This window comes from Pan troglodytes, chromosome 10 (assembly GCF_028858775.2).
Source record: "Pan troglodytes isolate AG18354 chromosome 10, NHGRI_mPanTro3-v2.0_pri, whole genome shotgun sequence".
NCBI lineage: Eukaryota > Metazoa > Chordata > Mammalia > Primates > Hominidae > Pan > Pan troglodytes.
In genome coordinates, this window is record NC_072408.2 from 36,882,594 (window position 1) to 37,026,772 (window position 144,179).

Here is a 144,179-nt window from a genome sequence, read left to right on the forward strand (position 1 = left end):
CCTGGTTTATTACCCTTAACTCATACTCTTTCTTCCTTCTTTCCTTCCTTCCTTCTTTCCTTCCTTTTTTCTTTCTTTCTTCCTGCTCTTTTTTTTTTTTTTGCCTTATGCTTTTCCATGATTCTCTATTCTTCCTCAAATCTATTTAAAACACTTCCTCAAATCTATTTAAAAACACTCAGGTTTAACTGTTTTTTTTCAGTCTTCACTTCTCTATGAAGGCTCCTGTGTCATGTAAAAAATAATATTAAATAAATGTGTATGCTTTTTTCTTGTTAATCTGTCTTTTGTTATAGGGGCCCCAGCCAATGAACCTATGATGGGTAGAAGGAAAATGTATTTTTTTTCCTCTCCAACAAATTAAAAAATAAATCAATTAGAAGACAAAGTTTCCAAGAGTTCCATTGAAACACTGGCACTTTTTCATTTCTCCTCAGAACTTTCTTTCTTTTTTTTTTTTTAACTGAATAGTTGTCATTATTACTTTTGATGTGATGTGGCTGCAACTGATTATATGCATAAACACCTTGACATTATTATTATTGTTGTTGTTGTTATATCTTGTATTAGTCCATTCTCATGCTGCCAATAAAGACATATCTGAGACTGGGTAATTTATAAAGGAAAGAGGTTTAATTGACTCACAGTTCCGCATGGCTCGAGAAGCCTCAGAAAACTTACAATCATGGTGGAAGGAGAAGCAAACACACCCTTCTTCAAATGGCAGCACCAAGGAGAAGTGGTGAACAAAGGGGGAAAAGCACTTAACCATCAGATCTCATGAGAACTCACTCACTATCACAAAAACAGCATGAGGGTCAGCACCCCTGTGATTAAATTACCTCCCACTGGGTTCCTCCCATGACATGTGGGGATTATGGGAACTAAAATTCAAGATGAGATGTGAGAGGGGACACAACCAAAGCATATCATAACTTGAATATGTAATGACTAATCACCTCGGGAATAACTTCATTACATATAGTCTGACTCCAGAGAAAGCTGAAGAATTTCTCTCCTGTGAATTATGATGGCATCAGTACAATTGAAATCCTGCTTTAGGAAAAAGCCAGAAAGAAACAAACTTAGCCCAGTAGTAATATATGAAAAAAACTGAAATGAATTCTTTTTTTTTTTTTTGGAAGTAATAATCTTTTTTTTTTTTATACTTTAAGTTTTAGGGTACATGTGCACAATGTGCAGGTTAGTTACATAAGTATACATGTGCCATGCTGGTGCGCTGCACCCACTAACTCATCATCTAGCATTAGGTATATCTCCCAATGCTATCCCTCCCCCTCCCCCCACCCCACAACAGTCCCCAGAGTGTGATGTTCCTCTTCCTGTGTCCATGTGTTCTCATTGTTCAATTCCCACATATGAGTGAGAATATGCGGTGTTTGGTTTTTTGTTCTTGCGATAGTTTACGGAGAATGATGATTTCCAATTTCATCCATGTCCCTACAAAGGACATGAACTCATCATTTTTTATGGCTGCATAGTATTCCATGGTGTATATGTGCCACATTTTCTTAATCCAGTCTATCATTATTGGACATTTGGGTTGGTTCCAAGTCTTTGCTATTGTGAATAGTGCCACAATAAACATACGTGTGCATGTATCTTTATAGCAGCATGATTTATAATCCTTTGGGTATATACCCAGTAATGGGATGGCTGGGTCAAATGGTATTTCTAGTTCTAGATCCCTGAGGAATCGCCACACTGACTTCCACAATGGTTGAACTAGTTTACAGTCCCACCAACAGTGTAAAAGTGTTCCTATTTCTCCACATTCTCTCCAGCACCTGTTGTTTCCTGACTTTTTAATGATTGCCATTCTAACTGGTGTGAGATGATATCTCATTGCGGTTTTGATTTGCATTTCTCTGATGGCCAGTGATGGTGAGCATTTTTTCATGTGTTTTTTGGCTGCATAAATGCCTTCTTTTGAGAAGTGTCTGTTCATGTCCTTCGCCCACTTTTTGATGGGGTTGTTTGTTTTTTTTCTTGTATATTTGTTTGAGTTCATTGTAGATTCTGGATATTAGCCCTTTGTCAGATGAGTAGGTTGCAAAAATTTTCTCCCATTTTGTGGGTTGCCTGTTCACTCTGATGGTAGTTTCTTTTGTTGTGCAGAAGCTCTTTAGTTTAATTAGATCCCATTTGCCAATTTTGGCTTTTGTTGCCATTGCTTTTGGTGTTTTAGACATGAAGTCCTTGCCCATGCCTATGTCCTGAATGGTAATGCCTAGGTTTTCTTCTAGGGTTTTTATGGTTTTAAGTCTAACGTTTAAGTCTTTAATCCATCTTGAATTGATTTTTGTATAAGGTGTAAGGAAGGGATCCAGTTTCAACTTTCTACATATGGCTAGCCAGTTTTCCCAGCACCATTTATTAAATAGGGAATCATTTCCCTATTGCTTGTTTTTCTCAGGTTTGTCAAAGATCAGATAGTTGTAGATATGTGGCGTTATTTCTGAGGGCTCTGTTCTGTTCCATTGATCTATATCTCTGTTTTGGTACCAGTACCATGCTGTTTTGGTGACTGTAGCCTTGTAGTATAGTTTGAAGTCAGGTAGCATGATGCCTCCAGCTTTGTTCTTTTGGCTTAGGATTGACTTGGTGATGCGGGCTCTTTTTTGGTTCCATATGAACTTTAAAGTAGTTTTTTCCAATTCTGTGAAGAAAGTCATTGGTAGCTTGATGGGGATGGCATTGAATCTATAAATTACCTTGGTCAGTATGGCCATTTTCACGATATTGATTCTTCCTACCCATGAGCATGGAATGTTCTTCCATTTGTTTGTATCCTCTTTTATTTCCTTGAGCAGTGGTTTGTAGTTCTCCTTGAAGAGGTCCTTCACGTCCCTTGTAAGGTGGATTCCTAGGTATTTTATTCTCAATGATTTCTTTAAATGACTGGTAAATCACTTTCTGTGTGAAAGCTTATCTTTTTCAATCTCCTTCCACGTGAAAGGACTCACAAGTTTAACTTTAACTTAGATATAGCAAAGAAAATGTTCTTGTAAGTCACCTAGCTACCCAATTAAGTCCAGTGACAGAAGATGTAAAATGACTTCATTTTTGGTGAATACATTATGTTTTTGGTACACAACTTGCTCACAAGGACATGCCAATCTATGTGTTATGTCACTTATCTGGAAGCAGTATAGATTCTTGTGGGATTGTAAACATAGCAAATGACAGAGGAGATGAGATACCTCATCACAAATGAATGAATAATAACTTAGAATCTGAGGTGATATTGAAGGACAATCAGAGGCAATCATATTCTCTGCTAATCTGCTGTTTTGGTCACCACATCATATTTTTAAATCAGACTACATAATTTTCCCTCAAGAAAATAAGAATTTATTATTTTAGTAATTTCATGTGACATAGTACGTCCTGTTTCTGTGGAAGAACAAAGTAATTCAGAGATCAAATATTACATAAATGAGGTTTTTGCAGTTATCACATTTTTCTAATTGTTATTACTTATCTCTTCCCCATTTCAATCTCTTTCTCTCTAATGGTGTTACAGAGTGATCTTCTTTTAATTTTGGACTAGCACTTAAAATACATATTTCTATTTCAAGATAACTCTAAAAATTATTCTCCTATAATGGCAGCAAAAATATAATTCTGCAATCGCAAAAACCATTTTCATGTTTTATTTTAAAATTCTAATTTAAAATAAGTACAACTTCTAAGAAGCTCTTTTACCAGCTATTTAGGTTCATTTTAAATACACATGCATTTTTTATTTGAGGAAGCTGCAATGTTATATTCCATGTACTTTTCTGGAAGCATTATGCAAGTCAACTAGCCCTAAAATGTTAAGTACTAAAGCAGTCCAAAATATACACACAAAAAAAAGTTAAATTAATTGGGATAAATAACACTCCTACATGACATCTAATTTATATCATATCCTGCTGCAACTGGAAATACAACTGAAATTTTTTAGAATTTCATAAGTGATTAAGAATGTGGACTTTTTACCCCTGTCAAGTAAACCTAGGAAATGTGTCCATAACTTGATAGTTCTGAATAATCTTACTTAATATAATACCCACTATTAATTTTGCCATTAGGAAAATCAAGCCTGCAAGAAAGAAATCCAATATTCAAGAGTATGTCGCTGCCTGAACTATATATGGCATATACCTTAACTTTTGCTGTACTAATGACCAACTTCTCCCGAAATACCTTTCATCATTCATTTCTAGGATTTTATGATACACCACACCAACTACAATGTTTCTCTACCACAGAATCACACTCTGATTTAACACTCCATGGAACCCTATTCTGAATCATGAATCAAAAAAAGAGAATGTTAATTCTCTGTCTCCTGGAATTTATTTTCTCTTACTTCTCTTCTGTCTCCTATCTTTTCTCTTTTCCCTAAACACTTGGAGAGAACAATTCAGAAGCTCCTCAAAGATAGAGAAAATACAAACACATTTGAATCTGTTGATGAGATAGATTATCTTAATTCTTGGCCAAGTCTGGAAGGCGAGCCAAAGTGATAGGAACAATATATTACTATAGTTTTGGGAAAGCACTTTTAAGACAGTGTTGGCAGAAGAGATGTAAGAACATTAAACACCTCTGTGTACTCTGCCTTGCTGTCTAAAATGTCATCCTTAATATGCCAATGTTTTGTGCACAAATAAGAAGCTGTTACATCATTTTATGTTTTAAATATAAGGAAACCGATATAACATGGTGAATTGAGAAAAGGCACAGTATGTGTCCCAGTATCAAATCTTTTCTACCTTTCCTTAATGTTTATACAGCAGAATAATTTTGTAGTTTAAAAGTTCAGAAAGACTCTTCAGATAGTTTGGGTCATCTATTTCCAGATAGTTTGGATCATATATTTTATTAATTATTGAACTATCATAGAGGGAACGAAACTTGTGTCTTGATGGTGGTGAAGTTCTTGAGCTCTGGAATCAGGCTGCCTGGGCTAAATCCAAGCTCTTCCACATGCAAACTGAGCAACATTGGGCAAGTTACTTAATTACTCCAAGACTCGTTTGCTTCTCTGTAAAATGGAAACAAAGTAACTGATCATAAGATTATTGTGAGCTAAACCACTAAAGTACTAAATGTAGTGCCTGGCCATCATTGTTCAATAAACGTTATTACTTGTATAATTTTACTTTGTTCCTCTCTCAAATATCTGCAATCAAAAGCAAGGGATAATGCCTTAGTGTGTGGGTCAACCGAAATCAAATTGGATAATCAATTGTGAATTGACTTTAAGTCATGAAATACTATGACTTTGAGGCCAAAACACCATCAAATAAAGGAGACAGATGCTGAAAATGGCAGGGCCATAGGTGCCAAGGGAGTATTGCCGAAAGGGGCAGTACCACTTTCAAGGGAGTATTTTTAGCTCTTCTTTCTCTAAGTACCAGACATGTGACCATGAGCAAGCTTGTTTAATCTATGAGGCTCAACTGTTTCATATATGAAAAGAGGGAATAACGCACACATATCAGACCCTTATCCTGAGAATTAAGAGATCATTTGTGGAGGATTAAAAACAATGAATTTTAAATTGGGAAAGAAAAAATGTCTTTCACTTTGAGAGACGCAGAAAAAAAAAACCACACATCAAAAACCTCCATGTTCAGCCTGAACTCCCCTACTTTCCAGAACCTTCCATGTTTCTACAGTGTTATCTGCCCCCAGAGCTATATTGGTTACTCTTGCCTCTTTGTTATCCTCAGACATACCATCCTGACCTGTCTCAAAATTAATTATGAGTCCGTGGCCCATAGAAATGAAAGATTTGTTTCCATAGTCCCAGCACCTAGCTAAGACAAAAACATAGTGAATCATATTCAGCAAAGTAATTTTTAAATAAATGATTGAATGCTTAAATGAAGGAATGTATTCTCTTGATATTAAAAATAGGACATACTATTTCTTGGGATAAGTGACCAAAAAAAAAAAAAAATCCATATCACTATTTACCAAACAAGTTGACTTCTCCATGTATATCTCCAGTTGCATGATTCTTGGTATTGTCATAATTAGAAATGCCATGCTAACATTTCAGAGTCAAGCACACATCTCTTTTGTTGAGTGGATAAGGACTCCAGCTTGCCAGTGGGGCTGAAGCTGCACAGCCATCTGGAAAGAAAACTTGGAATCCTGTGGTAGGGCCAGAAAAGGGGCATTAGCTTCATGAACGTGGCACTCACACAACTGTTGGAACAAAACTGGCGGTGAATCAAACCCTGAGCTTGTCTGCTTGTCTTCCTTGGAAGAGTTTATGCATTACATTGGCTACAACAAGAGACAGGCAAGGACTTTAAGACACAAGCAGAAGAAAAGATAGAATGTCATTTAAATCACATTTCCAGACTCCTTTTCAAGTGAAAACCCAGCAACTCTGAGTGGATTTATGCCAACAATGCTTAAGCGTTTCTGTACATGATCAGATCACTCTCATGTCATCTGGACTACAGTCACATGTGAATAGTAGAAGGCTGTACTGTAGGGGATACTGTAAGCAGAGAACCAGTCTTTTCACTCAAGCAGACAGATTTGTGTGGAGAATTCTGGTTAATTCATAACCAATTATAAACTGAAATATTTAACAATTCTTGATTAAAGATTCAAAATCTTTTAATTCTTTGCCAATAAAATACAGGGTTTCACTGTTTCAGTAACCATGCTTTGGAAATCATGGAAAAAGCCCTACTCCACAGCTAGACAAAATTTTAATATTTTAATCAGCTAAACTGAAAAAAAAGAAAAAGTCTTAGTACTCATGTGTATGAAATGCTTTAGACACACACACACACACACAGACATACATATATATATGTATAAGTATATATGCAAAATATTATTCCTCTGAACTAAAAAGAGACAGGTTTTATATTGAATAGTGCCTAAAAATTTCAAGCCAATTTTGGAAGGAAAAAAAAAAAGGAATTTCAGCTAGTCAAATGTAATGTAAGAAAATGAGTTGTGATTTTCCTTTAATACATGATAAATTATGGCTTTCCAAATTCTAGCTCTTCGACATTTGACAATACTGATTCGTATAAGCCATGAATTATTTAAGGGTACTTTTATTAACCAAGAAGGCTTAGTAACCTCTCTATCTAACTCATTTCTTCCTTCCAATTTAATGTTAACTAATAAAATTCCATTGTATGATATGTAAGAGTCACAGAGTTATGGTTAAATAAAAAACCTATTAAGATTCTGTTAAAATCTAAAAATTGGTCAAAAAAAAACATGCCAATATACTCAACTGGCAGCCTTTACTCAAGCCAAGACTTCTAAAGATGGAAGACTGGGTATTAAACATCTTTCAATTCCCATCACTTAGCACAGGCCTCTACACTTAATGAAATCTCAAAAGATATTGGTCAAAAGCATAAAGGCTGATTACAAATTTTAATAAAATAAAAATGTTCTCAGCTTATATATGCTAAATTTTACTAAATAAAATTTTACTAAAATAAAAATTTCCTCAACCTATAAAGGCAGAAGCCACACTGACAGAATGTTAAGTACATCCCTCTGTTCTTTCAATTTTCAATTTTAAATACTCCACCATAAGGTTGAAATGTATGTTCGCAGTAAGCCTATCTTAAGCGAGCAGAGAAAAAGATTAAAGGGTGGAAAAGCTACATGAGATCATGGGTGCATGGATGAAGTGAAAGTAGACATAAAGAGGAACAAAGTTCCAAGCACTCCAAGGAATAAAAAAAAGTAAATAGCAGAACAGAGTTTTACAATGAAATCAACTTTATACATTTATAAGGAATTTCCTAAGGGATTTTTAAAAATCACAATCAATGAAAAGATCTTTAAAGAAGAAAAAAGAAACGAATCACTTTAATTCAATCCAATAAAAGCTTTTCTTGATTTTCTGAGAGATAGATTCCTTTTTGAGGCCCTCCAAGGCCAGGTCTCTATAGTCAGCATAAAATTGAAGTTGAGCAATTATTTGTTGAATTTTAATTTAAACAGTGGTAGATCAGAATAATTTAGGTCAATTATGATCAAGGATTCATGTCAGTTTGATAGCCTCCAGGATGTGAGTTAATGATCCCCTCCCTCAATGTGGTAGTGAAAAGAACACTCAATAAGCGGTCAGGAGAACTGCATGCTTTTTTCAAATTCACCATTTAACCAGCAATTATTAATCTCTCTGGGTCATAGTTTTATTTTCTGGTCACTACAGATAATACTTGCACAATCAAGTTATTTTGATGAGCAATGAGACACTACATGTAAATGATTTTGTAAAGATAATTTTGTAAGGATAATGAATCCCTTATGAAAACTCGCTCCCTAACCAACATTGTATTGGTTGCATGAATTATTTTTAGTAAGACATTGTAATAGGTATACCTAAAAAGCAAAGTCATTTGATAGCAAAATATAAAAGCTAATGTATTAGAGAGAAAAAAATGAAGCATTTTTTTTGAATGCATTATATTTCAAAATGCATTAAAGCACTTTTTGAAAATGTGCTCTTTGGAAAAATTATTTTCTCAGCAGCATCCAGATTGTTTTAGGGCATATAAATACATGTATGATGTAATGTTATTAATGAATAATGTATATAATTTTTTCTTCATCCATAGTGAGTGACCTTATTTTTCGATGGAAAGAAAATTAGAGTTCTTTCCAATTTACTAGGGTTAAAATTCTGTAAAACCAGCCTTCTAGAATAGTAAGTTCAAATTCATACCCCATAAACATGCTCTCTTAAAAGGTGAAAATGTCATTAGGCATTTTGTGTGCAATTAGTATTTAGAAATGCACAATTTTTGCTTTTGTTATCATTAGGGCTGATAATAGTTTATACTCTAAGCCATGCAAATATTGGCAGTAATATCAGACCTTGTTTAGAAATTCTGAACATATGTGAAACTTAACATAAATAAAACTAGAGGAGATAAATCCACATAAACCCAAGCCCCAAACCCTTTGAATTTTCCCTGAATTTTCACATCATTTTAAATCATCTACACAGGCAGTACTTAAACAACAACGATCTAATCAAACTATAAAGCTTCTGCACAGCAAAAAAAAACTATCATCAGAGTGAACAGGCAACCTACAGAATGGGAGAAAATTTTTACAATCTATCCATCTGACAAAGGGCTAATATCCAGAATCTACAAAGAACTTAAACAACTTTATAAGAAAAAAACAACCCCATCAAAAAGTGGGCAAAGGATATGAACAGACACTTCTCAAAAGAAGACATTTATGTGGCCAACATATATATGAAAAAAAGCTCATCATCACTGGTCACTAGAGAAATGCAAATCAAAACCACAATGAGATACCATCTCATGCCAGTTAGAAAGGCAATCATCAAGTCAGGAAACAACAGAGGCTGGAGATGATGTGGAGAAATAGGAACACTTTTACGCTGTTGGTGGAGTGTAAATTAGTTCAACCATTGTGGAAGACAGTGTGGTGATTCCTCAATACCATTTGACCCAGCAATCCCATTACTGGGTATATACCGAAAGGATTATAAATCATTCTACTACAAAGACACAAGCATACATATGTTTATTGCAGCACTGTTCACTAAAGCAAAGACTTGGAACCAACCCAAATGCCCATCAGTGATAGACTGGATAAAGAAAATGTGGCACATATACACCACGGAATACTATGCAGTTATAAAAAAGGATGAGTTCATGTCCTTTGCAGGGACATGGATGATGCTGGAAACCATCATTCTCAGCAAAATACCACAAGAACAAAAAACCAATAAACGCATGGTCTCACTCATAAGTGGGAGTTGAACAATGAGAACACATAGACACAGGGAGGGGAACATCACACACCAGGGCCTGTCGGGGGCTGGAGGGGGCTGGGGGAGGGATAGCATTAGGAGAAATACCTAATGTAGATGACGAGTTGATGGCTACAGCAAACCACCACGGCACGCGTATACCTATGTAACAAACCTGCACGTTCTGCACATGTGCCCTAGAACTTAGAGTATAATTTAAAACAACACAACATTATCATAGATTTAAAGAAATTAAAGCAGAAGTTTTTTTAGGCCCTTTAGTGAGAGCTACGCGTTTTCCTTTCATCCTCATTGTTGCCACTGATGCTCTTTGTGTTTGCTTTAGGCAAGGGATCTATTAAAATTTTCTTTAGATTTAATCATTGAACATAGTAATGAAATGGGAATGCATGAAAAGTGAGTTTGACATTGTCCAGACATAGCATATCTTTTTATAACAGAGTTATAGGAAAGTTTTTGGACAGTAAATATCATTTCATATGATTAGATGAAAATTATATTCTATATGGTTTTTTTAATGTGATAAGACTTTTGGGTTTTTTTCCCTCCTATGTTGGCATAACCAAAGAAAATAACTATGACTTCACTGAAGGCATTAACAATGCTATCTTCAGAGTAGGGTTCTGGTACAAAAATACACGCTAATATTAAAGATTGACAATTTTTCATTAGCAATTCAATATGGATGTGTTGCTAATTAGAAAAACCAAAATTTAGATATTAAAATATGCATATTATTATATCTCATTCAACCTAGGATTTCAGAATTCTACTTTAAAAATAAATAAATAAAGGTAATTTGGGGAATCTCTTTTGCTATGAAACTGGGAAAAGACTCAGAGATCCTATAGATCAGCAATTTAATTTTACTCATGAGAAATTTTTCTAGCTGTTAGCATTGAGAATCTGTATCTGCTAGATCACAAAGTTTAATGCTCTTTAGTTGCTCTCAAGTATACAGAAACCTAAATTTAACATAATTTTTTCCCAAAACTGTTTTAAATGTACTTAGGACATGTATTTTCAAATAATAGGTCAGGTGCAGTGGCTCATGCCTGTAATCCCAGCACTTTGGGAGGCTGAGATGGGCAAATTACTTGAGGTCAGGAGTTCCGGACCAGCCTGGCTCAACACATGGTGAAACCCCGTCTCTACTAAAAATACAAAAATTAGCTGGGCATGGTGGTGGGTGTCTGTAATCCCAGCTACTCGGGAGGCTGAGGAAGGAGAGTCGCTTGAACCTGGGAGGCAGAAGTTGCAGTGAGCCATGATTGTGCCACTGCACTACAGCCTGGGTGACAGAGCAAGACTCTATGTCAAAAAATAAATAAATAGATAAATAAATAAACAACTGTTAATAATTTTATAAAAAACAAATAAAAAGAAAATTGATATTTACATCATCCTTTATAAAAAAGACATGAAACTATGGTTATACACCTCATAACAACATTTCAGTTCATAATGGACCACATATGTGAGCATGATCCATAAGATTCTAATACTGTATTCTTACTGTACCTTTTCTACGTTAGATACATTTAGATACACAAACTATTCAGGGCAGTAACATGCACTACAGCCTGGGAGTAGTAGGCTAGACCACCTAGCCTAGGTGTGTAGTAGGCTATACAGTCTAAGTTTGTGTAAGCACATTCTGTGATGTTCAAACAATGACAAATTGCCTAAAGACACATTACGCAAAATGTATCCCCATCAAGAAGTAAGGCATGACTGCATTAGAAATTTCCTTTTTTCTGTTCTCTGAATGAAAAATGTATTCCCTGGCACCTATGACTATCTCTGGCTTACCCATATTCATTTGCATACTTCTTTACAATGTAGAATAATTGTTTTCAATGTTTTCTGAAACAGTATTTCTGAATCTCAGAAGTAAAATACCATAAGAGAAATACAGGCATGTGGACCCATCATTCTAAGTAACAACTAGACTCATGGATGACTAAAAATCAAGATAGTGGCCAAAGAATAAGTGGAGACTTGAAATCAAAGTGGGACAAGTAAAGGAAGGAATGGAGAAGAAAGAAATCCCACAGAACCTAACAAAGAGGGAAAATGGCTTATGACCCCCATTTCTCAACTTTCTACTTCCTTCCTTTCTCAAATCACAGCAGCATGCAACTATAGATGATCAGGCAAAAATCTATGAGTGATCTACAATAATGTCTACAAGGTATTCCACCAAATGATACACTATAATATATTTGAATTATTTTCTACTGTTTGACATTTGCATTTTATACAAAACTTTGAATATATCACTGAGTATGCCTATATGAATAATTAGTAGAAGTAAACTAGATAAATTATCAAGAATGAAAATTTTAAGGCTTTTAACCCAAACTATTTGTCAGGTAGATTGCACTAGCAGAAAGTAGCACATAAGCTACACACTGCCTTGAAATCTTGCCAACTTTAGCTATCAAAATAAAACACATGTATTTTACCTAATTTTAGAAATAAAACTGACTTTCATTTCCAAAAAGCTAATGGTTTATTATTTTTCCTGGCTGTAAAATATACATGTTTCTCTAAAAAAAAAATTAAACAATCAAATTCTTACAAGGAAAAACAAAATCTCCTAAATATGTCAACTCAGAGATGTTTGTGATTATCACTGTGGCAAATCTTCTTCAAAACTTTATCTAAAACATTATCTATCTATCTGTCTATTATCTATCCTAATATGCATACACAGAAATTCTTTGTGATCATACTATAATGCTACTTTATAACAAAATTTTTCACTCTACAAGAAGCATATATTTTTTCATGCCACTAAATACACACGTACATATATATATATATATACACACACACACAAAGTATTTTAATGTGTAAAATAATCTCTGCTTTCTATATCTCTACACTTAATCAGTTATCTACTATGGGAAATCTAGGTAATTTCCAATATTTCTCAATTATAAAAATAACTTTGTGTTTATATTTCACACACTTTTTACATACTTGTTGATGTGGTTTGGCTCTGTGTTCCCATCCAAATCTCATGTCAAATTATATTCCTCAGTGTTGGAGGAGGGGCCTGGTTGGAGGTGACTGAATCATGGGGGTGGACTTCCTTCTTGCTGTTCTTATGATAGTGAATTCTCATGAGATTTGATTGTTTAAAAGTGTGTAGCACTCCCGACTTTGCTCTCTGACTCTTGCAGCCCGTGTGAAGATGTGCTTGCTTCCCCTTCACCTTCTGCCATGATTGTAAATTTCCCGAGGCCCTCCAGAAGCAGAAGCCTGTACAGGCCATAGAACTGTGAGCCAATTAAACCTCTTTTCTTTATAAATTACCCAGTGTCAGGTAGTTCTTTACAGCAGTGCAAGAATGAACTAATACAGAAAATCAGTACCGGGGAAGTGGAGTATTGTCATAAAGATATCTGGCAATGTGGAAGCAACTTTGGAACTGGTTAATGGGCAGAGGTTGGAGGGCTCAGAAAAAGACTGAAAGATGAGGGAAAGTTTGGAATTTCCTAGAGACTTGTTAAATTGTTGTGACCAAAATGCTGATAGTGACATAGACAGAGATGTTTGGCTGAGGATGTCTCAGATGGAGATGAGGAACTTGTTCAGAACTGGAGTAAAGGTCACTCCTGCTATGCCTTAGTAAACAGACTGGCAGCATTGTGCCCATGCTCTAGCAATTTGTAGAACTTTGAACTTGAGAGAAATGATTTAGGGTATCTAATAGAAGAAATTGCTAAGCAACAAATGCTTAGAATGATGTGTCAAGGCTGCTTTTAAAAGTCTACATTCATCTGCATAAACAAAGAAATAACCTGAAATTGGAACTTATATTTAAAAGGGAAGCAGAGCATAAAAGTTTGGAAAATTTGCAGCCTGACTATGTAGTAGAAAAAAACCAAAACATTTTTAGGGGAGGAAATCAAGCCAGCTAAAGACATTTGCAAAAGTAAAGATAAGCCAAATGTTAATAGTCAAGACAAAAGGGACAATGCCTCCAAGGCATTTCAGAGATCTTTGTGGCAGCCTCTCCCATCACAGGCCTGGAGGCCTAGGAGGGAAAACTGTTTTCCTGGGCCAGGCCCAGGGCCCCGCTGTTCTGTGCAACCTCAGTACACAGCACCCTGCCTCCCAGCTGCTCCCACTCCAGCCTTGGTTAAAAGGGGCCAAGGTACAACTTGGGCTGTTGCTTCATAGTGTGCAAGCCCCAAGCCTTGGCAGCTTCCACGTGGTGTTAGGCCTTCAGGTGCCCAGAAGACAGGAGTTGAGCTTAGGGAGCCTTCACCTAGATTTCAGAGGATGTACAGAAATGCCTGGATGTCCATACAAAAGTCTGCTGCAGGGGTAAACCCCAAATGGAGAACCTCTACTAGGGGCAGTGTGGAGGGGATATGTGGGGTTTGAGCCCCCACACAGAGTCTCCACTGGGTCATTGCCTAGTGGAGCTGTGAGAAAAGGGACATCGTCCTTCAGACCCAGAATGGTAGATCCACCAATGGCTTGCACAGTGAGCCTAGAAAAGCTGCAGGCACACAATGCCAGCCTGAGAAAGCAGCCACAAGGGCTGTACCCTGCAGAGCCACAGGGGTGGAGCTGCCCAAGACCTTGGGACCCTATCCCCAATGCCCTTGCATCAGTGTGACCTGGACATGAGACATGGAGTCAAAAGAAATTATTTTGGCACTTTGAGATTTAATGACTACCCTCCTGGGTTTCAGACTTTCATGGGGCCTGTATCCCCTCTGTTTTGGCCAATTTTTCCCTTTTGGAATAGGAACAATTACCCAATGCTTGTACCCCCATTGTGTCTCGGATGTCTTGATTTTTATTTTACAGGCTTATAGGCAGAAGGGACTTGCCTTGTCTCAGAGGAGATGTTGGACTTGGACTTTTGAGTTAATGCTGGAGTGAGTTAAGACTTTGGGGGATAACTGGGAAAGCATAATTGTGTTTTGAAATGTGAGAAGAACATAAGATTTGGGACAGGCCAGGGACAGAATGATATGGCTTGACTCTGTGTCCCCACCCAAATTTCATGTCAATTTATAATTCTCAATGTTGGAGGACGGGCCTGGTAGGAGGTGATTGGATCATGTGGGTGGACTTCCCCCCTTGCTGTTTTTGTCACAGTGAGTGAGTTTTCATGAGATCTGGTTGTTTAAAAGTGTGTAGCACTTCCCCCTTTGCTCGCTCTCTCTTGCCAGCCATGTGAAGATGTGCTTCACCTTCTGCCATGATTGTAAGTTTCCTGAGGCCTCTCCAGAAACAGAAGCCTGTATAGCCCATGGAACCATGAGCTGATTAAGCTTCTTTTCTTTATAAATTACCCAGTGTCATGTAGTTCTTTATGGCAGTTTAAGAATGGACTAATACACTTGTGCAATTATCTCTTTAAGAAAATATATTTCAATAAGATCCCTGGGTCTAATGTCATGAGCATTTTAACGTTATTCTCCAAACAACAATAAATGAACCTTTCCTTTAGAACATCTAATCTGCAAAAATGTCTAATGGAATTGGTTGTAATATAGACAGATTTGATATTTTAATATTGGGCAATCAAACATGTCAACATTTAGAAAATCTGCATATATCCATAAACCAATAATTTCTATATGACCATTAAATAATGTTACATAATTTGACATAGATAAATGGCCCATTTAATGTGCAAGATAAGCCAACAGATTCAAAAGGAATAGTTTTAAAGCTTATCAATATGGCTTCAGATTCCCCATTGCAACTAACCTTTAAGAAACTACCACTTGCCAACTTTTGGTGTAATATCAAAGAAAAACATCCAAAATTATAGGAAAGGGGTGTTAAAATATTCCCCCTTTTTCCAACTCCATACATAACTGTGTGGTACCAGACATTTTATATATACTTCCACCAAAATAACAGAGTGCAACCAATTGAAGGCTGAAGTAGACACGATAATCCACTACCTTCTATCAAGCCAGATGTTAAAGAAACTTGCAAAATTGTTAAGATAACATCACTCTTCACCTGAAAATTTTATTTCGAAATAAAAATTATTTTTTATAAAAATAAGCCAGTGTCCCATGCTAATAGGCAATGGAAATATTATTGTTATTTAAAATAAATTAACACATATATGTATAATATTTTAATTGCTTAGCATTAATTTATAGTATGGTAAATATCAATAGATAAAATGCACATAAACAAAAGTCTTTAGGACCCTCAAAAAGTTTTGAGAGTGTAAAGGGGTCCTGAGACTAAAAGGTTTGAGACATTTAACCTTGTCAATAGGAAGTCACTCAAAGGAGCACACCTCTTCAGAATCTGATAAACCTTGAAAAATTCAACAGACAAAACATAGCACTTCATTTAAAGGATGCTCCATAATCTCTTCTTCCATTTCCAAGGTTTGGACAATTTTTCCTGACAGTATTTACTGAGAAAAGAAGCCACATTTTACTGAGATTTAAAATGTGTGTTGGAACTCAGTGTTTAAAAAAATAAACAGGATCATGCCTGCTTTACATTATAAATTTAGTTTTAGGACTATGTAGGCAGGATGAGAATTCTGATATAAATTTTTGTAATACTAAACTACAGAACTACAAAAAAAAACAACAAACACAATAAATTTTTGGCTTTAGAAAATCTGAAACCCCAAGTTTAAAAGCAGTTTGTTACCAGTTGTAATGTTCTTATAGTAAGGCATGAATAATAATTATTTAAAAAGGGCAGTGAAGGCACAAAATGTATCCGTGATAGACTTTTTGAAGGAAATATTTGAGAGAGAAGAAAACAATTCCCCTCTTCCCTTGACAAATGCAGGACATCTGGTCACTTTAATGAAGCATATGGGTACTAAACATTAGCTGAGCATTCCTTCTGTTGTTCTTACAGAAACTCTAGAACTCAAGAGACTACAATTTCTTATTTTAAAACCAATATAAAAAAAGGAATTTATTTGTATTACAAATTCCATGGTATATTGAAGGTATAAATCTGACTTTTAGGGCAAGTCTACCATATTTAATATGGCTGGAGTTTATATTTTATGACAGACTAGTAGCCCAAGTTATTAGGGTATGAATCCCCAATAGGCATAAATATTAGAGATTCTGAAAACAAAGGAGTTTAATACATTTTATTTAAAGGTAAGCAGTGTTCTATGGAGTAAGTAATCAGAGCCAAAGAATACAACTGAGCAAGCTAAGGAGTCAGTCATTTAAATCTTAAAATTAAACCTGAAATCAGGCAATCAATCTTTGATAGAATGTATAATCAAATGATGGCTGTATACAGTTAAAGCAATGCAAAAACTACTTATTTGACAAATAGTTTAGGTAAAACGTTAAAAGTGACTGAATAATTAAGGTATATCCACCCTCCCTACAAGTCGCCAGCCTCTTGAAAAGACACATCTGGAGAATCACTAGAGGCTTTGGGGATGTTTAGAATTCCTTCAGTTCCTCTTCAGTTCCTCGTGACTAGTGAGCCAGAAGGTGTCTCAGGAGAAAGTTCAAGACAAAGAAATAACTAAAAATGTCATTTTATTCAAGAAAGCTATCTCGGTCTGATTTACAAAATGCCCCTACCTTTTAAAAAAACAAACAAACAAACCTCCTTCATTGGTCGTATTGTGTTTTGTTTTGTTTACACATAGCTTGAATTATAAATAGTGGCCTAATTTTAAATTGTCACAGCTGAGATGGCCAGCTAGCTCAGGTAAACAAAGCACTATCTCAGGATAACCAAAGCAAAGACCAAATGCTGGTTTGCCAAAGGGATTAAAAAAAAAAATCAATTCCGTGGGCCTCTCTCTCAGATGCTAACTTTAGTGGAAAGATTCTGTCTCTCCTCTCTTTCCCCCACTACAGTCCCCTTCTCCTCTCTTCCTACTTCCCCTCCTATCTTTCTTCTTCCTCATTTCCTCCCTCTGTACCCCTCTCTTTCTTTTTCTTTCTTCCAGTTTATGTATGTTGATAAAGAATATGAGAAAGGGTGTATTGTTTCCCATTGTCAGATTACACTTGCCCCCTCTAATAGAACTAGCACAAAGAATTAGAAACCAAGGGGTTGGCAGTCTCTGCCTGGCTTGTGTGAGCTGTTTTAAAATGTGAGCATAGAGAGAAAAATTCCATTTCTATGAAGGAGTTCAGCCTTAGAATAATCCTCAGGAATGCACACACACACACACACACACACACTTACTTTGGGGAACAAAATTTTAATCTAGTCAATAAAATGCTAAGTCAGGAAATATATTCTTATGAACGAAAATTACAGTTTCACGAAAAAAATTCTTTTCAAAATATATATTGCATAGACTTTAGTATTTGTGGTGCATCCATAATGGGCAGAAATTTCTTTGAAAATTGACATCTGTGAGCGGAATATCAACTCTTCCGTCTTTCTGTCTCCAAACTCCTTTCTCACTGCAAGAAATAATTTATTTAATTAATAAAAAAATGGTCTTTAAAGCATGGGAGTGGCAGGACTTTCTCCAAAAATAATCTAGAGATACTATTTTAGTTTACATAAATATCTAATTGTTCATAATAAATATAAGAATCACATTGATTTTTCCTGTGCCTGTCCTTACATTTTAAACTTTCTTAATTTTAGTAAATCTAAACTTACAAGGTTATATCTGCAATATCAAATTAGGCCACAGCAAGCCACCTACCCTCTACAACTACCCATTTTCCCAATACATGCAAGACATATGAACTTAGTGATAGAGTTCTTTAAAAATATTCATAGAAAAATTACATATATATCTATATATATGTACCTTTCTCCTCCATACTGCTCAAACCTTAAAAATATAGAAAGCACTTTAATAAAAATTCAAATAAAATAATTTAAAAATATGACATATTAACTTCTTTCTTTAATATTTACTCCTGTCAAACATGCCTTCCACCCCAGATTAATGTAACACCCTGCCCATCTTGATATCAGTTTTACTTTGTCAGGTATTTTTTTTTTTTAATTCTGTACAGATCTCTTCTCCAGGTGCTGGTAAAATACTAGACCTAGTTTTACTAAGGTAGAAGAAATCTTAAGCATGTGTCTTTTATCTCTGGACTTCAGCTAAAAGAGTGAGAGATAATTAGAAAAATATACATGTAAAAATACTTATTTAGATTTGACTAAATTAGAGACCAGGGCTGAGCTAACTGGTGTCTAAAGGGATTGTATGCATCACCTCTGTCTTGTTAGCACGGGGTTCTCATCAGCAGATCACCACCTAATAGCCTCACCTCTTTGAGCAGACTCCTGAGGTGCACTCAGGTAAGGCTGTCAATGCTGGTATTCCAGGCCTTGGAGGTTATTTCCAAGCCAAGTCTCAAGCTGGAGCAAAGTTACAAATCACTTCCCTAAGTTCCAATCTCCACACTCAAAAATGAGGTTCATCACTTGGTGAACAAATGTGAACCTGAAAGAGCCAGTCCTTCATGATGGATCCCAAGTAGCTAACTGGGCCTAAATTTAAAATAGAGCCAAGTGGCCATTTGGTGAGTAGAGGTTACACATATTCTTTGAGTTGCCCGAAAACCCTGGAAAACTGTACGTTTTTAACTTTGAGACTTTTCAGTGCTCACCTGAACCAACCAATCAATCACAGCTTAACTGCCTCAACCAATCAGATCTCAGCTTATTGACCAATCAGAACTAAACAAGTGTCAATCTTTCATTTGCATAAACAGATCTCACTGGAAACCTGGGTAGAAACTTTTGCTATAAGATCTGAACTCTCCGGCCGGGCATGGTGGCTCATGCCTGTAATCCCAGCACTTTGGGAGGCCAAGGCAGGTGGATCACGAGGTCAGGAGATCGAGACCACCCTGGCTAACATGGTGAAACACAGTCTGTACTAAAAAAATACAAAAAAATTAGCGGGGCATGCTGGCAGGCACCTGTAGTCCCAGCTACTCGGGAGGTTGAGGCAGGCGAATGGCATGAACCCGGGAGGCGGAGCTTACAGTGAGCCCAGATTGCACCACTGCACTCCAGCCTGGGGGACAGAGTGAGACTCCGTCTCAAAAAAAAAAAAAAAAAAAATCTGAACCCTCTCTTTGTTCCCTAGAAACACCTTCCTTTTACACAGAAGACTGTGGTCTTCCTAATTTGCAAACTGTTCACCAGAATAAAGTCTTTCCTCCAAGTTCTTTTTCAGATAACTTTTGTCCACACCTTTATTTAACCTACTTTACAAGGCAATTATGAGAAAAAAAAAAAACAAACTTTTTTTTTAATAGCTCCAAGTTCTTTAGAGATAAGTAGCACATGGGTAGAGGTTATAGTAATAATTGCTTCTAAGTACTTGCTTCTTAATGCTAACAATATATGTCAATATTTTTTCCAAAATAAAGTTAAGAATGCTTGGAAAAATGAAATCTGGTGGTGTGGAGGTTACCAGAGCAGAAACATTGCTACTAAATATGTTACAAGTTTCAATATGCATTTTGCAGCTTTATTTTCCTGACTATAAAAATTTTATCATGATGTTTCTCACTCCATCTTTTGTGGATAATTTGTTAGGATTAAGTTACGTAAGTATGTAAAAATGCTTTAAGCAAACTAAGCAAATAAATATCATACAAAATATAAGAGCTATCTTAACTGACAATGCAGACCAAGTTCTTATGCATAATTTCTGTAAAGTTGGTAGAATTTTTGCACCATTAAATTGATGCACTAGTCCCTGGTTCCATCTATGAAACCATTTCTTTTTCATAAAGACAGAGTGTTATTAATCGTCTGATCATTTAAGGATTCTTGAGTTTTAATATGAATTCTAATATTGCCTCTCTATGGAAAGCATTTATCTGTTTTTTTTATAATTTTATTAAAAAAATAAAGACTGCAATGTCTACCTCTCTTAATTACTGTTATGTAAATTCATAACGTTAGTTAAGACTGAAACACAATGTTCCTTAAGTCACAATGGATGCTGGCTGATTCTAGACAAAAAACAAATTGTTTGCAAAAGAAACACATTATCCATACCCTTAGTATGGACGCTAAGGGTACATACATAAGGGTATAAATTAAAAAAATATATATATATATATATAGGGAAGGATTCATTGTTGAAAGATGATCATTTAAAGATTCTGGTGTTGGAAGAACATCCTTTAAATGCATGAGGGTAGTCTGAACTTGTATTTAGCATACATGAGATAGGAATTTCATTTTAATATTGGCAGTTAATATATGAAGGTTAAAAGTAAGATAATCAATAATTCAAATTAAAGTATCTCTTAGATTCATTTTGTGTGTCACCATTTCACACTTTCAACTTTTGGTCATTTATAAGTTTGGTGAGAACATTTCATATAGGTTAGTATATCTGTCTTCAGAACAATGGAAATAGGGAAGTAACTGCTCCCTGAGGAACAGTTCAAGGTAGTGCCTAACATGGTCCAAGATGATCAGTCACCACACAGCATTTTGAGTCCTCAAGGACAATTAAATGTTGCTGTGAGAAAAGAGTAAGCAAAGCAAGTAGCTTGTGTTTTAACAGAGAATATAAAATATTAAAAGGTTATTGATACAGTTTGGCTGTGTGTCTCCTCCCAAATCTCATATCGAATTGTAATCCCTTTGTGTCAGGGGAGGGACCTGGTAGGAGGTGATTGGATCATGGGGGCAGATTTCCCCCGTGCTGTTCTCATGGTAGTGGGTTCTCATAAAATCTGATGGTTTAAAAGTGTGGCAGTTCCCCCGTGCTGTTCTCATGGTAGTGGGTTCTCATAAAATCTGATGGTTTAAAGTGTGGCACTTCCCCCTTCACTCCCTCTCTCTCCTGCTGCCATGTAAGATGTGCCTTGCTTTCCCTTCACCTTCCACCATGGTTGTAAGTTTCCTGAGGCCTCCCCAGCCCTGTGGAACTGTGAGTCAATTAAACCTCTTTATTTTATAAATTACCCAGTCTCAGGTAGTTCTTTATAGCAGTGTGAAAACAGACTAATGCAGTTATTGAGGTATAATTGAAGAACAACAGACCTCACATAATTTAGAGTATATAATTTGATGATAAGTTTTAGCATATGTATTCAGCCATGAAGCTATTGCCACACAATATAAAAAATATTTCCATCATCCCCCAAGTGTCCTCTTGCCCTTCGTAGCCCCTTCCTTCTGCCTCTACCTGCTTTCTCTCACCAGACAACCAATGATTTACTTCCTGTTACTGTCGATTAATTTGAAATTCATTGAATGATATGTACATTCACTAATATAGTATACTCTGTTTTATTGCCTGCATCTTTCACCCAAAATAGCAACTTTGAGATTCATCAGTGTTATTGAGTGTATTAACCGTTTGCTCATTTTTACTGCTGAGTAAAATGTACTCCATTGTATGGGTATACCACAATATGTTTATTCATTCCCATGTCGAATATTTAGGTTGTTTCCATTTTGTAGCTGTTACAAATAAAGGTTCTATGAGCATCCACATGCAGTCTTCATGTAAACATAGGTTTCATTTTGGTTTGGCAAATACCTAAGAATGAAATGGCTGTGCCATATGGCAGATGGATGTTTAACACTTTTCAAAGTAGTTTACTATTTTGTATTCTCACCAGATGTGTATTAAATTTGCAATTTCTCCAAAACTATTTTGTGTGGTCAACTATTTTTATTATTCTTAGATACTCTGATTTAGCAGCAGCTAAAATCTCTGTTCATCATTTTCAGCCATCTAGCTTTTTCTTTCTGATAAGTTTCTTGGAGTCCCCCTGGTGCATATGTAGTTCAGTGGCAGTTTATATGACAATTTAGGGATTCTCTGCTTTTGAATTCATCCTTTTAAGAATGTTCTCCTCAATTCTCAACCACTCTGAAAGCCTCAAACTCTATCCTCTAATACCGAAAACTAGTAAGACTATGGCTTTCTGCTTAAGTTCTGCCCACCCCATGTCATAGATTAACCCTTAAGCAAAAATGAACATGGATGTCAGCCACGCTTCAAGGATTGAATTCTAACCAAATTCTTCCCCACATTACCTTATAATACATAAATATTCATTTAAAAGTCATTCTATTTGATGATGATGCCCCAACTCTTTAGATAGTGATATGGTTTGGCTCTGTGTCCCCACCCAAATCTAATCTTGTAGCTCCCATAATTCCCACATGTTGTAGGAGGGACCCAGTAACATATGATCGAATTATGGGGGTGGGTCTTTCTTGTGATACTGAGTGGGAATCACAAGATCTGATGGTTTTATAAACAGGAGTTGCCCTGCACAAGCTCTCTCTCTCTTTGCCTGCTGCTATCCACATAAGATGTGACTTGTTCCTCCTTGCCTTCCACCATGGTCGTGAGGCTTCCCTAGCCATGTGGAACTGTAAGTTCAATTAAACCTCTTTCTTTTTTAAATTGCTCAGTCTCGGGTATCTCTTTATCAGCAGCACGAAAATGAGCTAATACAGTAAATTGCTACCAGTAGAGTGGGGTGCTGCTGAAAAGATACCTGAAAATGCGGAAGCGACATTGGAACTGGGTAACAGGCAGAGGTTGGTACAGTTTGGAGGGCTCGGAAGAAGGCAAGAAAATGTGGGAAAGTTTGGAACTTCCTAAAGACTTGTTAAATGGCTTTGACCAAAATGCTGATAGTGATATAAACAATAAGGTCCACACTGAGGTGGTGAAATCTGAAAGATAGAAATGAGGAATTTGTTCAGAACTGGAGCAAAGGTGACTCTTGTTATGTTATAGGAAAGAGACTGGCAGCATTTTGCCACTGCCCTAGAGATTTGTGGAACTTTGAACTTGAGGGAGATGGTTTAGGGTGTCTGGCAGACAAAATTCCAAGGCAGCAAAGCATTCAAGAGGTTACTTGGGTGCTGTTAAGGGCATTCAGTTTTAGAAGGGAAGCAGAGCACAAAAGTTCAAAAAACTTGCAGCCTGACAATGCAATAGAAAAGAAAATCCCATTTTCTGAGGAGAAATTCAAGCTGGCTGTAGAAATTTGCATAAGTTACTAGGAACCAAAAGTTAATCCCCATTACCATGAGGAAAATGTCTCCAGGGCATGTCAGAGGTCTTCACGACAGCCCCTCCCATCACAGGCCCGAAGACCTAGGAGGAAAATGTAGTTTTGTGGGCCAGGCCCAGGGTCACCGTGTTGTGTGCAGTCTAGAGACTTGGTGCCCTGTGTCCCAGCCACACCTGCCATGACTAAAAGGGGCCAAGGTACAGCTCAGACCATGGCTTCAGAGGATGCAAGCCCCAACCTTTAGCAGTTTCCTTGTGGTATTTACCTTGTGGGTACACAGAAGTCAAGAATTGAGGTTTAGGAACCTCCGCCTAGATTTTAGAAGATGTATTGAAACACCTGAATGTCCACGCAGAAGTTTGCTGCAGGAGCATGGCCCTCATGGAGAACCTCTGCTAGGACAGTGCATAAGGGAAATGTGTGGTCAGAGACCCCACATAGAGTCTCTACTGGGGCACCTCCTAGTGGAGCTGTGAGAAGAGGGCCACTGTCCCTCAGACCCCAAAATGGTAGATCAACCAAAAGCTTGCACCCTGTACCTGAAAAAGCCACAGACACTCAATGCCAGCCCATGAAAGCAGCTGGGAGGGAGACTGTACCCTGAAGAGTCACAGGGGTGGAGCTGCCCAAGACCATGGGAACCCACCTATTGCATTGGTGTGACCCAGATGCGAGACATGGAGTCAAAGGAGATCATGTTGAAGCTTTAAGACTTGACTGCCCTCCTGGATTTCGGACTTGCATGGGGCCTGTCATCCCTGTGTTTTGGCCGATTTTTCCCATTTGTAATGGCTGTATTTACCCAATTCCTGTACCCCCATTGTATCTAGAAAGTAATTAATTTGCTTTTGATTTTACAGGCTCATAGGCAGAAGGGGCTTGCCTTGTCTCAGATGAGACTTTGGATTTGGACTCTTGGGTTAATGCTGAAATGGACTGAGACTTCAGGGAACTGTTGAGAAAGCATGATTGGTTGTGAAATGTGAAGATAAGAGATTTGGGAGGGGCCGGGGTGAAATGATGTGGTTTGGCTCTGTGTCCCCACCCAAATCTCATCTTGTAGCTCCCATATTTCCCACGTGTTGTGGGAGGGACCCAGTGGGAGATGATTGAATTATGGGAGTGGATCTTTCCTGTGCTATTCTTATGATAGTGAATGGGTCTCATGAGATCTGATGGTTTTAAAAATGGGAGTTGCCCTGCACAAGCTCTTTTTGCCTGCTGCCATCCACATAAGATGTGACTTGCTCCTCCTTGCCTTCCACCATGATTGTGAGTCTTCCCCAGCCACGTGGAACTGTAAGTCCAATTAAACTTCTTTCTTTCGTAAATTGCCTAGTCTTGGGTATGTCCTTATCAGCAGCATGAAAACAGACTAATACAGGTAGCATCTTTTTTTTCCCTTCCAAGTTCGTTACAATACATTTTACATATAGTGGATTTATTTTTCTCACCATCCATTACCTTCTTTATCTACTATAGAATAGTTTAAGTTTGTACCATTTTATTATATCTGTTCATATAAAAGTCACTAACAAGTAATTACTCACCAGGATAAAAAGCCTGTTCACTCTAAGTTGCAAGTAAAATTATTAACCTTGCTTGTCTTTTACTAGTTGTCTCAATTTCAAATTTCAACCTCAACCTACGTTTATGTTTTAAAAATGTTTTAATATTAATAAAATAAAATATTTTTATATTATTCTTTCCAAAAGATAATTCTTTTGACACCTAAATATGATTTAAGGGTTTTCATTAAGATATTTATACTTCAAACAAGCAATAGGCAACACTCTGCATTTAAAAAGTAAAGTTTTAGTAAAACTGTTATAGGTACACACACAAAAAAAATTAGGTAGTAAAGTTGTAAAGATAACATTTTCTATGTATTTCTCCAAATCATAGTTTAACTGCTCCTCAAATAAATTTTTTCTGCTCCATTCCCCGATATTGTTTAAAGAGACGCTATTAGAAAACAAGAAAGAAAATTCTAGCTAAGGGAACATAACTGGTGACTGCTCTGAACCTGGCTTCCTTTCTGGAAAAATAACTCTTGTGCCAATTAGATCCTGGAATTTCCAGTGTTTTTGTAAGGCAAAAGGGTCAAGTTGGTTCAAATGAATTCTGCAGCCAAATTCATAGGAAAATGTGTCACATAGGCTTTCCAAGTGCATATCAGGAGTCATAACATAAAGTTGGGCTACATGTAGGTAAAGAATTTTATCCAGGACTCAGGAAACAGATGTGTTGCCTTTTGGGCAGTTGGTAAAGAAATAGCTCAGGAATCCATTATATGAACAATCACCCGATGCTTTCATTACACTTAGAAGAAGCCCAAACATGTCTTCATACTTTAGAGTGATCACAAATTTTACTGTTTTATTTAGTTTCTAAAATACTGAAATTGATCAATAATTGCATCTCAGATATATTTTTTAGTATTAAGAAATATTAAAGTCACATTTTCCTGCTCCCTTAATTTTCAGTGATTTATAGATTTATCAAAAAGAAGTTGAAAATTGAAAACACTTATGCAGTTTAGTCTCCAATAAAAATCACCAAAATGCTCACAAATCAATATGTATTTATTGACTACCCATTATGTGCAAGGCACTGTGCCCAGAGCATAAAGAGTCAGACATACAGAAATTTAAGTGTAATACAATGGAATAAGTGCCACCGTAGAAGCAAAAACCAAGTATAATGACAAAAGAGAAGGAAAGAATTTACTCTTCTTGAAGGTATCACAGAGGAAAGGACATTTGATAAGAGTTTGAAGGATGAACAGGAGTTTGCCCATACACAAAGTCATAGAGGGCACTCACTACATTCAGAGAGGACAGCAGTAACCAGGTGATGAGAGAGTAGGGGAAAGTAGCCCGCAATGAAGCTATGGCAAAAACAACAGGAGCTACATCAGGTAGAATCACCTGTAGCCAACTAAGAAAAAAACATAGTCACATTGGGGTTTTAGATTCATTATTCAGGTCATTTTTTTGAGAATAGCTTTGAGGAAGACAATATTGGCAGTAAAGAGACTTGCTAGGGATTATAGTACTCTGGGTAAAATACATAAGAATCTAAACTAGGACACAAAGGAAGTCCCAAAAGGAGGTTCCTTTTGGAGGGAAGGAGGGAGAGAGAGAGAGGAAGACTAGGGAAAAGGGAGGAGGAATCAAGTCCTACCTTCTCATTCCTCAGATGAGGAAACAGGTTCTGAGAGATAAAAGTGGCCTTACCCAATTTACTGAAGTAACATGTTAGAGTCAACCAGGCCAGAGCAGTTTTCATCTTATATGGGAAAGGAGAGTCTCACTTATAGCATAATAAGGAACTTATGATAGCATCTGCAGAAATTTACTGACTTTGCTGACTTATTTAAAAGAGTAATTTTAACCTCAAGAAAAGCATGTGTTACTGATTGGAATGTAATGTTACTGGCAATGTCTTTGTACACATTTTCCAAGACTTCATGATGTTGGCTTAAACTTTTCTTTCCTTAGACCAAAGCCCATGTTTGCTAAAATTCTATTGTACTACACTATGAGATTCTTCTTCTTATATGTCTATGTGTCTGTATATATCTTGATTATTTTTAAACTTTTTGGGGTTTCTATCCCATCCCCAAAACTTTCTAATAGATAAGATACTATAGATAGCCTACATAAGGTAATATATTTTTAGCAAAGACCATTGTTAGTCACGTTTGTTGAAAACACTCTTTATGTACAAGAAGAACCAAATGGGGATATATTTTCTCATGTCTTACTCATTTAAATGCCAAGCCTAACTGTGTTAAACACCCTGAGTCAATGAGGCTAACTGTTAAATAAAAACATGCTCTAATGCTTTAAACCATGCCTTGGAAAGCACTTAGAATTGAATCAGAAAATTTAAGTGGACTCATCACAACACACATCAATTATGAAATTGATGCAAAATTGTTGTTAATATTATCATAATTTCCAGGTTTCTATTTCTGGCCATGACAAAACCATTATTTGTTTCCTGGACTAAAAGTTTTGACATCACTTTTGATTCTGCCTTCTTTTTTGTCCATTATGAGTAATTTACTAGCAGTCCATTTACAACCTCTTCTATAAAACTTCCTTGATCCTCCTAATAGTAATTAATTTTCCCTCATCTATATTCTCTTAATTCTTTTACCTTTATTATAGTGCTTATTAAACTATAACTTGTATTATGGCTGTAAAAATATCTGTCTGCTCCATTGAGAGCAGGGGCCATATCTTATTAAATTTTTTAACCCCTACAATGCCTACTTCTCCACTTATGTGAATATAACTACCCAGCATAGTGTCTGGCATGTAATAGACATATACAAGGTAGTTAACATGTTTTACAAACTTTAAAGATTTTAATTGAATATTATCACCAGAAAAATCTCCATAAAGCATTATTAACATGATGTTATACAAGTTCTCCACTGCCCACTCCATCAAGTGCAAACTTCTTTTTCTTTTGCTTTTTTAATCTAACATATTTATTACCAATTCCTAAAACAAATCCTCTATTCCAGGTATGCTGGAATCTCAATTGACGTCAATCCTCATCCTTCAAAAATCCCTACTCTAATAGTTTTGGCCTAAATAGGGATGCCCTCTTCCGCTCCTTTCCAAATCTTACCTAGATTCTAAGTTCGGCTTTGGCCCTACCTAATCTAAGATAACTGAATAGATCACTTTGATCAGTCCAATAATTACCTCCTTTTCTGGCTTTAATTCCTTTAGTTAGAAGACATAACTGTTAAAATTAAATGAGACTATAGATACATAAGACCAGGAAAACAGTAAACCATTAATTAGCAAGATGCATAAAAATGCAAGAATTGCTACATTAAAGCATTCACAATAAGCATTACTGATAACTATGAATTTAAGTTTCTATGGGTTAGAACTGCTAAAAAGACAGTGTTGCCAACAAATTACATGCTAATTATGGTTATCTACTATTTTGAAATATCCTACAACAATAACAAACTTATTACTGCCCAAGAAGAAAAATAATTCAACATTTATTCAGATAACATTATGTTAGCTGCAATTCAGAGAACTCCTACACATTCTTCATCTTGTGTGATAATATGCTGCTGTTTTTTGAGTCAGTTTTAGTTTGCCTAAAATTTTTCATCTTCAACTAAAGAGCCAAACGTACAAGCTAAGGGTGTGATTCATCCCGCTATTTGCACAATAATGCTGCATGACAAACCAAAACTCAGTGACTTACAACAGCATTTATTCTCACTCACAAGTCTTCAGGTCAAAGGCGGTTCTTCCAATCCAGCATGTGTTCAGCTGGGCTGCTCTGGTCCAGGTCACAGACTTCTTACATGCATCTCATTCTGTAGCCTAGGCTGAAATGGCATTGATATGGTTTGGATCCATGTTCCCACCCAAGTATCATATTTAATTGTAATCCCCAATGTTGGAGGTGGAATCTGGTGGGAGGTGACTGGATCATGGGGGCAGATTTCTTACGAATGGTTTAGCACCATCCCGTTAGTGCTGTCACGATGATGAGTGAGTTCTCGTGAGATTTGAATGTATAAAAAAGTTTGGCACCTCCCCCTTCTCTCTTGCTCCTGCTTTCACCATGTGGCATGCCTGCTCCCCCTTCACCTTATGCCATGATTATAAGTTTCCCCAGAAGCCAAGTAGGTGCCAGCATTATACTTCCTGTACAGCCTGCACAACCATGAGCCAATTAAATCTGTTTTCTTTATAAATCACCCAGTCTCAGGTATTTACTTATAATAAGGCAAGAATGAAGTAATACAGTCATATTCTTCTCATGGTGCAACTCCAAATCTGGCAAACACATTTAAGGCATCTATTTGTGTCCACTAACATTCTGTAAACCATAAAGTATCTGAGATAGTATCAATCTACTTAGAAGTTTATTTTGCAAGGTTAAAGATCATGACCCATAACACGACCTCAGGAGTTCCTGAGAACATGTGCCCAGGTGGTTGGGTTAGTTTGGTGTTTGGTTTTAAATATTTTAGGGAGACAGAAGTTTAGGCATAGACATAAATTAATAAATGTGAGTTATAGATTGGTTCAGGCCAGAAAGGTGTGATAGCCTAGTGATGGCGGGGGGAGGTATAGCGCTTCCAGGTCATAGATAGATTTACAGATTTCCTAATTGGCAATTGGTTAAAAGGGTGAAGCTCTGCCTGAAGAGGTGAAATCAGCTCTGAGTTAAAGTAAGAGGAGAGTCGTGCAAGCCAAGGTTCTTGTCATACAGATGAAGCCTCCAGGTAGCAGACTTCAGAGAAAAGTGAATCTCTCTTATCAAAGGGTCAGACTCTCTGGAGAGACCTAGTAAAGGAAGCCGAATCTCTACAGAATGTAAATTTCCCCCACAAGAACAGCTGATCTTTAACCTTGGCAAAATAAACTTCTAAGTAGATTGATACAATTTCAAAATATGTCAAAGATACACATTTCGGGGTACAATACTTTGATTTCATTTTAGGGCCTATTTTCTGCCACGTGATGTTATACCTGGGTGGGATTGGAGTTTGTATCTTATTGCTACAAAGAGTCTGTTCTGCCAGTCTTAGACTTTCTATTTTAAAGTTAATGCTGGTCAATTGTATGCCTGAACTCCAAAGGAAGAAGGGTATAATGAAGCATGTCCAATATCATCTACCCACCTTCCTGTCATGGCCTGAACTAGTTTTTCAGGTTTTATCAGGTCCCCTTAGCCAAGAGAAGGGTCCATTCAGTGAGCTGGAGGACTTAGATTTAATTTTTGCTTTACAATTCCATCAGCCATATCATACCTGACAGCCAAGTCCAACATTAACAGGGAGTAGATATTTGATGAACGATAAATCCAACTACTGCAGAAGGCTGAAATGTTAGGTGAGCACAACCTAGATCAACAACTGAACAACATAGTTGATCTGTGGGAATAATGATTGTTATTACAAGCTTATGACACACCTAGGCTCTACATTATAGCCTATTGCTCCTAGGCTACAAAACTGTACGCCTGTTATTGTACTGAATACTGTAGGCAATTGTAACGCAATGGTAAGTATTTGTGTATGTAAACATATCAAAACATAGAAAAGATATGGTAAAAATACAGTATTATTATCTCGCTACTACTACTAAAATTATTATTAAAATACCACCATTGTGGTATTTTTGTGGTTTCAGTCAACTATGCAGTCCATAGTTGGCTTCCGTATCTGGCCTGGAGATGCTGACTGGAGTTGGGATTCTGCAAACTGTGTCCTTTTGACCAGTTACTGTCTTGTTAGATTCTATGACTAAGGGCATTAAAAGTGAGACTACAAAGCAGGAGGAGAGGGGAAAAGACTTCTTTCTTGTCTATTCCCATTAGTCTTCCCAGCAATGGTTCGGCAGCAACAGTTGGTTGATGGTATTTTCTTTCCCCACTCCCAGAATGATGCATTCCACCTCAGTGACAGTAGCACCAACTGGGCAGTTCCTCTTTTCAGGAGTCACTTTCAATTCTGTAGAGTCCTCTTAGAAGCTCCCTGGTTGTGAAAATGAAGCAGCATCATTGTCTGGGGTAAATCCCAGGGTTCGTCGTCTCGCACCAAGAAGATTAACCACACGGACATACACACACTGGAGTGGGTTAAGGAGCAGAAATTTTAATAGCAGAAGGGAGAGAGGAGAGCAGCTCCCGCTCTCTTGTGAGAGAGAGGCATCCAAAAGGGAAAGGCTGCAGATCGCAGCAGATGGTATAGGCAGTGAGGAGGCGGTGTCTGATTTGTAGGGCCCACAGATTGGTTTAACCAGGTGTGATGTTTACATAGGGCATGGAAAGCCTGGTTGCCCCACCCTAATCTTATTACGCAAACGGCCTTTCCATTTGGCCGGTGCCATCTTGTCTGCTCTTTACTGTACACATGGCTGGCAAAAGGAGAAGATGGAGCCACCATTTTGAACATGCTTACTCCCAGGTAGTATATTTGTATTGGCGCAACTGCCAGCATTCACCTGTGCAAGCTTCCAGCTTGCTTGTCTATGTCTGCAGCTCGATTTTACAGGCTGCTCTTTATTAGAAAAGAAAATGATTTTGGGGCTGCTTTTCATTAAAAGGAAGACCTTACAGAGGATTCCCATGCCGTCACTATCTGCCTAAGTACTTTCTTCTTAGCTCTTATATCAAAAACACCACTCTCTTCCCTTTGTCTCTTCTGTTCCAGGGGTAGTAGCTCTCACTGCAGTTACTACCTCCATAATCTCAGAAAGTTCTGTTGGACAGCCATGACACAAGACCTTGGACCCAAGGTCAATCCAGGGCACTGGTTCCCAAACTTGTCTGTACATTACAATTACTTGAGGAGCTTTTCAAACTTCCAAACATCAGCCACAGCCTAGACCAGTTTATTCCCAACCTCTGGAGGTGGATACAGGCATTCCATTTTTTTCTTTTTCAAGCTCCCCATGTCATTCCAACTTGCAAACAAGGTTGAGAACCACTAACCTAGAGGTCAGGTTAAACAAAACGACAAGCTAACTAGCATTACATACTTTTCTTTAAGATTGCTATTAGAGAATAATCACTACTTTCTCGATCTCTCAAATTCCTACTGCTAATAAAAATGGGAACTACTTTTATCTTTTTAATGTTGATCTACCTATATTTCTGTCTTTGTATGAAGGCCTAGAATGAAAATGCATTCCTTGAATTTATTTGGAACATTAAAGAAAACTCTTCATCCTTCATAGAGAAAAAAGTACTAACAGGTATTTTGGTTTTCTGGTAGCCAGGTTGGTTTGTTTAGAATGGCTTATAAGTGGCATTTAAAGGTGCTGAAACAGCTGCAGTGCTCAAAAAAGTGTGAAATTCTTTTCTGCTCTTGTAAACAGTAGAGAAAATATCACCAGCATCTGAGGCTTTCCACTGAATGCCCCGCAATCAGCTAAAGGGAAGGCAGAGCAAACCATTGCAAAGTGGTCTGTGAGCAGACAGGAAGATGTGAGCAACATGGCAAAATGCTCACTTGAAAAGAGGATTAAAATAGAATGTAACTCTTTATTTGAATTACCTGGCAAAGGCTAATTTCTGTCCATAAAAAGGTTTGAATGTTGGGGAAACAAGAAATCAGAATTTAAAGTGCCTTGATTTGATTTTTGTGCTTTATGTTACTCAAAATGAAAAAAGAATAAATGCAACGGGAAGGAAGGGAGATACAAGCAAAAGGGCAAACTGTAGCCTTCTTCCAGGTAAATGAGTTATTTTTCTTAATGAGTACTGTTCCTGCAAGTAATTAGCTGAATATGGAATCTGAATGAATGAATAATGCTAAATAAAATAAAAATTGACCCCAGTCCGCAGCTGTTTATTGAAGTGAACCCAGTATGAACCTCTCTATGGCTGTGGCCTCACACGCGAAGTGAAATGAATCACCAGTTCAGCTCAGCTAATTCAAACCAAAAATGCAATGCTTGATTCAATTATCAGAATGTTTCAGGAGAAAATTATTTTTCTTGTGTTTTCCACTTCATTTGCATATATAGCTTAAAGATAATGTATTCACAGACACATCTCTTTATATATTTTCCATAATTTTCATACAATCAGAGTAAATATTTGAGGAAAAAATTACCCAGAGCTTATCTACATTTTATTATTTGTCATTTCTTTGCATTGAAAGGAAAATGCTGCCTATAGTTTGTTTTCAGTTCTCCTTATATTCATTCATAGACTCATTAATTCACTCATTCAAAATCATTTACTAAATTCTTACCACATGGTAGGCATCTGGATTGCTTCCAAGTGCAACAAAATGAATAAAGTATAGATGTGGTGAAATAATTTATCGATATAATTAACTTATATGCTAAAGGATTGTTCTATTTTTTTCCCTTTCCCACTTTGTAGGCAGTAGCCAGACTCAGAGTATTTCCTTGCCTGGAGGATTTTTATTGGCCAGAGGTAAAATAGTAGCTGCTTCCTTCTCAAATTAAAATGGCACCATTCTATGGGATGTAATCTATCAGATTACAGTATATATTGCATTTATCAATGAGGTCTAACCAGGAGACAGAAACAACATAGTAATTTGAACTGGGAAATTTTAATATAAGTTATAATGATAATTTTTTTTTTTTTTTGAGACAGGGTCTCACTCTGTCACCCAGGTTGGAGTGCAGTGGCACAATCATGGCTCACTGCAGGCTCAAGGTCCCACGGCATCCTCCCACATCAGCCTTCCAAGTAGCTGGGACCACAGCTGCACACCACCATGCCTGGCTAATTTTTGGTACTTTTTGTAGCAATGGGGTTTCATCACATTGCCCAGGCTGGTCTTGAACTCCTGGACTTAAGCAATCCACCTGTCTTGGCCTCCTAAAGTGCTGGGAGATTACAGGAATGAGCCACCACGCCTGGTCAAAAAATAATGATTAACTATAACTATGGAGTGACTATAAAGAGAGAAAAGACAACTCTCAAATAGAGGTCAGCAAATTTTTTTCTGTAAAGAGTCCGATAGTACGGAGCATATGCTTTCTGGACAATTGGGTCTCTGTTGCAACTATTTGTTTCTGCCATTACAGCATCGAAGCAGCCAGAGACAAATTATAAATCAGTGTGCATGCCTGTATTCCAATAAGTCTTTATTTACAAAATCTAACAGATGGTATTGAGGGCCCCTGTTCCAAAGAATTCCCTGGGACCCAAGAAAGGAATAACTTGGCAAGGGGGCCGTCTTCCTGAGGCTGGGATTTAAACCTATTCCAGAAGATGTGTTTGGAGCGTACTGGATGGTGGAGCCACTGGCCGCATTGCCTGGGCCAGACCTGGTTCATAGTCGATGTATAAACAAGAAGCACACTTCCTCAAGCAGGGGGAGCTTGGCAGGAGGGCACACTGAGGCAGTGGGGCTTTGGCAGGCAGTTTCCTGGCAGGCCTACAGGAGGCCTAGGCACCTGGCATCCACAATCAGGGGGGCCACAGTGAGGTGATTACTGAGCTAAGATGGGGCCTTGAGTTTGCAGGAAGTCAGGCAGCACAGTCTGGGTGCATGGCTGGGACAGTGCAGTTTGGCAGCAACGCAGAAAGAGCAAGAAGCAAAAAACCTGCAACTTACTGGCACCGTGAAAGGAAACTCCTTCCTCCTGCCACGGCCCTCCAGCGCCCTCTACTGACAAACTTAGCATCATGCTTACTACAGAGGAAAGACTTCAAAGAGTCTTGTCTGTTATTTCAGAACAGGTAATAGAAGGGTAGATTTGGAGCTGAAAGGCAATAAATTGATAACTGTCACCATGCATAAAAATTCTTAATAATACCAGAAAAATTCTTCCATAATAAAGCATGTATCTCAGGCCAAAATTCCAGGTGGACTTTCTAAAATTGTACACAATCTGTTCAACCCTCTCCTTTCTCCGCATAAGAAATGGTAACTTCATTTGTTTACTGTAACCAACCCCTTCTAGGTTGCATCAAACATCGAGAAGTTTTACCTTGTGCCAAGGTACTGGGGAGAGGATAAATCATATGACCCTCCAGTTGTCTGTTCACACAGGTTTCACCGAAAATGTCCAGTGTATCAACCTGCACAGTCATTCAGCTTCGGTGGGACCTGTCACGATATTTGCCAAAGCTTATTTGTGTCCAAGATTAGTTCCCCATTTTGTTGTCATATTTTAAGGTTTCAAATCTATGCTTTGAAATAAATTCAAAGTTATATTTATGGTTGCATAAACAAATCTATTTTCATTTAGAAAATACATGTTTCAGTAGGCCATGGAACACTTTGGGGAAATGACAAAGCTAAATCCCATTCGGGAATTATTAGGGTACAGGATGACCTGCTTCCAGTTCCAAAGTATGATCTCTGAATGCCTTGTCTTGCCCCTCAGCTGCCCTACACACATACTAATAGAAGTACTGCCCCAACAGCCACAGCAACATGCACAACATTTTCTCTCCATTTAACCCCAAATTCACAGTACCTGGCTAGGAAAACTGAGCTCCCTCTAGGAATAAACCCATAGTGAGAGCCAGAACAAAATCCCTGGAAATAAAGATCCAAGTAACTTACACAGGGAATAAGAATAGCAATCACTACATGTCGGCATGTGTTTCTTTTTTAATGTACCAGGAACTTTCAAAAGACCTTACATACATTAACTCATTTAATCAGCATAACATTCCTGTTAGGAAGATAGGGCTGTTATCCCCATTTTACAGATGAGGTAACTGAGGCACAGAGAGTTTAGGCGACTTGCCTAAAGTAAGTAGCAGTGATATATGGAATTGAGGCATCTAAGCTTTAACAGTCTTCACAGATGACTCTGATATCCAAATAGGCTTGGAAGACACTTATAATGAAATATGTATATTTGCACTGTACATTTAATTTTATCAACATGACTTCATATTAAGTTCTATCAATATGATAATTGATTGATTGATTTGGTTTTATAAAATTATAAACATGGGAAAAAAGTGCCCATTTCAAATTTTACAAAAATGTTATCTTTAATAACCTTTTTGCTTCCAGGTTAAAAATGGAAATATCTGTGATGGTTTTCTTCTTATGCTTGGTATCCCCTTCACTCTCCAGAGCTCTTTAGCTGGGTGTCCTATTACATGATTCTCCTAAGCGGAATATCCAGGAGGGGTTAGGACTGAAGTTGCTGACAACATTCTTGCAGCCAGTGTCAATCAATGGTAGGATTCCGGTAGCCTAAGATACTGTATCAAAGACATCTCTCTATCTACATATATGTGTCTGTGTGTGTGCATTGTTTGTGCTGTTATAACAAAATACCTGATACTGGACAGTTTATAAGAACAGAAACGTATGTCTCACAGTACTGGGGATGGAAGTCTAAGAACAAGTTGCTAGAAGGTTTGTGTCTATTGAGGCCTGCTTTCTGCTTCTAAGATGGCACCTTGAACGCTATGTTCCCACAGCTGAAGCTGGAAGGACAAAAAAGAACATAGCTCGTTCCCTCCAGCCCTTTTACAAGCTAGCTAATCCCATCCATGAAGGCTCTCCTCATGACCTCATCATTTCCTAAAAGCTCCACCTCTTCACACTATCACACTGTTGATTCAGTTTCAGCACATGAACTTTGGTGGTCATTCAGATCATAGCATGTGTGTATATATCTCTATCTATCTTTCTATCTATCTATCTTAGTGATTACAATTTATTTCCTCTTTAGAGTAAAATTCCTGCAATATCCCACTGTCTAAGTTCAAAATGAATAATAATTGTTCCATTGTCAGAGATTAATGTTTTAAACATTAATTCTGTATTGCCTCAGATACCACTTAATTCTATTACATTAATTCTATATTGCCTCAGATATCACTTAATAATGATTGTTTTCTTTCTACTTCTAAATGAATCATAAAAATAATATATAATTAGTAGAGCCTCTAATACTTTCTAATTTTCTAATGCATAGTTACATGTGTTCTGAGTTTAAAGTAAAAGATAGGTGCTTCAGAAATAAATGTGGAATGATTTTACTTTTCAAAGGGGAATTTGTTTTCTAATAGAGGTACTCCAGGCAAAATAATCATAGACTAAATTTTAGATGTGTATATTTTATCCACAATTATTTTTCAAACAACATTTGCATATGTACAGCCCTAAATCAAGCCACAAGAAAGCAAGCTCAACATGGTCCCATGGTCTTTGAGCCTACAATTGAAGCCACAAATCCCAGATGGAACAAACATAAAATTGCAATAGAAACTGAGATCAAGCTGCAAAATTAACAAAAGTCAATATGATCATACCAGTAAATATCCATATAGTAAATGGTTCAAAAAAATTATGTTTATGGAAAATATAACAAAAGAAATAAGTAATTGACTAATGGTAATAAAAGAGAAGTATAAAAGCTATTAATATATCCTAGTAATTGTCAACTGAAATTAAAAAGTATTTCAACCAGTAAATAATAGTGTCATCTTGGATCTTCGTTCTTTGAGGCAATAGTAAAGATGTTATGTTCCCTGTTCCTTTTTGGTATAGCTATTATTGTTGTAAGCTTCTCTAAAACATGAAACTCTTAAAACACTTTATGTAAAACCTCTGAGATTAGAAAGGGAGATAAAATAACAATAATATCCAAAACAATCAGTTTAATAAATATTAAGGCTGATGTAAGAATTTTATATACATTATCTTATTTGATCCATTTAAATCTCTGTGAAATGAGTATTATTATTATAATACCTGTTTTAGAGACGGAGAAGTTGCAACTGAAGAAATTCAATAACTTGGCCAAGGTCATAGCTAGCAAGTGGAAAATCTGTCATTCAGTCTCAGCCAGTGTTACCCCAAAGCTTGTGTAATCACTGCTCTATTCTGTATTCAGAATGCAGAACCCTGCCCATCCTTTCTCCTAGGATGTTTCCTATAATGGCACTACCATCAATCCAATTCTACAATAAATTGGATTTCAACGCTGAAGCCAGCCTTGGAAACCTGCTCTTCCTTACCACTCCATTCAAACCATCTCCAAGTCCTTCTGTCACTTCTCCTTACTTCCCTGTCCCTCCTGTAGCACCATCTTGGTCCTAGGCCATTATCTTGAAGGAGGACGGTGGCCACAGACTACTGACTGGTCTCTCTTCTTTTGTGCTTGTTTTTCTCTAATCTGTTCTCAATACAGTAGCCAGAGCTATCTGTCCAAAGCAGGGTAAACAACTCAGCTTGTTTAGAACTTTCTGGTTTTGGCATTGAATGTCCAAGTCCTGGGAAATGCCTCAATCCCAATCAAACCTAGTTCTAAGTATAAATTAGATTATTGTACCTCTCTTGGCTAGAACTCATCAATGGTTTCTTTTGCTGTTGGATCAAAATATTTCATGTGCATACTCATCTTCATGACCTTGTCCCACTCAACAGTCCTTTCTGACCTGATCTTAGACCCTCTCTTCCTCACAATGGCCTCCTGGTAAAATCTCTTTGTTTCCCCTGATCCTAGGGCCTATGCACATGCTGTTCTTTCAGCTTTTAATGCTCTGTCCCTAAATACCCACCTCCCCACTCCCTGCCCCAACATCCATACTGGCTTTGCCTTGTTAACTCCAGCTCCATATTTGGATCTTTCTCAGGGAGGATTTCCCTGGGGCCTAACTAGAATCCTCATAGATAGGACTTATTTCTTGCTTTATTGTCCCCAACTCAGCTTTTTTATGAAGTTATTTGCTTAACGTCCATTTCCCCCACTAGCTTTAAAAGCCATGTGGCTGAGACTGTGTCTGTTGGGTTCAATATTATATCCTAGCACTTTCATGGAATAAGGCATCTAAGTAGGTGCTCATTAAAAATTTGTGAATGGACTAGGCATGGTGGCTCATGCCTGTAATCCCATCATTTTGGGAGGCTGAGGCAGGAAGATTGTTTGAACTTAGGAGCTATAACCAGCCTGGGCAACATACTGAGATCCCAACTCTACAAAAAATAATATATTAGCCAGGCATGGTGGCATCCAGTTGTGGTCCCAGCTACTTGGGAGGCTGAGATGGGAGGATTGCTTGAGCCAGGGAGGTTGAGGCTGCAGTGAGCCATGATCACACCACTGTACTCCATCCTGGGAGACAGAGTAAAACTCTGTCTAAAAAAAAAATTACATGAATGATAGGTTACTAGATAATTTTTTTAATGACATTATTCCATAGAGAGAGAGTGCAATTGCATTACAAGAAAGTTTCTTATCATTGCCTTTATTTATATTCTTTTTCTACTAACATTCCCTGAGTGACCTCTTCTACCCTGTAGCTTCAAAGGCCATTTACGCTGATGATTCTCAAATCTGTGTCTGTAGCCCTTATGCAACGGTGTGCTAGCCTATATAGTAACTTTGTGTGAATTAAAAGTTACCCCCATTTACATATAAGAAAAAGAATAACCTTACATATTATTGCATGAAGGGGTGGGTTGCCCCTCCACACCTGTGGGTGTTTCTCATTAGGTGGAACGAGAGACTTAGAAAAGAAAGAGACACAAAGTATAGAGAAAGAAAAAAGGGGGCCCAGGGGACCAGTGTTCAGCATACGGAGGATCCCACCGGCCTCTGAGTTCCCTTAGTATTTATTGATCATTCTTGGGTGTTTCTCGGAGAGTGGGATGTGGCAGGGTCATAGGATAATGGTGGAGAGAAGGTCAGCAGGTAAACACGTGAGCAAAGGTCTCTGCATCATAAACAAGGTAAAAATGATGAGTTCATATCCTTTGTAGGGACATGGATGAAATTGGAAACCATCATTCTCAGTAAACTATCGCAAGAACAAAAAACCAAACACCGCATATTCTCACTCATAGGTGGGAATTGAACAATGAGATCACATGGACACAGGAAGGGGAATATCACACTCTGGGGACTGTGGTGGAGAGGGGGGAGGGGGGAGGGATAGCATTGGGAGATATACCTAATGCTAGAGGACGAGTTAGTGGGTGCAGCGCACCAGCATGGCACATGTATACATATGTAACTAACCTGCACAATGTGCACATGTACCCTAAAACTTAAAGTATAATAAAAAAAAAAAAAGAAAAAAAAAAAAAGAATTAAGTGCTGTGCTTTAGATATATATACACATAAACATCTCAATGCCTTAAAGAGCAGTATTGCTGCTCGCATGTCCCACCTCCAGCCCTAAGGCGGTTTTCCCCTATCTCAATAGATGGAATATACAATCAGGTTTTACACCGAGACATTCCATTGCCCGGGGACTGCAGGAGACAGATGCCTTCTCTTGTCTCAACTGCAAAGAGGCGTTCCTTCCTTTTTTACTAATCCTCCTCAGCACAGACCCTTTACGGGTGTCCCTTTACGGGCTGGGGGACGGTCAGGTCTTTCCCTTCCCACGAGGCCATATTTCAGACTATCACATGGGGAGAAACCTTGGACAATACCTGGCTTTCCTAGGCAGAGGTCCCTGCGGCCTTCCTCAGTGTTTTGTGTCCCTGGGTACCTGAGATTAGGGAGTGGTGATGACTCTTAACGAGCATGCTGCCTTCAAGCATCTGTTTAACAAAGTACACCTTGCACAGCCCTTAATCCATTTAACCCTGAATTGACACAGCACATGTTTCAGAGAGCACAGGGTTGGGGGTAGGGTTACAGATTAACAGCATCTCAAAGCAGAAGAATTTTTCTTAGTACAGAACAAAATGGAGTCTTGTATGTCTACTTCTTTCTACACAGACACAGTAACAATCTGATCTCTCTTTCTTTTCCCCACAATTGCACAACATGAACAGCTTGTGGGCACTTTCTACATAGACGTACACATGAGTGCACACACACATGCATACACACACATACACACACACACCTGCCCACTCATACATCCTCCTTCCCCAGATGCCAAGCTCTCACTTGCCTCTAGCAGTATGCATACTTCATACACTGTTTCATGCAGATAGGTGAGGTGACAACATCAGGTTCAGTGTCGCAAGGAATGAGAGTCGAGAATCTGAGCTCTGAAAGAGAATGGAAGGTGGCAAGAGAAGCACCCCAAGGGGGACCCTGAGCACTACTGGGAGAGGGTGTAGCCACACGCACATGTGATGTTGGTTTGGGCATGAATGCATGCTCTCCTGGGTGAGTCCCTGGCCTGTTGTGTGTGTGAGGGAGGGATGTGTATAGGACACAGCCCCCCATCACTGCTCTAGGAGCCTCCAGCAGCTATATCTATGATGTGAATGGTGCTCCCTGAGATAGGGTGCTCAGAGGCTGTAAACAAACAAAATGCCTATATGCCGGACTTTGTGTTTGTCTTTTCCAGTCTACATACCAAAATATCACACAGTCTATAGCAGTCTTTGCTTCAATGTATGCAGGGGCCTCAAATGTAATTTCTTTAAAAATATTAGCTTTCTATAATCTAAATCTCAATAAGGGTGCAACCCTCCAACCAGTCTCCTATTCAGAAGCTTGAACAAGCCCATTTGCCTTTCTTTCATCATCGACATCCAGTTAGATGCCAAATTTAAGTTATGTCTCAGAAAGCACTCTTAAAAGTGTATTTTTTCTATCTTTGCTGCCACTGCTTTTCAATTCAAACCTGCATCATCTTCCCAGAACTATTGAAAAGGTCTCCTGATATTTTTTCACCTATATATCTCACATTGACTCCAGAGAAACCTTCCTTCTAACATATTTTTGAGAACTGTTGGTCAAAGCTCTAGTTAGATAGGAGAGATAAGACTTTTGTGATCTGTCATACAGCTTGGTAACTATAATTAAGTGTATTATAGATTTTAAAATTGCTAAGAGGGTAAATTTCAAATGTTCTTACCATAAAACAATTATAAGTACTTGTGGTGATGGATATATTAATTAGCTTGATTTAACCCCATTCCACATCGTATACTATTAATAAGAAAAATAAAACAAAATAGTGTTGAAGTGTTGGGGTGGCACAAATTTTTGGGGGTGGTATGGAGAGAGAATGGGCGATGTTTCTCAGGGCAGCTTCGAGCGGGATTAGGGGCGGTGTGGGAACCTAGAGTGGGAGAGATTAAGCTGAAGGAAGATCTTGTGGTAAGGGATGATATTGTGAGGTTGTTAGAAGCAACATTTGTCGTATAGAATGATTGGTGATGGCCTGGATATGGTTTCGTATGAATTGAAAAACTAAACGGAATAAGAGAAGGAGAAAGACAGGTATAAAAGGACTAAGAATTGGGAGGACCTAGGACATCTAATTAGAGAGTGCCTACAGAGGTTCGGCATAGTCCTGCCAGCAAAGATTATTTATTTACTTCAAGAATTAAGAGTGGCAGTTTGGGGATAGAATGAGGAGATATCAGCTGTGATGGCTTGGAGAAACAGTGTAAATCAGCAATGTAAACGAGAGCAGGGCATGTATGAGTAGTTGAGAACGGTGAATAGGAGTATGACTGGACAGAAGATAGTAGGGATGACAGGTTATTTGGGGGCACAGTCCAAGTTGGTCTGGTGTCTGGAATGAGACTGGGACCTAATGAAAAGGAGCGTCTATACAGAAGCTCAAATGGGCTGTACCTTGTAGCATTCTGAGGACAGGTCTGGCTTCTGAGAAGGGAAAGTGGTAAAAGTATTGTCCAGTCCTTTTTAAGTTGGTGGCTGAGCTTGGCGAGGTGTGTTTTTAATAGACCATTAGTCTGTCACTGAATACTAAGAGCCTGAAAAACTGCTTGGCTGATTTGACTAATAAAGGCTGGTCTGTTATCAGACTGTATAGAGGTGGGAAGGCTAAACTGAGGAATTATGTCTGACAGAAGGGAAGAAATGACTGTGGTGGCCTTCTCAGACCCTGTAGGAAAGGCCTCTACCTATCTAGTGAAAGTGTCTACTTAGACTAAGAGGTATTTTGGTTTTTGTGACTTGGGCCATGTTGAGTAAAGCTAATTTGCCAGTCCTGGACGGGGGCAAATCCTTGAGCTTGATGTGCAGGGAAGGGAGGGGGCCTGAATGATCCTTGAGGAGTAGTAGAATAGCAGATAGAATAGCAGATGGAACACTGAGAAGTTATTTCCTTGAGGATAGATTTCTATGATGGAAAGGAAACGAAAGGTTCTAAGAGGCGGGCTAGTGGTTTGTACTGTAGCATAGCCTGCCTTTGCTGGTGTGTGGTGATTAGGCCTGGTGGAACTGCCATCAATAAATCAAGAGTGATCAGGGTGAGAAACAGGGAAGAAGGAAATGTGGGGAAACGGGATGAACATCAGGTGGATCAGAGAGATGCAGTCATGAGGGTCAGGTGTGGTATGAGGAATAATGTGGGAGGCTGGATTGAAGTCCAGGCCAGGAACAATGGTAATTGTGGGACTTAACAAAGAGTGAGTACAGCTGAAGGAGCCGGGGAGCAGAAAGTATATGCATCAGGTATGAGGAAGAAAATAGATTTTGGAAGTTATGAGAAATGTAGAGAGTGAGTTGAGCATAGTTTGTGATTTTGAGGGCCTCTAAAAGTATTAAAGCAGCGGCAGCTGCTGCACGCAGACGTGAGGGCTAGGCTAAAACAGTAAGGTCAAGTTGTTTGGACAGAAGGCTACAGGTGCGGTCCTGGCTCTTGTGTAAGAATTCTGACTGCACTAACCATGCCTAGGAAGGAAAGGAGTTGTTGTTTTGTAAGGGATTGAGGTTTGGGAGATTAATCAAACACGATCAGCAGGGAGAGCACGTGTGTTTTTACGAGAATTATGCCGAGATAGGTAACAGATGAGGAAGAAATTTGGGCCTGACTGAAGTAATGGGGTCTGTCTGTGAAGCCTTGCGGCAGTACAGCCCAGGTAATTTGCTGAGCCTGATGGGTGTCAGGGTCAGTCCAAGTGAAAGTGAAGAGAGGCTGGGATGATGGGTGCAAAGGAATAGTAAAGAAAGTATGTTTGAGATCCAGAACAGAATAATGGATTGTGGAGGGAGGTATTGAGGATAGGAGAGTATATGGGTTTGGCACCATGGGGTGGATAGGCAAAACAATTTGGTTGATAAGGCATAGATCCTGAACTAACTTGTAAGGCTTGTCTGGTTTTAGGACAGGTAAAATGGGGGAATTGTAAGAGAGTTTATAGGCTTTAAAAGGCCATGCTGTAGCAGCTGAGTGATAACAGGCTTTAATCCTTTCAAAGCATGCTGTGGGATGGGATATTGGCATTGAGTGGGGTAAGGGTGATTAGGTTTTAATGAGATGGTAATGGATGCATGATTGGTCGCCAACGAGGGAGTAGAGGTATCTTATACTTGTGGGTTAAGGTGGGGGAATACAAGAAGACGACGCAAAGGAGGCTTTGGGTTGGGAAGAAGGGCAGCAATGAGATGCGGCTATAGTCCAGGAATAGTCACGGAAGCAGATAATTTGGTTAAAATATCTCGGCCTAATAAGGGAACTGGGCAGGTGGGGATGACTAAAAAAGAGTGCATAAAAGAGTATTGTCTAAGTTGGCACCAGAGTTGGGGGGTTTTAAGAGGTTTAGAAGCCTGGCTGTCAATACCCACAACAGTTATGGAGGCAAGGGAAACAGGCCCTTGAAAAGAAGGTAATGTGGGGTGGGTAGCCTCCGTATTGATTAAGAAGGGGATGGACTTAACCTCCACTGTGAGAGTTACCTAAAGCTCGGCGTCCGTGATGGTCTACAGGGCTTCTGAGGCGATCAGGCAGCATCAGTCTTCAGCCACTAAGCCAAGAAGGAGTCAGTCAGAGAGCCTTGGGCCAGAGTTCCAGGGGCTCTGGGAGTGGCTGCCAGGTGAGTTGAACAATCCGATTTCCAGTGGTGTCCCGCACAGATGGGACACGGCTTAGGAGGAATCCTGGGCTGCGGGCATTCCTTGGCCTGGTGGTCAGATTTCTGGCACTTGTGGCAAGCTCCTGGGGGAGGAGGTTCTGGAGGAATGCCTGGCCGCTGCGGTTCAGGCGTTTGGAAGTTCTTGTGTGCTGGAGATGTGGCTGGGGTTTGTCTACAGTGGAGGCAAGCAATTGCAACTTTTTTTTTATTATTGTACACCTTGAAGGTGAGGTTACTTAAGTCCTGTTGTGGGGTTTGAGGGCCAGATTCTAATTTTTGGAGTTTTATTTAATGTCGGGAGCAGATTGGGTAATAAAATGTATATTGAGAATAAGATGGCCTTTTGACCTTTTAGGGTCTAGGGCTGTAAAGCATCTCAGGGTTGCTGCCAAATGAGCCATGAACTGGGCTGGGTTTTTATATTTGATGAAAAAGAGCCTAAACGCTTCTGATTTGGGATAAAGAAAAAGGAGCATTAACCTTGACTATGCCTTTGGCTCCAGCCACTTTTTAAGAGTAAATTGCTGGGCAGGTGGAAGAGGGCTAGTCACAGAACGAAACTGTAAGCTGGACCAGGTGTGAGGAGGGGAGGCGATAAAAAGATTACAGGGTGGAGGAGCGGAGGCTGAGGAAGAATTGGGACCTAGCTTGGCCTGGTGAGGAGGGGAGAGGTCAGATGGGTCTGTAGAAAAGGAAGATTAGAAAGACTCAGTGACGCTTGGGGTTGGGACTGAGGGGACAGGTGGGAGGGAAAGAAGGAAGATTTGGGATGAGTTGCACTGGGCACAGAGACTAGGAAGGGACTGATGTGTAAAAGAATGCCTGGACGTCAGGCATCTCAGACCATTTGCCCATTTTACCACAAGAATTATTTAGATCTTGTAGGATGGAAAAATTGAAAGTGCCATTTTCCGACTATTTGGAACTACCGTCGAGTTTGTATTGGGGTCAAGCGGCATTGCAGATGAAAATGAGATGCTTAGATTTTAGGTCAGGTGAGAGTTGAAGAGGTCTTAAGTTCTTAAGAATATAGGCTAAGGGAGAAGAAAGAGGAATGGAAGGTGGAAGCTTGCCCATAGTGAAGGAGGCAAGCCCAGAGAAAAGAGTAGAGACATGGAGAAGGGGTAGGGGTTTCTTGCCCTCCAGAAAAGCAGAGAAAGGGTTGGGGCATGGAAATAAGGAATTGGGGCACAGAGATAAGAGGTTGGGGTGCAGAAATAAGGGATTGGGGCACAGAGATAAGAGGTCGGGGTGTGGAAATAAGGGATTGGGGCACAGAGATAAGAGGTCGGGGTGTGGAAATAAGGGATTGGGGGTTCTTACCCCCTAGAAAAGCGGGACTTGCTGCTAAGGGTGAAGGAGAAGGGGTTGAGGGGTACTTGCCCCTCCCCCAGAAAAGCGGGACTTGCCGCTAAGGGTGAAGGAGAAGGGGTTGAGGGGTACTTGCCCCTCCCCTAGAAAAGCAGAGAAGGGGTAGAGACAAGGAGAGAAGGGGTTGGGGTACTTGCCCCTTCCCCAGAAAAGCAGAGAAGGGGTAGAGACAAGGAGAGAAGGGGTTGGGGTACTTGCCCATTCCCCAGAAAAGTGGGACTTACTGCTAAGGGTGAAGGACCAAGGCAGGCATCCCTGCGTGGTCTGACACCCTTGAAACGTGGGTGAATAATCAGAGAGGTGCCCCTGCAATGATTAAACACCAAGGGAAGACTGCCTTCCCAGTCCGTGACCGGCGCCAGAGTTTCGGGTCCACAGATAAAACGTGTCTCCTTTGTCTCTACCAGAAAACGAAAGGAATTGAAATTAAGAGAAGGGAGAGATTGAAGTGTGGTGCCAAGAATGAAAGGAGAAAGAGGTTGAAGGATAGTGAGGGAGGTTGGAGAAGAGAGTAAAAAGAGGCCGCTTACCGGATTTGAAATTGGTGAGATGTTTCTTGGGCTTGTCAGTCTGAGGACCTGAGGTTGTAGGTGGAACTTTCTAACGGAGCAAAGAGCAGGAGGACAGGGGATTGATCTCCCAAGGGAGGTCACCTGATCCGAGTCACGGCACCAAATGTCATGCGCGTCCATATGAAGAGACCACCAAACAGGCTTTGTGTGAACAATAAAGCTGTTTATTTCACCTGGGTGCAGGTGGGCTGAGTCCGAAAAGAGAGTCAGCGAAGGGAGATAGGGGTGGGGCCGTTTTATAGGATTTGGGAAGGTAATGGAAAATTACAGTCAAAGGGGGTTGTTCTCTGGTGGGCAGGGGCGGGGGTCACAAGGTGCTCAGTGGGGGAGCTTCTGAGCCAGGAGAAGGAAATTCACAGGGTTAATCACTCAGTTAAGGTGGGGCAGGAACAAATCACAATGGTGGAATGTCATCAGTTAAGGCGGGGCAGGGCCTTTTCACTTCTTTTGTGATTCTTCAGTTACTTCAGGCCATCTGGGCATATACATGCAAGTCACAGGGGATGCGATGGCTTGGCTTAGGCTCAGAGGCCTGACATATACCTAATCATAACATCACTTTGTTGTGTTATGGTATAAATATCTAAAATTATAACTTGTCAATTTACAATAAAATTTAAAGGTCCAAAAAAGCAAAATAAAATATCTTTTAGGCTTCACTCCTCAAGTAAAACACAATAACAAAAATAAAAAACAACAACAGCAAACAAAACCTCTTGCTTCTTGTTGGATATTGAATAAAGCTTTATGGTTTGCCAAACAAAGCTCTTCACAATCCGATGCACTCTGTCTTTCAAATCATCTCTTCTCTCTCCCTCTACTGCCTCACTGAATGTTTCTCAAGTCGTGGACATACCGGGTCCTTTCATGATACTGCCTATGCATAAATTCTTCCCATTTCCTAAAACATTCCTGCTCACTCCATTTTTTTTTTTTATAAGCTACAATTTATCTCTCAATACTCAGCTCAAACATTAGGTCATCAGTGAGACTTCTCTAGTATTGTTGAAAGGACTCTTACACTGGTCTCCCTGCTCCCATAGCTCCAAAATATTATTACACCATGATATCATAATTTATCTGTTCATATCATTTGCTCAAAGCTGTGAGTGCCTCAAAAGCAGAGTTGTTAGTGTACTTATTTTTTTTAAATATCTCCTCCCATTCAAAATGTTTCTTCTGAGTGTTGTATAAATATTTCTCAAATGAATGACTTGATATAGTAAAATCAGCAAGAACATACAGTTTGTAAGGAAGTTAATGAGGTTGTTTTGTATAAATATTCATGTATTATAAGCCATCAGAATCTCCAAACACAACACACAGCAATCTCCCTCACACACACAACAGGCCAGGGACTCACCCAGGAGAGCATGCATTCATGCCCAAACCAGCACTGCATGTGCGTGTAGCTGCACCCTCTCCCAACAGCACTTGGAGTCCCCCTTAGGGTGCTTCTCTCAGCCACCTTCCATTCTCTTTCAGAGCTCAGATTCTCGACTCTCCTTCCTTGCTACACTGAACCTGATGTTGTCACCTCACCTATCTGCATGAAATGGTGTAGAAAGTATGCATACTGCTACTTTCTAAACCACTTATATTAATCCAGATTCCAATTTTTTAGCCAATAGTGGGCTATGTATTTCAGTAGGTGTTTATTTAATTTTCTTATAGAATGAAATCTCTCCCTTAAGCTTCTCTGATTTCTTTCCTTCATTATTCTCCCTTTTCTCTTTTTCTGGCCCTTCATAATCTATTTCTGGGGCTCTTGGCACATTTCCTATTTTATTTCTCACGGGTTTAGATCCACCCATTCCACATATGAATGTAAAGGAAGAGAACACAGACAGAAATGGTTGCAGGGGTATAGATCAGTGACAATAAGCCAAGATCCCCTGCCAGGTTGCACTGTCTTTTTTCCCACTGCCTTTAATTTGATAGCAGCCAGGTACCAGGAGCATCATCAAACCCATGGCAACTCCGCCTGTCCTTCTCCTCACCCATAATAGCAATTCCAGTCACCTGCAAAGAGATGTCAACAGCTATGTTAGTAGTCTTTGTATATCTGTTAGATACAAAAAGGAGCTGGACTTGTTCTATGGGGTCCCAGAAGACAGAACCATCACTGATTTTTGGAAAGTATAGGAAAACAAATTCCCTAATGAATGAAAGCTACCTGACAATGGAAGAAGAGGCTTTGTGATGAGGTGAATTGCCTTGTCACAAAATTTGTCAAGGAGATTCAGGAATAAGAGACCTCTGGGATCACCCATTCTATGAATGCTACTTGATATAAAGACTTCTCTTCTTTTTCCTTTTTTCTACTTTTTACCCACATTTCAAGAGATTCAGCTAAGATTATGAAAGCTGTTGAAACAGATAGTATATGCTTCAGTTAGCCAGTCTTTATGTCCCTTAATCAATGTTACTGTAATAAAAATGCCAACTTCAGTAGAGATGGCTAGACAAGTCCATGTTGACTGAGCCCCATGATGTGGAGTACTGATCCACTAGTAGACTTAAACAGTTATTGTATGCGTTCCTAAGGGACAAAATTTATTTATTTTAATCATTAACTTTATGTTCTTAGGTTAAATGACATATTCCTTTCTTATGTCTCACTTGGGCACAATATTTTCTTTCAAAATATTAAGGCATAGAAGTGAAGCCCCACAAAATCACTCCTAGAGTGATTTACAAATTGAAAATTGTAGTACGTTATTGGGGGAAATTAATTTTTAAATAGATTTGCTTTTTATATAACTTTTGAATTATTTAATTGTCAAGCTTATTCTGAGTTCACATCTCATTAGTGCTAACTGGTATGGCTTTCAGATTTCCCTAATAGAAAAATTCTTGTTAATTTGCAATGTCTGACACAATAATGAAATATTTCAGAAATTAGATCTGCAACTCAGATTTATGAGTGAATCCTCAAATGGTACAACATGGGACTTTTTCCTTTGTTTATGAACCACTTGCAGTATTGTAATGTTATATTACCATGAAAATAGTTCAAGTTGTGTTTTTGAAATGAAATCACATATGTGAGAAATTGCACACCGAGAGGGTTGTATTCATGAAGAAATGGTTTATTGTCCATGACTTCAAATGGTGGGTTTAATGCTTAGAAGAAATATTCACATTTTACCTCCTTTGAACAGTATGAACTCGTATAAATGCTCACTTACAAAAGTAAGTTAAATTTTATACTTGAAAATACATTGTTAAATTTTCAGATTTCAGCCCCTAAAACCCAACAAATTTTAAAGCTGAATTGCTTGTGACAATGTGAGACAGGATGAATTAAGGGGAAATTACTGAGTTGAAAGGAAGATCTTTCAATCTGGTCCATTTTCACTATTAATTAACTGTGACCTTGCATAAAGCCTTTAGCTTAATCTTTAAAATGACAGAGGAAAAAGGAATGGGATTATATAGACTCTAAGATTTCTTCATAAGGTTTTTTGACTAAATAGGTATCTAACATCACTCATGTGCAGTCAACCCTTGGGCTTTTATATTCCTCTTCCTCTTAATATTTACTCTAATATTAATTTAAATCTGAATTGTAAAATAAAATATAAAACAGTACACAAAAATTAATATTCAAATAGTGATTCACTACAAATTGACAATTCTTAGTACATCCTTTTTGCACAGTAACATTTTCACCCTATATGAAAATGGTATCAGTGTTCTCAAAGTTACAAAACGTGGCAGATATTTTATTCATTTATCCACTTCTTCATCATATATTTATCGTGCAACTGAGAACACATTATAAGAGGCAATGTTTGGGTGGTTGTGTTTCTGTCAAGAATAACTGGCTCCAAGGCCATGGTTTGAAGTGTGGCTGTCTTGGGGACCCCTTCCCCCACACCATACTGATGGCCTTCCCTGGCTGTAAACACCTTTTCACTGCCAATTCATCAGCCAGGGCAATTTTGAGACTTCTGTTCCCCAACCATTCTGCTTCTCTTCAAAAAGCATTTCAGACCTCTGACCTAGGGCACTGTATTCTAGACAAGGGCCACTCAGGTCTTTCTATGGGGATGCCAGTCTTAACCAAAGAAAGACATGAATGACATTTTAGTCACTAAAAAGAATAGGATGTGGAGTCAAGATTGAGGAGTCAGAGCCAGTTCTACCAGTTTCAACAATTCTCTCCTTGTCTCTAAGAACTACTTCCCAAATATTCAAAATGGGTATTAATATCTACCTTACACTTATTGAAAAAAGCAAGTAAAATGAATAAAAATACATTTTTGAAAGTGTATGGTGGTATATAATTTACTGTCCTATCTTTTCTCCCTCTCAAGTAGTCTCAATAATCATATGCTCTTTTCTTTCCCTTCCTTCTTTCCTTCTTTCTTTCCTTCCTTACTTCCTTTTCTTCCTTTTTTCCTTCATCCTCCTTCTCTCCCTTTCTCCTTTTCTTCTTCCCTCCTCTCTCTTCTTTTTCCCTCCGTCTCTTTCTCCCTTCCTCCTTTTATCCTTTTCTCCAAGACATTTTTTGATTTTCTACTATGTATCAGCCACTTTGTTCCTAAGTAGAGTATAAAGATGGATAAAACTGGTGAAAAGCATGAACTCTAGAATCAGACTGCCTGAGTTCGAATCTTAGCCCTGTCATTCACCGGCACGTGCCCCAGAGTAGTTAGTTAACCCCAATGTGATTCTATTTCTTCTTTAGTAAAATAGAGATAGAAGTATTTTTCCATGCAACAGGCTTAGCACAGTGCCTAATACATTGTCAGTCTTCAAAAACAAAGAATGCACAGAGATGTTGAGCAGGGAAATAAACATACAAGTAACAAACTCTATTTAGAAATATTGTGAAAGTTTTCACAAAAGAGAAGCCCTTGGGATGGGTTTTGAGAGATAAAGAAGAGTAGCAATAGACTAAAAGTAGCAATATTTGTTCTTAAATTAATAAATTGAGTAAGTGGGGAGACATTTCACTCATTCATTCATAGAGATGTTTATTATGTGGCGACCAGACTGGGCACTGAGGATATAAAAATGAATATGTTATTTAGGAAGTATTAATAATGTTTAGGAGTGGTAACGATATAGTGATAATGCTATAAAAGAGGTGTATGTATATTTATCTTTTAGCTATATATACTAAAAGATGATATAAAAGTGTCTGGGATTTGCGTCAGCATAACCCAGGGTGTGAGGAGATCAAGTGCGTATGAGAGTGTATAGAAGAAACAAGATTGGACAAGAGTTGATAAGCTGCTGCTCCAAATTCATCCTCTATGCTTTTATACATGTTTGAAATTTTCCTCAGTCACAACTTTTATAAAATGAACAGGAACAGGCTCCCTTTACCGTCAACTGTGGCACATATGCCTTGCAATGTGATGTTCGCATAAGGCTATTTTAAAACAAATAGTGGCTGGGAACCCCAAGGTTAACGAAGGATGTTGAGGTTTTCAGTGACTCTCTATATGGATGTTTTTCTTATTCATCACATTAGTGGCTCCCTTGATAGGGACCTTGGAATACTTCCTTTTTTAGTGTGAAGTAAATGAGAAAAGCAGGTGGAGATCTTGTAACATAATAGTAGGCAGTTTCCTCATTCTGGTAATTATATGGCACTTCCATTGAAGCTTCTGGAATACTAACATTCTTTCAAGAGATACATAATCTATCACTTTTCTGTAGAGGGATTCAAAATTGGAGACACAAAAGTGAATTAGTCATTATGTTGCCTCTCCATAATGAAATAGCTGATGTGCTATTACCTCACATTGCTGTCTCACAGCCTTTATGATTTTACCTGCCTCCTGAATGTCTGTGTTTAATACCTTTCTCCAGATGTCTTAATCTGCATTTAATTCCTGCTTGAATCTAGTTTTATCTTTTGCTCAGATTTCTAAGGTCTTTAGGCCCATTCATTAGTTTCTCTATTTCTATAGTTGCTTGCCAAGCCACCAAATTTAATATCATTAAAATTTTCATTGTTGTGCTACAGTCTTTTTTTCCAGATCATTAAATAGAAGCAAATATGTGGGAGAAAGTGTAGGAGGGAGCTGCAAATAGCATTGTATTAATTAACTAAAAAAAAGAAATGTTTTAATTTTAAAAGACATAAATTTCTGTCTAGATGATGATATAATGATTCATCTGAGATTATTCATATATTGCTTCTTATATCCACCTCTTTCTAAAAGAAACGTAAGTTAGGGCATGTTTACCAAAAGTTTCACTAAAACAGATTAAAAGGTAGAATCGAGGCTATAAAATAAATAGCAGCAAATATTAATGGTGGCTGACTTCATTGCTGTGATGATTGAGCACAAAATTGGACTACCCTAGAGTTACACAATAATGTTTGACTATCTTCTTTTCTTAGAACTAGTTATCAAAAAAACATTCGTTTTTATATGTGAACAGATTAAAACTTTTTACCTCTGTAGTTTACTAGACCAGCATCCTAATTAAAATTAGACACTGATGCCAATTTAATCATTGAATCACTTTATTTTGTTATTATTAAATTCAATTGAGGTAAAATATATATTGAATAGCTTTGGATTCTAGATTGAAAATGATAAAAAGGGAAATTGCATGTTAGTACTTTCTTTGCATGTATCACTATATATATAAAATGTAATCAATACAATGAGTACTATAATAAAAAGAATATATAAACTCTTATGGGAACAAGGATTAGAGAAGGTATTAATTCTTCCTTGTGCCTGTAAGTGTGAAGAAGGCAGAAATGAAGCCATTCTGGCTTCTACCTCAGCTGATGCCATGAGGAGAAAAAGCAAAGCCCCAGACAGAGTCCCCAGTTGGCCATCGAGCCATAGCTTGCTGTACCAGTCACCCCAGCTGAAGGCCCAGTCCTCAGACAGCGGAGACAATCCGTCCTCCCCACCTTCCATGCTCTGTGCAAATTCCTCACTCACAATAACTACCATAGAATGGTTGCTGTTTTATCCATTCATTATCTTATTACATTTTTTGGAGAGAAGAAGGATTGTCATACAATAATAGACAACCGAGAAACTGATCAATTTCAGGCCTGGATTTCTGTAAGATCTTCCTCATCCCTCTGCCTATGCTTTGTCTCCGTTGGTTTCCACATTACTCTCTACGCTGCAGAGGAATCTTTGAAGATGCATCTCTAATTACATAACTTCCTTGGTTAACAGACCTCAAGGATTCCTCATTGCTGTCAGAATGAACTCTAAATCTCTTCATATGACTTCACAGGTCATTTACAATCTCACCCTTTTCCCCATATGCCCCCTCAATTGTATAACATATCCCAGCCGTACGGACAACCTGCAGTTCTGCCAGATGTGCCACAGACTTCTCAGCCTGTGAAGGCGCCCATGCCTCTGCCTGAAATATTCTTCGTCACTTACTCCGAACTTCCCACCTTCCCTTTCATCTGGTTAATTCATATTTATTCTTCAGATTTCAGTTGACATATTTAATCACTTTTTCCTTTAGGTGTTGCCTCCCCAGAAACAACACCTGCAAACCCTGTGTTGTGAGGATCCCTAAAATCCCTCTGCACCTCGATTGCTCCGAAAATATCATCATCATGGATTTACTCTTCAACTTTTCCCCATCCCACCGCCAAGACTAAATTCTGCTAGTGGTTGACACCCATAAAAGCTGGCATACTTCTACTATTATATCAACTTCTGCCATGTTCTTAGTAAAATATCTCCATGGAAGGCCAAGGAATCCAGTTTCCAACCACGATTAACAGATTGTCTCCTATTTTTGGAGGATACTGCTCAAGAGTATTCAAATTTGTGTGGCAATCCTATTTAATGCATATTTATTAGAAACTAGGAATAAGAAAGCTAATTCTTTCTGAGTTTTCATGGAGAAAAGATGTCCAAACCTGGGCTGAATAAGAAGCTCTGGATCCCCGAGATTCCTTTCATATTCAAAGCTCTCAAGTTGCCTCTTTATGTGAAGGTGGTAACTCCTTATTTCTTCTCAAACCTATAACTGCATGCCACCGAGGAAGAAGAAATGCAAGCAGTGATAGGACAGGATGATGCTTGAAGCAGAAGGTACGGAAGATCACATGACTTTCAGCTGTTCTATGCAATAGGCCTGGACAGAGGTATCAGGTTCAGTCTGTGCTTATAGAACCTTAGGAAAAGACGCTAAGCAGAATCAGGGAGCATCTCTGAGAAACAGCCCCAGTTCATGGCTGGCCTGGATTTGTTTCCTCTTGAATTTCCATTGGCAGAATCTGCAGCTCTCCTCACTGAACACCTAACTACTTTTGTCTGGAGAGGTAAATTCTATACTTTTGTGATTTTTATACTAAGATTTCCAATGAATAAAGCTATAGTTTTCATAGTTAGTCTTTATCTTTCTTATTCTTATGGCCAAAGGTTTTTATATTTTGGCCTTTCTTTGGAACTTTCCATGTTTCCTTTTGGCTAATAACTTTCAGCCTTGTTACCCTTTCCCCACTACCCACAGTTCCTTCAGGACTATCCCCCCAGTTTCTCTTTAGCTTTTTTCCCCCAGATAACATTTTCAGCTTTGACAAATTTACATGAAGTCAAAGGGCCCCCACAGGTGTTCCTGGACTCCACTCTGGAAAGCATTGCATTAGGGATCTGGTCTCTTGGCTCCTTGTCATATTGCATTGCAAAACAAGATTACTTGCTGTGACATAGCATGAAGCAAAAGCAGAAAATGCTTCATAAATAAAGAACAAAACTATTGGAAACTTTGCCATTCCAGTATAAATGAGGAGTATCCAATGAGAATACACTTCTACAGACTGCATTTAGTTGTTTCAGAATTTCTACAAAATGAATTTATTTTTCTTATTATGGTATTTCTTTGCAGTTGATGGGTCCTCAGCAGGCAGAGGAATGGTATACATAAACATGTCTCTGCAGTCCTGTAGAAATGTGAATCATAAAAAGCTATGGCATACATTCTACTCTTCTGTGTCACAATAATCAACAGTAGACGAATTTTGTTTGAAATTCCAAAACATCGACTGATCTTCCAGTAAGACACACTAGAATAGTCTTAAATAATGGTAGAAATGAACTTTCCAATTTCTTTACAATAGAAATTATTACATTTAATACATTTTTATGAATCCCTGGTTTTATGCTACATGTGCATCTAATAACAATAAATGTTGTCCATCTACTATGGGCTAGCATATGAAGTACTTTGAAAAATCTAGAAACATATTTGACATGATCCCTACTTCAAGACCATTAGTTCCTGATTAATCAAACTGTAAAAGAAATTCTCAGGAGAAAAAAGAGAAAAATGTATAAGATTAATGCTAAAGGATAATCAAAGATTAAATATCCGATGGACATGCCTGGAATTATACCCAGAAGGAAATAATTTAAGATTCATACCTCTAAAATTAAACAAATTAAAGGATTGTCATTTCTGCCATTCTACAAATATTTGTCAAATGCTTATACTGAGCACAGAGTAAGATTAAGAAAGATAAACAAGAGCTCAAGTTAGACACGGACAGGTAGGGAAGGCTGGGGTGTTTCTTTGGTTGAGGTGGTCGGGGAAGTCTCCCTGGAAAGGCATATGCACTGAGAGCCAGCAGCTGCAAAGGAGCTATGAGAAGTAGGAAACAGGAAGACAATGACCTGTGCAGCATGCGAACTAGTACAGAGCTCCCTCAATGCCACATCGCTTTTGGTTCCTAACATCGTGTGTTTTCACCTCAGTGCCTGAAATACACGTTCCCCTCCTTTTGCATACCTTTCATTCATCCTCTTAGTCTACACTCAGTTGCCCTTTCCTGTAGGAAGACTTTCCACTTTTCTTAGGCTGCATTTCAGGGCCATTCTTTTCCCCTCATGACTATCTCTCCAATTTTACATGGCCTATAAGACCATCTCTTCCAGTTAACTATGAATGATTCAGGAGCCTTGAATGGGCTCTTAAAACTGTGCCTTGAATAGGTTTCTACTCAAGTAGCCTAGCAGAGCTCAATAACTACAGTAGACATTTCAATGGTACCCAATATCCAGTCTTTAATTCATGCAACAATTATTTATTAAGCACACACTATATACTACATATTCTCTCTTCTTCTTTGCTCGTTGAATTCTATTTTGTTTTGAGCGGCAATTTCTGGCCAAAGGATTTTATTTTTAATTAATAAAAAATGCTGGCTGGGTGCAGTGGCCCACGTCTGTAATCCCAGCACTTTGGGAGGCCGAGGCGGGCGGATCACGAGGTCAGGAGATTGAGACCATCCTGGCTAACACGGTGAAACCCCGTCTCTACTGAAAATACAAAAAATTAGCCGGGCGTGGTGGCGGGCGCCTGTAGTCCCAGCTACTCGGGAGGCTGAGGCAGGAGAATGGTGTGAACCTGGTAGGCGGAGCTTGCAGTGAGCGGAGATCGCGCCACTGCACTCCAGCCCGGGCCACAGAGCGAGACTCCATCTCGAAAAAAAAAAAAAATGCTGAACTAAATCTCCCAGCCACTCTTGCGCTAGATGACAGCATTCTGGTGATAATATATTAACAGAAGGCTACTGGGGGATTGGGGGGAAATTCTGCTTTCCTGATATATTAATGTATGGCTCTATGGCTCTCTTCTTCATGACTTCCTCCTTCTATCCTAGAATACATACATACATGAGGCTGAATTATAAGGGGGAAAGCTATACAATCAAGATAAAAGAGGAAATATCTAGGAATCTGAGTCCTTGATTATTTCCTGAATCAGCCATACAAGCCTCATTCTTTTTCATATGAGAAAAATAAAACCCTATTAGCAAAACCATTTTAGTTGGGTTTCTGTTATATACAGTTTAATGCAACCCTACCTGATAAAGAATCTAGGAGGATAGAGACAGTATGGAGAGGAAGCTGATAGTTACACCCCAGATTTACAAATTATCAGCCAAACAACCTGTGGCAAAATATTTAGTTTCTCTATGCCTCAGTTTCCTTATTTATAAAATAAGGACAATAATGACAGTGAGTTCATAATGTTGTTGTAAGAACTCAATGAGATTACATAAGCCAAGTTTCATGCACGTTGTCTGGAAAGCAATAAACAATCAAGATTAGCTGTTATTATTATTATTCAGTATTTGCTTGTTGAATAAGTGAATGAATAAGTAATTTTTTCTCTTCAGACTCTCTAATGAAGTTATCACCTTTGGGAAAGAAATAAAAGAAATATGTGACAACAGAGACATCAAAATCAATAGATGTTTAAATCAGTGTGTTACCGATTTTACAGAGTACTTTTATTGAAAGTAAACTTTTTATTTTAGAACATCTTTAGGTTTTTTACCAAAAAAGTTTCAAAGATAGTAAAGAGAGTTACCATATACCTCATATCCAGTTTCCTCTATTGTTAACTTCTTACATTAGTATGGTACATTTGTCGCAACCAATATTGATACATTATTATACATTAACTAAAGTGCATTACATTATTTAGGCTTTCTTATTTTTTATCTGCTGTCCTTTTTTTTTTGTCCCAGCATCCCCTCCAGGATAACATTATGTTTCGTGATCATGTCTCCTGAGGTTCCTCCTAGCTATGACAGTTTTTCAGACTTTCCTTGCTTTTGATGACCTTGAGACTTTTGAGGAATACTAGTCAGGTATTTTGTATTAATATTAAGTCCCTCAGTTGGGATTTTTCAGAGGTTTTTCTCATGATTAGACTAGGGCGATGTGTTTTGCAGAGGAAGACTGCACAAGTAAAGTACCATTTTCATCACAACATCTCAAGGGCAAATACTGTCAAGATGACTTGTCACTGTTGATGTTAACCTTGATCACCTGGCTGAGGTGTCGGGTTTATGCACTATGAAGTTACTATTTTCCCCTCTTTCCATACTGCAGTCTTTGGAAGAAATGCACTATGCACAGCCCAGATTAAGGAGTCAGGAGTTATGCTCCACCTCTGTGAGTTGCCCTAAGAGGTGGGCATCCTGAGTTTATTATGGTTATGATGAGGTTTTTATAATGATTATAATCACTAAAGTTCCGGATCTTTTTCACCAAGACTGGGGGAAAAACGTAGACTCAAGAAAGGAAAAAGTGGATATTTAACAAGTATTGCTGACTGAATGAATGAATGAATCCATAATACAGCAACTGGAAGTTATTGGTTTGTTCAGTAAAGAATTTCAGAACAAATAATGATCTGAGATGTTTTCTTTTTAGTGCTCCCAAAGGTGACCTTATAAGAGTTAGAAATAGCCACTGTATTTGAGTCATATGCATCCTATTACCAAATGATTTCTAGGGCAGCAAAGCCTACGAGTTAGACCATTGCGTTCTGCCACTAGACACACATGTTCAAATCCAAGGTCCTCCTCTTTGCCACTCAGTGTCTCATCTCTAATACAATAGTAGTACCTACCTCCTGGGAGAGCGGTGAGTATTGAATATGTAAACATTTGGAAAGCCCTTGACATACTGTCTAGCACCCAGTAATTGCTGTGAAACATAAATTTGATCCTTTTTGCATATACTATATTTATAGGTTTTTATATTTCAAAAATTAAAATGTAAAAGGTCTAGCAAGAGGGGATGATATCTTAAGCCTATGCAGTTTTTTAGAAAAACAATTAATTAGAAATTAAAATATATTTTAAAGAATGACAAGCATCTTAAAAGCAAGTAATTTGTTTGTTTTTTTGTTTTGTTTTGCATTGTTTCCCCTATAGAAATAGCTTATTTTGATGCTGAGGATAAATGGCATAATTTGTGTTTGAACTGTTTCTTTCCTAATTGTTTTTCCTCTTTAGCTTTTTTATCCCTTACTTTGTGCAGAACTTTCCTATTGGGTCACTAGTGAGTAAGACCTTTGAATAGACAGCCAGTATATTCACTGGTACACTCTATTCATTTCAAAGTGTTGCTTTTCTCACTTCGCTCCTTTGCACCTAAAGTATTTTAAATTTGATTGCCGGGGAACTACCCTCAAATAGTAGATCCAGTATGGGAAACTGGACTTGTTTAACTTTTGCCATTAAGAACACTATAAAAATGGAGCAAGCAAAAGGTTTCTTTCTTCTAAAAACAGCATTCTCCTGGAGTCAGATAGGTGTTAAATATTTATCATGCTCTCTCACTTACACTTACAATTTCAACTTCACATTCAGCTTCATCGTAAGTCATGAAAAGTCCTAACTTTCTGGGCTAAGATTCATTTATGAAGGAATCTTAAAGAATTCTACCACCAGACGCTAAAGAAAAATAGGTCATTGTTTGTGATTGAGTACTAGTTGGAAGACCCAGAGGGAAAATTTGACAGGAATTAGTGCCTTTTCCAACGTTCCCATAGCCAGCTGGAGATAGCGCTGACTCATCATTGGGATCAGAACACAAGGTTTTCAAGACCTCCTCACAAGGCCTTACTCAACAAATGCTTTTTGTGGATATAGAGTGGCCCAAAGGAGAGAATTTACTGCTTCATGTCTGAGTTATAATCAATTCAGGGATTATCAAATAAAGAGGGATACTAAAGAAAAAACGGTATCAATAGATCATCTCTTTCTATTCACAGTCTTTTCAATTTGATCCTCTACTACCTTCTAACACACACTAAGATTCATTAATATTTAATACTATGAAGGCCCCAAAAATGTGTGATAAAAAATCTCTGAAGCATGCCTAATCTCCCATGCTCTGACCTCCACACACAGCACGTGTTTTTGTGCCCAAAGAAGCATCTTACTTAAGGTGTTTTTTCTCTAATCCAAAGCTATAATGTGGAGACTCTAAACCTAACTGCATTTTAAAAGAATGTATAAATGAATCTTTTAGTTCATTTTGTACGTCAAAAGTGGTTCAATCTAATCATTGTTGTCATCAACACAATTAGGGTGCACAGAAATCTGAAATTCAAGAAATTAATATTGGTACATAGAAAGCCTCAGGATTCATTATTTGTATGTAATGGGAAAGAACTATTTTAGATTATGCTTCTCCTCTCCTAACGCAAAGCCAGCAGTTGTACTGTCTCCATCATTCAAATGCAATTCCCATTCACACACAGACATACCACTTACAACACAAACACACACACACATACACACACACCTGCAACACTTAAGAGATGATTTTTCATACTCCATTTGTGCAATAAGAACTTGAGCTAGTTTTCAGAATATATTAGAAACACGTAAACCTTCTTTGAAAATATGGTTGATGAAGACTCCATGGAAAATCTGACTTTGAACACATGCAGTGAGAAATCCCGAGAATCTTCTGCAATATTTATTAAAAGCCTTGCCCAGGGAAACAACTACTGCATGCCAACCACGTGGGGCATAATTGATAAGGGGTGTAAGAGAAGCAGAGTAAAACATGCCAAACCGATGGTGAAAAAACAGAGTGCAGACCAAATCAAAGATATTTTTTTCTCTGATTAGTTCTGGCTAAGGGTATCATCAATTCCTTTTTGAGAAGTTATTAGGAGTTAAGACGTAATCTGTACTGTACATGTTTTATAAATTATAGCATGGTGTTATAGGGAATCAATGAAGTTTATGCAGATAGACAAATAGACATGTAAGTCTAACTAATCATTCCCATCAAGATTCTAGTGGCTGAAACATACTTGTTGCTCTTTAAATGTACATCTTAGGTTACCTACATATCACAGTAAAAAGGACATTACTAATCCAGCTTCACAGCCACACAGATAATTGGGTTTGCTGGCCAATGGCAGCAATCATCAGTGTTATATTAATTTCCTATAGATTATAGGAAGCCAAATGAGGAAATGGAATAGAAGGGATAGAATTTGAATGATCACTGTCACTGCTGGTTTACAGCCCTCTCATGTGTGTAGTTGAACCATTATAAGAAAAGTATAAACATTGTTTTCACTTGCCACAATCAACTCATAAACCCAAGTGAGTTTTTCCACCCCAGGCACTGCAGACAGAAGGGGGCATTGCAGCTCTATAAAATACACTGTGGATTTTTTTATTTTTATTTTTTTAATTTAGGTGTACTGAACTACCACCAACTACAAATTTGTGAGGGTCTGTGGTTTAACTCCAATCATAATAAAAATATGGAACTCTATATTCTACAGAATGAATTGAGTGACAGCAGAGAAACACAAGAGCTATAGTTAAGACACTTTTCTAAAAAAAAGTAAGATGATAGTCAAGAGACCTTTGGCAACTTAAATTTGATTTGGTAATAGATAAACTCCACCCTTTCTATACATTTGGTACCAGTGCTATCTCCTCTTCTGAAATGTAAAGGCAACATTTCTGCCTTGGGCAATTTGAAACCATAATGAATTCATTTTGTTCTTCTTGGATATTATTCATTGGGGTGAGAGTTGCAAGAGAGGAGAACAAGAGTAAAATATCCTTAGACAGGCAGTTTCAATGATGTGGTTCCAACAATGATCATGCCAGATGTCTGATGGCAAGTCCTATTATTGTGATACTTCCCGCCCAATAAGAAGTTTGGAAAGTCAATAGATGCCCTGAAACTATTGCTTCCAAAGCTCAACTTAGAGTTCCTCCATCTCTTTCTGACCCTTGGTGTAGCAGTTTAATCAGATGTACCAGAACAGACAGCTGTGGTTCCCTTTTCATTCTGAAAATAATGAGACCAAGAGTCTGTGAGTCTCTCCAACAGACGAGACACCTCCTCCATTGACAGACATCTCCTTCCAGCTGCTTTTAACAATTTGAAATTGATTGAATCTGCAGGCTTTGAGGGATAATAGCCCCTCTTAACATTTTGAGAGGTACACAACTTGAAATGTTTCATCGTATTTCATTTCAGTGTTTCACACCGCTCTTCATTTAACCATCCAGGAAATGTAAACAGGACACTGCTTCACACTCCTGAGAGCCTGTAACGTTAAAACTTGTTTGCATGACCCTCACTGAGTAGCCTAATTAATCATCTCTGGGTGGTAGACTACACAAAATCACATTAGTCAGTTAAGTACGCATTGCCTATATCAGCAAATACTCTGCAAATATATTTTTTGGAGGTGGTGAAGGTGGCCGTCTTGCTCTTTAATGTTTAAATGTTTAGCATTTACGTTTTATTTGACTGCTAAAATTTCAAATTTCCTATAAGCAGAAGTATACATATAACATGGTACCTGAAGCACAATTTAAATCAGAATCATGTCCTAATTGTAACAAATTTCTGAAAGGCAAATAGTATTAGCTTAGGTTTTTTTTCTAAGGCAATACTAGAATCCATGTTCATCATTCAGACGTCCGTAATCATTAGCGGCTCTTACTTGGCTACCTACCAAGAAGTATTCTTTGTGCATCATAAACTCTTTAGACAAGGTTTCCTAAGGGCTGCCTATAATCCGAGAATATTTAATTTTGGGTTTCAGTTCCTGCAGTGTCATTATAATGCCCAGTCTCCTATCTCTCTTACTGCCTTGTATTTATTCCTAACTACATCACAAAGATTAACTGGATAATTGTTTTTACATTCTCCCTGGATTCTTCAGGATTAGATTCCATAGAAAGGGAACCCATTAAACCTTTTGGGTGCAAAAGCACAAAGAAGCAAACAAATAACCATTAACCCTCCCACCACCCCTAGATCCCTGCCAGTAATTTTATAATATGTGTTCAGCATATGTACATCAGACAACAGGAGCTTCATGGAAGAAAAGTAGAATATCACTCTTATTCTGATAATTAGACAAAAGGACACAGAAAACGGCTACACTAGCATACATGACCCAGATGAGAACTATTTTAAAAACCTTTTATTCTAAAAAAAAAAAAAAAAAAAAAGAGAGAGAGAGAGAAAGAAAAGCCTGCCAGTTGTACATGTATTTCTGACTTTTTAGAAAGGTTCTAGCTGTATGAGATCTGGAATCAAAACCTAATGTGACCTACATAAAAGAAACGCTCTGATTCCCTAATTAAACCAAGCTGTGGCTGCAGGCTCTGCAAATAGCTGCCAAAAAATCATCCAATCAAACTTTCGACTGTCCTCCAGGAATGTAGCGAGGAGGGTGGAGAGGCCGAAGATGGCCGCGAGGATGCGGAGGCCAGGGAATGTCCTTGTTCATATGCTTGCCCCACAGTGAGGGTCCTGCATTTCCAGCACACAACACCGAGTACAGTACACGGAGCTGAGAAGCAAGGGGACCAGCAGGAGCTGAGCAGAAAAACAGACTAAATGTTTTAACAGCTGCTCTTTTTTTCTTTACCTCTTTCGCCCAAGGATCTGATTTCCTTCTGAAGGGGTGGGCTTTCTGTGGGCCACGGGCTCTGCTCAGCAGGCCTGTTTACTTTGAGAAGCAGAGTTCTCCTTTCCTCTTCGACAAGAGCTTGCTTTTGAGGAGAGAAAAAGAGTGGTTAAAAAAAGGGGGGGAATTTTTTACAGAGTTCATATTAAAGCATAACCAGTCACAGAAACTGCAGTTCATCTGAATTTTAAGCAGAGACTGGTAACAAATGAAGAAAAAAAAACTCACATTCTTCCTTCTGAACGTCTAACAGGAAGATTGTTCTTCAGGAAAGATGGAATGTCATTCCTATGTAACTTCCTCTTCTATTTCAGAGTTCTTCGATGATGCAGAGGGTATGTTAATTGAGAAGGATTAGAAAAATAATGCAGCTGCTAAAAATTGGAGGCAAATAACTTACAGAGAAGCAATAAAACAAATGGCAAAGGTGCTTTCTATAAGCCAAACCTCTGGGGCTGCCAATATCAGATAAAGGGCAAAAACTCTATTTGAAAAGAGCAGTTATTTATTTTCTTTGCTGAAACTTCTTTGGTTTTGCTATAGAGTATTTCACCACACAAAACATTTCATGAGAGATGTTGTCTTTCTCTTTGGCTCACTGCATAATGGCCATTCATTTAAACATGTACTTGCACTGGTAACACATAAGGTGGTTTATTTCATGAGAAGCATATATTATCATTGTGTGAAATTTGAATAATCAAATGTAAATCATAATTGCAGCCACTACCCAATTATTCCAGCTAATGTCGGAAAGCCAGACAAAAGTTATCTCCTACTGCATCCTTGTCAGACTTTATTTCAGTTTGTATTTACTGAATCCATTTATTTCTGCAGCACCTCAGCTCACTCTCACCAGCCACAGGTCAGGCTGCTAAATTCCTCACTGTTTCATACTCATACCATGTCTCTTCTCTGTTTACCCCTCATCCCTTTCCTCTTGAGTTTCTAAGCTTCTAGCCTTCTGAGCATTACCACTCTAGGCTGATTTTTGCAAAGTAGCCTCCTCCTTGTTATCCTCCTGCCACTCCCAGTTCTAAAACATTGCATCCCTATATTCTGCACCATTCCCATTTACGTTAGATTTCATTCTCTTTTGAATTGTCCTGTATTTGGCTTCATGCATCATATTCCCTCAACTACATTGCAAACACCTTGTAAAAAGAAACAATACTCAGAGTTCTTTCTGAAAAGTTGAAAAATCCTTTAGCATGGTACAGTTTTTTAGTTCCTTAGAAGTTGTGTCAGTCTTGTCACTGAAAGTCCCATGTCCCAGAAAACCCTTTCATCTCAGCTGGGCTGGTTGGTAACCCTATCCACTAAGCATAAATGAAAGATTCAGGAAAAAAAAAAAACCTGTGACTGACTGTGGAAACATGAAATAATTATAATGTTTTCAATATTTTTATATTTAAATGGAAAAACTAAAGGTCATCATCAAGTGAATTAAAATATGACAGAGAAACCTAATCAGTATGTACTATTTACAGAGATCTATTACACATGAAATATATAAACAAGAGGAAGACAAAGGCATGGTTAATATAAACCATCGAAGAAGATGGAGTACTGGTTTATACTAATCTCAGAATTCTGTCCTCTCCTCTATTTATTCTACTTCTCTACTAGCCAATGCGAACAGTGAGAATGAAGAGATGATTATCCTCCAGGCTCCCCTGGCCAGAATAAGAATAACTAAATTACCTATACTCTTGGGTCATGCACACATCATCCTGCATCTCAACAATTTGCCTTTTGATTTTTCTTCTACTGCCTTAATCTTAGTGTTGTATTGCTGTGAGCTTACTGGGTGTACTTTAGTCCCCATGGCCTGTTAAGGGATTTTATAACAGCTTTCAAGTCATGAGAATTTTTTTTCATAATATTACTCTAGGAAGTTACTTGAGCTGGGTGGACTTGATTAATTTTTCTAGTTATATAATTAATAATAATCATATTACCATCCTACCCATGTCAATGTTTTATCATTTCAACAGTACAATGAATTTGCTAAATAATTAATATATTCACAAAATTATTCTTGAGTGTTTCCTTTTCAAGAAGTTTTCCTAGCCCTCTGGAAGGGGTGAGGGAGATGGGCAGGTACAGACAAAGATGAGAAAGGCCCTGCCCCTGCCCTTAAGGGGCTTGTAATCAGGTGGAGGAGGTGGGTGCAAACAACGTCATGAAATGGATCTGAAGACAGAAAGATCAGTGAAGGTATGATAAGGATTATGAGTAGGGAGTTAGAGATCAATTTTGACTAGAAAGCTCAAGAAAATGTAAGAGAAGAACTGATCAGAAATTTCAAAAAAATGCATTTGTGACAAAGAGAACCCCATGAATATATAGATGAGTAAAGCCATAGAAGCAGTGGAATGGAAGATACATGTATACAGTGACAGTAGGCAGGGAAGGGAAGTAAGGATATGTGAGAGACAGAGGGAGACGACAGTGAGAGACAGAACTGGAAAGGTGGGTCAGGTCTAGAATCAGGGGGTCAGAAAAGTGACTGATGTTAATTGAGCTTTCACTAGGGGCCAGACACTATACTAAGTGATTTGCAGAAGTTATTTCATGTACTGCTTATTTCAACCTTGAGACAGTTATTTTTATTTTTATTTTACAAACAACAAAACAGGCTTAGAGAAAAATAATAATATACTCATATTCACACAGCTAAAAGCCACAAAGCCAGGATCCAAACCCAGATCTGTTTATCTCCAAACTCAAGTAAGTCAAACTCTTTCCATTTTTTCACATGATTTGGATTTTATTACAAATACAAGGAGTTATTAAAGATTCATGAATAAGGAAAGAAAAGGACCAGGAGAGATATCTGGATTAATTGTATGAATGTGTTGGCAGGTGCAGAGATTAAGATGAAGAGACAAAAGACCATGAAGATTAGCGCCAGGCTAGAGTCACTGAGAAAAGCAAAACATTGGAGAGAGATTTCAAAAGTAAATCCTAAGTTTAAGACGTAGTAGATCCATTTGGTTTATTGGTCACAAGTCACAAATGATTTTAAGGAACAGTGCCTGTGAGAACACTGGTGTCATTTATCAAAGTCATAGTCTATCTGCCTTCCTAGAATACGGAAAATGGAGATTAAACTTTCTCCTTGACACATTTGTAGATTTTTTTAAGTACACAAATCAGTATTAGGAAAATTACTTTGTTTCTGTTAAACAGTAGAGTAGTGCCTCTCAATTCAATAGTCATGGGTATTTATTTTGTGCAAGACTACTAATTCAAGTGAGTCTCATTCATAGTGAACAGTATTTTGGGTTTTACCAGTTTTATAGATGGGTTTAATCCAGTCTGCACCTCCATAGCTAATGAAATGCCTGGTTTACATAGAGGAAGGTAGAATCCATGACAATGGATTCAAGATCAAGTTGTGATTCAAGGAGCAAAAACGTGGTATGGCTTCCTATCTATTTTGAACATGTTACTGAGATAAATTGATTTTTGGCTGGATGCGGTGGCTCACGCCTGTAATGTCCAAGACTGAGACGGGCAGATCACTTGAGGTCAGGAGTTCGAGACCAAACTGGCCAACATGGTGAAACCCCGTCTCTACTAAAAATACAAAAATTAGCTGGGCATGGTGGCGGATGTCTGTAATCCCAGCTACTTGGGAGGCTGAGGCATGAGAATCGCTTGAAACCAGGAGGTGGAGGTTGCACTGAGCTGAGATCTCCCCACTGTACTGGGTGACAGAGCGAGACTTCGCCTCAAAAATAAATAATAAATAACTAAATAAATTGATTTTTAATATTGCCAAAGGCTGATGAAATCTACAATATAATAAGATAAATGCTTGGCCGGGCGCGGTGGCTCACGCCTGTAATCCCAGCACTTTAGGAGGCCGAGGCAGGCAGATCACAAGGTCAGGAGATCGAGACCATCCTGGCTAACACGGTGAAACCCCGTCTCTACTAAGAATACAAAAAATTAGCCAGGCGCGGTGGCAGGCACCTGTAGTCCCAGCTACTCAGGAGGCTGAGGCAGGAGAATGGCGTGAACTGCGAGGCGGAGCTTGCAGTGAGCAGAGATCGTGCCACTGCACTCCAGCCTGAGCGACAGAGCGAGACTCCATCTAAAAAAAAAAAAAGATAATTGCTTTAAAATTGTTAGCACATTGGAAGGTTCCAAAAGCATAGTAGAATCAGAATTAATTGAATAAACTAAATGTTGAAAGAAGTGTCTTAATATTTAGAACTCTTTATCCATTGGTGGTAGAAACTTGTCAGAATAGCTTTGATCATTGCAGTACTGTGGCTCAAAGATAGATTGGATAAAGTAGTAGAAATACTCATAGTATATATTCCATCGGACAAAGAGCAGACGGCTGGAGTGGTCTCCAGTGCATGTCTGCTCTTCTCTATTACCATGTAATGTTTACCTGTAGAAACAATGGTCTCTTCCAAGCCTAATGATGATGATAGGGGTGATAATCCTAATTTATTAAACACCAATTACATGCTAGGTACTATACTAGCTATATCACATATGTTTTCTCATCTTATCTTTAAAATGATCCTCTGATGAAGACACACTGGCTCCTTACATAGAGTAAGAACATAAGTTGCGGAAGTTTCAAAAACGTGCCCAATGTCACTTGGCACAAAAAGTGGCATATCTGGAATTGAAATACAGGCTTATCAGACTCTAAAGCATGAAATCCTTATTCTACTCCAGGGAGGCTCTCAGTCCTAGCTGCATATTATAATCACCTGGGAAGCTTTCACAAAATTTCAATGCCCAAGCCTCTCTGCTAGAGATTGATTTAATTTGTTTGGGGTAGACCCAAGTATAAGCACTTTTTAAAAATCTCCCCAGGTAATGGCAGCCAGTGCTGACAGTCACAGTTGTGTACCATGCTAGCAATCAAAGTGTTATGAGTCTTTGGGAATGTTATTTGAAGGGGAAATAATAACCTTCTTATGTCCATTCTTTTCGCTTTCCACCCACCTCTCAAATGCACACCCTACTTTCAGGTTACTGAACAATAAAAAACTTTTAATTATTCAGTTTAGTTAAATAACCTAAAACGTCACAGATAATATTCAAGCTAGATCTTGGTCCCCAAAGAGAAGGTCAAGGTACTAGGCATCAAGTATTTATTAGTGCACCTTCAGATTTTTCAACACAGAATTCCAGGCAAACGTAATTCTGTCTTTAGGAAAAGCATGATGTTAGTGTCTACATGCCATTTTAAAAAAATCTTAACGCATAAAATGTGTCTTAATATGTCTGAGTCATCACTCAGACTTCCCATTCAAGAGGTGCAAAACCATGAACAAAAGAACAAGGGAGAGGTAGAGAAGAATGATCAAGCGAATAAGACTAATAGGCAGATCAGAACGACAGCAGCAAGTGGCTGGTGAAACACTCACGACCCCAGGGTTCTAGGAAGATTTGACTGCATATTTTGGTACCAATGTTATGGAGAATTTTTCTCCTGTTCTAGGAGGAGAATAGCTTCTAATGAATATACCGTTCTTAGTATTTGTTTTTATAACTTTATTTTTCCTCAGTGTCGGAAGCACTCATTTCCTTTATTTGCCTTGCTTTTTCTTCAATCCTTTTCTCTTTTTTCCTTCCTCTTTAAATCCAAACCACAAACATGCCCTGTTCAAACCTGTGAATTTTCGAGAACACAGACACACCCTAGCTGATGAAGAAATCAAGAGACAGGGCTAGGAATGATTTCTTAATGCTTCACTAGGTGCCTGGTTCTTTCTTCTCCATAGCTGTTTCACTGTCAGACAAGTAAAAGAGGAACCCCAAGATGATGACCTCTTCCCCAGCCTTCTGACAGTCAGACTAGGTGGCAAAGACAGTGATGCACCCCAGAAACTCCCTGGGGTTCTAGAGACCATGACAACCCTTCTCCTCCCCTCTGGGACTTTCTTTATCCAGAAGAGAGCCAGACATTTTAGCCATACAACTCAGATTTTACACAGAATTGCTTAAGAGGAGAATGTATACCAGAAATCAGAAACATGGAGTTTGGAGAAGGAGTTCAATAATTGAATTCAGGCTGATCATTTATCTGCTATATGGACTTGAGAAATTGTTATTTAAATTCTCAAAGCCTCATTTTCCTTATCAGTGAATAGGAATGAAAACATAACATGCTTATATGGGTTGATATGAAGATTCAAAGGGATATGTCTATAAAACCCTGAGTATACTCCCTGTTCATTTGTACAAAACGTATTTATTAAAAACCTAACTGAGCCAATCATGATTGGAGGTGCTTAGGATTTATCACTGGATAAAACAGACAAAACAACTTCCCCTTGTAGTGCTTACATTCTAGTAAAGGGAGACAGCAACAAAGGGAGCAAAGGAATAAAATGCACTAAACCTTACATGGAGACTAAATATATATTATATGTCTAATATACAGACAGCTTTCAGTAAATGTTAACAAAAATAAAGTATAATGCCTCAAATTATTAAAACACTTGCTAGGTAAAAATATCAAGTATGTTTTCTCATAACCTCATTCTATAGAAGCTTATGTAACAAATACATTAAGCTAGATATAAGGAAATATTGCATCTTCTAAACTTTTAAAGAAGTGTTTGAGACAAAAATCTAAGGTTCAGTAATGTTGAATTGGCTCTTAGATTGACGTCATAAAAAAGAACCACATGTGCAATTACACTAAAACTATTCCCCAAAGCTTGTATAACTCTTTGGGTTGAGGCCGTTGGGAACCAATCCCTAGCTCTAAGAGACTCCATCACTATTTCTGCTTGAGCCACACACAGATGTGGGCAGCTAGCTAACACTGTGTGTGTTGTGCTATATGGAATTCCTTGCTTAGTCTCACAAAGACCTCCCACATTTTCAAGGCATTTAAAGTTTCATCTCATCAGCAAGCATTACCTTGTCTCCATCACCTCAGTAAATGGATGAACGTTGCATCAAACACTGCCCTAATCTTTTGCATGATTTGGAAAAGTCTGGTTTGTAAGCTAATAATAAACAATATATTTTCCACTTAAAAATCAAATTTCATTATATCTATGAGCATGGCTGTGTGAACGCAGTGGACTCCCTATAGAGTCAGAACAAGGTTTATGAAATGAAATGACCCCTAAAAAGCCATGGTTCAAGGCATCATGGAAACATAAGCTGGTCACATACAAACAAGCTGGGAACTTTTGTTTTTAGGAGGCCTCTACAGGAAACACTAAATCTGCTGCTAGATTTCAGCAGCTGCATCTGGCAGGCTGTAGCATGCATTGCTTTGCTGTTTGGCTTACTTTCTGGCTGGCAGAGCTCTAAGGAGGATGTTAGCAGCCAAACAGGTTTGAGCTGTGAAACTATGAGTTCATGTTAAACATAGAATTTACATAAAATAAACTAAGTCTCAGTAAATAGGATTTATCACTTCTAGGAAGGGAATATGTGTCTTAGTCTTTTCCCCCCCAGTATTAGCCTCCTAAATGTTATAACTTGATTTTTTTCCCATGTATCATATACCCACTCCTTCTGCCTCATTCCAAGAATACTAAACTTTACAACCTCTTTTGTTGGGCAGGCAATATCTCTGTATTTTTATCTTTAAAACAGATTAGACCTGGGAGGGGCAACATAGCACAGTGATTAAAGTTGAGTATTTAAAGCCAGAATGACTTAAACTGCTTCGTAGGTGTGAGACTTTGAGCAAGTTATTTAAACTCTAAATCTCAATTTCACCATCTATAAAATGGGAGAGATCTGTCTCATATCTCTGTTGAGAGAATTATGAGATAATGTATAAAGCATTTAGCATAATTCCTGGCACATGGGAGAGATTTAAGAGAGCTTGCTTTCTTTTTGGAGGATTAATTTGTGAATAACTGCAGAGGGGATCATTGCATGTGGTTCTAAGTATATGAACACATTTGCATGTAAGCTGCAGTAGGTATATGTACAATACATATGTACCAGATTGAAAGTAGTTCGGTGGTTTTAACATAAAATGGATATAATTCTGATTGAGGGAGCCATTCTGTTCTTTCCTTCCCAGAGCCCCTTTGAACTTTCTGACCCTATATTATTTTGCAGAGGCAATGACTGGAAATTCCCTTTACATCCTACTCAACCCTCAACAATTCTATCTTGTGTTTTGCTTGTGATTTCAGGAAGACACTTATCTCTGTGCCCAGGAAAACACTTTAATTTGCATCAGTGCTCTAGAGTGTTGACTTTCCAAACAAGGTTTAGAAGAAGTCAGCTGGTTAAGAAAAATATCTAAGCCAATGAAACATTGGCTTTAAATTATTTTAGATCATGATCAAAGTAGTCAATCACCAAGAAACTATAAAAGTCATTTGAAATATATGTTCAAGATCCCAGATACACCTATTTTTATCCTGAATTACATAGGCTCAACAATTCAATTTATTTTTTAAAAATTCATTGAATATCTGTTTGCTCAAAAATATATTTCTTTATGACTGCAAAGATATAATGAAACTTAAGTTTACAAAACACTGTAGTTAAAAGGGAGATGATCTCCTTAAGTCTGTGTGAATAAGAACTTTTTCTCTTACAAATGAAAGAACGCCAACTCAAACTTGTCTGTAGGGGAGACAAGTGTTTTGCTGGATCACAAAACTGAAAAGTATAGCAGTAGACTGACTTCAGATGTAGCTGAATCCAGGTACCAAACTCATTGTCATAATGGTCATTCTGTCTCTCTTTCTCTCTGTCTCTCTCCACCCAAACCGCATTTCACATCTCTGCTTTCTTTATTTTGGATTCTGTCTCAAGCAAATTCTCTCCATCTGGGGGCAGAGATGGTCCCTGACAGCTTCATGCCTTCATGATTATTTCAGCTTATGTATTTTGAAAAATACAAAAGGGCTTGCTTTCCCCCAGTTCTATACAGTTTACAAATACACACTATTCCTTTTTTTTTTTTTTTTTTTTTTGAGACTGAGTCTCGCTCTGTCACCAGGATGGAGTGCAGCGGCCAATCTCGGCTTCAGCTCACTGCAACCTCCACCTCCCGGGTTCAAGTGATTCTCCTTCCTCAGACTCCTGAGTAGCTGGGATTACAGGCATGCGCCACCACGCCCAGCTAATTTTTGTATTTTTAGTAGAGACGGGGTTTCACCATGTTGGCCAGGATGGTCTCTATCTCCTGAGCTCGTGATCTGCCCACCTCGGCCTCCCAAAGTGCTGGGATTACAGGTGTGAGCCACCGCGCCGGGCCACAAATACACACTATTCTAATCCTGCATTGCTCATATGCTCAACCCAGGGGAGTCACAGACCATCTCTGTGTCTGGGAGTAGGAAGCCCTGCAGTAGCGGAGCTGATGGCCACTGACAGTGACTGAGAGTCCTTCTGGAATACATTGGAAGAGGGGCAATTCCCCCAAAAAAGAATGCCAGGAAGACAAAAAGAAGGTGTTTGCTACTCAAATCCTTTTTTTCCTAGATAAGAATACCAAACTACGGCTTAAAGAGAATAAATGACTTGCCTAAGAGTAAACAGCTGCTGATAATCTAGAAGTAAAATTCAAGTTTCATGACACTTTCCATTACATTACACGCTTCCTTATGATAAGGAGGAGAGAACAATACACAACTCCTGAGCAGCTGTATACCAGAGTGGCTAAATGCACAGCCCAGACATCCTGGTTTTAATCCTGACTCTTACAGCCTGCCAGGTCTATGTGCTTGGAAAGATAATTTATCCTTCTGTGATTTAGTTTCTTCAGGTGGGAAACAGGGAGAATAGCGTCTGTTTCATTGTGTGGTGAGGAACAAATGAGTTATCAAACATAAAGAATTTAAAACACTGCCTGGCACATTAGTATGTACAAGTGTTTGCTATTATGATGACGAAGTGCTTACAGGAAGCAAAGCACTTTGCATACATATTATGCCATGTAATCTTCATGGAAGTTTATGAGGTAGGCATCAACATCCTCACCTGACAGAACATACTGCATCCTTGAGAAATTTAATCACATGTTCAAGATTTGACAGCCGAGGTTTGAACTTCTGTCTGACAACAAATCCTGTATTTTTAACATGATACTAGTATAAATGTCACAAGATGTGTTCAAAGAAAATGCTGTATATGTCTAAAGGAGATAGCTAGCACATCCAACTGAAGTGTTAGGAATCTGATACCAAGAAAGAAGAAACTGACCCAGCTTTTGGCAGGTTGTATTTAAATAATTTAACTCAACAAATATTCATGTGAGCACCTACCTTGTCAAAATACAGCAGTGGGCTAAACCTATAACAGCTTGTTAACTTCAAATTTGAGTTGGAAATGAGTAAGTAAGCAATTTAAGCAAAAGGCTCTGGATGGAAAGATACCAAAAGAACAGGGATGTGGTGTTGGAGAGGAGATCTGGAATAGTGGTCAACTTGGACTTGTGGGATGCAGTATGCAAACAATTAGGGAGAAAAGGAATTGGAAAATACTGGGTACTCCTACATTATGGAGGCATCTGGAACACTAAAGAGAGGCTCCAGCCGGGCGTGGTGGCTCACGCCTGTAGTCCCAGCACTTTGGAAGACCCAAGTGGGTGGATCGCCTGAGGTCAGGAGTTCAAGACCAGCCTGGCCAACATGGTGAAACCCCGTCTCTACCACAAGTACAAAAATTAGCCAGGCATGGTGGCGCTTGCCTGTAGTCCCAGCTACTTGGAAGGCTGAGGCAGGAGAATTGCTTGAACCTGGGAGGAGGAGGTTGCAGTGAGCCAAGATTGTGCCACTACACTCTCCAGCCTGGGCAACAGAGCGAGACACCGTCTCAAAAAAAAAAAAAAAAAAGAGGTTTCAATGCATTCAACCCAGTGGACGGTGACAGATTACTGAGAGGGATGGAAGGAGGAAAAGGACAATAATGCAAACTCACACACACACACCCCAAAATACAACCTGGAAAACCACCCCCAACCCAGATTCGAATGACATTAGTTGACCAGCTTATTGAATGACATTTCTGTTTAATAAAAAGAACACATTTACTTATGTTAATTTTTGGTAACGTTGCAAGCTTTTCCCAAAACAAATCACTTGAAATGCTATTTCTGTTTCTAGCAAAATACCTTTTCTTAATGTTTTTCAACTTTGCATTTGGTTCTGTTTGCCTCATGGAAAAGATCCTGTTTGAAGTATCACTGAAATATCTGCAACACCTACTTATATTGTTATTGTCATGAGTAAAAAATGAGAAAACGAGTAAGGTTTTACCATACATAGTGGTGCAGAAAAAACATTGTCAACTTTTAATATATTCTTCTGCAGATTAAAGGTTGTTAGGTCTTGTGGATTTGTAAAAAAGAGAAAATAGATGTTGTCATGGTTCTTCACAACAGTGGCAGGGAAATAAATGAGATTTTTGGCTAGAGTATATTTCCGGAACATTATTATAGCAATGAAGACACACTATGACCACAAGAAGATTTTTTGGCCTACCAAAGTATGCGTTTAAAGATGGGAAATATTCAAGGGATAAGAGTTGTGGAGTATCTAAATTAAATTTTAAACTTAACACATTTAGCCCCTCTCCTCTCATTCAATCAATGGTCAATTTTAATATGTTAACAACGTGAGTCTGGATGTGAGAATGTAATGCTTCGATGCACTCGTTCCTTTAAATTTCTTACATGTCATTAAAATGTTTAATCCACAACAATTCCAGCTCACTTTGCAAATGAAGAAATCCAGAGATGGTTGCTTCAGGTCACACAGTTGGAGGCACCAGGGTCTAAACTAAGGCCCAGGATCTCTGACTCTCCAGGCTGCTGTACAGTTTTATCAGCAAACATTCATTTTTTCACAACAAGTACTTATATGTTTTCTCATATTTAACATTAGTACAGAGGCCGAAAGATAAATAACTGCTACTCAAGGTAACCTGTCTTTGTTTGTTTCCAGCACTCCAGGAAATAATCAAGAAAGTCTAGCTACATAAAAAACATTAAATGAATAAACAATGTGCTTAGCAATTCTGACCCCAACTTTTTATCTCATCATCAGGTACTAACAAACAGTTCTGGGACCCACATAGATCCTTGGTCCCCACTTTAAGCAACACTGATCTAAATTCTTGTAGAGTTGGCCATGGAAATCCAAGCACACTAAAGATTTTGCAGTATCCAGAGAGAAAGGATAACAATACTCAAATAAGCACTATAAATGATGACTTCAAAAGGCTCCGTGACAAGGATTGACACTCTTCTTATCTATGAAATGATTTTTCTTTGTGAGTTGAGGAGAAACACATATTCTAAGAATGAGGTTAATCTTCCTTTACCCGGCACGTGTTACTCCTGTTTAACATGAACTTTTTATTCCCTACAGCTCCCCCTCCTCTCCTGAAACCACTACACACCTTATACACGTTATGTACAGACAGCCATGGGCATGGATCAAGAGAGAGAGACAGAATGCTTTTGCCTAAGCCAGGCATCCCCTACAATGTTAAGGTTGGCTTCAAAAATGGAATGGAAAACAAAGTTTTATGTTGAATGAAATATTCTTTTCGAAGATTTTATTCCCTCTACTCTTGGGAAAGTTCCTGAATAAAAAATACAGAGGTAGCCAGGTCACTCACCTCTATACATTGGCATTGAACAGGGTAGGTAAAACACAGGAAGCAAAGCTATGTAAGAAGGAATACTTAGAGCTAATTACAAGCAAAATTTATTCTTTGTCTGCCTAATGCCAGAGTATTCTATCAATTCAGTTTAAAAACAAAACTAAACTAACACAACTTAAAACACCTTCTTACATTCTTCCTTTAGAGGGGGTCCAGAAAAACAACATAGCTTCAAGTATATTCTTAATGTATATGTGTCCACACTGAAAACTCTTTTGAAATTCTAAGAAAACTTTGGGGACACTTAAACCATGACACATTTTCCAGGGAGTATTTCAGGAAATCTTTAAAAAATATATTTTGATAAGATGTAAAATCAAACATGTCTTCTCCCAAATGACCCAGAAACTTTCACCCAACTATTGCCCAGTTGGGATTCTATTCATTACTGAGACACAATTCTGAAGATTTAATTTTACTTCATTGGGAACATGCACTTTTAGAAGACAATTAAAAAGGACACAAAACTTTGGAGCCTAAATCACAGAAGAAACAAGAGCTACACTACTTAAGGAAAGGGGGAAGAAGAAAGGCTACTTCTGTTTGTGATGCATTAACATAAATGGCTGAACTTGAATTACCAGCAAACTGCTAATATATTAGTAGCCAAAAATTACTTCTAAGTAAAAGTCAAATTATGTAAATATTTGTTTTATATGTCAATATAAAATACCCAATAAAAACACCCAAATATGGGTTATTAATTTTAAAATGAGTGAGACCTGTGCAAAATTTCACTCATCCTTGTTCTGATATCAGGATTAATTTCTAACAGGTCTGCTTATATCTTCTTTTAATCAGGAATAAAGACTTAGCATAAATAATAAAATGATGTTCTTCACTTTGCTAGCATTTCATATTTTCAATACAAATAAGTTCTGGCATTATTCAAAACAGAGAAAGAAAACTAGAAGCGTAGTCAAGTAAATTATGGTAATAAACTTGATGGCATATTATGCAGGTATAAGATTATATTTATGCATGATAAGGATTAATATGCAGAAAAAAATTATAATACTAATTGGAAGATACTAACTTTGTATCTACTGCATTAAAGCATCATGAATATTTTAATGTTTATGTAAGGTTGACGAGATTTCTATTGTTTTCTATCTTCCTTTTTAGATATGTAGTTATGAATTATAATGTGTAATGTAAACCAAAAGAAAACATATATTATTTGAACTAATGGGTTACCTAATAACATTTGTTTAAATATATTTTAACCTAATCCACATTTTCTCAATAAGTTGGAGTAGCATTTTAAAAAATAAATATGATTAGTTTAAAATCTTTTTCTAATGAAGCTGTGTTACATTTAAATTTAGTGGGCATTTTTATGGCCTACAATAGCATATGAAGTTTTTATTTACATGAAGAAAAGATGAACACTTTTTATGAGTAGTTCCAGTTTTAGAATAACTGTGAAATTATTCCACAGGAAATAGTGCATTCTCTATTCAGCCTTCACTCTGCCAAAATAAACAAGCTGAAGAGTAAAAGCCCTCCCCAAAATGCCCCGTAGTTAATAGACATACTTTAAATTTACCTACCGAGGACCACAAAAATCAGCTTTTACACCACTCCAAGTAAACACATATCTATTTTCCTAAGCACTCCAGTTAAACAGTAAAACACCAGGCAAAGCTACCAAATATTCATTCCAGAAAACAAAGCCCATGAAGAGTGTAATTATTTTGTTCTTTCTTTAAATCTCCTTGCCAAGAATCTGAACTGGATTAAGTATTCAACGCCAAGAGATTAAAGATGTATATCCCTGTAGCTAACACTGCACACATCTCCACATAATCACTGGGATTAACTTTCCAAGGAAATAGATCAAAGCTTTATTTCCTTGTGGGTATCTGATAATAAAAGCCAAAGCTAAGTCAAACTCTCATCACTTTTGCATCTATACTTAAGCTACTGGTTCAAGAATAATCAGAATATGTAAAAGATAAGGTCAGTGAGAAGAAAAGAAAACAAAAACCCACCCTATTTCACATTTACCAGTGACAATACTAGACAGGTAAACAATGAAAAATAAACAGGAAATTATTTGAAATTTTCAGAGCATAATAATAGTAGAGAAATAATGAGCCTTTGTAAAATGTGAGTGAACATTTACTGAAATCACAATATATAACTATGTAAACTAAAAATAAATCATCCCAGCTATTTTATGTCAAATCTTGACAATGAATTATGATGAATCATTGCAATTAGCATCTTTAACTGCATAAAGTTTGTTGCAAACTAGATGATATAGTTTTTTTAGTTCCATCCCATGTTAGGAAAATTGGCTGCTAAATTGAAGAACTCAAATTTTCTCTACAAATTAACTGATTTATTGTACTTATTAGTAAAAAATTTAGGTATTTTAAAAATAAATAAAATAAAATCATATAACCAAGTTGTGGAGTAGAAGTTTACTTTGACTGTGTATTCCTGGATACTGCTTTTTCCCTGGTGGTTGAGAGAGATCCATAGAGAATTCCAAGGGGAAGAATCTGGCCTTTTGTTATAAATATTTCTATATTTCTACCAGGAAAAACTCTGGAGCTCTCTGCTGCTAAGTACATCACAAACATTAAGCCATATTTGATGAATCAGCCTTCTGTTACATTTTAAGAAATAGATTTATTTTTTCATTGTTTCAATTTCCTTACTCGAAACACCTTTATCAGCAACATTTGTGAGCAATAACAAAAATAAACCAATATTGAAGAGACAGAAATATTCCAAGAAGGAACTCCTAGAGAGACAATTGTTTCCTCTGGGCATGTTTAAAGATTTTGAATCTTCAGAAGATTTATCTTTTGCATAGACTAAACAGTCTAACTTAGGAAAAATGACCTGGGCTTTAAAACATCTCTAAAGCTTAGAGACATTAGGACTAGTATCAATGAAATTACAAGACCTTAAGACAAAACAGAAAATCTTCCAAACTTTGGGTGTATTTTTATCTCACTCAATTTTATTAAAAGATGTTAAAAAAGCTATCAATACAAAATCATTCTGTATGAAAAATATTTTTGTAATAATGCTACTTTAATGGTCATTCATAAGCATGTAATTACACTTTTCGGTAACACCTAGGATATCCAGAAAAGTTAGTCACTCAATTACATCTTTTCTGCCATATATTAATTATATAATATATATTTATTTTATATTTTCAAATATCTAATGTGATAGTATTTACATTTCCCTCATATTAATCACCCCATTATTTTACTCAATTTAAATATTTCTAAAATTAATATTACTATTGAAAAATAATATATCTTCTTTTCTGGGGGTATATTAACTCTTTCATGCAATGACGGGCATATGAAAATTTTCTTTTCTCATAATACTTCTAATAGAAAAATGTGATCTAATTATATATTTTGGAAAACAATCATATTGCTATAAATTATAACTGCTGCTCTGGGAACAATGTAAAGAGAAATCTAATTGTTTATGACAGTGTTAAACTCTTATAATAAGAAAAAGTACATAATCGGTTAATGGTTCATGATTTCTCAATTATAACTTAATAATTGAATTTACTCGATCAGATTTTTACATGGTGAGCCAAACTCTACAAGGTGATGGGGGAAAGCTAGCCTCCAGGGAGCATGTCGGTTACTAAGTTTAACCACATGATCATGAAATCATGAAGCTGATCTCAGGGAAAGTAAATCATTCAATTTCTCAGTACATAGAAAAGAAAGGAAGCATTTGGCTTCTATCTAGGGTTTGATTCATGTCTTATGTCTCTGTCTATTAGCTTGTAGGGGTAACTTGCTGGAAAATAAGAGCTTTAAAAAAGGCAGTCATATAGAACTAGGCCAATGTGCTAAGAAAAATGAAACAAAATTGATGGTAGAATTTCTCGCTTCTTGTTGGGTGATGGGAGAAACACAACTGGGCAGTTAAAAGGCACAAAAGTCTCCAGACACACCATCTTTTATGTTGGCAGTTCAGTCTGGCATTCATGCCTTCTCTAGCCACTATCTACCCTCCTTACAATCTAGATTATACAAAGAAAATAGTAAAGCCAGAGAACGTCTCTCCAGAAAGAAAAATAAATCTTCCCATCGCTATGATCAGGCCTCTTTAATACTAGAGTTCAACCATGATAATCACAGGAAGGACAGATTTCAATTAATGACAAACGCTACTAGCAACAACACCAATAGAACCAACATTGGCAGCTACCTGTTATTGAAGGTTCACTCTATCCAGGGCACTGAGCTAAGCTTTCTCCTCCATTATCTCATTTCACCAACAATCAACCCTTTGAAGTGCAAATCATATCATTTCTCTTTAGAGCAGAATGTTGAGAGACTTTGTACAGACAACTTCCCAATATTACAGCTGATATTTAAATGGAGACCATTGAACCCAGAGGTCACTGAGCTACGCTGTCTCTGAAGGCAGTCAGTATCAGTACCATTAAACTAGTGGGACACTAAAATGAACACTTGTAGATTTTGCCATGAGCTTCTGCTAATTGTTTCTTCAGGTTTAAAAACTGCATAAATATACACACACACACACTCACTTAATTTTTTGTATTAATTTTTGTTTGATTATTCATTTTACCTTTTGGATAAGTCCTCTCAGAATCATAAATTCCCTTATGTATTTAAAATAAAATTTTATTTGTGATAACCACTTTTATGTTATTCAAAGCAATGCTTCCAACTCCCTCTTTTCACATTGCCTTTTCCCATTTTCCAAATCAGCTCACCTTTGTGTATGCCCTTATAACCGTGTCATTAGCTATAATAATGATTGATCTATCCTCCTTCCAGCCTTTAGCCATCTGTGCAAGCAAAACTTTCAACCGAGACATTTTAAGCATTAAACATATACTGGAGCTCTGTTCAATAGATCTTTCATAAATCCCCAGCCCCCAGCCCCAGAGAGTAAGAAAAGTCAGGTCATGAGCAGGAAGTAATGGAGACAAGGCAGTTTCTGAGCTGAAACACAGACTCAAAGCTGGTTTATTGTTGTCATGACTACGAGTTCCACATGCTAAAGTCACTGGTTTCTGAAAAGAATGATGCAGTGTCTAGCCTTACAGCTGGACATATAAACCAAATTAGTCTGCCATGCCTCTACCTGCTTTGTGGTTATTAGTGAAAAGAGCAATATATCACACAATCAGTCATGCAGCAGTTAAGCTCCACACACACTGCTTTTTCAGATCTGTAACTCATTTTTCTTCCAGCTCCCCAGAACAATAACTTGAAATCTGCAGGGAAAAATCAAAGAAATTTTGACAGATATTTTAAATTTTTGAATGGAAGATAAACCAAAAAGCAATTTATAGTGTTTTTTTTGAACTAACACCACCTTAATTTTAAATCACGCAAAGAGTAAGAGGATTTCATAAATTCTTTATAAAGGAGCTCAAAACTTCACTGATTTGCAAAAGACTTAAAAAAAAAAAAAGAGGGTGTTTCAGAAAGGAGAACCCTAGTTTGCCTGCTCCAGATGTGAAATGAGAACCTTGAGAGCTGGATTCTATTCCTTGCTCTCCAAGTGATTAATTGAATGACCTAGGGGAAGTAATTTAACCCAGCTGTGTAAAAAGAAAATATGCATTTACCCACAAGAACAGGGTGTCTAAGTTGGATCCACACCTGCACCACTGACATCACTGCCTCTTCTGAAGCACTCTTAAGATGCCCTCCCTTGCTGGTACCCCTCCCTCCAGTCTACCCTCATTTGTCTCCACCTCCTGCTTTAAACTCTTCCAATCTTATCAAGCTCATAAATATTTTAGATTCCCTGCCTCCTTCCTCCACCTGGTTCTGTTATATCTCTAGTATGTACTCAAAGAAAGCTCAAAACTGTAAAAGATTCAGTCTGTCTTTGTCATCTCACTCTCCTGGCCCCAGTCCATTTGGGGCTCCTTTTTCAAACTCTTGGCATATTCATGCTGTCCACATGGCTGTTGGGAGTCTCACTCTAAAGTATCCAACTTGGACTTGCCCTCACTAAGCAGGTATCTGTGTCGTAAAACTTCCCTATATCCTCTCTCCTTTCTCCTGTCAATGGTCAGTTTTCATCATCTCTCCCTATTTAATACGCTTTGTATGGCCAGTTCATCCTAGGTGGAAACAGGTATGAGGAGTGACAGTGGAAACCATTGCTCCAATGAGCAGTCAAAGGTAGCAAGACTGGAAACAGAATTGCTTCTTCGGCAGGGACACATAAAATTAGGGGTAAATGAGTGGGTGCTGCCCATACTATAGTATAATCTCATGTTGATAATAAATTTAATATGCTAATTTGTTCCCCTTTGTAGGTAATATACTCACACTTTAGAGAAGCCATCAGCTTATATTAATAGAATGAGTATAGTGATATAGTGATAGAAATTTCAAGTATTATGACAGCCAGCAAGTGACACCTTTTTGAGCCTGGAAAGTTGTTTCTTGGGCACTTGGATCTTAGGTAGTTGGATTGCGTCAAGTCTACAAGTATTTGAATCCAGGTGAGCCAGAATTATCTGCGACTGAGAAAAATGCAGGATAGAAGACAATTTTAAAGCACTGTGCGATTGCATGGAGTCAGCCAAAACAGGAGTTCAAACCATATCTCATCGTATAATCTGTAAAGTCTCTTAGAGAACATTATTAGGTACCTGTTCTTTGGCCAGTGGGCACAGTACAGAACAACAGATCCTTTGAGGATCACTATACATGGTTGATCATATACTATTGAGGATATTTTGCTAGATTTATTTACATATTGGAAAAACTTTTCATTAAAATGCACAATGACTCATCTGATTTAGATTTGTGTTAGTTTTTTCCCCCAAGTACTAAGAAACAACTTTAATTTAAATAACCACTTTACGATGCCTCCAGGCAACTGTAGCACATGTTTGGTTATTGATGGTCCTGTAGAGCTTTAACCAGTTATAGAACTCTATAGAATATATTTGTTTCGGCAGCTTGGCTTTCCACACAAAGGTAAAGATCTTGAAAAGTGTATACAAAGTTTTTAATATCTAGTTAGATGACCAGTTGTATGTTTCTAAATATAAATGTGAACATACATATTTGAAAAATCTACCTATATGACATTAAAATACAATTAGATTTTATTTGAAATAATTAAAAACTAATTGGTCACTTAATAACATTAAGTGACACATAAGGAAAATGAGTTAAATAATGTTTCTTAATGAAAGAATATTTATTCTTAACATTAATTACCCTAATCATGGCCTTAAACATGCTTTTGGATGATGGCTGGCTCAAAGAGGTCGCCAGAGTTAGGGAGGACAGTAGTAAGGAAACACACCTGCAAACATCAGAAACATTTTGATGTCTACTTTCACTTATAGAAAAAGAACAAACAAAAATTCGATAATTTGGAAATACCCTGAACAAGTAAAATTAGCAAACCTATAGCATATTCTTTATTCAGGGATGGGCCATTGCCCTAAACAGTCCATTATTATATCCCTAGATTACTTTCTATGTTAATGGAATGGAAGTCTCCAACTTCCATTCCTCACCCTAGTCTTCTACCTACAAGTATATACCATCCCTCTTAACAGGCCTCACAGAGGAGCATAAGACTTAAGAGCCAGAAAGTAACTGATAGATCGACAAGAAGTAAGACTGCCTATGAAAGGCAGGGGTTGGTGGAGACTGCCAAGAACATTAATCCATCTTCATTTCCCTAATGTTCATCTTTATAGTCAATCTCACAGTATGCTATGAAAGATAAGACAATGGTTAGGTTTTTTTTAACATTTTTAGGTTAGGTAAAATTTCTGCTAATGAATGAGAATAGTCATCATTTAATCACCATTATCAGAATCAATACACCACCCACATCAGCATCCCTAGATGTGCAAAGGTCTTCCAGTACCGCATGGCTGTGCAAACACAGAATCTGTGATTCCATGGTTCCCTTCCACCAACTGAATCATTAGGACTACAGTCCTGCAAGACAGGTGCCTTGAGGCACCCAATTGTCCTTCAGCATCATGTCCTCTTTCTTTGTGTCAACATGGGAGTAAGAAGGCCAGGTGGTCTGAATAATGTCCATAAAATTCCATCCCCTATTTTCCCATGTGACCATCTTGCTTCCTGGTTGCTATGGATTTTATCTGTGACGTGTAGTATCTGATTCTTGCTGATCCATTTGTATACAACACCATGAGGAATATGTGCAAGTCACTGTTACATCTGAGTAATCCACAAACCTCAAAATGTTTCCCTCTTTTCCACCATGGTCAATTAACCCTCCATTCCAGCACTCTCTGCACCTAAGAGAGCAGAAAGAAGCATATTTTACACACCATGTTGAGGCTCCACACAACCATCCTCTCATCTTCATCAAGAAACTGTGATCTAGCTTTATTGTTGCTGCTATAGTTGGTTTCTCGTAGCTCCTTTTTTTTCCCTAAAGGTCTCCAACACAGGTTTAAAGAGAACAGAGCCAGAAACTTTAAGCCCTGCCTTGAGGTGCCCAATTGTCCTTCAGCTTCATGTTCAATACTCAAGCAACTGCTTCTCAAATCTCTCTCTGATTAGAATGAAAGTTGTTTCCCAACAGCTGAAGGATCATACTCTTCTTGTGCCAACCTAGACAAAGCCAGTCATTTATTTTTCCTGTCAAACTCTACCAGCCCCAAGATATGTGATATGAACCTAAACTGCAGGGTACACAGCTTAGACCTCAATTTAAGAGCCTAATATGACAGGCAGAATTAATTGCACCTAAGTGGAATGGAAAGAACACCAGAATTAAGAGTCAAAAAAACCTGGGCTTCCTCTGCCAAGTCTGCCCATAATCCTGCATACAAGCCAATTCACCTCCCCATCTCTGCTTCTTAATCCAAAATTGACACTTTTGTCTAAAACCTTCAAAATATTTTGAACCAAATTAATTATTTAGAAAATGAAAACAGAAAAATGTCCTGCCTATCTCAGATGATTTACTAAAGTATCAGATGAATTAGCTGTATAAGAGCTAAAACAGTTATTGAGCATCTTGTGACCTCTGATCACACACTTGGAAAAAGGAGGAAAATGGCACTAAACTAGATGTTGGCTAAAGTTTCTTCCTAACCTATAATTCTGTGGTTCAATTAAAGTAATAAATACGCAAGCTCTTCGAAATGTATACTACTATTAAAAATATGCATAGCATGTTTTTATTTTGAATTGACTCTCTAAAAAATCATCAATGTGAGCATAAACTAAATTTTCAGCACTTAAGGTATATTTTTTAAATTTCTGGAATAATAAATGACATTCCCTATTTAGAGCATGAGTATATCCATTTTAGAGAAATGAAAGTATAAAATTATCCATTTTAGTAATCCTCTAATTCTCACAGAGAAAATGTAAAGCTACTGCCATTTAATATATAGAGAGCACTTCACATTTTCAAGACTTTTAATTAGATACTCCTCACATAAACCTGAAGAGTCAGAGTTAGTCACCCTCAGCTAATAGATGAGGAAAGTAGAATATAGAAAGTCAGGGGAATTGCCTAAGATCTTGAGGCCTTTTAGTAGAAGACAAGATTGAAGAAGGATGTAGACTCTGAGGATTGTGCTTAAAGCCGGGTCAGTGCTTCCCGCCACAAATCTTTGTATTTCAGCCTCCTCCTATCACACAACACACCCAGTAACAGAAACAAAGAAACAAATCACTGCCCTAATGTTTAAAATTTCATATTTAATTTTGTTCTTATGTATAAATGTAAGATTTAAGTGTCATCCATTCATCTGCATTTAAAAATAAACTTTAGTTCTGAAGTTAACTTAAAATTTTAGTTTAAAATCTGCTGTCTTTATTCATGTAGCTGGTTTGTTAAGTACAATGCAAAAGATAAACTTAAGATTCTAATTTTTAAAATTGTTTCCCACTTTCTTATAATTCTACTTCATGGAGGGAAGTTTGGGGTTGTTCTATTTTGATTTAATTTGCTTAGTTTTGTTTCGTTTTTTAATAGTTGGAGAGATAGGGAAAAGTGTTTGCCTCGCCACTGGGTCTGGCAGGCTCCCGTCTTTTCTGGTCACTTTCAGGCAATAAACATCCCTATGATCACATTACAGTGCCAACACAATCTCAAGGCAGTAGTTTTAGGTTATCCAGTTCCAGATAATAATCAGAATTATGAGTACCAGTAGATGTCCATCATCTCCCTCCTTCCAGCCAAGGTTTTCTAGAATGGAGACAGAGCTAGCGTAATAAAGGAGAAAGAGAGGAGAATTCTTATGTGGCTAGTACCTGGCCCCACTGTCTGGGACTGGAAGATGTGTAAAGTTAGGCCTGAGGAGTGCTTCTAGCCTTTGGAGGTTCTCACGCAATGTCCCTTGTGTTGATTGGGATAGGGTAAGTATGCTGTGGTAACAATAACCCCTAAGAATCAATGGCTGAAAACAACAAAGTTTATTTTCTGTTGACTCAACATGTGCCTCCAGGGTGGCAAGCAGGCTGTGCTTACTGTAGTCATTCGGAGACTTAGGCTAATCAGGATTCCACCTCACAAGACATGATTCTAAGATCACAGTGGCAGAGAAAAGAGAATAACGTGCATGTGCTGGCTCTCACATGAAAGCTGAACACCACCTCTGCTCACCTTTCATTAGCGACGCTGAGTTTACTAGGGCAGATATTTATAATTCTCCTGAAAGGCAGGGCACTGAATATAGGAAAATAGCATTGCAGACTACCACCAGTCTGGCTTCAGCTCCCATGGTACAGGATGTTTTCTTCAGTTAGACATCTTGATCCTCTCTACAATTCTGATTTCCCAATGCCCATCCTCCATAAACTCTCACTTCTCTGTTATTTCATCCTCTGGCAGAAACAACTCTAGGCCAAAATTCCTATCATGGACTCTATACCTATGGCCTGGATTTCACGTACTTTTGGCCAGCCCTCTTAGAGGACTACCACTAATTCACCAAATAGCAGCAACTTTCTCTCTTAATCTGTCCTGATGGTAGGAGAGCTCACCAGGCAGCCAGCAGCAGAAATAAATACCCCCACAACTTCAGGTGTCACATACTAAAGTTCTTATCTATCCCACCTTGAGTGGGAGGTACAGATTCTCAGGGCAACAGTTCTCCCCAGTAACATTTCCTTGGGGATTTCCTGGAAATTCTCTTTTCTTGACTTTCTCTAGACTTCTGTATTCTTAAAGCATTTGACGAGATTAGAAGTTATGGAACCTGGCAGGCTGTGGTGCCTCACGCATGTAATCCCAGCACTTTGGGAGGCTGAGGCAGGTGGATCACGAGGTCAGGAGTTGGAGACCAGCTGGGCCAATATGGTGAAATCCCATCTCTACTAAAAATACAAAAATTAGCCAGGTGTGGTGCCGCATGCCTGTGATCCCAGCTACTCGGGAGGCTGAGGCAGAAGAATCGCTTGAACCCGGGAGGCGGAGGTTGCAGCGAGCTGAGATCACGCCATCATACTCCAGCCTGGGCGACAACAGAGCAAGACTCCGTCTCAAAAAAAAAAAAAAAAGAAGTTATGGAACTAGTTCTTGAGAGTTTTCTTTGACAATGTTGTATATGGTCTGTCACTCACTGAGTATCTGATATCCATCTACCATGCACTGACTTCTCTGTCAAAATTTCCAAATCAACAGTCTACCCTGCCCTCTTATGTTTATCACAGAGGCTGTTTGGCTTAGAACAATTGTTGATGGTCATGTCTGAACTATAATATCCCTCCACTCTATTTCTGGTAAAATTCCTACAGCACCCATCCATCCACTAGTGTGGACATGGTCTCAGTTGGGGTCGATCACGGTGTCTGACTCCCCTGGTCTTAGTGAGTGGTTGAGGGATAAACATGTGACCTGACCAGCATGAAGCAGGGCTTTTTTTTTTTTCTTTCTTTTTTGCTGAAGGGGAAGGAGAAATGTTTCTCTTCCTCCTCAGCTGTCTAAAGGAGGAAGAACAACTGCTCTGCCTGGGAAGGCAGTGTTGGAGGGAGCACAGCTACCATGCCTCCATACTACAGGAGAAATAACCACTCTACCTGGTCAGAGCTTCATGCTCATTGGGCCATGGAGTCAGATTACCACTCTTAAAAAGAAGTAATAGACTCTTGCCCCGGATCCTGTTTTCTGTCTTCCAGATATCTAAGAAACACAATGGTCTCTTTTTCTTCTTTGCTGCCATGCAAAGTTAGGGTACATAAGATCTAATTTCGAGAGATAAGCCTGACCAAAATGTCTCTCTCTTTCTCTCATTTCTGTTAGCGAAGAAGTGCATGAAGCAGGCCCTCAATCCTCTGTGAAGCTGGGTAGATAGGTAGACAGTTAATTATGTAGAAGCATAGGTGGTTCTGAGACTAAATTTGAGGAAGGAGTAAACCTATTCTACAGTCAGTCCATTGTTTTGCAGTGGCTGACTTTATGCACTGATCCCAGTTGTTCTAACAGTTGTTACCAGTTATTCTCTTTCAGGTAGAACCCAGAAGTTAGGAGGTGTGAGTAATTGGCTTAAAGCACCAGAGGATTTGCTAACTAGAACTGGAAGAGAAAGAACTACTTTCTTTTCAAACAATGAAACTGGAGGAACGTGAGTCTGGAGTTCTACCACACACAGAGAAAACCCATCTGCATCAGTGAAAAAATAAAGCCAACCCACACATAAAGGCAGAGAGTCTCGAAGGTGATGACCTCCAAGGCCTCCATCATCCCTAAGGACAGCTCTGCGCCTATACGACCTGCAGTTGCGTTACAAGTACCAATAAACCACCTTTGTTTGCTCATGCTAACTGGAATTGGGCTTTGACATCAGCAACTGAAAAAAAAAAATCCTGATTGATACGATTCCTGACTGCTTCTTAAGACTACTGACTGACCCCTTCCTCTGCATCTTTTCAGCTGCCTATTCCATTGGCCCAGTGCACCAGGGATCTAATAAGAATATCATTTAGAGCCAAACTACACTGGGAAGGACATGTACTCACCTCCGCCAAACACATGCTTACTGGCATTTCCTAACTAGTAGTAAAATAGAATAAGTAGATGTACATACTTAGAAGAATAAAGTGGAAATGCACAGGGAAATCTACTCATCCAGTTCACAGCTGTGGCCCATATCCCCAGCACTCAGCAATATTTGGCTCCATTGTTCCCTTTATCACATTTGCTTCTTGAAAAAAAATCTTTATGGTTCATGTCAGCTCTTAGAAGTAAAGCCAAAGACCATGTTTATACTAAAGCATCTTTTTCTAAGGATTCAAGTGCAGGGGGAGAAATCTTAATATAAGTAAGGAAAGAATTATATGGATCTTTATTTACCAGAGATAATTATTTTATAACACACTCAGAATGCTCTTACCTTCCTTATGCTGCAGATCCTGGTGTAAAATTACAAAACCATTATATTTGGTAAAGAAAATAAGAAATTTTAAGGGTTGTTAACCCATCGTGTTTTTATCACGAGGAAAACCTGCGTAAAGTTATATAGCATGGGTCCTTCTGTAGTTATGATGCACTGAGAAAGTATGTAGTAAGTGGAGGTCCAACCTGGTACTAGCAAAACACAAAGCAGGACAGAGATACTCCAGTACATAGTGATATTATTTTAAAATGGATGTTTAGATGTGGGAGAGGCAATAAATAAAATGGGTTTCTGTAGCTCTATTTCTTTATTTTTATATTAGCTAAAGAGTCTGCTTATATACATAAAGTATATAAAGAAGGTAACAGCTACAATGCTTTGATGCTTTGGCAAAAACTACCCAGAGTATAAAAGGACCCTGTAAATAAAAGCCTTACCTGTGGGTTGCAGGTGCTTACTTTTCCTCAGGACAATATGAGAAAATAAATAAGTAATGTGCATATAACATATAATGACATTCTGATGAATGTATTTCCCTCAAGGCTCTTTTAAGCACCTGTTGCCGTACAGTGTATGTTTCTTTGTTCTGGGTGCACTAAATGAGTAAATCATTTAAGGGGTCTGAATCGAAAATTTCCAATATTTTATAACAATATTTTATATGCTGTATAGATGCCAAGTCATATTATTGAAGGAACAAAGATGTTTATTTTGTAAGAAGGAAGGAGCACCTAGGCTATTGGAGATAGCAGTAATCTGACATGTAATAAGGCTGTGTCCTCTTTGCCCTGTTCTCCGCTCATGGTTCTCCCTCTGTGATTATATTGGCATGTGTGTTTTCAGACACAGCAGAAGACGGGAATGAACCGCTGGAATTTCAGGTCCACCATGTACAAAATGGGGCCAGTCAGTGTCACAACCTTCAAATTGTGTGGTGAAAAATTATGCATATTTTTGAGTCACTTGATTTTAAAAACGATAAAGATAAAATGATTGGGTTTTAAAATATTCTTTGTAATTCCTACTTTTTGTGAAACATTCTTATCTGTAGAAACAAGATATTGAGGTAAGGGGTCATTTAAAGTCATTTAAAAGATGTACTGCTCAGAAACATTCTAAGACCAATAGGGCTCGCTTTAGTAAAAAGAGAAAAATAAATCCTAAAAATATTAACAGATTTTAACTTGGGTTCTAAGTTAAGACAACATAATATTAAACATCTCATAATATTCATCAGATTTTTATTAGAATTAAGGCCTCAGACAGGCAGAAACTCTATACAATATGTGAGCAGGTTGTGGGTACATCAGTACTCACAGGTTAAGTTTGTTTTGTCTTTTTTTGTCTTTTTTACCACCAGCAGAAGAGATAAAATTGCAGTGAATTTGTATCCTAATCCAACCTAATTCCCTTTCTTTACCAGTAAACTGTATTAATTGGTTTTCTGAAACTGAAATATTAGGACTACCAAGTGGAAAATAATTTGTTGTAAGCCTTCTAAACACTGTGAGTGTCTCTAGTGATTTTTCTTGCAGGAGGAAGAGCATCCACGAGACTGTCTGCACCCTGAATACAGCCAGTAAAATTACCCTGTCCTGGCCAACGTAAGAGGGGCAATCAGCAAGTGGTCATGATTATCAACAAGAAATAAACAATGAATAGATTAGAGCCTACAATACTAAGCAGCCTTACTGCAAATACACTGCACTTTGCCACTCTAAGATGGCACACATTAAACTTTCCATTGTGGATGAATTTACATCTACAGATTTAAAGGAAGAGTCTGGAGAAGCATAGCAGCTTCTGGGGCCTCTCCTCTTGGGCAACGCTTTCCATACACTTACATGTTAGGCATTCAAAAGAGAAGAAAGGAAGTGACAGGGTGTGAATAATCCTGGCGGAGATTTTCCTGTGGCCCCCAAATTTTGTAAATAACAAAATTGTTTGAAAACAGTAGCAGCAATCACCAGCCCCAATCAAAATCATTTCTGGCGGCGAATCATTTCAAAATATATCTGTTATTGATGAACAGTGCTCATTTGAAAAATTGTTTTTCAAATTTTTAATTAAAATAACATACAAATTTCTGTGCAGTAGGATAAAGAATAGTAGGTTTCATTTTATCAATGCCTATTATACATCAGGCACTGCACCAGAAACTTTGTAGGAGCTATCTTAATCCTTGTAAGAATTCTATAAGCAACTGCTATTTTGCCCATTTTATAAACAATGAAACTGATAACCCTACTATGTTAAATAGATTCCCCAATATCAAGCATCCAGCAAGCTATGAATATTTAAGCTTAGGATGCTTGAATTTCAAATCTTGGGATATTAAATTTCAATATTACTTATATCTCAGAGATTAAGAAGATAACACACACTTTTTTTGTTTTTGTTTTTGTTTTTTTGAGATGGAGTTTCACTCTTGTTATCCAGGTTGGAGTGCAATGGTGCAATCTTGGCTCACTGCAACCTCTGCCTCCCAGGTTCAAGTGATTCTCCTGCCTCAGCCTCCCAAGTAGTTGGGATTACAGGTGTGCGCCACCACATCTGGCTAATTGTGGTATTATTAGTAAAGACAAGGTTTCACCGTGTTGGCCAGCCTGATCTCAAACTCCTGACCTCAGGTGATCCATCTGCCTTGGCCTCCCCAAGTGCTGGGATTACAGGCGTGAGCCACCACACCCAGCAGATAACATGCTATTTTCAATGAAATATTTTTTCAAAGAACCTGTTAAAGATACTGTTGAGTCTGCCTACAAATGTGAAGAAAATATCTCTTCTTTTGCATCTTGAGGTTCCAATGTCCGTGCCCACACTTAGCTAGTACTTCTCAGTGCACTTACCTCCCTGAAGGTGAAACGAGATGGCTCAAGAGCTGTAGTTCAGGCCAGTTACCTTCACTATTCTATCATACAGATTTCTCCAGAGAACATTCCTTCTCCCACCCTGGAAAAAATAAGGAAGTTAAAACATAGCCTAAGTATTACAAGACAAATTTATAAAGTTTTATATGGTGCAAGATTTTTCAAACATTTATGAGTGTATTTCTTCTCATAATTTTTCCCTGTAAACATTATGGCCTAAGAATAGTTTCAAGAAACTTTTGAGAATCACAACTATATATTTTATTTATTATCACAATACAGTGAGAATATGGCAACAACTGTTAACGAATTGAGCAACATCAGAGGCAGATACCATTTTACTCAGTTTGGAAATGAGTGTTTGAATGTTCACAGGTAGGTCTAGAGCTTGATATTCAGCTCCCAGACTGCATACATAGTAATGACATCTTGTTCCTAGGTTACATAGCAGTGACTAATTTCAGTGCAGCTGAGTCATTTCCTTTAGGATTGGAACAGATTACTTTCTCTTTGGTTAAGCACAGGTATATTAATGTGTTTGAATTTGGGAACAAGGTTTTATTAGATATAAAGGTGATAAAAGAGAGAGAGAGACAGAGAAAGAAAGAGAGATGCTTACAGTGTGAGAGGATGAGGAAACATGACTGATAAAGGAGCACAGATTTGTGTTTCAAACCCAGGGTTCATTCTGAATGGGATACATGCTCACTGAAATGGTAAATACATTATTTGCTAACACTTGAAATTATCAGTTTCCTCTTCTTTTTTCCTTTGTTTTGAGAAATTGAATTTGACTAAATCAAATGTACTTATAATGGGGTTCCATCATGTTGATACAAGAATTGTTAGGGTACATGGAGAGAAAAATATTTCTTGGATTACTCTCCCTGGTTACTAAAGACAAGAGTCAATGTCAGAGGAAATCCACTGTGACCAGGACCCCGCTGGATTAGTTTCTTAGGGATGCTGCAGCAGAGTACCACGAAAAGGAGCCTTGAAACAACAGACATTTATTCTCTCACAGCTCTGGAGCCTAAAAGTCCAAAATCAAGTTGCCAGCAGGGCCGTGCTCCCCTCTGAAGGCTTAGGGGAGATGATTCCTTGCCTCTCCCAGCTTCTAATGGTCCAGTCTTTCCTTGCCTTTGGCAGTCTACCTCCAGCCTTTGTCTCCTTCTTCCTGTGGCCTTCGTCTGTGTGCATATGTGTCTGTGCTCTCTCCCCTAAGGACACCGTGAGCCACTGGATTTAAGGCCCACTGTAAATCCGGGATTATTTCATCTGGAAATCCTTAACTAATTACATCTGTAAATACCTCACTTCCAAATAAAGTCACATTCTGAGGTTCTGAGTGAACATAAATTTTGGGGGACACTATTCAACCCCCTGCACACCCTCAGACATAAGCAGGAGATGCAGGCCCTTACTCTGTCTCCCACTCTTCAAACAGCTTCACAGATCACAAACACAAAAATATGGCCACACATGCCGGGGGCACAAACAAAAATGTGTATGTATTAAAGAACGCATGAGCACCTCTGTATCTCAGGGTCTGGCACGCAGCACCATCACACCACAACCTGTGAGCCTAAACATCTCTTCTGTGACTCAAACAAATTAAGCCCCAAGGAAATGTTTTTCCTAATCTACTGCTCTATGTTCCTAGGACAGAAGGCATCTATCTACAAATGCCATGATTATGTGGGTTGGCAGAGAGTGGTTCTGATTGCAAAAAGAGTGTAAGTGGCAAAAACAGTTAAGAAAGAGAAGACAGAGTTTCCCTCAGGGGTAAGACCTGGGCGTGCAGCAAATTCAGGTTCTCTGGCACTGTAGTGGTAGTCGCCGGCCCAAGTTAGAGGCCAGCTGAGAAGTCTTCGTGCCTCAGATTTGCTGACCTACAGAATGCTTCAGTATCCTTATTTTTGTAGAATGTATAAAGAATGTCTTTCATGTTGGTTGGAATCTGGCATACCTAATTTAGGTATCTGGCCAAAAAGAATACATACTACAGCAGAAAAATATGAAGAATATGAAGCCCAGAAGCAAACAGACCAAACTCAAGCCCAGGAGTTACGCAGATCTCAAGGTAGAGATTTTGAAACTATGGCTAAATTACATACTCCAGTAACGGTGGATGAAGTTGTTCATTGTTTGTCACCACAAAAAGGACAGATTTTTTCTAGATATGACATTTGGTTCGGGAGGGCACACAAAAGCCATTCTACAGAAGGAGTCAGATATTGTTCTGTATGCCTTGGACACAAACCCGACAGCTTATGCATTAGCTGAACATCTTTCAGAGTTGTATCCTAAACAAATCCGAGCTATGCTGGGCCAGTTCAGCCAGGCAGAAGCCTTGTTAATGAAAGCTGGAGTGCAGCCAGGGACTTTTGATGGAGTTCTTATGGATCTTGGGTGTTCCTCCATGCAACTCGATACTCCTGAAAGATTTTTCCCTTTGGAAAGACGGCCCCTTGGACATGAGGATGGATGGTAGCAGATACCCTGACATGCCCACTGCTGCTGATGTTGTGAATGCTTTAGATCAACAGGCACTTGCATCTATCCTGAGAACATACGGGGAGGAGAAGCATGCCAAGAAAATCGCTTCAGCAATTGTTCAGGCACGCAGCATCTGCCTCAGCAGCTTGCCAACATCGTCGCAGGTGCATTTCCTCTCTCTGCTATTTATGCACGAAAAGACTTGCTATAGCGACCTACCCATATTGCCACCAAGACTTTCCAGGCTCTTCGCATATTTGTGAACAATGAGCTCAATGAACTCTACACAGGACTGAAGACAGCTCAGAAGTTTCTGAGACCTGGTGGTCACCTTGTTACCCTCTCCTTCCATTCACTACAGGATTGCATCGTCAAAAGAACTCGCTTGAAATAGCATGACAGAAAGGTTTAACCTAAGTGTTAGACAGCAAGTGATGAAAACATTGCAATTGAGTTCAGACCACGAAAACACAGAAGAAGGCTCTATGAGAAGAGCTCCTTTAATGTGGGAATTGATATACAAGAAGGTCCTTAGTCCATAAGATCAGGATGTACAAGATAACCCCAGAGGGCGCTCAGCCAAGCTTAGAGCCACTATCAAATTATAAGTTACCATCATCTTATTCTTCAAATTTTTCCCGCAATTTCTCTAGTCTTTACTCACGGTATGTTCCTGAATGTCTTGATATAGGTTTAAGTGTGGGACAGTCTAAAAATTGATAACATTTAGCATTTTTTTTCCTCAAAAAGAAACTGTGGAAAATATTAGCATGACAGAGAAAGTTCCACTCAGGGAGCAGCAGCATCTCAAGACCGGAAAAATGTATTAATTTTGCATCACATTGGACTCTTGAAATGCAATCCTTCCTCTGGCCAGGAACTTTTTTTTAATAATACCATGTTGTGTTTATCTAAATACGTAAACTCAAGCTGTCAAAGAGAAAGATATTATAATCATATCTGCATGTCCTACATTTTGAATTTAGATGTTCTAATTTGCGCTGGGTGCGGTGGCTCACGTCTGTATTCCCAGCACTTTGGGAGGACGAGGCAGGTGGATCACGAGGTCAGGAGATCAAGACCATCCTGGCTAACACGGTGAAACCCTGTCTCTACTAAAAAATACAAAAAGTTAGCCAGGCGTGGTGGTGGGCGCCTGTAGTCCCAGCTACTCGGGAGGCTGAGGCAGAACGGCGTGAGCCTGGGAGGTGGAGGTTGCAGTGAGCCGAGATCACGCCACTGCACTCCAGCCTGGGCGACAGAGCAAGACTCTGTCTCAAAAAAAAAAAAAAAGATGTTCTAATTTGCAGTCTTTCTCTGGCTCAAGTAATAATGATTATGGAATGAATTTTAATGTCCCTACTTGTGAATAATTCCTATAGCTTTCTCAAATGTAGGCTTTTTGCCAATTTTATATTTTAAAATATTTAAATATGTGTTATACTGATAAAATTTCATTTTTCAAATTATTGTCTATTATTTTTAACGGATTTTTCAGTATGATATGGCCATTTTGTTCATGTATCTCAAAGTAAAAATGTAAAATCCTTACAGAGAATTGTTTCACAAAACTCATATTTCATGTCAATTGTATCTAATAATAGATTACAATGCCTTTAGTAAGTAATAAAGTCTCTTATTAGAATCTTGTATTTTTAATTGAGCTAATCAAAATAATTCAGCCAAATCTATTTGAAATAGAAAGCTATCTATTTAATATAGTAAAATCAACACTCCCTTAATGTTGTTACAAAGATATGGTAACTGTAATAAGGGTAAAAGTTTATTCAGGAAAAGAGTGCTTGGTAGAAGATTCTTTAACAAATTGATGAGATTGATTCATAATTCACATGTCAACTTTTTATATGTAATATGTACTTCTAATTTATTCAGTTATTCAGTGAGCACTGAACTTGTCATTAGAAAAGCAAAGGTAAGTACAATATACATGGCCCACAATACATGTCCTGTAGAGGTTAGTAGAGGGAAATTATGTTAGTTATAATCACAAAAATCAATACAAAATGGACACAGTGGTAAATACTACAAATAGGTCATGCATGGTACTGTAAGAGCATCTAGTAAGGATTTTATCTGTTGTCAGAAACCAGGTATGAGAACATCATACTTGAATTGTGACCTGAAGGATGAGTTGGAGATAATTAGTCAAATGGCACATGGGGTATGGAAGGAGGCATGTTGATGAATGATACATATAAATAAATACCCTCTTAAATAGTTAACCTTGAAATCATATTTATATGCTATTAATGTGCTTAGTAACCTTTTTTCAAATACAGAAAAAAGATTCTCCATTATGGTTACAAATTTTAAGTTGGTGAATCCAAGTGAATGAAATATCAGCATAACTCTATGGGCAAAATAGATAAGAATTAAATACATGAATTTACCTCAGACTTATTTTATCTACCTCTGTAATATTTAACTTTAGTACCCAGGCTTGTTTACTACTTCTGCTTTACAGGCTTTATTTATATCTGAACAATCCTACAGGGAAATGAGGATTAGAAAAAAAATCTGGAGAACAATATGCTTGAAATAGAAACAAGAGAATGCACCTAAGTTAATTCCCTGAATCCTACTTTAACAATGTATGAATTTCTCTTTGCATGTAACTCATATTTGTGAATGAGACATATTCCCAAAAAATTATTATCCCTGTATGTGGTTAGAAAATAAAAGATCACATTTGTATATTCAACAATCATTCACCTATTTCACAAGTCCTTTTTTCGTCCTTTATAGTATGGGAATTATTTTTTACGTTAAACAGAAACTGAATGTACTGGGTTGAACAGTGTCCCCCGAAAATTAATGTACTTCCTAGAGCCTCAGAATGAGACTTTATTTGGAAATACTGTGATTGTGGTTGTAAGTAAGCTAAGATGACGTCATACTGGAACAGAGCAGGCCCTTAATCCAACATGACTGGTGTTCCTTATAAGAGAAGACAGGCCAGGCATGGTGGCTCACGCCTGTAATCCCAACACTTTGGGAGGCCAAGCCGGGTGAATCACTTGAGGCCCAGGAGTTCAAGACCAGCCTGGCCAACATGGCGAAAATTCATCTCTACTAAAAATACAGAAATTAGCCAGGTGTGGTGGTGAGTGCCTGTAATCTCAGCTACCAGGAGGCTGAGGCACAAGAATCACTCGAACCCAGGAGGTAGAGGTTGCAATGAGCCGAGATAGCGCCCTGCACTCCAGTCTGAGCAACCTGAGTTTGAGACAGAACGAGACTCTGACAAAAAAAAAAAAAAAAAAAAAAAGAGAGAGAGGGAAGATAGAGACACAACGGAGAATGCCACATGGAGCTGGAGGCAGAGATTGGAGAGATACATCGTGGCAACCATCAGAAGATAGGAAAAAAAGCATGGAATAGTTTCTCCCTCAGAGTTCCAGTAGTTGCTACCCTGCTAACATGATTTTGCACTTCTGGCCTCCAGAACAGTGAGAGAATATATTTCTGCTGTTTTAAGGTACCCAGTTTGTGGTAATTTGTTATAGCAATCCTAGGAAATTAATACTCTGACAGAAAAAAAACTTGGATAATATGCATCAGAAAAATCCTTCAATAAACACAAAATTGGTTTCAAAATTTTTTCATGTAAAGATAGATTAACTTTTCTGTAATTAGTCGTGTTTTATAGTCATTCTTGCCTGTTTCTTAGTCTTTGTTGTAGGATGCATAATAAAATACCTGAATGAGTTTTAAATGGTTAACTTTGGAGAATGGTTTTGAAAAGTTCACGCAGTATACAGAAATAAAAGCTGATGTTACAATGAAATTGCATCACATTTCCAATAAAATATTTCTGAATCTCAAAAAAAAGAGAAGACAAATGCATTTGTCAATTATTTCCTCTCAAATAGATTGTTACGTAATAAAATGTCACTCTCCAGTAGTGCTGAGGCTCCATTTAGTTGCTATTCTTCACAGTATTCTTTTTTTTTTTTTTTTTTTTTTGAGATGGAGTTTCACTCTGTCACCCAGGCTGGGGTACAGTGCGGTGGTACAATCTGGGCTCACTGCAGCCTCTGCCTCCTGGGTTCAAGCAATTCTCCTGCCTCAACCTCCTGAGTAGCTAGGATTACAGGCGTGCACTACCACCCCCGGCTAATTTTTGTATTTTTAGTAGAGACGAGGTTTCACCATGTTGGTCAGGCTGGTCCCAAACTCCTGACTTCCAGTGATCCACCCTCCTCGGCCTCCCAAAGTACTGGAATTACAGGCGTGAGCCACTGCGTCCAGACTCTTCATGGTATTCTAATTTGTGGATTTGGTTTGTGATCCAAAATGTGTGTGGAATAAGCATGGTATTCACACAGTTTTACTTGCCAGCTGGGGAACATTTGCAATATTAAACTTTTAATATTTCTCTTAAGCTTGAATATATATGTACATCTATCTATGTCTAAATCACACACATATTAAGTGTGATACTCTTTATTTGGGCAACTAGGTAAACACTGACTACAAAAATTGGGAGTAGTTAAATATTTTAAAAATATTTAATTAGTTAATTAAATTTTTAAGTGTTAGCTTTAAATAATTGAGATTTACAGTTTTTATTTTTACTCATCGTAAGTTGTAGTCTATATTTTAATTTTAACAGATGATATTGCATATTTTAGAAAAAACTTTATAAAATAATTTTAATATTTTACATTCCAGTTAGTTTATACTTCTGATGGTAATATATTCAAATTGCATACACACTGAAAGTAGTTACATTTTATTTAATTTATACTATGTTGAAGGTATATTCAAATAGTGTACACTTTAAAATTAAGTAGAACAAAAATCAGAAAAAAATCTTGAGTATAGTTATATAATTAGTGGTTGTGACTAAATGAAGACAAAGTAAAGTTGATGAAATTAATATATAATGATATATTGTGTATATTTTTGTTTCACTACTCCAAATTTTGCCAACTCATCAGTGAAACACTCATATGTGCACAATAATAATTAAATTCATTTCCCTGATATTTTGCTTATTTTCAATCATTAAAACAATTACTGAAAATATTTTTAAACTATTATTATTACAAAACTATTGCAACACAAAAGGATAAAACATGTGTATAATAATTTGTTAGCTTGATTTATAATTGTTAAATACTTAAATTACTAAGAAGCACTACTTCATTAAGGAACAATCTATCTTATGCAAAATGAAAGAATAACTTGATAAATTTTAATTAGTATTTTATTTCTCTTAAGTGGCCTCCATTTATTCTCTTTTCCTGGACCATGCAAATTTTAGCAGTAGTCAGGGCCTGAACCTGTTCTCAGAAGATAGGCGGCAAGTGATTGGTACATAGACAGCTACTTTTCAGGTGTCCCTATTTAGTTTACTAGGGCTGCCATAACAAAGTAGCACAGACTGCTGGCTTACACTACAGAAACTTATCATCTCACAATTCTGGAGGCTGGAAGTCTGAGATCAAGATGTCAGCGGATTGGTTCCCTCCGAGGGCTGTGAGGGAAGGATCTGTTCCAGGCCTCTCTTCTGAGCTTGTAGATGGCCATCTTTTCTCTGTCTTCATATCTTGTTCCCTCAGCATGTGTCTGTGTCTAAATTTCCTCTTCTTACTGGATTAAGGTCAATCATATCCTTTAGGGCCCACCCTAATTACCTAATTTTAACTTAATTATCTTTTAAAGACCCTGTGTCTAAATACATTCTGAGGTCATGGGAATTTTTAAAAATCATATGCATTTTTAAAATTCAGCCCATAATACCCATACACAGACATGAACATGTTTGCACTTTGGTTTCTTTCTATTGGATTGAACTTTATTGTCCATAAATGCTTGGATATTTTTTGCAAGACAATTGACATATGTCACCTGGATTTTAGCCACAAAGGACAAAGGCTTTGTAAGTAGGATCATTTTTCTGGATTTAATTTTGACTCATTACCTTAAAATCATTAACAAAATTTTATATAATAGCTCAGCTAATAGATATAATGTGGCATTCTCCCAAAAATCTAGTTTTGCTGTGTTTGACAGAGGAAGTAGTCCTCTTCAACTTTATTAAGATTTAGCAATGCTTCATTTTTTTTGTCTTATGCAATTATTCTTCAAGGTAATAAACATGAGTCATTCTTTTATGATTGTTAATCTATTTTTATGTATCTGCATAATACGTACTTCATGGACTTTAATAAAATCTGAAGTGAGGTCCCCTTGAGGCCATTTCCAGGCTGGTTTTGCTGCAAACTGCAGTGAGTGGAAATTCAGTTAGTTCAGCATACAGTGCGTTTCCCTTTAAAATAGATGGGCTAATTGGAAGCATGTCTGTGCTGGCCTGGTATTATGGTTTGGCCTCAAATACTGGTTGTTAAAACAAACTACACACCATCCAAGACCTAACTGCCAATAATTCCATGGTGTAACATAACTTAGCTGAACATGCTTTTAGTTTGGAAAAGGTAAATAGGAAACAAGGTAGCAAGAATAAGCATGTCTGCAAGTATGCCATCTAACTCTACTTCTGGAAAGAATCCAGGAGATTACAGAAGGACTAAACTAAATCAGATAATTCTGTCAGTTTTCTCTTATGAAGAAATGTTCTATCTGAAATAATCAGTAAATACTTGAAATATTTATGGGTTCTACCTAGGATGTAAATATGAGATATTAAACTGACTGTCTGGTAGCATGGAAATTTTGTCTACACACAATGGAATTCCAAATATTTTTTTTTTCCTGTAAGGGCATTTCCTAGGGTCTTTCTCTTCCATACCTCTGCCAAATGTATAATTGCTCTTAAAATCATTGTTTCTTCCACATCACCACATTTTATTATTGCATATGTCTATCCTTCCTATTTATTGCAAATCTCTATAGGCCAGAAATGCTTTTTCTATTTTTTTAAATTCACAATCATATTGTGTTACACAGTTTAAAAATAGAATAAGAATAGAATTAAATGAATTTAAAATTTTACAATCAGAGAATGAAAAGGGTCTTCAAAAGTCACTGCCGAATTTCACATTTTCGGGAAACTAGATGTCTACATTAGTGACAAACCCCATGCAAACCCACAAACATGTCAGAGAAGAGCTATGAGCCTTAACATAATTTTTTAATGCATAAGCCAGTTCCTAGTGCCATGCTTTGTATCAATGATTACATTCACTGCCAGCCACACTGTGACGATATGTACTTGAAAGTGGAGAGCTGGTTGCTGGATGTCAGTTCTCTGTCATTTGGTGCCCACATCACACAGAAAACCCAGCGTCGGCATAGTCCTTTGCATCAGTGACAGATGTCAGTAATATAATGTTGATAAGCAGTTGCATTTGGAAATTAATATAGTTAAGTGTTCTTCTCACGTGACTTACCTTCCTTAACAACTACTGAATATTACTACATGCTGATTGAGACATATATTCAAATTCAGGGTAAAATTTTGTTTGTGTGTGTCAATTTTCTATTGACACTTGTGATTTCAGGAAATACTTTCATGCCTCCTTAACGCAAACACTACTCTTCATCTTATCTCCAAAGTTCCAGAAATGGTCTGGCACATAATAGGTGGTCTTATTTATTTACTTAGTTAATTATTTAAATTTGGCCATTCTTTGAAAAACAACGATGTTCTTGATGACACCTCATCAAGGCTAGTTTATTTTCTTACTGTGAGGGCTTTATATTCCAATTTCCCAGTTTTGTAAGTGATTCTTCTTTATTTATTTACATCCAACTGAAATCCCTTTTGCTTTAATATAAGCCATGTTTTTCTCATACTCCGGAACAAAGAAAATATTAATTAAGCATCCTTTATTTATGCATAATACTTTTTGCCCATCAATTCTTACTTCTAAAGTTCGACCTTCCCTCCCTAACTCTGCTGTCTGCTTTTGCCAAAATAGAGCTTCATTTGCAATTGTGTTTGCAAGCCTGTGTTTGTGTGTATGTGTGTGTATACTGTGTGGTAAGGGTGGCTGTGCTAAATGGAGATGGCAAATTGATTATTATCCTAACTCTTCTCAAGAAACTCATGAGTTATGCATGACCATTCGATGGCTAATGCGGGCATAGGACATTCTTAGGAACAGAGAAGCAGATGCTGGCAAATTTCAATGCCCTGTAGTAAACTACATTTGAAAACAGTAGCTAAAATATATATTTTTAAATACAGGTATAAAACAAAAATAGGGGCATAAGACAAAAATGAATTTATACAACCGTAAACCAAATAGATATGTGTAACCTATTTTTTGTGGTTAGTATAACTGGATGCTGGAAAAGTATACCAGGAATCACGGCGGGGATGAGGGAAACTGGAAATTTCTAACTGAGAGGACCTAGGTTTGTTTGATGCCAAGATATGCTTTCCCACTACACTTCCTCTTAATTATCATATTCTTAAATCTTTTAAAATATGCCACCTTCCATTAGAAATGCTGTTTATTATCTACAAAGGATAAAATACCTTTAAAATTCTCTGCTACTCACTAATTTTGGGAGCCTGGTTAGAATGTCCAAACCTCAGTTATCTCATATCTTAAAGGAATGTATTATACCTTCTAGGACTGCTTTAAAGATTAATTGAGATAATGTCTATAAACACCTGGCAAATAATACAAGTTCAGTAAATATAGGTTGATATTTTCTTGGCACATTACTTTTGGCATTGTAAACCCTGCCCCTCCCCCAAATATTGGTGGAATGTATGCGTGCATAACAATAAACTGGAGTAGACTTTTTAAAAGAATAAATACTTCAAAAACAAGCTTTTACATAGAAGCCATTTTGAAAGAGCTCCCAATAGTCAAATATACAACAATTTGAGCAATAAAATAAAAATGTGGTGTTAGATTATAACCCAAAATATAAAATAAATATAAATGAGTCTATCCTGATATAAATTAGTAAAATAAAAAAGGAAGGGACAAATGTCTTTTATGAAAGGATTCCGATTAATATATGTAGATACTCCCTATGCCGGTTTAATCATCTCTCCTGTCTTGAGTCTGGGCTGCATTTAGGACTTAGTGACCCTCTTACAAAGCATACAGTGGGGAAAGGAGAAAAACTTTACAGTGAAAAGACCTGAAAAACACTACATGAAACAAGCAATCAAGGTTAACGTCGCCAGTGGTGGTAGGTCACAGTACTTCATAAAACTCCATGACCCCAATCTGACCATGAGAAAAACATGAGACAAACCCAAATTGGGGGGCATTCTTCTAAATATCTGACCAGTATTCTTCAAAACTACCAAGATCAGGAAAATAAAGAAAGTCTCAGACACTGTCACAGACCCAAGGTGACTGAGAAGATGTGAGGACTAAATGCAAGGTGAAATCCTGGGTTGGATCCCAGAACACAAAAAAGACATTAATGGAAAAACTGGTGAAATCCAAATAAAGTCAGTAGCATATTTAGTAGTAATGTACCCATTTAGTAGTAATGCACCCAAAAAATTAAATAAATGAGGAATTATGCACAATTCTATAAGGTGTTAACATTAGGAGAAACTGGGTAAAATGTATTAAAACTATGTACTACTTTTGCAACATTTTCTAAATCTAAAATTATCCCAAAGCAAAAACTGTATCTTAGAAAAAAAAAACGAAAATCTTTATATGTAGCATCATGCATTCTTCATTAGCTAATTTCAAACATAAAGAAAATCCACCCAAGAAACTGAAATTCTGCCTCTTCTGTTCATCTGTAATATTATAATACAGTGTTTAGTGAAGCTGTGAGGCTTAATCAACTCGAAACGCAACATCACAAAGCTCTTTGAAATCCCAAGATGAAAGAAAATTATATAACTATGTAAATAAAGTCTTAGTTTGACCATTCAAAATGTTTCTCGGTACATACCTAAATAAAGAAATGAATCTGTGAGCTGTTTTCTCTAAACAAATACATTCTGTGTGTAATGATGAGTGCACAGTGCCAAAATACCTTATGGGAAGTTGCAAAATCCAATCAACTTAATTATTAAACATCTTGTGTCATGCAGTCCCACCCCCACAAAAAGTATTCTTGCTTACCACACCTGTATTTTTGCTTTTTGCTTTTTAAGGTATTAAAATTTAGACTGCATTCAGGAGCAGAATGGTACTTAACTTTCTATTTGAAAACTGTCAGGCAGCACTTTTAACGTATTGTGGGATGAGAGCCATTGTATGATTGGTATTCCATCAAAATTACCACTCTGCAGAAATGATTCAATTTAGTTGGAGTAGCTAAATTGCCTTCATGTGACTTCCATATTTTTCGACACATTTCCCATTGTCTAATACTTAGGGTCATTATTGGATAATATTAATATTAAACAGGGACTCTGTTCTCTGTGGTTCTAGAGACTCTCTCAGACATCTGACACCCTCAGCCCCAGCCTTTGACCTTCCACATCATAAAGTTTAAATTTTTGGTTTCAATTGACAAACTTATAATAGACTGTCATATTTTTGGTTAAACATGGCTGTAGCTATTAATACATCCACACTACATTATATTTAATTTGGTCGGTGCAAACTAATGGTCAATCTGGTGAACAAAAGTTTTAGTTCAACTGTTGACCGAGCTGTGCAGCTTTTATTGTTTGCTTCATTAGAAGGTTGATCCCACTAATCCAAAATGAACTTAATTAGGATGTCTTTTTTGCTTGTTCTCAAAACATGTATTTAAAATTCAGGTCATATAACAGGGAAAGCATGGGCTTTAAAGTCATGCAGATCTTCCTGACAACTTTATTAACTAGCTGTGTGACCTTGGCAAGCCACTTGACCGCTCCAATCCTCAATTTCTTTTTCTGTAAAATGATTATAAAAAATATTAACCTTACATAGCTATTGTGAGGAAGAAATAGATTAAAATGTGCAAAAGTACTTAGCATGATGCCCGACTCAATAAGTCTTTCAACACCAAAATGATGTTAGAGACTGTAGTTACATTCCAAGTAGTTCACAAAAACCAAGACAGTCACACTATGTAACAGAAATATGTCTATCTCAATGAAAAAAAATAAAAGAAATCATATTGTTGCCACATTTCTAATTAATGCAACATAGGAAATAAAAAATTAAATAAATGAGGAATTAAAGTTGTGTTCCTACATGCAACTTAAACATCTTGATTATTGGTGCTTGAAAGAAAGGTATATTTCATAACGAAAGTTAAAAGTACCTGAAGCTTTTCTAGTGGTTTGTTTATCTAATAAATATTATCATTTTCCAGGCACTATACTGGGCACTGGAAAAAGGGAAAAAAAATTATGCAGTGAGCAAATGAAGATGGGAACACTTCACTCTTGTTGCTTACAGTCTGGTGAGGGAGATATTTAAGAACAGATTTATACTTTCAGGCTGAGATAAGACCCCTGATGATGCAGTGAATAGAATGATGGAGATAATGATTTCCCTGGACGGTGGAAAAGGAGTAAGGACATGGTAGGGAATCCAGAACCAACTGACAAAGGCAGAGTGTTTATACGTGAGAGTGATCTATGGGATAAAATGTTAACTGACTTGTAATTGGTGAAAACAAGAGTGAGGATTTGTTGGTGCTTCCCCACGGGGAATGACTCAGGAAGGGAAAGAATGAAATGTGAGGAGATAGTGCTTCTCCTACATTGTGGCTAAACCTGGGAGGGAGCTGAGTGCAACCAGTTGTTTGCATGTAGAGATGTATGTTTGTGAGGCTGACATTGGCCACTAAGAAATGAATACAAAGGTAGTTGATCCCAGAACAGTATAGATGACCTGTTTTGGAAGAATACAAATATACATAAAGCATGCCTGGACAATAAGAGTATTAGCAATAGGGCTGTACCAGAACCATGAGCTTTAGAAAGGATAGTTACAGTCAGCAACCAAAAAAAAAAAGGATGTTTTCTTTACATGAAAAATGCTTCAAACCTGTGTGAGTAATTCTGGAATTTTCAATAAGCCCAGTTGTTATAAGGAATGACTCACTCTTGCCTAATAAGTGAAAGAATGAAGTTTTAGAAACAAAATCATCTGTTCCCCAGCCGGAATGGTTTATTTCACAACTGAAAGTTTAACATTAAACAAATATAACTCAAGTCACAATGCAATGATGATTGATGTTTTTCATCACCATCCAATTATCATTCCATCAAACACTGTTGTCTGGGCCAAGTAAAACATAGAGTATGCATCTAGAAAGGGTTATTCTCTACACCTTTTCAAAATCACTTGCAGGATATAACTACACTTACTGAATTTCTGACTTGTTAGAGCATGTCACAGGGAACCTCTCCAAGTGAATTTGGGTGTTATGTTATCGCGTGTGCTTTCCAAAGTATATTAGTTGCTTTTGCTATTTGAACTTAAAAAGGAAGCCCCTTTCATTTCTTTAACTTACTCCTTTAGAATAATCTGCATCTGTGTGTTCTTTGTCTTTTGTTAGCTGTGAAGGCAGCTACTTAGGTATCAGGCATGATGGCAGGCTGTGGTGTGAGGTCTTGTAGGAGGTGAGGGAAACTGATGGGATTTCAGGAAAACAAAAACAAAAACAAAATAAAAACATCCCTTTGACTGGGCTTCAAAGGAAGCCATCACATTCAGAAACAGCTCTTCAAGAAAACACAATCACTTCCCATTTTGTTCTGTGCTAAGCCAGTGGTTCAAAAGAGGAGTGATGGATGGTTTGGAGACTGCTGTAGTTAAAAAAAAAAAAAAGAAAAAAGCCTCACATTCCCAAGGATGCCTTTTGGCCCAGATCACTCTGCAAGCAGCTCCCTCAAAGAGCCAGGAAGCTTTCTCACCAATTCTCAACCTTCTCTCCTCTGGGCAGGCAACAACAGCTGCTTCACCATCAGGAGTGACTTGCTGAGGAAGACAAAGAACGCACCTTTCCTGTCTGAAACTTCAGGGAGGGCTGAGCACTGAAATGTAATTAATTGCTCAAATTGGAACTTGGCCAGAACGCCAAGGCTAACAACGTACTGTTACAGAGGGGGAAAAAAGCTTTAATGAACTTAGGAAGAAGAGATCTAAAAATTATATCAAAACAGACAACACAACTTTTCCCGCCATGGCTTATTTCAGCAGGGAGTGACTTGGAAGGGAGGTGGGAGGGAAGAGTCTGGGTCTCCTGGAATTCTGGCTCTCCAAAATCTGAATGAAATCATTGACTCTGCTTCACTTCTAAAAACTTGCTTCAACCTAGAATGATAATTAGGAAGCAGATCTGGTTTAATGTATTATTAATTTAATCTTAACCTTAGTTAAAATTCATAACTTCCTATTAAGGACATGGGTTCCTGTTGAACTGGCCTATTCCAAAGCTTATGAAGAATCTGTAAGATTGCACAAGCAGCATGCAGAGGCCTGAACCTAGCCCATGACAGGTTCTTCTCCCATCTCATCAGAGGCCCTCTGAGCACCGTCCCTGAGAACACAGGGAGAGGAGCACGCAGCCATGCAAATTTAAATTTAATTCCATTCAGCCAGCATTGGTGGGCCAGTTGGGTGCTAAGAGATGTTCAGTATCAAAAAGAGTATCACAGACAAGAGATGTTAATGAACCACTTTGGGCTTGGGGAACAAAGAGATAGGTAGCCTGTGATTTGAACCCAGAACATTAGAGGGAACCAGTACTGAGAGCACTGACTATAGAAATCGGCTCAGAAAGCACAGCCAGATGCACCAGATACAGCATACAAAGTTCAGAGATGGTCTGCATGCATGTGCAGGATGCAATATTTGCCAAGTGGAATAGTGGTCTCCCAGTGGCTGGGTATGGCCGATGACAAAGGACCCAGAGCAGGAGATGTTTGGCAAACAAGAGCCCTGGAGGTTATCATTCACTCTTTCAACAAATACATATATTGAGCATCTACTGTGTTATAGACATTGTGCTTAATGCTGGGGATATAAGTGATCAGCATGGTGGACACTGCTATCTAGGAACTTAGTTCACAGGGAATAGTAAGCCAGCGAAGGATCTGAATTTGTGGGCCAGATTCTAGTCTCCTCAGCAAGTAAACCAGAGGCCAGCCTTCATGTTGGAGTTCCCCATTCTAGATGGTGACAGGTTACAAATAAAGAACTAAAAAACAGGAAAATCAGTCTGCTAGATAACTAGTAGGCTTTCAAAGTAGGTTTCTCAGAGCTATCAAATGCCCCTGCATTGGCAAAGAACAGAGAGAAGAAAGAGGAGGGCTTCATTTGGACCAATATATCTATATACTTTCATCTGGCTTCCTTGTAAATAAACGTACTTTGTCCTGGTTGAAGAATACATTTCCTAATGGAGTGATTAAAATATCAAAGTAATACCATGCTCCAAGTTTGTCATTTAATAAATGGCAAATAAATGAAGCTTATTTATTTATTTAATAAAACCAATAATACTTATGTATTTATTTTAAAATTAATAAGTGGCAAATAAATAAATTTTATTTCCCTTTTAGTAATTTTAAAAATACATAAATTGTATATATTCTATAAATATTTATCAAGCATTTATGATGTACTAGGAACTGTGCCAGGTCCTCTAGATGCCAAGATTAAAATAACAAAAGTCCTGCCCTCAAAGAACTTGTAGTCAATTGGAGAAGACAGACAAGTAACTAGCTATTATAGCTATGCCTTAGCTGCCTTTTCCACCTCCATCCCTATCCTACTGGGATTCGAGTAGATCCAAGGTAGATTTAGGTGCTAGAGGTCAGAGTTCAGGCTAGACTAGGAAATTACAATGAAGGTGGATTGAAGCAGAAAGATCCACTTCAGAGTGAAATTGAGTTAAATGCATCAAGTGATTCAAAGGCTAAATTGAACACTAAGGTGAAGAAACAAGCCCAAAGTCTGCAATACTGGGTAGATCTAGAAGAAAGTGAGATGAAAATTGCAGAAGGAAACTGTGTGTGATAGAGACAGAGAAGAAGGTTGATCAAAAACTGAAAATATAGCTTATTGATCTCTAGCTTTATAGGGTTGGGAGGCTAGGCAAGTTTAGAAAAGTCAATACAGGGTAAAATAAAGACAAATGTATAAAGCTCTGGGAGCATAAAGGAAGAGGACAGACCTCATTTGTGATGCAGCAGAGATGGTGAGAGTGGGCTTGCGGAGGTCTTCACAGATGAAGCAATGATGATTTGATTCTCTAAGCCTGAGCAGGAGTTAGCCAGACAGGGGAAGAAAAGGGCATTCCAGGCAGAGGCAACCCCCTATAAAATCACGGCAGCTTCGGAAACCTTGTCACAGTTGGCTTGATGGCTGGGCTTCTTAGGAGCAGCTGCAGATGAAGCTAAACTGAAAGCAGGAGTCAGATTGTTAATTTCATTTTAACTCTTTAATGAACTAGTTTAGGGAGAAAATTTTCATATTTATATAATTTGGATAGTTAACCTATAAATCACAAACTTTTAGATTCAGGGATAGTATAGAAAGTATCCAATAAAAATGTTTTTATTCACTCCCTTAAAAATAAGTTTCTATTTAGTCCACCATAAGCCAACTAGAATCATCTGTGACTTGCTAACAGTTGAATTTCGCTTCCTTTCTTAGGAAAACATTAAATCTGCTTAGTTCGGTTAAAAAAGTGAACATAGCCATTTTCATGCCTCCTGATGAAATTATGGCCCCTTATATGATCCCAGTACTTAATCACTGTTAAATATAAATTTAACTGCTGAGGGTTTAAGTTGCAAGGCTTGTATTTTTGGGTCTTCAACCTCTCATATATTTGTTTCGTCAAATTTTTCTGACTTTGAGATTGCATGAGATCGATTAAGTCATTAGCCACAAATTAAAGATTTGCCACAAGATTCTTCAGTCCTTTGTAGGCTAACATGTTGCTGCTGGCTGTTTATGGAGCTAAACTTAATCCAACATCAGGTTGCACTTGGTTACTGTTCCATCGTTTAATCAGCTGTTTGGGTGCTTGTGGTGGTGGTGGTGTGTAAAATACTGTTCTTAATTATAAAACTCCTATCCTGGGATCAACTTGTCCCAGATAACATTTGTTTCATCTTTATGCACATTCTTTTAAACATTACCAAATGTGCCACCACAGAAAATCACTGATTAAACATTTGGAACAAGTAGCTGGAATCATTTGGTGCTAACAGCAGCCAAGGCAGAGATTTGTGTTATGCAAAGCAGGAAACTGTGAGCACTTTCATCAGGTCTATTTATTGTTCAGCTTAGTTTATACTCTTTTTTCTGGATGAATTAATAATAATCCTTTAGAATCACAGAGCACCTTTATTATAAGAATACAAAGCATTCTCTCATACCCTCTCTCTACTCATTTTGCAACATCCCCATAAAGCAGGAAGGGTCAGGTATTCAGACAGGAAACCAAAGCAGACGCTAAATGACTTTCCCCAGGACATATGGTTAGCCACAGACAGAACCATAACAAGAATGCGAGTCCCTTGACATCAAGGTCAATGTTGATGCCATCAGACTGGTGGTTCTCAAAGGATGATCTGTGAAGCCTCTCAGCTTATCCATAGTCTGGGGGTTGTGACGTTAAAGTCAGCCTAAAACACTTCCACTCATTGCTGCCATTAATTCCACACAATAAACATCCGGGATGTGACAATAGCTGTAATGCTGTTTGCTGATGTGAGGTCTCCCATCTTCAAAAAACGTAAAAAAAGTCCTTTCCTTGAACTTTCTTTGTGGGCTACTATTCATTTCATTCACTTCTTTCTTTCTTTCTTTTCTCCCTATCAAGAGCAGGACTCAGGCATGCAGGCTGCAATGCTAGCACATCTTCAAACTAATAACTTAAATATTTGTTCAACACTTATTTAGTATAGATTGGTAGACACTGACTTCCTATTAGTAAATGTATTCTAGAAAAATGGATACACAATAATTCACTTCAACTGGCTGACATAGGTTTAGTTCTTGTTCTTCAGTTTTATTTTTGCAATAATTTTCCAAATCAGATGACTTCTTAGGAAACATATTAAAGGATTTGAAATTTAGGCAATAAAATAAACCACTTGTTCCAGTAAACAGCACCACACCCATACATTATTCAGTTTCAGATTTAGCTGACTATGACCGCTGAGTTAAGATTACTGAACTTTCACATGTGTGCTGAAAAATACTACAACAAAAACCCAAAAACAAAACAAAAAACACAGAAAGAGAGATCAGCATCTAAGACAGGAAAGTTCTAAATATTCAGTGGAGGGCACAGTCCACTTTGCTGAGAGAAGGACCAGCTTTCATTTTGCTAGTTATGTGAAGAGCCCTGTGTAGAGCTTTAAAATCACTGGCACCATATTTCTGATTTTTTTTTTTCAAGATCTATAAATCTGTAGTCCTAACCTTTCTCACAGCTCCAGGTCCACATTCCAATGGCCTGATTGAGAAATCCACGTAGAATACACTGCTCTATATCAAACCCAGTAGGTCCAAACTAGCTTAACATTTCTCCTTCAAACTCAACATTTCTCCTTTGAAGGAGCCACAAAAGTTCTATAAAGGAGACACAAAAGTATTTTTTTTTCATTTACACTTCCTTCTGAAGGGCCACTAACTTCAGCGTTTACTCATTCATTAAATAGTCCATTCAAGGTTCCTGAACACTATTCTAGGCACTAGAAAACCAGAGAACCTCAAGAAATAACCTAGTGAGAAATGATGGTTATCATCCAAAAATTATAATTATTTCAACTGCTCCACCCTAGCTCTGTTACCTCTTCCCTAAACAACTGCACTTCTCTTGGACCTTAATCTGTCTGTTTCTTTCCTGAGTCTTTCCTTTTACTCTACAACCAGATTGATTTTATTAAAATCCTCTCATAAACATTCAGTGACTTAGCAGAGCCAGTGAAATAACAGCCTTCATTATTCCTCTCTGAAATCCTGGCAGGGTGTTGTAGAAAATCAAGAACTCACCTGTGCTTGGTGACAAGAGCCAAGACTAAACCTCACTATCAATGTGAGCATGACGTTATGGAGCTCTCATTTGTAAGATGAGAAGACCAGATTTCAAAAATTTACATTTCTAAAGTCCCTTCCAATTTTGAAACTTTATGCTTTTGTCAACATATATATCCTCCAACCAACAAGCTTCTTGCTTTTCCCTTGCTGGCCCTGTTCCTCTACTCCAGCATCATGCCTCTAAAATACCCTTCTTCACTCTTCCTTTTCTCTCCCGTTAAAAATCATACACATCCTTTATGGCTTTGTTCAAATGTCACCTTTTAAGCTCCCAACTATAAGTGAGCTCTCCCCTCTCAAACTCTCATCTGACTTTGTACACCTCACTTTCTTAAATCAAGTATCTGTACTTAAAGTGGCTTTAAAATTTACACACTATAAATCAGATATAATTTAAGATGTAATTACATTAGGAAATGAAATCTAATTATAAGCCCCTATTTCTTTGAACAGTAATGGAAAAAAAGACCCATTCTAAGTAACATACTCTACTTCTGTTTCAAGTTAGCCTTCTGCAGATTAACTTGGTCTATTTAAGTGCACATGCTTTCTTGGTTATCTCCCATCCCTTCACCTTCTCCTTTCTTCCCAAGTAGTTTCTAAGCAATGAGATTTCTAGAAATCATTATGGTGGCAGGAGTGAGAGGTCCCTGAGACATTTTCAGTCCTCAGCTCCTCACTGGTCTCACTGAGCTGTGTTGCTGCACTTGACCTTTAGGCGAAGGTTTCTTTTCCGTCTGCATCTACTGGTGCTCCCCGAGCCTTAATACACTTGCCTACACCTGCTGCTGATGCCCACAGGGTCCACAATGACTCCTGACCCAAGGATTTCCATTTGGCCTTTTACTTGCCCTGACATCAGGTCTCCTTGGTTCTCCTTTCTGGGAAGGGGAATTTCTACATCTATTCATGCCATACGTACACCACACGGAACCAGAGTTGGGTAGGACTTCATCTTGAACACTCTTTAAACTGAACACATACACACACACCATCATTTCTACTTGACTAGAGTCACTCTATGCCGTTGTTGGATAAGAGTAGGAAACAGTTATAGACCTTAAAATTGTACTAATTATTATTTCAGAGCATGGTTTCACTCAGCCTGCTTTATCTATACTTGGGAATATGCTTTATTGTCCTTACTAGAAGAAAACCGTGTTTAAATCCTGGTTTATTCTTCTGTTTATCCTACTCTACAATCTAGCTTTAGAGCTTTGCAAATTTTCTGCCATGTTTTTCTCTATCGATTTATTAGATGTTGATTTTTCTTCTTTTTTTTAATAGCATAGGAAAGAAAAGCAGGTATACAGAATAGGCAGGTCTTAGGAAATGGAGTAAAATTATTTCTGTGTTTTACAATTTGAAATTATAAATACTTATCACAGAAGATACATTTGAAAATTAGGAAAAATTTCACTGTGATTGAATGAATTACAGTGTTTATATGATATGGATGATTTAAAAGCCCATATAATCTTAAATCACATTTACAAAAAGTATCATATCCAGGCCTTAGGAAGTTTATCAATTATGATTTGTATGCAAGTTACAGAAAAATGTATACATTGCTTTAAACAAAAAGGTGCTTATTGTTTCCTGCAACAAGTAGTGTGGTGATGGCAGTCCATAGAGGCTATGCCAGCTCAGTGACAGAATTCAGGGCCTAGGCTCCCTCTGTTTTCTGGCATCAGCATACACATCCTCATAATTGCATGAGCGGAGCTACACTTTTGTATTAATCCGTTCTTAAGCTGCTAATAAAGACATACCTGAGGCTGGGTATTTCATAAAAGAAAAGAGATTTAATGGACTCACAATCCAATCCAGCTGGGGAGGCCTCACAATCATGGTGCAAGATGAGGGAGGAGCAAAGGCAGATCTTACATGGTGGCAGGCAAGAGAGAGAGCATGTGCAGGGGAACTCCCATTTATAAAACCATCAGATAACGTGAGACTTATTCACTATCACGAGAACAGCATAAAAAAACCCCACCCCCATTATTCAATGGGGAACCCACCTCCCACTGGGTTCCTCCCATGGCATGTAGGGATTATGGGAGCTACAATTCAAGATGAATTTTGGGTGGGAACACAGCCAAACCACATCAACTTTTAAGCATTATGTCCTTACCCTAGACAAGAGAAAAATAAAGGATCCTTCTCCTAGTAAATTTTTGCCCTTTTATTCAGGAAGAAGTATTATTGGGACTTCTTCCTACATATTAGCTAAACATGCTTCAAGTCCTCTGCACCCCCACTTCCATAGCTGGAAGAGACTCAGGGACAGGAAGTGCTTTAATTTTTTTACCTCTGAAGTCAAGGGATGAAAAGTGAAAAGAGGGTTGTGAGGCCACAGCTTGACTATTTTTGCACTAGTTAGAAGATTTCTGAAATAAGGTGCTCAATTTGAGTGTCATCTTTAAAAAGAAACAGATGATGAAACAGATGTTATTAAAGAGAGAAATATTTAGCCTGAAGAAGAGGAAACTGTAGGAAACAGCAATAGGCATTATTGCTGTCTTAAAATGTTTGAAGGGCTAGATAGGAAGGAGGAGATTTGTTTTGTGTTCAAAAATGCAGCTCTAGAATCAATGTGTGGGACTTACTGGGGTACTATTCCTACTTTATCTTAGAGCTCATTTGTTTTCATGGAAAATAAACTGAATCAAATTATATTAAAACAAAAATAGTTAACAATGACAACACAGAGGAATGTTATAGAGCATGATGTACAAGAGTTATTCCAGGACCTCAAAGCCATTAGGCAACATCTCTCATTCCTCCCCTCCCCTCCTCTCCTATCTTTTCCACCCTCCCTTCTCTCTCTCTCTCTCTCTCTCTCTCACACACAAACACACACACACACACTTGTTCTCACATATCTGCTTCACTTTGCACATTTGCAGCATTAGTCTCTCTCCACACGCAACTACTCTCCTGCTAGACTCATCCTTTTGCTCATGGTACACCTCAAGAATTCCAAAAAGATGAATTTCCACAGTTTAACAACCCAGTTTCTGGTCCCAATTCCAAATTTCTGAGAGGAAAATATCTCACTGGACCAACAAAAGCCCTGTGTCCACCCCTGGTTCTATCAGATGTGATCAGGAAAAATAAAGATACATGGCACTATCCTTATTTACTGTGGATGAGGCAAATTCTCTAAGAAGTCTTGTAGATGGAAGAGAAATCATGGCCATATCAAGTAAATATTTCCATTATCTGCCCTCTTCAATTCATCTTACTCTCTACTGTCAAATTCATCTCTCTGGGAGACAGTTCAGTTTATATCACACATCCACCTATTCACAAATTTTCAATGACTAAACTTTGTCCATAAAATACTGCCTGACATTCAAGGTCCTCACAATATGATTCCAATGCACTTTTCTCATTTTATTCTTTACTATTCTCTTCCCTTGTTGTAGCCAATAGAGCTAGCTATTGTACCCTTTCCTCTATAGTTTGAGTGACCACCTGCCAGTTTACCCAGAACAGTCCCAGTGTTTTCATCGCTTTGTTGTAATTATTAAATCTGCCCCCATTTACTCTGCAATAGGTCCTGGTTTTGATGATAAATGAAAGTTCCTTCTATCTAGAGGCCCATCCCCTTATCAACACTAAATTCCCAAGGCTTAACTATTATTCAACGTGCAGGAAAAATGCCAACTTATTTTTACATAAAGCATTATCTGACATAGTAAGGCCAAAATAACACCACCTTCCTCTTTAACTCCTATTTCATTTGCTTCTCCTGTTTATGATCCACGAAACATCATATACTTTGTTATAATTGGAACTTCTTACTGTCCTTGTTTTCACTTGGAAGACCCAAGTTAATAATTATATAATGATCTTGTTTTGGTTAGAAGATAAAACCAAGGGATGTGTTCAGATAACCTAGATGCTTATCATTCTATAGACATACACCTTGAAAGCTCTAAGTAAACAAACATGTATGGATGAATAAAATCACCTGAAACTCAAAATTTAAGTTGCCTCAGTGGCTGTTTTAGGAAACTGAAATAAATTTCTTTCAGTTCCTGTTAGTTTAAAGAGTGGTTGACATATCAGCTAGCACAACAGAGGCAGCTGGGCTGGGGATGGTGGTAACTCTCAATTCAGTTCTTACTCTCAGCCACCTCAGACTTTCTTACCTTTGTTTGCAACCACCTTCCTGGTGCTGGAGCAACACCATTGCATAGTCACAGAGTAGGGACCCTTAAGACAGACCAGCCTGGAGCCAAACCCCAGCTTTGTCACCTAAAACTCTATGACCAGGGCAGTTGTTCATTCTCTGTAAACCTGTTTCCTCACCCATAAAATAAATTGTGACAGTGCAAATCCCATAGAGTGGTTTTGAAGACTAAAGGAGATAATGTGTATAATCAGCTTGCATAGCATGTGTCCATATTATATTTTTATCATCATCTGGTTCAAATTCTATGAAATAAGTATTCTCAGGAGTACATGGAATTACTACCAGCGTTTAATAAAGCTACTAACAAAAAGCACTGCCAACAGTTGGAAGGAATAATATATCTCACTAGCATAAGTGCCACTGTTTTAAAAAATAAAAAGATTAGAATCAATAAAATAGAAAATACCATAATAGTATTTTGAATATGTTTAACTTATATTATTGTTATTGTTACTATTAGTTTATCAAGAGAGGCCACAGTATAACTGCTAACAGGTGACTGGACATTTGCGTTTGGATGTTAAAAGTGATCTTCATATTTGAAAAGGTTGGTCGTTCTTGCCTTTACCAGAAGGGCTTTCCAACAGTAAAATGGACCCTCTCAAAAGAGAACTTTCATTCACTTTTCCACAGCGTTTATGACTGACTATTCTCCATGAAATATGTACTTGGCTTCGCTGGCTGCAGCAGGGCTGGAGCACTGAGGCTGGACTGGCACCTGTGCCAGAATGTTCTGGAATTGAACAGGTGGGTGGTGACTGTTTGCCCAGTCAAGGAAGTGACAAAGAACTGAAAGGCAGTCAGGCACAAGAGCCTCTGGGAAGTGCCAAATCAAATTCCCAGACACCTGTGCAAATATGCTGTCAATTAAAAGTTGCTGGGCAGGAAGAGAAGGTTCAAGTGTAAACTCAAAGAGATGCAGCTTGAGGGACCTAGGGGAGATAAAGTTGAAAGTAAAGGCTATGATGAGTGGCATGGAATTATCTCTGCCCTAATGAGCGAGCAATTGACTCAACTGTTTAGTGGAGGTCAGAGCATATAAAATCTAAACTGGCATGTGAGCAGTGTGTATATTGCGGTCCAATCATGCCATTTTTAATGTAGACTTCTGATATCTTCTACTTGAGTGTCAGCACTTTATGTACAAAAGTAAATTCTGACTTAAATTTATATTCTACATCATGTCTAGAAGAATGTCTTGCACATATTAGGTGCTCAAGAGATATCTGCTAATCATTAGCACTGTTCAGCATCAGAACAGGCAGCCTTCTTTGATGGTAAACATTACATCCCTGGAGGTATTTAAGCAACGTCTCATTAACAAGTGTGTACTGCAAATTAGAAAAGGTTTAATAAAACATCTGTTATTGAAGCCATAGAAAAATTGAACTTGAGGACATCCAAAATTGATTTCAATCCAAGAATCAAAGATTCCATATTCTGAGAGTTAACATTCATAGCTTCTATGACAATGAAAATTTTTATTTAGTGATTTAATCTGCTGTATTATTGAAAAAAATAGATTTCAAACAATACTCTGCTTGATGAAAAGCATTTTCTTAATTTCCTATGGATTTAAAAAATTGTATAATTGCAAATGTTCATTAGCATATAATTAAATAACCCCGTTTCCCTGGTTACTAATATGTGCCAGGGTGTCATAATTATATGAGTAATTATGAAAGGAGAATATATGACTTGGCAAACTTCTGAAAATTATTATAGATTCAGAGAAGCTCACTTTGGGGAAAAGACATTAAAATAGGGCAGGATAAAAAGAATATAGAATAAAAGAATAAAGAATATAAAATAGGGCAGGATAAAAAGATAATAGAATGAGAATATTACATAATAATGCACCATACATGAAAAGTCTGTTCTAATTTCTAGGGAAATAATAGAGGAATGCAATAAAATCTGTTCACCATCCATGGAGGTCCAAGTGTTTGAAGATGTTTTATGTACTTTGCCTTTTTATTGTACCTCTGATTTTGGTTAGTTTATGGCTCTGCCTCAAGTTTACTTTTATGGAGATTAATGCAATTTATACATTATATTTTATTTTATGATATACTTAACAATAAGTGCATAGTAATTAAGGCTGTGTGAGATTAAGGAAAAATGCCCAGGAACTAAATACCTTTTAAAAAAATATGTTCTTTGAGTTTAATAGCATTTGAACTATTTAATAGCTTAAATTAAATTAAAGTTAATAGAGTTTAATTAAAGTTATAGTCAAAGGAGAAATATTCTCTCATTAAAAAGAAAGTGTTGTTCTGGGGTCATGAATGTTTTTCTCGATTCTCAATAAAGAAATCACTTCTTGCTATGAGGAGTCTCCCAGCATTACAGTCTTGTCAAAGGCCCATGAATTAACTACATTGTGTGAGAGTTAAGAGTATTCCATTTCCACAGGTAACATTTGATATTCAAAGAAAACCCCAATGTTAGTTTACAGAAATTCTTAACATGTCAGGCCAATTAAAATTCTATTACTTTCTACATATAAATATGGAAATCAAAATTTTTACACCAGCAAAAAATGATCGACATAAAGTGAAAATGGAGAGTAGCTCCTTTGGCCAATGTTGCGCTTGGGGTCACCCAGAGATGCTGTTTCTAAATTGAACAAATAAGGACTTGCTTAGGACTTGTTTGTTTCTCATTCAGATTGTGCAATTATAGACTTATTTTTTGCATTGAATGGAAGCCTAAAAAGTAGGGTCAGGAGAAGAATTGATGAGATGACAGGAGACCCATAGAGCTGCTGAGAGCCATCAGTCTGACCCTGGCTGATGTGTGCCTTTCTGGCCTCGGATGAGACTCACTCTTAAAACTATCCCACTCACTGTCAGGCTGTCTTTCTTCTTAACTTAGATTGGTATGTTTTGCTGGATGTATAGATTAGCATGTGGCATATGAGCCAAATACTCTCTCCTGTTTTCCTTAATTAATTAAATTCTAATTCTCTTAAAAAAATCAAATTCCAAACCTCTAAAGCAACAATGTAAAGTTAATTTTTAATGCAATTTTATTCAATGTGTATCTTTTTCCTTATAGATACAATACAGAATTTTTAAACATAAAAATAAACCCCAAATAAGGCACCCACTCACACATAGCAAGGTAAGGGGGGAAGAAAAGGAAATTATATAGCTACAAAATAGAGGAATAAAGACTATCCAACTACAAACTGAACTTTTTTCCCCTTTTGGCTTAAATGAAATGAAGCTGGAGTGATGCTAATCTACATTGTTATTTTCGTGGAAATAATAAAGAATGACATAAAGTCTAATCCCATATGCACTGGAGGCCAAACTACCTAACTCTGCCTTGATTTTGGTTTGTTTATAAATGTATCTCAAATTCTCTTTTGTAATAATTAATGCAGCAATTGTTGCATAGCACTTGCTACAATGCAGTTGTTGAATAATGATTGAAAAAATTAATTAATTAGTGAAAGAATATAAATTTCAGATGTCTTCAGTCATTAATTGCAATCCTAATCAAAAGCCCATTTTGGGCTATCTTGTGAATATGATAATAGAATAATTATATCATTTCTTAAAAGAAAAAAGGAGGGACTTTTTTCAATCATTAACTTAAATCCCTATCATTATTCTTAAATTTTAAAACAGATCTTTAAAAGAATATTTTCAATTATAGAACTTTAAAAGAAAATATATAATTGCAAATGTGATTTGATGGTGACTGGTTTCTTCGTATTAATCTTTGGTTTGCCTATCTTTTTTTAATAAAACAAATGGGGATTAAAGTATCTTATTATCCAAGTCACAATCAGCAGGTTGGCAGAGTATAAAAACCACGAAGAATATAATTCTGGTTATGCTTCTGATTAGCTGTGTGAATTTGGGCAAGCCATCTAGCTCCCTTGAACCTTAGTTTCCTTACCTGTAAGAAAGAATCTCACTCAAAGGTTGCTGTGAAGATCAAATGAGATACGAGTGCATTATAAAACACTATGTCAATGTAAGGTATTTCTGCCATAATTACATAATCTCATTTTGCAAGTTAGACCAGTTAGGGATTAGAAAATATATAGGGAGAGTGGTGTAATGCGAAGAATATGAGACCTGGACTCAATAAACATATTCGAGTCCCAACAACTCTATTTTGTGACCTAGAGCAGAGCCCTTCACCACTCTGAACCTCAGTTTCCTCATTTACAGAATGGGGATAATACTGTTGAGATCTAAAATATATATAAAAGCACTTGGCAAATTTACAAGTGCTACATAAGAATCAACCATAATTCTCAGTAGCTACCGAGTTTACAGTAAACGTGTGAAAAACCACATAAATCCACCTATAGTTGTTCAAAAGTCAGACGGAGATAATACGTCTCAGCACTGATGCACATCATCAGACACTTGGACTTTTAAAAACCACTGTACGTGAGACAAGGTAAAGGTGGAGAAAGGAGTACTGTGGGGACTTAATTATCAACTTAATGGAAAAATCATTGAAAAATATATAAGATTTCAGGGCCAGGCGCGGTGGTCCACACCTGTAATCCCAGCACCCTAGGAGGCCGAGGCGGGAGGATCACATGAGGTCAGGAGATTGAGACCATCCTGGCTAACACAGTGAAACCCCATCTCTACTAAAAATAGAAAAAAAAAAAATGGTCGGGTGTGGTGGCGGGCGCTTGTAGTCCCAGCTACTCCGGAGGCTGAGGCAGGAGAATGGCGTGAACCCGGGAGGGAGAGGTCGCAGTGAGCCGAGATCGCACCACTGCACTCGAGCCTGGGCGACCGAGCGAGCCTCCTCATCTCAAACAAACAAACAAAAAGATAAGATTTCGGGAGTCCGTTTCGTTGAATGGGGTTTTAGTAACTTGGTAAACACAAACACATGCCAGATTTAAAATGTGTCATCACAAGAAAAACAGTCACAGTCGTGATGTGGAAAGGTGTTAAGCTTATGGAAGCTGAAGCAGAAGAAACCTCTGACTAGATTGGCATTGAAATAAAGAAATGCAATTGACAAAATTAAGGAGAGGCAGAAGCCAGAGTCTTCTCTGTGAGGAAACTTAAACAGTTGGGCTTTCTCCAGTCCGTGGAGATGCAGGCAGGGCTGCAGGGTCCCGGGAGCTTCTATGTCCAACCATAAAGAATCAGGAGCCTGCAGTGAAGGCAAAGTGTAGCCATCTAACAGCTACTTGGTTTTGTTCTAAAACTCCACGGGTTCTTCCACTCAATTGGAAAGCTCCCAAGATGTTTTTCCAACCACCAGGTCCAATCTCTCTGTGAAGAGCTATGACCAAGAGAACAGGATTGCTTGGCTGGAAGGGATCTTAGAAATCTAAGAGTGGTTGAGGGTTTGCTCTTTGGTGTCGATTTTCCTGGTTTCAGTTCCAATTTTGCAACTGGGTGTGAGTCCTTGAGCAAGTTATTTGGCTTCTCTGAACCTCAATTTCCACAGCTGTAAAAGAGGAATTATAATATATACAATGGATTTTGTGAGGATTAAGTGAGAGGATTAAATGCTTGTAACCTGGTACATTTTAAATAAACAATAAAGTAATTGGCTATTATTTTATTTAATTCCTTCGTTTTATGGATACAGAGAAGATAATAACAATAAATATAAGTAATGCCTGGTGTAGCACTTTACCTTATGAAAATATTTTCCCATGCATTTCCTTATCTAATTCTTTTGCTGCCCTACGGAATGGGTTACTATTAGCATTATTTTGCAGAGCAGGAAACTAAAGTTGAGGCAGATACCATAACCCGTCGAAAATCATGTGAGATAATGGCTATTTCAGGACTCAAATGCAGGTCTTTTGAGTCTCAGAGCAGTGTGCTTTCATCTGAATCAGGCTAACCCTAGGCAGAAGTATTAACAGTCGCTAACATTCGCTCTGGGTTAAGCACTGGCTGGGCATTTAAATGTGTTATTTCATTTAAACCTCACAACAACTTTATGGTAAAGACAGTATTTGAGTTTCCATTTCAAAAAAGTTAAAATAACAAGCACAAGGGTCACTGAGTTATTAAGCAGTGGAGCCAAGTGTGCACCTAATCAGTTGCATGTTTTATCATTGAACTAAACTGTCTACAGATAGAAGCTATGCAAGAGGACAGTGTCTTAAGAGTGTGATCTTCCAATAAGTCATAGCCTGTCTTTATCCAGCACCAGGAGAGGTGTGGGAGAACACGGAATAATAATATGCAAATATCATTACATATAAGCATTGTGCCAGGCACTTTACATGTATTACCTTCATAGCAACCTCAGAAGGTATATGTTATCCCCCCATTGAAGACTTGAAGAAATTATTCCTTGCTTAAAATTACACAGCTAATGGCAGAGCTAAGATTTGAAGCTCTTGACCTTTCTGCAACTGTGACATTGCAGCTTTTAGAGCACAGAGGAACTTAGACATCATTGCTGCCAGTTCTCACCCTCACCTATGAGCAAACTGAGATGGTAAGATCCCATGTTTGTCCTCATAGGTAGAAATTGCAATAAAGGTCAACTTGTCCAACTTCCAGCCCAGTGATCTTTCTGCCTCATCATACAATACAAACATGACCCCTGCCTCAGGGAGCTTACACTCCAGTTGCAGAAACACGAATCATCAGAAAGCAGCATAAGTGAACATGTATTGGCGACTTCACCCTATGCAGAAGAGGCATGTTTTCTAGAATTTAAAGAGAAGCAGAGTCAGTGAGGAAAGGAGAGGGAAGTGGGCAGAGGCTTTCTACTTTAATGCACATAAGAATCACTTGGAAGAATCCACTTAAATGCAGATTCCCAAGCTGGAACCCAAAATTTTAAGTCAGCAATGTACATTTTTTAACAAACAGCTCTGACTCTGAAGTATGCGCCAAAATTCACTACTTTGGGAAACAGGAAATTTGTGAGTAGGTTCAAAAGAGCAGTAACAATCAAGACAGGGTATAGACAATAGGAACAGATTAAGGAGCATTTTGTAAACTAGGCAAAACCGTTTCAATTTGTATGATAAATTGGGACATTTTGGAAAAGGGGTGAAGATGAGTAAGAGCTGTGTGAAGAATGGTTTAAACCAGAGAGAACAAGGAATGAGGAGGAAAAGATAGAAAGGCCTGGGTGAGAAAGGGTGTGTTTTAGAGGCGTTTCAAATGAAACCAATAGGAGTGGCAACTGGTCAGATGGAGGGGATAAAGGAGATGGATGTAGGAGCACCTGATGGAGGAGGAGTAGCTGGGCCTGGCTGTAGATGCACACAGCTCTATCGAGCTAAAAGTTAATAAATACTATTCTAGTTGTACACCATGACAAAGTTAAAAATTCTTCATGAAACATATAGTCATAAAAGGCATAAAGTGTTCCTTTCAGCACTTCCTACGTGAAAAAGGAAGCCAAACCTCACATTCCTCACAGTGTCCTGAAAAGAACCCTTTTAAAGGACACAAATTAAAAAATGTTGTGCTGATACTTAATCTCACCCAAACCAAGAGGCCCTGGGTTTGGCTCAGAAAAGGGTGATTATTTAACTCTTCTTTGGCAGTTTTCTTCATACTCTTCATTTCTGCCCAAAGAAACAGAAGTGAAAAACTAATGCTGGATATTCAGAAAACTATTTTCCAAAAATTTTAAAATGCTCAAACAGCATTTTAAAAAATCCTTTTTTGCAGGTAGAGGAAAGATGAGGTACTAAAATTGGATATCAAGGACTCCTCGTCTCCAATGAGTAATCTTCTTGAAAAAAAAATAAAAAATCAATAAGATGACCGTACAACTCAAACAATTTCTGCTAAACCAGATAAATCTCCAATAACTGTGAGAACTTTCAGATTATTATTTTTTTAACTAAAGGGCCCAGGTCTTTGAAGTTTTTTTTTGTTTTTTTTTTGTTTTTTTCCCATTAACACTTGAAAAACAGTAGCAGGACTCCAAAGTCTAAATACTGTTTAAGATAATTTCAAAAATGAAAACCTGAGACTTAAAGGCAAACCAACTAAGTGATCATATGCATGTTTTCTTAACTAATCATACACTATAGCTGAGCACTCCAGAGACACCGAAAGTTTGGAGTTTTTTAAAAAAAACCAAACATTTTAATTGGATTACAAAGTCCAGTTCACTAGCTAGAACATTAGCAAAAGTCAGTAGATCTGCTTTGTTAATCTACAAACTTTTAAAAATTAACTTTATACGTGATCATTTTATACATTATACATGATCATTAATATAATCCAAGTTTTTCAACTTGAGAACTTCAAGTGTTTATAACTTAAAAAGAAAATATAATTTAGCTGCTCTTATTTAGGAAATTTATTTGAGGAATACAACTGAGAACTCTTCTATGAAATGAACTGGTCAATTAGGGTTCACATTAATAGAATTTTCAGTATATTTATTCTAAAATTAATTTATTCATTTAAAATATTTAAATATTTTATTTAAATTGTAGTCATTCTTATTTAACAGTTCGATTTAATTTTTGAGTAAATTGAGCATCTACTATATAATAGCTACTGCTAGGGATTGAAGAAAAGATGGTTGAAATGTGTGGGAAGGTGTGATTATAAAAATGAATAGCTCAGAGTCTAGTGAGAGAGAACTGTGCAAATGGCTAGAATTTAATGTGAGAAATACTGTAATGTATTAACACCCAGTGTTGTAGATACACAGAAATATAAAGGGGAATATTTCATTTGAAGCTGATCTTAAACAATAAGTAGGAACTAGCTGGGTAAAGGGAAGTAGGGTTCAGGGTAAGGCATTCTTGGCAGGTAACAAGAGACGGAAATGCTAAGAGATATGAAACGACATGCTGTTTTGAGAAAACTACAAGTACATCAATGTGGAAAATCAAAGGGAATCTTAGAATGACAGGATCTCAGAGAGGATCTTAGGAATAGGAAAACACAAACTAGCCAGATTGGGAAGGGGGTTACATGACAAAATCCTATAAGAAGGTGGAAGCTCTTGGCAGTTTTTACTAGGGGAATGCCATAAAACAACTGGATCCTAGAAAAAGAACTCCTGTCTGAGTGAAAAAAATAGATTAGAGTGAAAGCATCATTCAGTTTAGTTACAAAGCTAGCGCAGGCATAGATGTAGGCAGGGATGCTGACAAGTGTACAGGGTAGATTAGATATCCAGGAGGTCCACTGAGTAGCACCAGGGAGTGGGAGGAGCTGAGTGAGAATAGGAGCACAATTTCCAGCTTGGTTGCTGAGTGAAAGACTGTTGTGCACCAAATAAGCTGGGGGATAGAGCCTGCCATATATATTATTTTATATCTAAGAATAACTTAAATGCTAACTAAGACATCAAGAGCATATGCTCCTCTCCTGGCCCCCCACTTATTTATTCAGGACTCTGGAAAGTGGATGTGGTGTCAATTTACTGTCTGCCTCATGGCAGAGTATGTCCCACAGCCACTGATGTCACTCAGTGGAGCACAAGGTGGGCAACAAAATGGACTGGAGATTCATAAATTTCTAGGCTATCCATGGTACCTTCCCATCTTTGGTGGATAATTATCCCCAGGAAGAATCCACATTAGGCTTTATTATTGAGGAAGACCCTGGAAGTCAAGGGTTGAGAAGGCAGAGAACTCATGGCCAGGGAAGATGTGATAGAGCATCCGCATGGACATCCAGTTCTGTGAGAAATTTAATCCCTGAGAAGTTAAATGTTTTCCTGTTATCATCCTCCTAAGATCCTCTCTAAAATCCTGTCATTCTAAGATTCCCTTTGATATTACCACGTTGATGTACTTGTAGTTTCCTCAAAGTAAGTCAGCAGCATTCCTTTCATATCTATTAGCATTTCCATATAGTTATTTGGAAATGGTTATTGAAGGGATCTCTTCATACTGCCTACCTATGTCATTTTCCTATGCCATTACCCAGAGAGAATATGCAATTTGGTCTGTATATAAAATCAAGTACATAAATAACTAATATCGCAGTTCAAGAAATGGTTTGAAGAGAGGTTCAGAATACAAGTGGTGCTCACAGAAGGGCAAAGTAGTGAATCAGAAAATATAGAAGTAAGACATGTTGCTTTGAATAATAGTTTCAAATTCAACGAACAGAGGGATTGGAGGGAAAGACCATCCCACTCAGAGAGAACAGCATGTCCAAAGGCCCAGGGAAGAAAAAATATTTTATGGAATTTCAAGTAACAAGGAGGAAGAGGAGTATAAGCAAGGAGAAAGCAGACACAGGAAAAGAGAAGAGCCTGGCAAGGTTAGGGGTGGAGAAATGTGGATGGTAGAAACAAAACGGAAAAAGAAGCCACGTAGTAGATAACCGTGTCCACGAATGCCCTGTGTCCAAGCTTCTCAATCTCTATAATGAAAGAAGAAATGCCTTCCTCTCTTTCTCCCCGTAAGCAATTTGGCATTTTCACTCTGTTCCTACAAGGTGAATAGAAATCTAGATATATAATTATGAATCTGAATGATAATAGCTAATGTTTACGACCTAGGCATTAGAGTCGTAAATTACCTCATTTATTTATTTTTGTTTTAGTCTGATCTTGTTACTCAAAAAAATCTTATTTTTGACTGGATTCAGACAGAAGTAGAAGCTCGCTGAGAGGAGAGTCTGCATCTCTTGGCACTCTGTTCCTGGTGCTTCTCTTCAGCCTCTTTCATTCTCTTGGCCGAAAGTTTAGCATATTCTGCAGCCTCTTCCTGATTTTTTTAGTACGCTGCTTCTTCAGAGCAATACGCCACTGTTTGTGCTGCAGGACACATGGAGTAATAAGACGCTGAATCTTCTGTGCTTTGGTCCTAGGTTTCTTACCTTCTTTGTTGAAGGGCTTTCTTACAACATGCTCACAGACATCATCTTTAGGGAAATTGAAAAGTTTGTGGATTCTGCTAGCTCTTTTGGGCCCCAGGCAACAAGGCACCGTAGTACCAATCAGTCCAGGAATATCCTTCTCTCAAGTTGAGAACGCTCAGATTGGCATCTACAACGTAACCACTAACAGATTTCGCTTTCTTTCTCTAGTTCTCCTTGGTCTGTAACAGGAATGCCCCTTACTCAGTAGCAGGTGGACACAGCCGTGGGTCAAGACACACTGCTTCATAGGGAAACTTTGTTTGTCGTTCCCATCATTTATTCAAACAACGTAGCCCTTCCATTCTTCACCCGGAGCGTCAGCAGCTACTTCTGTGGCCATACGCTTCTCATAAAAAGCAAGAATTTTGCATTCATCAATCACTTAAATGAGTTTCTGGCAGCCAGTGGCTGGGAAGAAGATGTTCAGCTTCATCTTGAAGCTGTTGATGGTGGCCTCCCAAATTATCTCATTTAAATAACACAAAAACTCTATGAGGCAAGTAGTATTATTATTCTTCATTTTAGATGGCAAAGCTAAAGTTTAGTGATGTTAATCCAGTAAACAGGAAAGCCAGCATTCAGATACCAATGCAAAACTAAAGAAAAGGATTTGTTCATGTGCTCTGGATATCTGATCTCTATAAGTGTTCTGAATGAGTCAATTTAGTCAAATCACCAATTTTGCCATTTTTGTAAAAAAAAAAAAAAGTAAGTAAACTAAAAATAAACATCCTATTCTACTAGCAGCTGAGAGGAATGCCTTTCTTCCTTTCAATCAATCACAGGTGTCTGACAATCTTCACAATCAGAATCAGTCTAGCATACTACCAAAAAATTCCTGCCTGAGCCCAATGGGCCCCAAGAACCTTAGAGAATCAGATAATCCCTTTACTAAATGGCATCATCAAAAATGTTACTTTTTCCCTCAAAATCAAAATATAAACATTGGGGGAGAATCTATCTTAAATAACAGCAAGAAATTAATCATAAAAAGAATTTGCTTGAAAGTGTCATAATTTTGCAACGGTTTTACTTTTCTTCCATATGTGTAAGGGAGAAAAATGTGCATGTATAAACATAGGCTGTTTTACCTTCAAGTGACTCCAAGAAAGAGTCATTTTTCAAAACAGAGTATTTATATGTAAAACCTGCACAATAGTAGTAATGACTGTTTTTTGTTTAGTTTTTAAAAAGCAGCCCACCTAAATGAATTCCCACCTGCCAGACAGAATTGGAGTTAGCTAAAGAAAAAGAATACAGGGACAGGATGGGGCGCTAACTAAAATGCCTTTTCCAAATTCTCAAAATGCAACTACATGGACTATTCAAATTAAGCATTGAATATAAGATTCAGAGGAAAATTCTGTTACAGAAGCAGTAGACAAAGAGACAAGAAGTGATACCAACTGCTCCTTTCTTTTTGTACATTTTCCACCTTGAATCCCAAGGAACAACGTTCCAAACCTCTTATTCTTTCCTGGCTCTACGGTGCCTCTGAAATCAGTGATCCTGATAAATAAAATCCCACGAGGTCTGAAAGCAGTAGTTTCATGGACAACATTTAAATTGTTTCCATGTGCTTTCTGCTTGCGCAGGATCAATCATCATGATTGGTGTATTATAACTTGCCCTGACTAAATTGGTCTCTCTCCTGTTGTTTTCTTTTCCCCAAGGAACTCAATTTTCCAGCAAAGAGCCTTCTGTTTCCCTCTATTTTTTTTTATTTTCATATTAACTATAATACAAAAGACTAAATGAAAATCCAGACTCAGAGATTCTTGTTTTTAACCACTGGCAGGCATCTATTCCAGTGAAATGTTCATTTAACATACTTTATTTTACATTTCCATTTATTTTTGTATTAATTTTCAAGTCCAATTTTTGGATTAATAAGGTTCTCAGTATTAATGAGAAAATCATTTAGAGTACAATGGAATTTCAGTCAAGAAAATATTGTTCTATTTTTGATACATTTTTTATCTTTCAGATGCTGTTTTTTAAAAATAATTAAAAGAAAAGTAAACTTTAGAACAAGGTGCACTTTTTAATATATTTCATATAGGACATGAAAAAGGAAGAATGTGTTATTTAAATCCCTGTTCTGAAGCATGCCTTTCCTCTAGTTTCCATAAAATATTGGAGAATTGTTGGTGTCAGCTATATCAACTAGCTCTTGATCCTATACAGTATTGCACACATAGATTTTTGGTTTTGTTCTATAATTTTCCTTGATAGGGTGTACATTGCTAAAAGGCAATGACCATGTCTCTCTAGAGTAATGATTTGTTCATGTGCTCTAGATATCTGATCTCTATAAGTGTTCTGAATAAGTCAGATTAATAGCAAAATACATATGTGATCAATGCCCCAGAATCTCTATAAGTGAAAGTAACTATAAACGAGCAATTTGAAAGCAGTAAGATCCTCATCCTTTTCAAAAGTATCTATATTTCCACCGTTTTTTAGAATGACATAAAGGCCACGTTATTAAAACCAAGAGAGAACATAAATGTACATGAGAGAGGTCACATTCTGGCCCTTCTCAAACTTTTCCACAGAGGCATCACTGGTGAGGACGAAACTGAAGAGTGAATACATACACCCTGGAGTCGGATGGCATCTCCCAAAGCAACCCATCTCCCATCTGAAATTTCTTTGAAGTCTTCTAATATTGCTTTAACATGAATGCAAATTGTGCCTCCTGCTCCCCAATATATCTGTTTGATTTAATATGAAAATTAAGTTGCTTATCTGGGTTAAAACTGACAGATGAAGAAAGTGTGGCTTGGAACTCCTGCACTCCCTTGAAGACCTACCAAGGCATGCTAACCTTTAAACTGCTAATATTCATTAGCAAGATGCCAAATAGATGCATTGGCTACTTGCAATTGATTCCTCATTTTTTGGAAAGATTGAGTGAAGACAGAGATTCAGAGACTGGAGGAGAAGCCAGCAGCGAAGGAAAGCAAGCTTCAACTCTAATGATACTCTGATGCTCCTGGGAGGAAAGGAATGCCACAAGAAAGAGATAAACTGCAGAAGGAAGGCTTGCAGGGAACCACAATCAAATTTACCTCACAATTTGCCTAAGGCCAAAGAAAGAGGCTTAATAGAAAATCTGGTGATTTAATTTGGTGATTAAAAAAAATGCTCTCAAAAAATGAGTGAAAAAAACACAAGTAATTAAAACTATTCTTTTAGCAATAAAGGAGAGAGAACTCATTCATTTGCACATTTTAAAAGCATAAAACTAAAAAATGTTGGTTTCTCGTATATTAAAAATAAAGTTATACAGTAAATCTCATCTTAATAAGACATCTCCAATTATATGATTCAGCAGAGTGTAGGCTGTAATTGTTTTAATGACATTTTAAATGATGAACAAAAGAAAAAAATTATGAAGGGCTAATGACATACATTGAAGCAATATGCCATCATTCTTTAGGATATAAATATTATTCCAGAGAAAGTCTTAGTTTTAATTAAAATTAAATGGAAACACACAATATCTGTACTAAAGTCATATTATAGTGCTACGTTCAAGGGAATAAAAATTTGAATGTAAATGTGATCCCAAAGCCAGGTCTCTTTTGGTCAGGGATATACAATATCATGTTTTCCTGAAATTCATACCTTTATATCATTAAATTATATCTTATTAAAACATTGAAAAGTATCAGTGCGTCCTGAGAATATGCATTCTGGATGCCTTTTAACAACACATGAAACTGCTAAAATTCTAAACCCATATTCAATCAAAGCAATCAAAGTTATCTTGTTTCTTTGCCTCAACCTAGTGTATATAGAATTAGTTGATTGTTTTTCCAAGCTCTTTATGGTGGAAGTTTCACATGTGTGAAAAAGATGAACTCTATGTACCTACTTGTCACTCAGCTTTATCAATTTTTCACCAATCTTGTTCCTTTTATTGTTTTATTCTTTGCTGGAATATTTTATAGCAACTTCCAGACATCGTGTCATTTTACCCAAAAATATTTCAATGTTCATATCTAATCGATTTTATACAATCTTCATTGCCATTATAAAACAATTTCTTCATGTCATAGTTGATTATATTTACTATTAAATTCAACAGTTAAATTTTACTAAGTAGGGTAGATATAATTTAGTACTTCTATATTATTATGTAAGTGTAAATATTTAGTTTGGCCGTACATGTATTTTCCAGGTCTAATGTTTTAATTAAGTTAACTGGTAAATTCAGTTAAAAACAATGTTAAAGGGATTTTTTTTTCTTTTGCTTGTTTTTGCTATATTAACCAGTCAAATCAGTTAAACTATCTGTGGTTACAGACCTCATCTTAAATATAAGCACCTGGGTGTATACACACTGGGCCAAATCAACCACATCATAGTCAACTTTTGTAGATGCCACATTATGTAATCATAAGAATAGATGATTAGTATTAAAGCAAATAGATTATGCTGAGATTACTCCAAAGCAATTAAAACAGGCAGTAAGGGAGTGGAAGGAGAGCTTTGGAATTCACACAAATATAGGTTCTAATTCCTACTCTGCTACTTAATGCCTTTGTTAACATCAACTAGTTAGCTAAGAGCCTGAGTCTCAAAACCACACCTGAAGCACAGAGATAAAAATACCATTGTAACTATTGTGAAACATATAAATTCTTACACGAATTATAAAACATCTGCCATATGATAGGCACTCAAAATTTCTTCTTTGAAAACTCCTTAATCAATATCCAACAATGAGATGGAAGCAACCTAAAAAATCACCCTCAGTTCACATGTCTCTTAAATGTTTTGTATAATATTTCAAACACTGTCTCATACGATCAGCAATAATAGACCATCGTCATTCAAAAAATACAATTTCTTTTTGCTTTTTCATTAGACAGATGTAAGAATTTACTTGTTTCTCTTATGTTAGGCAATATGGTAAAGAAAGATAACCAGCAATCTAAACTTTACTTGGAACAAATTACCATGAAATAAATCATCTCAGTCATATTTTTCTCAGATAAGTAGCTCAATGAGATATGTCTTTGGGGGTTAAGAACTTTGCAAAGCTGTTATTATTGTTTTAAAGTTTACAGGTGAAGCAACAAAGGCTCAAGGACACAAAAAGTTTCAGAATAAAAGCTTAGGACACATTGTTGTTTGAAACTAAATGCATTCCAATAACTTATCCTTTATTAAGATTTAAGGATGTGTATGAAAAGCATTCTATTGCCCCAGAAAAGGAGGAAAAAGTCAGTAACACATATTTAGACATTGTATCATTTTCTACATTATTCTGGAATATCAACATTAAGTCATGATGTATCTATCCAGCAATAACCTTGTGAAAAATAAAATACATACATACACACAAAACCCACCTGTTCCAATAATTCCACTGTGCTTTTGCGGCTCCCTGAAACTCTCTTTGTTGATGAAGATGCTTTGTAATGCAGCAAGGTTGAGGGTTATTGATCTATAAAAGTCTTTATGATTCAGCTGCTGTGGAACTGTCTACAATACCCAGGCCTCAAGGGTGTGATTTTTCCAGTGATGCCAGGTTGATTCTTGGAAATTTACATGCTGCTATCTGTTTGACAATAAATTGCTCTGGAAACTCTTATGTGATACACATTCAGGACTCTTTATAATAACAAGCTGTATATCTTGATGGCCAATTTGTCTTTTTTTTTTTCTTTTGAAAACTGGTCTTAATGTACTGCAGAGGTCACTTATGAACAGAATGCATTGCCTGCATTGGTTGTGTGAAGTAAGCACATTCTCTTAGCTTCAGATTTCACCCCAAAGTACTACATTGCTTTGTGCTGCTTACCTGAGAAACTGACAGGATTCAGTTTTCAACAATTTCTTTTTATATGAGAAAACATACTTAAAAGGTAGTCATTAAGGGCACAAGCTCCAAAGCCAGACCACCTGGGTTGAATTCTTGGCTCTGCCATTTACTGGCTCTGTGATCTTGGGCAAGTTGCATAATCTCCAGCTTTAGGTTCCTTAGATGTGAGATAAGAAAACATGCAAAACATGTGGAATCATTTCATAGAATTTTTGTGAGGATAAAATGAGTTAAGAACATTGAAAATTCTTGAAAACCACCTGGTACATAGTAAGTTCTCAATAAATATGAATCATTGTTATTATTAACATACATAAAAGATCTATCACAATTAATATTTGAATGCCTACTTCTTGCCAAGCACAGTGTGTCAGTTACGTTCAAAATATTTTAAACAATTTTCATAGTAATATTTAAATATACATCGTTATCCTTGTTTTGCTAAAGAGTAAACTAAAACCCAGAGAGGTTATGTAAATTGCCTAAACAAACAGAGTTGACAGAATGATGAGCTGGGAATTGAGTTAAGGAACAAGGATTATAACTGCTCCATGGTGACCTTACATTTGGCCCTCCAGGAGTCTGCTGATGGGTATACAATGCATTCATATTATTATAAAAGTTTGACATTTTTAAAAAGACATTTTCTACGTTAGTTAACATAAATATTTTAGTTATTTTTAAATGCAGTTACAATAATTGCTAATTATTCTGATGATAGAAACATTTAATAAACTTTTGTAATTTTCCTTGTAGAAGCCCAAAGATGGATGGGCCACAGAAGTGTCTCCTGGAAGGGGAAAAAGCCCATGGATCAATGAGTTTAAATGAGTTTAAAAACTCATGGATCAATGAGTTTAAAGTCAAGCTCTTTCCTTGTTAGCTCCAAGACTAACTGATACTCTTAGAATATGCCATTCCTTCTACCTACATGTGCCACCCGCTCCCATACCTTCTCCATGGCAGGCTCTTTTTCATTCTCAAGCTACAAGCTTAAGCTTTTTCCTCTCAGAGGAGTCTCCTATGTCTAACCTATATGATCATCTCTATTGTTATTTACATCACCACTCTGTTCATGTTGTTTGAAGCCCTTTTCATAATCGTCAATTTAATATGTGTACTTGCTTGTTGAATACATCCCTGTTTATAAATATAAGATTCATGAGAAAATGGACTATAGTAAATATTCAATAAATAAATGCTAAATAAAAAGTGAATGAATGACCCACAAATATATAGATTTCATCTCACATTTTTCAATTTTTCTGGTCTTAAAAAGATAGCTTCTAGTATCCCAAATGTAATCCTTTATTCATGGAAATCTTTGTTTTTTAGCTGTATCACTAAAGCTTTTTAAAAAATCATAATACTCTTAGATATACAGCATTATACATCACTTAGAAAATTAACAAAACCCATCAATTAACCTTCTTTTACATACTTAATTTCAAACAATTGTATTCTTTTTCCTCTATTAATGTCAAATATACATTATGAAGTAGACATTGCAAAGTATGCATTGCAAAATGAGGACAAAAATACAACTGAATTCATAGAGTTAAAGGGATAATTAAGTCATATACATGTTAAGCACTTAGCGGAATGCCAGTACACGGTTAGTCCTCCTGTAATTTATTGGTTTTTTTTAATAAATATAACAAAGATGGTTTTTTATTATTTTAGCATTGCCATTGGTTGGTATAGTATAATAATGATGAAAAATCATCAATACTACTTAATACAATGTTTTAAATAGAAGAGGTAGTTCATAAACATTCATTGTTGCTCACAATAGGGGTGTCTCAGTTTAAGAAAATGTTAATACTAAAATTCAATAGGTCAATTATTTCCATCAGAAAAAGATTATTCATTTTATGAATCATTATACCTGTTTTTTTGTTTTATAATAGTAGCTTTCACAATGGGATTCAACTCTTTCTATAGAACAATGACAAGTGGACAGAAACATCAGTGCTAGTACTTGGGGGGAGTGGAAAGAAGGCATCATGAAAAAGCAGCCACATAACATTTTATAAAGAGTTATGTGTCCTTTCAAGTAGATAAAACATCACATAAATTATAATACAAATGAACAGAAAATGTGTTTCAATGTTCCAAACTTTAATTTATATCAGCTTTTCGAGAACATATCAATTTAATCAAATAGCACGACACCTGCCATAGAAAGAATCAATATGATATGGGAGACGAAGGGCTGTTTTGCTGATGTGAGCCACAGGAAGTGATAAAACCATTAGTTCTTAGTGAAGCACCTAATGTCCCCTCAGATAATATAAAGAAGGTCTTTAAACAAATAGTGGTTTGGGGCCAGGCGGCATGGCTCCCGTCTGTAATCCCAGCACTTTGCAAAGCCGAGTTGGGTGGATCACTTGAGGTCAGGAGTTCGAGAACAGCCTGGCCAACATGGTGAAACCCTGTCTGTACTAAAATACAAAAATTAGCTGGGTGTGGTGGTGTGCACCTCTAATCCCAGCTACTTGGGAGTCTGAGGCAGGAGAATCACTTGAACCCAGGAGACGGAGGTTGCAGTGAGCTGAGTTGACACCACTGCACTCCAGCCTGGGCAACAGAGCAAGACTCTATCTCAAAAAAAAAAAAAAAAACGAATAAAAGGGTGTTTGGGCAGGAAGCAGTAAACAAGCACTTCTTTTATTGTACAATCTTAACATTAATAGCAGCGTTCATTTACTCTTCAGGTATGGTGCAGAGCAAGGGTTGGCAAACCTTTCTATAAAGAGTCAGAAAATATTTTAGGCTTTGGGCCATAGAGTCTCACCCTCAACTACTCAATCCCACCATTGTAATGCAAAAGTAGCCATAGTTGTCACATATATGAAGAAGCATGACTGTGATCCAATAAGACTTCATCTACATAAACAGGTAGTGGACCAGAATTGGCCTGCACGCTGGTAGTTTTCTGACTTCTGATGTAGGGCACTATCAAAACTAATGTTTTAGGAGTAACTGCCATATGTCTAGTCCAGTGGAATCTCTTTTACTTCCAAAATTCTTTTTGTTACTTTACCTTCTAATAGCTTTCCTCACAGGTTGTTGTGAAGATTAAATGAGAAAATCTATGTAAAGTGCCTGAGACAAAGTTTCCAAAACAATTTAGCTCAAATACATAAGCATAGACTCTAAAGCTAGATTGCCTATGTTGAAATACTAGCTCTACCCTTTATTAGCTATGTGGTCTTGTACATGTTATTTAATTTCCCTGTACAGTAAATCCTCCCTTAATGTCGTCATCCATAGGTTCTCAGAAACTGACTTTAAGCAAAACATTTTATCACAGGTTATTGACATAAGAAAGAGATAAGTTCCTATATTTCTGGTCACAAAGTATCACTAAACTTCTAAATAAAGACCTCAAACACTTCTAGTATTAAACATTGAAATAAATGTGAGTAATACACACATTTAAGAAAGATTAACAAAAACAAGTATGATAAGTGTTTACCCACTTATTCCAGTTCAGGCCTTGGATGGCTGGAGCCTCTCCTGGCACCTAGGGGAGCAAGTCTGGGACCACCCTGGTCAGGACACCATTCCATCATAGGGCACACTCACACACACCCACACTCACTCACACCGGGGCCATGCAGATGCAATTCACCTAATGCGCATGCCTCTGGGATGTGGAAGGAATCCAGAGTGCCTGGAGGTAACTCAAGCAGACAGAGAGAGAATGTGCAAACTCTACACACACAGTGGCCCCTGCCAGAGTGAAGTTTTTTTTTTCCTCATCAGTGTTAAAATGAAATAATGTTGAAAGAAACTATGTTATTCAAGGATCTGCTGTACTTCAACCTTTCGCACAGTGAAATGAGATAATAACAACACTTACAGGTTACTGAAGGAAGATGAAATGAGTAGAAGTATACAAAGTGTTTAGAACAGTGCCTAGCACACACTAAACACTATATGAATGTCAACTATTGTTATTGTACTGTTATTGTTGCAGTTTCATAACTCAGTTAACTTGGTTCTCTCTATTTAACTGAAAATCAGAAAGAGCTACATTATAAATGTGGTATAAAAAATTAATGGTAGGAGAGCTAAGAAAGAAAGAGACCATGATGTGCTACAGTTAGGTTCTGGAGGTCAAAGTGGACAACTCAGTTGGGGTCAAATGGTGTAGAATGTTAAATGATATGAGAAGGATGTTGGACTTCATCTCCAAAGAAAAGAGGAATCGCCTAAGGAAATTGCCAGTTTGGATCTAAATCTGATTAATGATAAATAACGGGATGGTGAGGCAAACATGAATTTTAAAGACCATGTCCGGTAGATTTAAGGAAATAAAAATTAAAAAGCACAGGGCCCCAGAGCCTTATGCTCTGGAAATATCATGAGTGCAACGCTGCCTATGTTGCTTAGATTTATGCACATGGAACCTGAGCAGTTTCCCCGAAGGTTCGCATTATCCTCTAGTTGACCTGCAACAGTGGGAGGGGTGCAGAAAGGAAGGGCCCAAAGCCAAGAACAAGTTTGTACCAGAAATAGAAGGATTGTGACAAGAAGCTAAAGCCAAAAGCAACTCATTTTCTCACACAAGATTGAGGAAGAAGAAGAAAGCCTAGTACAGAGACCAAAGCCATTGTAGCAAAAGAAAAGAGTGAACAAGAAGGAATAAAAACATTTAGATCAATAGACAAACAGCAAAAGGGCCATCTGAGCAGAAGTCTGTATTTCACTATATTTCACTACAGTAGCACATGATAATACAGGACTATGTTTTTAAATACAACCTACCTGTAGATTAATATGGTAGAATCAGCAGAAGGCCAAAATGCACTAGAACTCTGGGTGACCAAGAGACACCATGGAAATAGCTGGCCTTGGGGTTCAGGGACATGTACAAATCTAGGACAGATCTGGTTTATCTAGAACAGTGCTGTCTAATTGAGATGTAATGTAATCCATATGCGTAATTTCAAATTTTCTAGTAGTCACATTTTTTAAAGTAAAAAAAAGTGAAATAAAATTTAGGAATGTATTTCATTTAACCCAATGTATCCAAAATACTATCATTTCAACATGCAATCAATGTTTTAAAAATGAGATATGTTACATTATTTTCTTTTTACTAAGTCTTCACAATCCAGTTGACACATATAGTACATCTCAATTCTGGTGATGAATTTTCACTGGTGATACTGGCCTTTATTTAGATTTATAAAATTTACAGATGGAAAAGTAGATTTATGAACCTAAGTTGCTCCAAACGTATGTAAAAGTTTTCTAATAATTGAATTGAATTTTCATTTTTAAATTGATTTTTAATTAATGGAATCAAATGAAATTAAATTTCTGTTCCTCAGTCACACTAGTCACATGTTTTATGTTCCTTAGCCACATGTCGCATGTGACAAATGGCTAACATATTGGACAGCTCAGAAAGCTAGAACCTGGTAGGGTTAGTCCTGAAGGAGGGACACCAATAATCGAATGTAAAAAAGGTGCTTAAGAGACTGAATGCTGGATGTCCTTAGGGTTTAGAGCAGTGTTCTTAACCCACTGAGTTCTACCATATTTAACTGTATCTATATCACAGTATTTAGAATTTTATTATGTTAATACTGAACTCAAGTCATAATTATATCATAGTTGAGGACAAAAAACTACATTTTATAATAATTTATGTATTTTTATAATATATAAAAAACTATATTTTATGATAATTATTTTTTAATCTTTATAATGCTTACCACATTGTAAGAACATAGTGATCATTAAACACTTGATCAATTGGTTGACATAACTGATTACACTGTAGATCTTCATAAACACATTTAAATACTGAAAAGCCACAGGTTATTTTGATCAGTGCCTCAGTGGAAAGGCTTATATGAAAGAAAGAAACAATGGCTAAGATGAAGAGGGAAGAATTTCTAGACATGGAGAACAGAATACAATGGCTTAAAAATAAGCTAACTGGAGGGATAGTGAGGTAAGCGGAGTAGGAAGTAGGTGCCTTTTGGGTAGAATAAAGGATATAAGCTAGAATGTAGCCCAGAGGGCAGTCTATAGTTTTGAGAAACAGTAGAAGGTCCTGAGCCACAAAATTAAAGTAGGGACTTAATATGAGGGAAGAGCCACTGCATGTGTATAAAAGTAAAAGAAACAGCATATTATAAAATTGCACTCGAAGACAATTCTTGCTGTGATGTATCTGATCATGGAAAGGTAAAGACAGGCTAGGCACTGTTATTTGTACCTATGGAAATGGATAGGGAGGGGGCAAATCAGAAGATGCTGCAGTTATTGCTATAAAAAACTGGCCATAGAATAATAGAATGATAGAGCACTCATTTAAAAGTTCATAGAATTTCCAAATGTGGTTAAATTTTAGCCAGAGAAAACTTTAAACACTGTATAAAACTGGCTCCAAAAGTTATATGTGAGGTCCTCTACCCAACTGCACATGTGGCTTAAAATGCCTGGAGTTATTTATACAAAAGCAGGTAGCTTATTTAAACATCTATTTTTCATATATCAACAGCTTTTCCCAGTGAAGGAAATGGGGGCAGTGCGGTTCTAGGACCTTCTAACCCCTCCAAAGTGAATGTTGTTTGACAGTCTGCAAATGATTTAATAGTCAGACAGACAGGGCTTATAAAACCAATAATTCCCATCTCAATATCTTTTTGAAATATAAACACATGTGATGAATTGTGTGTGGATAGATTAACTTTCTGAGCAACTCTAATGAGTAGAGAATCAAGAAATAACAAGGCAGAGTATCTGTCTTGTATTAAACTATGATCATTTTTTTAAACTTTCAACCCACTATTCAATCTAATTTATTTTTCTAAGAGCAAGCAGTGCCTGTCCTGTATAACTGCAATGGGCCCAGTGAGCTCTAGCACGTGGACATTGGTTTTCCACCTTTGTAGGAGAGAGGAGAGCTGCATGACTCAAGCAAAATGTTCACCCGGAGCTCCCTTTTCTGACTGCTGTGACTCAGTGAAGCCAAATCTCAGCTTAATGGCAACATAAGCCAAGTTGACCTTCAGGATATCTATCAACCTTTGGATGCCCTTCAACTCCAGCTCCTAGTTACAAAGTTTTTAGGGTTCTAAGTCACTCCCTTACTGATCAATGCCCTCTCTAATAATCCATACACCAGACCCTATTAACATCACAATTTACCATTTTTGTTTATCAATCTCTTCAGTCTCACATAAGCTAATCCTTGCTAATAGGCATATTGGCTTGTTAGTTTTTACTAATCCTGGACAAGATAATGTCTTAAATAGATAAACATGTACCAAGACCTTTAAATGATCCCTAATAGGGGATTATAGGTGACTGCAGCAAGCCAATGAAAAGACAAATTTGAGGAGTGGGTTCCTTGGTATTCTTCAAATAATATTTATTTGAAAAACGTCTTCTCCAATTATATCTAGGAATATCTTTAGCCAAATCCCGATGCACATTTCCTACATAATTTATCTATACAAAAAATATGTACCGAATTTAAAAAAATGTTTAGTGGACACTATGCTAGATGTTGACAATACAAAGGTCAATATGATTGGTATTCTCAAGAAAGTCACAATCAAGCATGGTAAACAAACATATCAAATAGTAATTGCAATATAATAAGTCATAATGAGCAAAATCTGGTAATGACACAAAGAAGGGAAAAATCACTTTCTGGAAGATCAGTGAAAGGTTTTCTAATGGGAAGTGAAAACTGGGCTGGGGGCAGAGAGGCAGAGATAGATAGAGAGAGAGAGAGAGAGAGAGAGAGAGAGAGATGAGAAGCATGAAAAACAGAGAGAAAGGGAGAGAGACTGGTATTGACTGAGATTCCTGGGAGACTTTTGCTGGCCAAATAAAATTGGGGTAAGAGAGCAGAGAAGATAGCGATTAAAGTTATTCTCCCTACCCCCTAAGGGAATATTGTTTTAGAAGGATGAAAAGGATAACTAAAAGAGAGAAAGTAGAATTTTCTGAAAGAATTTGAAATGAATTTACATCTAACCCCAATGGGTCTAGTTATAAAGTAACCTTATTTCCTTCTTGGTCTCGAAATATCCAATTACTGGAGTTGCCTTAAGAAGAAGTTGCATGTCTTTTTTTTTTAATACATAGATGGAAAATACTTTGTAACTCTAACAATTATTAAGTTAAAATTACCTTTGGTGAAATAGTATTAAATACAAAGAGCACATTAAGATCATTTTTTATTTTCTCTTATAATAAAATAGCAGTTTGCAATTAGTGAGCACTCATGTACCGGACACTATTTAAGCAGTAAATGTATATTAATTTGCTTAATCTTCACAAGTACATATGAGGTAGCTATTATTAGGATATCAATTTTACAGATAAAGGCACAGATAGGTACAGTGACATGTTCAAGATCACACAGCAGGGAAGTGGTACAGCTAGGATTCAAACCCAGACTGTCTGTTTCCTGAGTCCAAGTTCTTAATTACCACACATATCATTTCTTATAATGATGGTAACAGAATTGCAAAATGTACTAGTTCTAACAAAACAAATGGAAAATCGGAACAGAATATTTTAAAGAGTTACATTCACCAGTGGTCATGTGGATCGTCATGACTTGTCCCATGTTGCTATATATATCTATACATATTTTGTGTATAGATACATTATGTAGGAAATGTGCATCGGGATTTGGCTAAAGATATTCCTAGATATAATTGGAGAAGATGTTTTTCAAATAAATATTATTTGAAGGTCTACTAAGATTGCTTTAGTTTATAAAGACTATGGTGGAAATGAACAATGGAGTTATATTTAAGAGACTATGACTAAACTCTGAAAATATCTCATAAGGCATTTATTTGTGTTACCATTTTGTCCTGGTAGATAAATAAAAACTTAAACCAATCTAGCCATGAAATAGTGATCCTCCCGAGGGTGACATAGACAGGGCCTCTCCCTATTTAAGTAAATGCTGACAGCAGAACCTGCACTAATAGGAGCCAGATGGCTTAGAAGAACACGACTTCTCTGCTCCAAAACAGAAAACACTCCCACGAAACTTGAGGCTTGTGCTCCACCCCAGCTCTATCTGGCAAGTGTCTGTGAGCACACGTGTATATGTAATGTGTTATGTATGCATGGTTACAGAACAATATCCCAAAAAGGACAAAAAGAGTTTACCAAAAGTGGTTTACAACTTATCTTTTATCTAGCACATGAAAATTGTCCTGCCTTTAGTTACATGAAGAGTCCTCACTGCCCTACTTTCTGGGAGAGGAGTGAAGAAATCAAGTGTTACATGTGCCTAACTGAGAGATATTTTTATTTCTGAAAGAAATAAGTCAAAATGAGCCAAACTTCCTTCTTTAGTAGTAAGGAAGAAAATTTCCTTGTCAGCAAAAAAGAAAAAAAGGACATGACCACAATTTGCTCACAGATATCTAGCCAATAAATATGAAAAGGAATTATTTAAAGCCAGTAGAATGTAGTCCGTTCCCTCAATTAAAAGGCCCCAATTATTTTCCAAAGCCAATATTCTACTTGGATGCAAAGAAAGCTAAGGTGGAAATTAAAAGAACTGGACATTAATCTCAGTTCTCCCTTCCCTGAATCACTCCACCTTTTTTTCTTCAGCTTCATCTTTCGATAACTGAGGGTTATAATGCCTCATAGGATCATAGTGGAGATAATAAAATAATAAACATAAAATAAACTTTGGTGCTTTGGCTATTGATAGCTGATATGAAAACAATTTAAATATTAACAATGCTATAGAA

At 37.5% G+C, this 144,179-nt stretch overlaps 1 long non-coding RNA gene and 2 pseudogenes across 1 annotated transcript; 1 reads left to right on the forward strand and 2 right to left on the reverse strand.

Moving 5' to 3' along the window:
- Positions 1 to 18,030: 18,030 nt before the first annotated feature.
- On the reverse strand, positions 18,031 to 110,886 carry LOC101057262 (uncharacterized). Its single transcript, XR_673327.5, has 5 exons — positions 110,671 to 110,886; positions 93,100 to 93,202; positions 35,304 to 35,422; positions 29,071 to 29,197; positions 18,031 to 18,243 (listed from the first exon to the last, which is right to left on the reverse strand). It is a non-coding gene; the product is annotated as an uncharacterized LOC101057262 (long non-coding RNA).
- Positions 95,020 to 96,352, forward strand: LOC100611437 (12S rRNA N4-methylcytidine (m4C) methyltransferase-like; annotated as a pseudogene).
- Positions 110,887 to 128,283: 17,397 nt separating the features above from the next.
- Positions 128,284 to 129,009, reverse strand: LOC745868 (small ribosomal subunit protein eS6-like; annotated as a pseudogene).
- Positions 129,010 to 144,179: the final 15,170 nt, after the last annotated feature.